This window comes from Mustelus asterias, chromosome 8 (genome assembly GCF_964213995.1).
Source record: "Mustelus asterias chromosome 8, sMusAst1.hap1.1, whole genome shotgun sequence".
NCBI lineage: Eukaryota > Metazoa > Chordata > Chondrichthyes > Carcharhiniformes > Triakidae > Mustelus > Mustelus asterias.
In genome coordinates this window covers 118,941,595-119,063,490 of record NC_135808.1, presented here as the reverse complement: position 1 = coordinate 119,063,490, position 121,896 = coordinate 118,941,595, and the positions used below count along the sequence as shown (strand labels likewise).

The 121,896-nt window shown below is 46.1% G+C and overlaps 1 protein-coding gene across 1 annotated transcript; it reads right to left on the bottom strand.

The window, feature by feature from the left end:
• Nucleotides 1–14,753: 14,753 nt before the first annotated feature.
• On the bottom strand, nt 14,754–112,189 carry alg14 (ALG14 UDP-N-acetylglucosaminyltransferase subunit). Its single transcript, XM_078218822.1, has 4 exons — nt 112,021–112,189; nt 105,171–105,322; nt 81,564–81,686; nt 14,754–16,818 (listed from the first exon to the last, which is right to left on the bottom strand). The coding sequence occupies exons 1-4, from the start codon at nt 112,163–112,165 to the stop codon at nt 16,588–16,590; spliced, it is 651 nt and encodes a 216-aa protein (XP_078074948.1). The 5' UTR covers nt 112,166–112,189; the 3' UTR covers nt 14,754–16,587.
• Nucleotides 112,190–121,896: the final 9,707 nt, after the last annotated feature.

Below are 121,896 nucleotides of genomic sequence, written 5' to 3'. Positions count from 1 at the left end.
ATCCTTCCTATAGTGAGGTGACCAGAACTGCACACAATATTCCAAATGTGGTCTCACCAAGGTCCTGTACAGTTGCAGCATAACCCCACGGCTCTTAAACTCCAACCCCCTGTTAATAAAAGCTAACACACTATAGGCCTTCTTCACAGCTCTATCCACTTGACTGGCAACCTTTAGAGATCTGTGGATATGGACCCCAAGATCTCTCTGTTCCTCCACAGTCTTCAGAACCCTACCTTTGACCCTGTAATCCACATTTAAATTAGTCCTACCAAAATGAATCACCTCACATTTATCAGGGTTAAACTCCATTTGCCATTTTTCAGCCCAGCTTTGCATCCTATCTATGTCTCTTTGCAGCCTACAACAGCCCTCCACCTCATCCACTACTCCACCAATCTTGGTGTCATCAGCAAATTTACTGATCCACCCTTCAGCCCCCTCCTCTAAGTCATTAATAAAAATCACAAAGAGCAGAGGACCAAGCACCGATCCCTGCGGCACACCGCTAGCAACCTGCCTCCAATCCGAAAATTTTCCATCGACCACCACCCTCTGTCTTCGGTCAGACAGCCAGTTACCTATCCAATCGGCCAACTTTCCCTCTATTCCACACCTCCTCACTTTCATCATAAGCCGACCATGGGGGACCTTATCAAACGCCTTACTAAAATCCATGTATATGACATCAACTGCCCTACCTTCATCAACACACTTAGTTACCTCCTCAAAAAAATCTTGTGCTTTGCAGGTGGCGAGTTTGGAGGTGATAAGGGCACGTACTTAGGTGGGATGTGCTGTGCCAGAAACCCAACATTAGTCTTCCCACCTCCACCCCAATTAAGTTCTGGGCCAGAGGCCAGTGGTCAACCTTCCAGCTATGCTGTCAATTGAGGCCCTTAAGTGGCCAATTAGAGACCACTTAAGGGCCTCATCCTGCCACTGGTATTAACCCTGTTGCATTCAGGTCTGTCGCTATTCAGGGTGCTGCTGCCCAGTGATGATGCTGAGTATGGTAGGCGAGACTCCTGCCCCCAAGGTCTTGATTCCAGGGAAAGGTCCACCATTGGCCCTGCTACTGCCCATGGCTTGCGGTTCAGCAGGCCTTCCCGAAAAGAGGCAGTGCGGATTTCTCATCGACTTTCCGGAAAGCAGACAAGACCCCGGACATCTTAACAAGATTGCACCTGATATATTTAAATTTGAAATGTAGGGCTGGAAGTCTCTGACTTTGCTTGTAGTTGGGGTTATCCGCTGCAGTGAATGGAGATTTGGCTGAGCATCAAATTCTCCATTCTTGTTGGCAGCAGTGGCGGGGCATGGCCGGAGAATTCTGGCCGTAATTTTATCAGAACATTTGCGGAATCTGAAGAAAATGTGAAGGAAATAAAACATAATATTGCAAAAGGATTCTAAACTTGGGTTTCATCTTTATTGTAAATCATTACAGATGAAAAATTAGATTCTAATTGTTGGTTATGTGTCGGTCTTCACGGTGGAAGACACAAATAGTTTGCCGAATATTAGAGATCGAGAGTTGGTGCGAGGGGAGGTCCTTAATACAATTACTGTTACTAAGGAGGTGGTGCTTGGTAGACTAATAGGACTGAAGGTAGACAAGTCCCCGGGCCCGGATGGAATGCATCCCAGGGTACTGAAAGAAATGGCTGAGGTAATAGCAGATGCGTTAGTAGTAATTTATCAAAATTTGCTGGACTCTGGGGTAGTGCCGGCTGACTGGAAAACAGCTACTGTTACGCCGCTGTTTAAAAAAGGAAGTAGACAAAAGGCGGGTAACTACAGGCCGGTTAGCTTAACGTCCGTAGTTGGGAAGATGCTAGAGTCCATTATTAAAGAGGAAATAACAGAGCACCTGAATAAGAATGGTTCGATCAAGCAGACGCAGCATGGATTCATGAAGGGAAAGTCGTGTTTGACGAATCTACTGGACTTTTATGAAGATGTCACTAGTGCGGTTGACAGAGGGGAACCGGTGGATGTGGTGTTTTTAGATTTCCAGAAGGCGTTCGATAAGGTGCCTCACAAAAGGTTGCTGCAGAAGATTGGGGTACATGGAGTTAGGGGTAAGGTGTTGGCGTGGATTGGGGATTGGCTATCTAACAGGAAGCAGAGAGTTGGGATAAATGGGTGCTTTTCTGGTTGGCAGTTGGTGACCAGTGGCGTGCCGCAGGGATCGGTGCTGGGGCCTCAATTGTTTACCATTTACATAGATGATCTGGAGGAGGGGACTGAATCTAGGGTATTCAAGTTTGCTGATGACATGAAGGTGAGTGGGAAAGCGAATTGCGTGGAGGACGCGGAAAGTCTGCAGAGAGATTTGGATAGGCTGAGCGAGTGGGCGAGGATCTGGCAGATGGAATATAACGTTAGCAAATGTGAGGTTATCCACTTTGGAAGAAATAATAGTAAATTGGAATATTATTTAAATGGAGAAAAATTACATCGTGCGACTGTGCAGAGGGACCTGGGGGTCCTTGTGCACGAATTGCAAAAACTCAGTCTGCAGGTGCAGCAGGTGATCAAGAAGGCGAATGGAATGTTGGCCTTTATCGCGAGGGGGATAGAATATAAAAGCAGGGAGGTCTTGCTGCAACTGTACAAGGCACTGGTGAGGCCGCAACTGGAGTACTGTGTGCAGTTTTGGTGCCCTTATTTGCGAAAGGATATGTTGGCCTTGGAGGGAGTGCAGAGAAGGTTCACCAGGTTGATACCGGAGATGAGGGGTGTAGCTTATGAGGAGAGATTAAACAGATTGGGTCTGTACTCGTTGGAGTTTAGAAGGATGAGGGGTGATCTTATAGAGACATATAAGATAATGAAGGGGCTGGATAGGGTAGAGGTGGAGAGATTCTTTCCACTTAGAAGGGAAACCAGAACTAGAGGGCACAGCCTCAAAATAAGGGGGGACCGGTTCAGAACAGAGTTGAGGGGGAACTTCTTCTCTCAGAGGGTAGTGAATCTCTGGAATTCTCTGCCCATTGAAGTGGTGGAGGCTTCCTCGTTGAATATGTTTAAATCACGGGTAGATAGTTTTCTGATCGATAAGGGAATTAGGGGATATGGGGAGCAGGCGGGTAAGTGGAACTGATTCGCTTCAGATCAGCCATGATCTTGTTGAATGGCGGGGCAGGCTCGAAGGGCCAGATGGCCTACTCCTGCTCCTATTTCTTATGTTCTTATGTTCTTATCATATTCAAATGAAGGAGGAAGCCAAATTTGTATACATACATTGCACACCTAATTGTGACTGAGAAGAAAATGATACAGGCAAAATATCCTCTTAGAATAGTTGATTGGACACAAAATAAAATGCACAAAATATTTAGCTTCAATGCAATCTGTGCGTAAAAAATTTGGTGAAAACAATTAAATGTGAACGTTATTTATAAAACTTTACATCAGGCGTATTCTTGCGGATGTTTCCAAGAGCTCAGTAAATATCATGAGGATGTTTTGTCTCTCTGACTTAACTGCAGCAGTCATTAAACTAATTTGTCATCAGTTCTTTCTCTGGAGTATTTCAAACCCATGTCAGTGTCTCTCATAATCTGTGTGGTATTAGTGTCTTACCTCAGTTTGGAATTTGGCCAGATCAAAGTAAATAATTCTCCTACTAACCCAGCTGTATTTAATCACTGTGAAAATGCATGGCTTCAGTAACTTTGGAGTTTATGTAGGTATTTTGCAGAGTGGCCAACATTAACACACTGTGTTTCAGCAGCTGGCAAGCCTCAGGAATACTGTTTGTGGCTATTTCATTATCAGGCAGTGAGACACTGCGTACAGTAGCCTTTTGAGCACGAGCATCTAATTGCATAGAGAAATAAAACATTAGAGCTGAAGCGTGGTCATAAAGGAAACGGAGTAGCCCAGTTACAAGCCTTTAGTAATGAAAATTAAATACAATTACTGAGCCAGGAGTGTGCTATAGCACTATGTTACTGGCCTAACATAATGAAAGCTATGTAATTAATCTTATTTGCATGGTATAAAAATGTTGGAGTATACTTGAACCAACTTGTACTTCCAGTGGTGCTTGACTGTAATAAAGAATAGTTCACATATATGCTACAACTGCTTCATTCAGATGAATGGAATCTGGCACTTTGGGCCAGCCCCGAAGCCTTTGCAGAAATGCCCGACATCCTGAAGCTCTTGTGTTATTTGCAACAGTATAAATTTATTTTATTACTGTCTAGCGTTGCACAGCTTTGGATTGATTCCCAGCCAGCCCCAAGTATAATGCCATTAAAACAGAGCCCGAGACTGTCCAAACACTTTCATTTCAGAACTTTGGTCTGAAGAGACCACATTGAATTTGAAGCCAAGGGACCTCATCTTACACACTGCACCACCAAGTTTATAAATCAAGATTTATATTTTAAAATATAAATAGTGTTTGACATCAAAATGCTAACACTAATATTGGGATTATCTGGTACATAATGCTATATGGTCTAACAAATCGATATTTTAGTGATTTAACAAAGGTGCTCTTAAAATATTTTATTTGCATTTGCAAAACAAAACATTGATGTAGAGCTGAGCAGTAAATCTGACGACGCCCAACATAAATTCTCTGCAGCAAAAAATTGATTTACTATCCAGCACATACCATTGTTGCTGATGGAAATGAGAGAGAATATGGAGTAGGTGCAGTTTTAAACACAGGAGCAGCAACTTTCCAGCACAGGTCAAGAATGCATGGAGTGCTGGGTATTTAATGGGGAAATCATTCTTCAAGAAGGTATTGTACTAGGGGCGGCACGGTGGCTAACACTGCTGCCTCACAATGCCAGGGACCTGGGTTTGATTCCCAGCTTGGGTCACTGTCTGCATGGAGTCTGCACGTTCTCCCTCTGTCTGTGTGGGCTTCCTCTGGGTGCTCCGGTTTCTTCCCACAGTCTGAAAGACGTGCTGGTTAGGTGCATTGGCCAAGCTAAATTCTCCCTCAGTGTATTCAAACAGGCGCCATAGTGTGGCGACTCGGAGATTTTCACAGTAACTTCATTGCAGTGTTAATGTAAGCTACTGGTGACACTAATAAACAAACTTTCAAAAACTTTTTACTACTTTTAAAAAGTGCACGTAAGTTCTGATATCCTGACCAATACTTATCCCTCAACCGACACCATAAAAACAGATTGTGATCATTGCTGTTTTTTAAAAATTGATTCTCTCATCGGATGTGGTACGTGTTGCCCATCCATAAAACTTGGCGTCATTGTGTAAAAATAAGAAGTCACTCATTTAAAACTGAGATGAGGAGAATTTTTTTCTCTCAGAGGGTTGAGAGTCTCTGGAACTCTGTTCTTTAAAAGACAGTGGGAACAGAATCTTTGAATATTTTTAAGGCAGCGCTAGATAGATTCTGATTAACAAGGGGTTGAAAGGTTATCGGGGCAGGAAGGAATGTGGGGTTGAGATTACAATAAGATCAGCCATGATCTTATTAAATAGTGGAGCAGGCTTGAGGGGCTGAGTGGCCAGCACCTGCTCCTAATTCGAATCCCTAATTGTCCTTGAGTCACCATTTCATGGCTAATCCCCCTAACCTACACATCCCTGGACACTAAGGGGCAATTTAGCATGGCCAATCCACCTAACCTACACATCTTTGGACTGTGGGAGAAAACCGGAGCGCCCGGAGGAAACCCACACGGAGAAAATGCACAAACAAAGGCTAGAATCGAACCCAGGTCCCTGGCGCTGTGAGGAAGCAGTGCTAACCATTGTGCTGCCCCGAGTTTGCTCACATAACAACAGTGACTATTCTTTAAAATACTTCAATGTCTGTGAAGCGTGTTACTAACTCAGAATAAAATACTGCAGGAATGGTTTAACTACAGCAGATAAAGTCTGGAATGCTTTGCTGCACTCATTTGAAGCAGAGGAAGATAACATGATTAATTCTGAATTGCTGTAGCAAGCTCAGTAGATGTTAGGCCAAATGGCTTCTCTAGGTAAATACAAATTTTACAAAAGTCTGTGAAAGGGGAATATTGTTTGTTAATGCAGTTTTCGTTTCTCTGAAGTATTTTGTTCGCAGAGCTACATCAGTGTAGCTAAGGGAAGAATTGGAACTCATATTACTCGTGATATGTCGAACAGCAAATACTTTTCCTCATATAAATCATGACCATCGGAATATATTACATTCCAAGAGCAAGCTACTTCAAAAGGTATTCAGAGGAAGGGAAGAAGGCCAACGGATTCTTGTGTGAAGGTCCTCCTTCAGAGAAATAGGAATGACCATAATGAGTAGCAGTTGCTTGTCCTTCAGATTTCACCATTCCCACAAAGATACTTAAATGCAGCTCCAAAGCAATTTTACTCAGGAGAAAGGCTGTAGCAAATGAATGCTGGCAACGGGAATGTAGGAATGTACAGGGCCGGAAGAACATTACAGCGAATCAAATTCAAACAATAAATTCAAACCGGACACATGATTCACTCACTATATCCCTCAGTTGGTTTTCTCTTCAACTGCCTGTCCTATTCCATCTCAGAATTACTGCAGTGCTAATCCTCGATTTCCTCGCTGGGCAGTTCAGTCCAAACATTCTCGACTCACTGAATTAAAATTTGGCACAAAGTAACCATTCATAAGCAGTTTAAACACAAGATTGTAGTCCTGGGAATGTCCTGAAAAGCAAGATTAGGATATGTTGAGAGAAAGTATTTGAGGAAGACTCTGTTTCTTCCAGTGGAGCTTCAGTCATTGCTACATTCTTCTACCAGGATAAATTTGGACACCAGATGAGTAACATCTGTCACCAACCATAGATGCTGCAGGGCTACAGTCCAAATCCCGTTTGAAATTATCTGTTCAGTGCTTATTTAAATGTTCTTGTGGACATCAAAGTGCATGACTTGTATGTTTAATCTATACCTGGTTCAATACTGTCCCACATGACAAATCTTAGATATAGATTGTTGCCCATTCAATTTGATGTTAGATACCAAGTTTCAAGTCCAGATTGTTAAGATTGGCTAGTGATTTGTACAAAAATGCACCTTTTAAGACATTTTCTTTTTTAAACATTACATAAAAACGAAGAATGTCAACTGTTAATAAGATCCAAGCCAGTTGGTGAAGCAGAAACCACAACACAGAGCTTTTCTTTATTGAGAGTTTATTCACTTGTTCAATCTTACAGCTCTCTTCCCACACAAGCCAATGTCCCAGCAATCCTCTATTTATACCACTTGATGAAACAAAAATCAATAAATGAAACAAAAGATCAAAAATGAGAGGGGGTGACAGCCCCTGGTGGGGCATTCCTGCTATTCATGTTTCCAATTTTTTTACTGCATCTAGTGATGCACTAAGGTAGACATTTTGTCTGTTTCCACAGCTAATTACCTGGAACAGGTTGCTAATCTGTCACCAGAGGCTTAAAGATAAAGATTAACTCCACATCAAACGTGGCTGACCAGAAATCTCTCCTGCTTTTACTGCCAGCCATTGGCCTGTTTGGAAGGATTATCTTAATGTAATTGGCAAGACATTATCAGCCAGCCATTGATAATGATATAACAAACAGAAATTCTTACACTGTATGGAAAGTGTATGGAAACATTATACAATCTATAAGATTCTGGCATCACAGTCAATCATTCAGCACTGTTGTGTCTCTATAGACCTGGGATCCAATTAATCCAACCATACAATTTGGGAATGGCATTCATGCATGTCTAAATTGGTGGATGGAAGTTCCTTCTCTGACACAATCGTATCTCCATAAATGGATCTGCTGATAATACAGGGCATGGTGTTTTAAATTCAGTGAAGGTGATCTAGAAGTTGAGTGAGATGTCCATGAATTGTGTAAACCTGGAGAAGCTGCTGGGAAGGATAAGGGAAGATTTAATAGAGATGGTCTAAATTACAAGGTATAGAGTAAATAGGAAGAAACTGTTTCCACTGGCAGGAGGGTTGGTAACAAGAGAGCACAGAATAATAATTGGCAAAAGAACCAGCAGGGAGATAGGAGAACATTTTTCACACAGTGATTCACGATCTGGAATGCACTACCTGGAAGAGTGGTGGACACAAATTCAATAGAAACTTTCAAAAGGGAATGGAAATAGACTTGAAAAGGGAAATGTGCAAGGTTACAGGAAAGTGGGGTTAATGGGATCACTATATCAAAGAGCCAGTGTGGGTACAATGGGCTGAATGGCCTCCCTCTGTGCTCTATCATTCGATGTTAAATAATTGTGTATCGTCACTTACATTGACTTTTCTTCTCATTTTCATTAGATTAAACAACATTCAAAACATTTTTTATTACTGATTTCTTTGAACTTACCTGGGTGCTTTGGAGTTCAATTTTGCCCCCCAACAATTTTCTTCCATTTTTTAAATCGAAAGTAAATTCTGAAAATAAAAACCCTGGCATAAATATTAAGCTTAATGACCTGTACAGTGAGGTACATTACGGTCATTATAAGTGCCATATCATTTAATTTTAAAAAGGCCAAAAACCCAGAATTAAGCTCAATGATATGCGACTATGTTTTGGCAACTCTGAGCGACTTTCACCCTAAACTGCCAACCCAGCGATGGCAGTGCAAAGTGCACAAGTATGTATATTGACTTGGGTACGCAAACAGATGCTACTTCACAGATCACTGCTTTGTAGGCATGAGAAGGTACAAGATGGCACATTTTCCGATCAGCCAAGTTCTCATGATTACTTAATGTGCTTCATCCTTCACTGCTATTTTTAAACCGGCACTGAGGCACTCAGGAGAATCTCACACCCCATGCGTTGCGTTTTTACAGAAGCTTTACTGAACAGAGAATGTGTCCTTATATGTCAACAATAATGTCATAATTCTTTCCAACACCACAATAGTTGCTGACTTGTGGGGAAACTATATCCTGATTTTGCTGCTTTTCCCTTCTTCAAGCTTGTCAGTCATGAGAACATGAAAGAGTTCTTAAAAACTATTAAATGCTAATAATATAATCATAGAATAACAAGCAGTAAAGGAGACCACTTATCCTGTCATGGCTGTCACAGCTTCACAATGGAGCTTTGGATTCCAACATCAGTCACCTGCTCTTTTGCCATTCCCTTTAGTATCTGTTCTCCACGTTTTCTAGCCATTCCTAAAATGCTGCAATTAACACAAACAACGCACAAACTTTCATTAATATCGTGCCTTTCACAACCACAAGACACACCCAAAGCATTTACAGCCAATGAAATGCTTTTCAAATGCAGTCACTTGGTACAAAACATGGGGTTTTGTATTGGGTGGCACAGTGGTTAGCACTGCTGTCTCACAGCTCCAGGGACCTGGGTTCGATTCCCAGCTTGGGTCACTGTCAGTGAGGAGTTTGCACGTTCTCCCTATGTCTGCGTGGCTTTCCTCCGGGTGCTCCGGGTTTCCTCCCATGGTCCAAAGATGCGCGGATTAGGTTGACTGGCTGTGCAAAATTGACCCTAGTGTCAGGGGGATTAGCAGGGTAAATATGTGGGGTTAGCGATTCACAAGTGGTTAGCATGGCTGCCTCTCAGCACCGGGGACGCGGGTTCCATTCCGGCCTCGGGTGACTGTGCGGAGTCTGCATGTTCTCCCCGTTTCTGCGTGGGTTTCCTCCAGTTTCTTCCCACAGTCCAAAGATGTATGGGTTAGGTTGATTGGCGATGCTAAATTGCCCCTTAGTGTCAGGGGGTATTAGCAGGGTAAATACATGGGGTTACAGAAATAGGGCCTGGGTGGGATTGTGGTCAGTGCAGACTCGATGAGCTGAATGGCTTCCTTCTGCACTGTAGGGATTCTATGGCAGCCAACTCACATACAACTAAACTTCCACAAACAGCAATGAGGTAATGGCCAGATAACCTGTGATGTTGTTTGAAGGATACACATTGACTCGGATACCAGAAAGAACGAGAACGCTCCTGCTTTTCTTTAAAATAGTTTCACGAGATCTTTTGCTTTCGCCTGAGGGGGCAGTTGGTTTAATATCTCACCCAAAGGACAACAACGCAGCAGCACTCCCTCAGTACGTCGTTGAGTGATAAACAAGATAACTTACTCAAGTCTCTGGAATAGTCTTTGATCTGACAACCTTCTGACCCAGCAAACAAGGCTATTACTCACTGATCCATGGTTGAGATTCAACTTCAACAGAAACTGGTGGTAATGTATTCAATAATTACTGAGAGAAAAATTTCCTCTTACCTCCCATTTATATTTTCAAAAGTCACTGATTTACCAACCCATGGAAATAACCTTTTACTATTTTATTATTTGTCCTCTAAAACACTTAAGAGTTCACTCTTTGCCGAATATCGATCCAGCTTATCAAGTTTCAGTTCATAACTTGCTGGTATTTTCCTAGTAAATCTATGTTGATTATCTGTTTTTGTACTCAAATATCTACGTCAACTTTGGAATCCCATTTGCCTTTTATAGATTTGTAAAAATCCATAACTGCTTCCTGCCTTAAATCACATCTTCCACTTGACTGAGTAGTTCTTTTTATACATTGATTCTGTCATTGGTTGGATTACCACATCCCTCTGCACTTCCCTCACCCAAGCCCTTCTATAGTTGCTTGAAATTTTGATTGGTCATGTGTGACTTGCACTTTGCAAGTTCATATTGGCTTTCCTTGATGAGCTCAAATCTTTCTTTATGCTCTCTTATTATCCTTATTAAAACTACCAACATAAGGCCATTTTGTCTAGTTATCTGACTATTATGTTTTCCTTGATTTATAAAACATCTTTAACAAGGTGAAACATCCCAAGGCTTCATGGGAGTTTGATCAATTGCAATTTGACACCCAGTCACATAAAGGAAATATTACACCAGGTGACTAGAAGGTTGCTTGAGCAGTAGGTTTTAAGCAGTGCCTTAAAGGAGGAAAGATAGAGAGAGGTTTTGGTGGGGAGATACCAGAGCTTAGGACTGAGGAATTCTGAAGGCATGACAACCAAAGGTGTAACAGTTAGAATTAGGGATTGAAAAAGGGACCAGAATTGGAGTACAGAGACCTCATAGGGTTTCAATTCTCCAGCCCTTTGGGACAATCCCATTTCTTCAATATCCTAAGGAGTGGTCCGACCCAGCTTGCTGTGCTGTCCATTAGCGATTCACAAATGGTTAGCATGGCTGCCTCACAGCGCCAGGGACGCGGGTTCCATTCCAGCCTCGGGTGACTGTGCGGAGTCCGCACGTTCTCCCTGTATCTGCGTGGGTTTCCTCCCAGAGTCCAAAGATGTATGGGTTAGGTTGATTGGCCATGCTAAATTGTCCCTTAGTGTCAGGGGGTATTAGCAGGGTAAATACATGGGGTTACAGGAATAGGGCCTGGGTGGCATTGTTGTCGGTACAGGCTCGTTGGGCCGAATGGCCTCTTTCTGCATTGTAGGGACATTCTATGTTCTATGATCACAACTCCTTCTCTTCTGATAATTCTATGTTCTTTTCCTATGCAGAAGCACAATATTAGTTAAGTATCTGCACTATTTTTTTTATTCACTGTAAAATTTCACTTTTAAGCCTCTGTGACCTAGCCCATATTTAACATTTTTGATATATGTCGAAAAGCATTCACCGTTCTCATTTACATCAACCACTAGTTGTTTTCGCACTTGCTTTGAACTTTTCTAATCTATTTCTTGCATTTCTATAGTCTTGCTTTTTAGCAGCCTTACTTTTATTATAAACTTTATACTTGCCTTAATCTCATTATTTACTTCTGGAACTCTGGGCTTTGTCAAACATCTCCAGTCCTGGTTAGAATATTTTTCATCAGACCCCTATCCTGTTGGCTAAGTGCTGCAAAGGGTCTGCATTTCACTCCTACTCTTGGATAAAACTTTTGAGTACTGCTGCATTGTCTCTTGGATGAGATGCTAATGAACAAGACTTGAAGCGCTGAATGATCTACTCCTGCTCCTTAATGATCCACTGATCTATCTGTTCAGGTGGATGTAGATGATCTCATGGATCTTTTTCTCCAAGTAAGAGTTTTAACAACACCAGGTTAAAGTCCAACAGGTTTATTTGGTAGCAAATACCATTAGCTTTCGGAGCGCTGCTCCTTCGTCAGATGGAGTGGAAATGTGCTCTCAAACAGGGCACAGAGACACAAAAATCAACTTACAAAATACTGATTAGAATGCGAATCCCTACAACCAGCCAGATCTTAAAGATACAGACAATGTGGGTGGAGGGAGCATTAAGCACAGGCTAAAGAGATGTGTATTGTCTCCAGACAGGACAGGCTGGAGACAATACACATTGTGGTTTCCTCCCACAATCTGGAAGACGTGCTGCTTAGGTGCATTGACCCGAACAACCGTCGGAGTGTGGCGACTAGAGGAATTTCACAGTAATTTCATTGCAGTGTTAACGTAAGCCTTACTTGTGACTAATAAATAAACAAACTTTTAAAATAAACTGTGTAGCAGTTAACAACGCATGCTCAATATTGTTGCAGAGACTGGTATTTTTCAATTCAATTCAATCTAACACCCAAGATAACGACCATTCCCCCCCCCCCCCCACACCCAATTTTGTCATTGGTAAATTTCCAAATGATTCGCTTACTAATGAAATTTACCAAGTCCATTAGTAAGAACTACAGTAGCATCAGTGCAAATACATTGCCATTTAAATTCCAACAAAGTGATTTGTAGGTTTCAGCCACAGCAGGCATAAATCAAGGTCCGTGAGACAAACCTGCCTTTGTGAAGTTCCAGGAGAATGGGCCCACCCTTCAAATTCTAATCTGTGACAGTGTCGGTTCAGAATGCAGATAAATGGAATGTACCATTTGACAAAAAGTAAACATGACACATTGAGGTCAGGCTAAGAATTTGCACACCAATTCATTTTAAGATACCATTGCAATAACTGGGCAACAGTACGAAGGAAAGGAAACTGGCAGCTGCATATGAATTATTGTTGCATTGGTACACATTGATTTTGTGGTATTTGACTTGTTGACAATTCCTAGACAGATCTCTAAACCAGCTGAGGTACAGAATCTAAAATAGCCTTAATACTACGCTTGCTTTCTTTTTGTTTCTTTCTGTTGGAAGGGAAAGTTCCTTTCCTTGCTGTTGCTCCCCATTATGATGCTTTCTCCACGGGATGGGCTAAGGAGGTGCAGTCCGAGTCGCAGAAAGATAAAAGTTCCATCACCGCCACCTTCTCAAGGGCAATTAAGTTCATAGAGCCCCTACAGTGCAGAAAAAGGTTATTCGGCCCATCGAGTCATTAGGGCGGCACGGTAGCACAGTGGTTAGCACTGCTGCTTCACAGCTCCAGGGTCCCGGGTTCGATTCCCGGCTCGGGTCACTGTCTGTGTGGAGTTTGCACATTCTCCTCGTGTCTGCGTGGGTTTCCTCCGGGTGCTCCGGTTTCCTCCCACAGTCCAAAGATGTGCGGGTTAGGTTGATTGGCCAGGTTAAAAAAAAAAATTGCCCCTTAGAGTCCTGGGATGCGTAGGTCAGAGGGATTAGCGGGTAAAATATGTGGGGGTAGGGCCTGGGTGGGATTGTAGTCGGTGCAGACTCGATGGGCCGAATGGCCTCCTTCTGCACTGTAGGGTTTCTATGATTTTCTATGATTTCTATGAGTCTGCACCAACTCTCCAACAGAGCATCCCACCCAGGCCCTATCCCCATAACCCCACACATTTACCCCCCAAGCTACAAGTCTTGGCCACTAAAGGGCAATTTAGCATGGCCAATCCACTTAACCTGCACATCTTTGGACAGTGGGAGGAAACCAGAGCACCCGGAGGAAACCCACGCAGACACAGGATGAGCAATAAATGCTGGCCTAGTCAGCAAGACCCACAAATGAATCATAGAAGCCCTACAGTACAGAGGGAGGACATTCAGCCCATCGAGTCAATATCGAACCCAATCCCATCCAGGCCTTATCCCCGTAACCCCACACATTTACCCTGCTAATCCCCTGACACTAGGGTCAATTTAGCATGGCCAATCAACCTGACCCGCACATCTTTGGACTGTGGAAGGAAACCGGAGCACCCGGAGGAAACCCATGCAGATATAGGGAGAAAGTGCAAATTCCACACAGACACTGACACGAGGCCTTGCCTCACAGAGATGTCTTGCTGCATCTGTACAGGGCATTGGTGAGGCCGCAGCTGGAATACTGTGTGCAGTATTAATCCCCTTATTTGCGGAAGGATATATTGACCTTGGAGGGAGTGCAGAGAAGGTTCACCAGGTTGATACCAGAGACGAGGGGTATTGATTATGAGGAGAGACTGAGCAGATTGGGTTTGTATTCGTTGGAATTTAGAAGGCTGAGGGGGGATCTTATAGAGACCTATAAGATAATGAAGGGGCTGGATAGGGTAGAGATGGAGAGATTCTTTCCACTTAGAAAGGAAACTAGAACTAGAGGGCACAGCCTCAAAATAAAGGGGGGTCAGTTTAGGACAGAGTTGAGGAGGAACTTCTTCTCTCAGAGGGTGGTGAATCTCTGAAATTCTGTGCCCACTGAAGTGGTGGAGGCTACCTCATTGAATATGTTTAAATCACGGATAGATGGATTCCTGATCGGTAAGGGAATTAGGGGTTATAGGGATCAGGCGGGTAAGTGGAACTGATCCACTTCAGCCATGATCTTATTGAATGGCGGGGCAGGCTCGAGGGGCTAGATGGCCTACTCCTGCTCCTATTTCTTATGTTCTTAGGCCTTAGATGTTCAGGTGGAAAATCTTTTAAATAACAGGACTTTATGCTGATGCTGCCCTGAGCCGCTATCTCGCGGGGCTTTTTGCCAGAACATCCACAGCTGATTACTCTCTCTTATTGTTGGCGCAGTTGGTTTGGGTTGTAATCAATGTACCCAAAAAAAACCATATGTATTCAACTTCATTGTTGAACTTGATTCAAGTCTCTTCTCTTGATCGTTCTGACTGTTCGCTAAACCAATCTCAATGCAAGTAGACCAGTTGCATGAGGAGGGGTCAGTACCTTGAATGGTGAGTCCTATTCCCTGCTCCAACATCTATATCATAGAATAGAATAGAATCCCTGTAGCGCAGGAGGCCATTCAGCCCATCTAGCCTGCACCAACAACAATCCCATCCAGGCCTTATCCCTTTAACCCCACATATTACTCTGCTAATCCCTGACACGAAGGGACAATTTAGCATGGCCAATCAACCTGACCCACACATCTTTGGACTGTGGGAGGAAACCCATGTAGACACGGGGAAAATTAGCAAACTCCACACAAACAGTGACCCGCGGCTGGAATTGAACCCGGGTCCCTGGTGCTGTGAGGCAGCAGTGCTAACCACTGTGCCACCGTGCCGCCCCTTATGAATTAACAAAAAAAACCAAGAGTATTTACTTTCTGCATGATAATCCTGACATCTACAACAACTACATTTCAAAAAGTACTTCACTGGCTACGAAGCAATGAGATGAGGTTGTGAAAGGCACAATATAAACGGAAGCCTTCTCTTCTTTCTTTAACATTGGGGTCTCAATCAGCTACCATAACGGAGGGGATCAGTCCTTCCCTTTCCATCCAAGTGATCGACAATTGGGAATTCCCCAAACTTTTTTTTCAACGGTTGCAGTGAGAGGAGTGGGAAGGAAAAGCAATGGCAGGCGACAAAACAAACCTCAGGAGGGAACAAAGGGTTAGCAGGGAGAGAAGTAAATTACAAAGACAAACAGAAGCTAAAAGGGGAAATCTACAGTGATGAGCATTGGAGATTAGGGTAAGTGATGCCGAGAGTAAATCATTCTAAATGTCAGAGAAAGACTTCAGATCAAATAGATGTACGGCTGCACATAAAGTGCACCAACAATTTTATTGCTTCTGTAGCTGGCTTTGGTGTTTGGAAAAACATAGGCAGGAAGAAAGCATACCGTAGTGTGAGAGTCTGCTCATAACATTAGCACCTGAGAGCTCAAAAGAGAAAAACACGCTCTTCAAAACAAGGAGAGTTCAAATGACTTCTGGCTGGGAAGTTAACTGCAATGTCCCACTACCCTTTGATGTGCAAAAATATTTGTAGCAGTTTAGCATTCATGATAGATAGAAAGTCAATGCATTTAGTCGATAATGAAACTCCAGAATGGAGGTGTACAGCGAGTAGATAATGGCACGGATCCAGTAAAATGGGTGGGTGTGTTGGGTGGAATGGCCTTCTTCTATTGTTAAAACAAGGTTTGCTGACAAGGAAACGGAGAGCCGAGGAGTCGAAGTACTTGAGGCAGCCAGCGTTTCTAAGAACCATATAAGGTCGTTTATGCAGGAATTGGCTCCCTCATACTGGATATGTTAATACTTTATCCCTGACCCAGTAGCAATCCCAAGAGCACTAATTTATATCTAGATCTTCCCCCAAAACCATAAATTTAGACAGAATTTGTTTCTTTCGGAATGTGTCCCCCCGCCCTCCCCCTTACAGACATGAGGCTCAATATACAATGTCTGGAATGTATATTTATTCTGCATAGCTGCTGCTTCCTGACATCTGGGCACAGATATGCTATCTCGGCAATCACTGCCCCAGCCTCAGCGGGTAGCTCAGACTAGCCGGCCGAGGTAGATTGCTTTGGGATATTTCCTCTGCAGTGTTGACCACTGAACAAAAAAGTAATCTGACAAATTGTACAGTATTTTCCCAGAAAGAGACAAGGTTTCAACTCGGCAGATGCTCTCTATGTAGATAATCAGCACTTTCTTCATTCCGAGTATTCGGAGCATCAGAGCAGATATGCAGAGGGGCACACATGTTCCCGGTCCGTTACACAGCACCTGCACAGAAACACAGAAAGGTTATTTTTGCATGATTTACAGGTTTTTCGGAGTTTAGTGCAGCCAATATGCATCATTAGCTCCCTATCCTTCCAGTGCTGTGCGTAGCGTCTTCACTCTGATAGCCCAGATATGGAACATAATTTCAGAAATACCAGAGGGGAGGGGGCAAGAGAGGGGGAGCGGGGCGAGAGAGGGGGAGGGGGACGGGCGAGAGAGAGGGAGGGGGACGGGCGAGCGAGAGGGAGGGGGACGGGCGAGAGAGAGGGAGGGGACGGGCGAGAGAGAGGGAGGGGGACGGGCGAGAGAGAGGGAGGGGGACGGGCGAGAGAGAGGGAGGGGACGGGCGAGCGAGAGGGAGGGGGACGGGCGAGAGAGAGGGAGGGGGACGGGCGAGAGAGAGGGAGGGGGACGGGCGAGAGAGAGGGAGGGGGACGGGCGAGAGAGAGGGAGGGGGACGGGCGAGAGAGAGGGAGGGGGACGGGCGAGAGAGAGGGAGGGGGACGGGCGAGAGAGAGGGAGGGGGACGGGCGAGCGAGAGGGAGGGGGACGGGCGAGCGAGAGGGAGGGGGACGGGCGAGCGAGAGGGAGGGGGACGGGCGAGCGAGAGGGAGGGGGACGGGCGAGAGAGAGGGAGGGGGACGGGCGAGAGAGAGGGAGGGGGACGGGCGAGAGAGAGGGAGGGGGACGGGCGAGAGAGAGGGAGGGGGACGGGCGAGAGAGAGGGAGGGGGACGGGCGAGAGAGAGGGAGGGGGACGGGCGAGAGAGAGGGAGGGGGACGGGCGAGAGAGAGGGAGGGGGACGGGCGAGAGAGAGGGAGGGGGACGGGCGAGAGAGAGGGAGGGGGACGGGCGAGAGAGAGGGAGGGGGACGGGCGAGAGAGAGGGAGGGGGACGGGCGAGAGAGAGGGAGGGGGACGGGCGAGAGAGAGGGAGGGGGACGGGCGAGAGAGAGGGAGGGGGACGGGCGAGAGAGAGGGAGGGGGACGGGCGAGAGAGAGGGAGGGGGACGGGCGAGAGAGAGGGAGGGGGACGGGCGAGAGAGAGGGAGGGGGACGGGCGAGAGAGAGGGAGGGGGACGGGCGAGAGAGAGGGAGGGGGACGGGCGAGAGAGAGGGAGGGGGACGGGCGAGAGAGAGGGAGGGGGACGGGCGAGAGAGAGGGAGGGGGACGGGCGAGAGAGAGGGAGGGGGACGGGCGAGAGAGAGGGAGGGGGACGGGCGAGAGAGAGGGAGGGGGACGGGCGAGAGAGAGGGAGGGGGACGGGCGAGAGAGAGGGAGGGGGACGGGCGAGAGAGAGGGAGGGGGACGGGCGAGAGAGAGGGAGGGGGACGGGCGAGAGAGAGGGAGGGGGACGGGCGAGAGAGAGGGAGGGGGACGGGCGAGAGAGAGGGAGGGGGACGGGCGAGAGAGAGGGAGGGGGACGGGCGAGAGAGAGGGAGGGGGACGGGCGAGAGAGAGGGAGGGGGACGGGCGAGAGAGAGGGAGGGGGACGGGCGAGAGAGAGGGAGGGGGACGGGCGAGAGAGAGGGAGGGGGACGGGCGAGAGAGAGGGAGGGGGACGGGCGAGAGAGAGGGAGGGGGACGGACGAGAGAGAGGGAGGGGGACGGGCGAGAGAGAGGGAGGGGGACGGGCGAGAGAGAGGGAGGGGGACGGGCGAGAGAGAGGGAGGGGGACGGACGAGAGAGAGGGAGGGGGACGGGCGAGAGAGAGGGAGGGGGACGGGCGAGAGAGAGGGAGGGGGACGGGCCAGAGAGAGAGGGAGGGGGACGGGCGAGAGAGAGGGAGGGGGACGGGCCAGAGAGAGAGGGAGGGGGACGGGCGAGAGAGAGGGAGGGGAACGGGCGAGAGAGAGGGAGGGGGACCGCCGAGAGAGAGGGAGGGGGACAGGCCAGAGAGAGGGAGGGGGACGGGCCAGAGAGAGGGAGGGGGACGGGCCAGAGAGAGGGAGGGGGACGGGCCAGAGAGAGGGAGGGGGACAGGCGAGAGAGAGGGAGGGGGACGGGCGAGAGAGAGGGAGGGGGACGGGCGAGAGAGAGGGAGGGGGACGGGCGAGAGAGAGGGAGGGGGACGGGCGAGAGAGAGGGAGGGGGACGGGCGAGAGAGAGGGAGGGGGACGGGCGAGAGAGAGGGAGGGGGACGGGCGAGAGAGAGGGAGGGGGACGGACCAGAGAGAGGGAGGGGGACGGGCGAGAGAGAGGGAGGGGGACGGGCGAGAGAGAGGGCAGTTGAGAGAGAGAAAATAAAGCAAGAGACAGAGAAAAAGGAGAAAAACTTTGAATTTCACTTTTTAAAAAATAGCCATACAAATTTCGGTTCAAGATTTTTGTCTAATAACCTGAATTAAGCAAGTTCATTATGATCGAGAAGATTAGATTCACGATGAGAATGAGTGACCCTGGGTACTTGGTGTAACTCCAGGTCTGAGCCACAACAATGAAGTGGCTTTATGATGGGGAATAAATTTTGCCAGGATTCCCACTCCAATGATCTTTGTTCACACAAATACAGGGCTAGAGTTTGGATGGTGGGCATAGGGGAGGAGGTGGCAAGGTACAGCAGGGTTTGAGACTTCTTGTAGGAGAGGAGAAAGATTGAGTGTGAGATTAGAGGTGGGAGGTCACAGAGAGAGCCAATTGGAGGAGCATGGAAAGGGCACAAATAGTTCTGCTGTGATTCCGGCTCCAACCCACTTGGCCTAACATGCTGCTGCTTCAGCTCACATGTGAAGACTGACACTTGGAGGCTGCCCACACTTGTCAAACTGCAAAACGGGAGTTAACGACTTTAGGAAGCAAAGAATTAGAGAAAGAAGATTTAAAAAAATTATTTGCAACAACAGAATTTTACGAAAGCTAATAACAGTGCTGTACGTCGCAGCCAATGATCTCATTCTATACTGCCAGCCAAGAATAAAGCACTAACCAAGGAAATATTTTGTTACATTCTGCATGCACCCAGTGCAAGTCTTTCACATTAGATTGTAAAGTGATGATCTGGTTTCATTGATGTGAGAGTTGAAGTAATGGCGTGAAATTAGATCTCCACCATTAATGGCTGTCACTTGACATCATCCTCGCACCATCAAGATAAAAAACAGCAACAACAGTCCTCAAAGGCAAAAGATGCTTTTTTTAAAAATTAAAAAATATGGCAGTAAAATTATCTACCCATTGCTTTCCAGGCTGGTACACCACCCACACCAGCTGTTCACTCTTTTGCTCTGCATTCCCATAACTCATGCTCTCAATTTAGGAAATTTAAAATAACACTGCAACTATTTCCCCCCCTCCCCCCTTTAGTTAGCAGTGGTTAGCACTGCTGCCTCACAGCGCCAGGGTCCCAGGTTCGATTCCCGGCTTGGGCCACTGTCCGTGTGGAGTTTGCACATTCTCCCTGTATCTGTGTGGGTTTCCTCCGGGTGCTCCGGTTTTCTCCCACAGTCTGAAAGACGTGCTGGTTAGGTGCATTGACCCGAACAGGCGCCAGAGTGTGGCGACTGGGGGGATTTTACAGTAACTTCATTGCAGTGTTAATGTAAGCCTTACTTGTGACTAGTAAATAAACTTTAACTCTCTTCCCTCCAAGCACCAGTAGTCTGTGTTCACCATACTGACCATGCTGGTTACAATATACTCCCTTCTTCTGGGCTCTAGCACAGCTCCTTCCTCCTCCAATTGGCTCTTTATGACCTCCCACCTCTAATCTCACGCTCCATCTTTCTCCTCTATTACAAAAAGTCTCAAACCCTACTCTACCTTGCCTCCTCCTCCTCCACAACCACCATCGAATCTCTAGCCCCGTTCAACCCCTCATCCTGCTGATAACCTCTAACCAACCTGCACCTTTTATCCAACCTTGACCTCCTTTACTTTTCTCCTGCCCTGTCTTAACCCTCCAGCCTCAAAACATAACAATCCTCCCTCAGATTCTCCCTCCCTTATTTCCCCAACTATGTTTGACCGAAAGAGCACACATTGTCCCCACTCCCCTCATGAAAAATAAAATGGCTTAAATCTATACTATTCCCGATCCCTGGACATCTCATGATGCTTTCAAGTCAATGAAGAATCTTTTGAAGTGTTCAAATGTACAAAACACAGCAACCCCCCATTTGCACACAACAAAGTCCCACAAGCACCAATGATATAATGACCAGATAATCTGCATTAGTGATACAGGGTTGAGGGATAAATACTCAACAGTCCCCCAGGAGAAAATGCAAGTAAGCTCTGCGCGTGATATATCCTCGGTACAGTGCTCACAAGGTCAAGTTGCAGTTGGCAGGAAACATGTGCCTGCCCAGGGAAACCAAGCTATTGTGTGGAGCACCGGTGAGAAATGTCTGGAGAGGGTTCAGAAAGAGCCTGACAGCAACGTACACATATCCCGTCTCAGTCATTTTCACCAACAAACCTGATCCAAACGGACTATTGTTAAATGCAAGGTTACATGGGAATTAACACTACATTGAAATGGATGCTCATCCAAACACACCACATGAACAAGGATGCTATCTTCAGAAGATCGGTCGACATAAGGTGGACCTTGGCTTACTTGATTAAATTCTTCCAAAATATGGCCATTCCATACAACACATTCCAGCTGCTGATCCCACTCCGCATAAAGAAGTGTTTCATGCCAGTATCCTAAGTTCACCTTTCATAACCCTGATTATTTTGCTGTGCTCCTGTGACATGTATCAAAAGACTGTCCTGGGTGCACTTTCTCTCTGCCTCTGATTATCCTGCATCCTTCTTCAAACATAAGTCTCTTTTTAGACCGAAGACCTGTGGGTTCATCTTGTTCTTCTTTGCATGTCTCTGGTGCCTTGCCCAAGGTGCATTCTTCACACTTGAGCTCAGCGAAAGTGGTTTGTGTTCAGCGCGAGCCTGAAATATTCAGAGAGATCATTTCCAACCAGTAAAATCAAATTCCTGAATAAAGGGCGGCACGGTGGCACAGTGGTTAGCACTGCTGCCTCACAGCACTAGGGACCCGGGTTCGATTCCCGGCGTGGGTGACTGTTTGTGCGGAGCCTGCACGTTCTCCCTGTGTCTGCGTGGGTTTCCTTTGGTTGCTCTGGTTTCTCCCACAGTCCGAAAAATGGGATGGTTAGGTGCATTGGCCATGCTAAACTCCCCCTCAGTGTACCCGAACAGGTGACGGAGTGTGGCGACTAGGGGGATTTTCACAGCAACTTCATTACAGTGTTAATGTAGGCCTACTTGTGACACGAATAAAATAAACTTGCACTTAAAAAATTAAAAAGATTAGAATCAGGATCATTAAAATTAAGAAACGGACTTCGATTCCCGGCTTGGGTCACTGTCTGTGCGGAGTTTGCACGTTCTCCCCGTGTCTGTGTGGGTTTTTTCCGGGTGCTCCGGTTTCCTCCCAGAGTCCAAAGAAGTGCAGGTTAGGTGCATTGGCCAAGCTAAATTCTCCCTCAGTGTACCTGAACAGGCACTGGAGTGTGGTGACAAGGGGATTTTCACAGTAACTTCATTGCAGTGTTAATGTAAGCCTACTTGTAACTAATAAATAAAATAATAACAAAAAGAAAATTATGACTTGCATGAAACAACTATGGAAGTCAAACACTGCTGTATGTGTAGACTTTAGATTTGATACATATAATCATACATTTACATGGTTAAATGTATCAAATCTGAAGTTCACACTTGAGAGTCATGGCGACGTGTTGAAAAATGTCTCTTTCTTCTGATCTCTTGGAAGCTACCTATCCTAACAGGCTGATGGTACCCTAAATCCAATGTGCTACCTCAGCCTGAGAACACAGCAATGTAGGGCACCAGTGTTGAGGATGATCATGGAGGAGGTATTGTTGCCTATCCTTACTGATTGTGATCTGTGGCTTAGGAAGTTCAGGATCCAGTAACAGAGGGATGAGCCGAGGCCCAGGCCACAGAGTTTGGAGATGAGTTTCGTAGGAATAATGATATTGAAGGCTGAGCTGTAGTCAATAAATAGGAGTCTGACATAGGAAAAGGTCAGTTATTGGCAGGAGCTAGAACAGATTGCAACAAAGATGTGTAGGTCGCTAGGCAGAGGAAATGGCTGGAGAAGGTACAGGTAGCTGCATAAAGGTAAGATATCAGAATGTATTAATGGGAGAATAAAGGTCAGTGCTCAGTGAAAGCAAAACTAAAAAACAAGTGACAGATGGCCCAGTGGGGGAGGTGGGTGGGGTGCGGGGAGGGGGAGTTGCATTGAGACTAAAAGTGTTTGAGATATATAAAAAAAGATGAAGGAGGAAGAGAAAGGTCACAGTCAAGCTCAAACTCAGTGTTGAGTCCTGAGGGCTGTAATGTACCTGGCCGGAAGATGAGATGCTGCCCCTCCAGTATGCGTTGGACTTCACTTCAACATTGCAGCAGGCCAAGGACAGACATATGGGTATGAGGGCAAGGTGCTGAATTGAAAAGGCAAGCCACAGGAAGGTTAGGGTCATGCTTACGTGCTGAATGAAGAACGCAATCATAATGTCTGACTTAAGACCATACAAACCGATGCTCTAATGCCGAGCTACCCCAGGGAGCTGGTTCACACCAGGGCTCAAGGATATGTCTTAAAGATAAAGAGTGCCTTTGGTACATTGACCTTTATAAATCGGAGTATCGAGTATAAAAGTTGGAGTGTTATGGTAAGGTTATATAAGGCATTGGTGAGGCCGAATTTGGAGTATTGTGTACAGTTTTGGTCACCTAGTTACAGGAAGGATGTAAATAAGATTGAAAGAGTGCAGAGAAGGTTCACAAGGATGTTGCCGGGACTTGAGAAGCTGAGTTACAGAGAGAGATTGAATAGGTTGGGACTTTATTCCCTGGAGCGTAGAAGATTGAGGGGAGATTTGATAGAGGTGTATAAGATTTTGATGGGTATAGATAGAGTGAATGCAAGCAGGCTTTTTCCGCTGAGGCTAGGGGAGAAAAAAACCAGAGGGCATGGGTTAAGGGTGAAAGGAGAAAAGTTTAAAGGGAATATTAGGGGGGGGGTTCTTCACGCAGAAAGTGGTGGGAGTGTGGAATGAGCTGCCGGACAAAGTGGTCAATGCGGGGTCACTTTTAACATTTAAGAAAAACTTGGACGGGTTCATGGATGAGAGGGGTGTGGAGGGATATGGTCCAAGTGCAGGTCAGTGGGACTAGGCATAAAATGGTTCGGCACAGACAAGAAGGGCCAAAAGGCCTGTTTCTGAGCTGTAATTTTCTATGGTTCTATGGTTCTATAATCCCAAAACCTCCATGAAGACCTGCTCTGTTAGCAACACGTGGGAAACAGATGCCCAATCATGACTAAAATGGCAATTCATCATCAAAAATGGTGGCAAGAGTTTCCAAACAAGAGCAGCCAGAGAGAGAGATCAGTGGGAGAGATAGAAAGAGAGGACAGCTGCTCAAGCCAATAATCCACCACCACCTCAACCAACAACTGCCGTCCTCAATGTGGGAAAGACTTCCCAGCTAAGATAGGGACCAGATGCCAGCTGCAAATGCACAGCCCAACCTCCACCCAGCCATCCACAGGGAAGAAATGACCTCGACATTGTGGATCACAAATAAAATCTGACAAAAATCAAAAAGGTTAAAAAAAACTCACCAGCACTTTCGTTTTAAATCACTTCCCCCTCAACAATGAGAAGGAAAAATATACGGCCAGCAAATATATTTCCAAGCAAAACATCAAATCGATTGTCTGATGGAGGCCCGCCCTCCCTGTTTCTAGGTTTGCTCTGTGACTTCAGGAGCAACTTGTTTGACTCAAATGGGGACAGCAATTTCAGATTGGCCTCACAGCCACTTCAGTGTCTTTCTCAGGAGTGAGTAGGGTGTACTGCATACTTTCAGGCAGCTATGGGCCATCTTCCAAGCCAATCCAATCCAGACAGGCATTGGAGGCAAGGAAATCCAGTACATCAGTGCATTTTGACCATTGTTCTTTTTGGCAATGCTTTTCCTATCAGGATTTGGGAGGATAACTCTAATCAGAAAGTATTTGACTGAATTTTCTTTCTTCAAATTCAGTGCCACAGGACTTTGGAAGAGGAAGAACATCACATTTATGCAAAGTTGCATAATGTGCATCTACACATTCACAATAAACCTGATCTCATTAATATAGCGGTTATTACCTTCATTCACATCTATGTATTACTTCCAAATGGAAATATATAACCTTGTTTTCTTACCTTCAACATACCAACTTCGGTACAAAACTTCAGCAAGTTTGAGTGTAGGACCAACCATCAAAAAGACCTCATCTGACATTTCTATGAGAACCTGTTAAAACTCAGCTCTGAAATTTAACTGGAGCATTCTTGAAAGACCTGGTTCTTTATTATAAATAAGTCATATATTAAAATTTCCATGCAATCATTCAGCCACATTTTTTGCAAATCTGACTGCTTAACCTCCACGCTCACTGCAATTAAAGGAAATTGCAGAAAGCACAAACCACCCCTCCCTAACATCCTTGCTCGACTTTCTGCTTAATTAACGTTAGACTGTGTAGATTCTCAGCAGAATATTTTCATTCTTCAAGAATTTAGTTTTCGCAAGATAGGCGATTCTTTGAAATTCATTCAACCTATCCCTAACCCCCGCAAATATTTCCTTTGCAAATTTATTCACTTCTCTCTTAAATTCTGCCACCATCATTGTTCCTGATAGGGCATTCCATGTACAATGGCCAAACGGTCTACTGTGCCATGTCCGAACAACATTCTGCCGAAAAAACATTCCGAATCTCTCTTTGGCTGGAATTTTGCCGCCTCGCCTGCTCCGGAATCAGAGCGAGTGAGGCTCGCAGAACGGAAATGTCCGTTGGCCTCAGGTGGGATTTTATGATCTCGTCCAAGCGAGATCGTAAAACCCCGCCCTTTGTTCTTTTGGCAATAATCTTAACTATCATCACAAAACACAAAGATCTTCCATCTCCATAACCTTTGCCCCTGCCTCAGCTTCTCTGCTGGTGGGACAGTCACTGATGCTTTTGCCATCTACAAACCTACTAAAGTTTTTTTAAAGTTTATTTATTAGTGTCACAAGTAGACTTACATTAACACTGCTAGTAAATATTCCAATGTTTTCCTGGGGTAAGATCCAACTTGTAGCCTCCATAAACTGGAGCCAGCTATATACGGGGCGGCACGGTAGCACAGTGGTTAGCACTGCTGCTTCACAGCTCCAGGGTCCCGGGTTCGATTCCTGGCTCGGGTCACTGTCTGTGTGGAGTTTGCACATTCTCCTCGTGTCTGCGTGGGTTTCCTCCGGGTGCTCTGGTTTCCTCCCACAGTCCAAAGATGTGCGGGTTAGGTTGATTGGCCAGGTTAAAAATTGCTCCTTAGAGTCCTGAGATGCGTAGGTTAGAGGGATTAGCGGGTAAATATGTAGGGGTAGGGCCTGGGTGGGATTGTGGTCGGTGCAGACTCGATGGGCCGAATGGCCTCCTTCTGCACTGTAGGGATTCTATACTAACCTACACATTCCAGCTTATCCATTACCTCTGGGCACACTAGCTTCCGGACCATCAAATCTCAATTTTAAAATTCTCATCCGTGTATTCATGGCCTCACCTTCTCTATTTCTGTAACCTGGCATCGCCTCGCAATCCTCCAAGAACTTTAATTTTGGCCTCTGTGGAACACCAATTTTCTTCATCCTAGCATTTGTGGCCATGCCTGCAGCTATCACGGCATTTTTTTCCAAGTCTTACAAGCAAGCAGAACTGTCCTTTCTAACGCAATGGTGTGTATTAGTGGGTCATTCGACAACACACCACTGATTAAGATAGGACTGCCTGACAACATTTAGTTCAGAATTATGGGTGATCACATTTAGAACATAGAACAGTACAGCACAGAACAGGCCCTTCGGCCCACGATGTTGTGCCGAGCTTTATCTGAAACCAAGATCAAGCTATCCCACTCCCTATCATCCTGGTGTGCTCCATGTGCCTATCCAATAACCGCTTAAATGTTCCTAAAGTGTCTGACTCCACTATCACTGCAGGCAGTCCATTCCACACCCCAACCACTCTCTGCGTAAAGAACCTACCTCTGATATCCTTCCTATATCTCCCACCACGAACCCTATAGTTATGCCCCCTTGTCATAGCTCCATCCACCCGAGGAAATAGTCTTTGAACGATCACTCTATCTACCCCTTCATCATTTTATAAACCTCTATTAAGTCTCCCCTCAGCCTCCTCCGTTCCAGAGAGAACAGCCCTAGCTCCCTCAACCTTTCCTCATAAGACCTACCCTCCAAACCAGGCAGCATCCTGGTAAATCTCCTCTGCACTCTTTCCAGCGCTTCCACATCCTTCTTGTAGTGAGGTGACCAGAACTGCACACAATATTCCAAATGTGGTCTCACCAAGGTCCTGTACAGTTGCAGCATAACCCCATGGCTCTTAAACTCCAACCCCCTGTTAGTAAAAGCTAACACACTAAAGGCCTTCTTCACAGCTCTATCCACTTGAGTGGCAACCTTTAGCGACCTGTGGATATGGACCCCAAGATCTCTCTGTTCCTCCACAGTCTTCAGAACCCTACCTTTGACCCTGTAATCCACATTTAAATTAGTCCTACCAAAATGAATCACCTCACATTTATCAGGGTTAAACTCCATTTGCCATTTTTCAGCCCAGCTTTGCATCCTATCTATGTCTCTTTGCAGCCTACAACAGCCCTCCACCTCATCCACTACTCCACCAATCTTGGTGTCATCAACAAATTTACTGATCCACCCTTCAGCCCCCTCCTCTAAGTCATTAATAAAAATCACAAAGAGCAGAGGACCAAGCACTGATCCCTGTGGCACTCCGCTAGCAACCTGCCTCCAATCCGAAAATTTTCCATCCACCACCACCCTCTGTCTTCGATCAGACAGCCGGGTTAAAGAGATGATCTCTTTAACCTGTGCTTAATGCTCCCTCCACTCACATTGTCTGTATCTTTAAGACCTGGTTGGCTGTAGAGATTCGCATTCTAATCAGTATTCTGTAACTTGATTTTGTGTCTCTGTGCCCTGTTTGAGAGCAGATTTCCACTCCATCTCCCGAAGGAGCAGCGCTCCGAAAGCGAATGGCATTTGCTACCAAATAAACCTGTTGGACTTTAACCTGGTGTTGTTAAAACTCCCACAGATGCTGCCAGAACAGAGTTTTTGAAGCACTTTCTGTTTGTATTTCAGATCTCCAGGATCCTCGGTGCTGTGCTTTCATTTTGGTTTTTATAAGCGGTTTTAAAAGTTTGTATTTATTTGTGTCACAAGTAGGCTCGCATTAACACTGCAATGGAGTTACTGTGAAATTCCCCTAGTCGCCACACTCTGGTGCCTGTCTGGGTACACTGATGGAGAATTTAGCATTGCACCTAACCAGTACGTCTTTCGAACTATATGAGAGGTGGTTGCATTTCTTTGCGTTGGGAGTTGTTAGGAATCCATATGGTTCACACTTACCAAGTTTTGATGCAACGCACAGTGAAAGGCAACATTCATTTCTCCAAAGCCGAATCCACATACAGCAGCAGATCCTGCCAGTTAGCACCATTAAATGTCTTAAGTGGCTTGTTTTATTTAGTTGGTGCGGTTAGTAGCTAACAATTCCCAAACACACACAATTAAATGCTACTTCAATTGATGCAATTCAGTTTGGGTGGACGAGTTGAAGAAACAGATCTTCAAGGGTCAACGTTTGAGTGAAGGAAGCAGGGTCACGGGAGACAGGGGTGGGGTCAGGGGGATGTATCCTGACCTTTTATCTTATTGAATAAGAGAAACTAGCAGGTCCTTGGGGACAAAGCATGCTCTGCCAATTACTGCATAACAAACACAGCAACATTGCTGCACTGTACTACACAATGTTCTTATAAAACTTTACGGGGGACCTGCCTGCCACTGGCTCCAATACATCTCCAGAAGTGGCAGTGCCAAATTCCTGAAGGATAGATGGAGAATGGAACTGAATTTGCCCTTTCAATTTACAAGGCAGAACTATAGTCCTGGGCAAAATAAGCAAAGGTTTGGCTGAACTATCACTGCACTTAAGGTAGTGTCCTTGGTGTCTAAACAACTTAGACAAAGCATTCATTTTGCCATTTCCATGAAGGATATCCCGTCTTATTTTTGTGTTAATTATAAACTGGGGTTGAAAACTGCTTGTTTAACCAATCTGCCAGTCTTTTAAATCTCAGCCCATTCAGCAAGGAAGTTTGCAGAATTCTATTGCAGAGAAAGGCATCAACATGAGCTCTCCCAAAGCATGACCACCTGTTTGGTTTGGCCCTAGTTAAATTTAAATTAAATAATTGGAGGGGATTCACTAGGTGGGAGATTTGAAAAGTTAAAGAGAAAGGACAGGGTAGCTATATGGGCAATGGTAACCAGAATTAATGACAGGGAGGGACAGAGCACACAAACATAAGAGTGCACCAGTAAATATGGGGTCAGAGTAGGGAGAATTGGCTTCAAATGAACAGAGAAAGGAACAGGCGAAAGGAAATTTAGAAATCCAAAGATAAAAGTTGAGACAAAACAAAAGTATACTGGTGTGGGTAAAGACAAGCTGAGTGGGACAAGAAGGGACATAGGGTTTAATGGTAATAGTGTGGAGGAAGGTCCATCCAGGGAAATGTAGTTAAAAAATAAAATTGAAGTCACTTTATTTGAATGTATAAAGCATCTGCAATAAGTCAAATGAGCTAGTGGTACAAAGAGAGATAAATGGATTAGATCAAGTCACCATTACGAGACATGGTTACAAGGTGACAAAGTAAACATTCTGGGGCACAGACATGCAGAACAGAAAAGGAGGACAATAAAGGGTGGCACAAAAATGAGTGAGAAAGGATCTTGGCTCAGGAAATCGGGAAGCAGAATCAGTATGGGTGTAAATTAGGAATAGCAACGGTCAGTAAGAGTTGTGGGAGTCTTTAACTTTCATATAGTCTGGACCTATTGGCTAAGGTGGTCTGAAAGGTGAGTTTGAAGAATGCTTATGTGACAGTTTCACAGAATCCCTGCTGTGCAGAAGGAGGCCATTCGAGTCTGTACTGGCCACAATCCCACTCAGGCCCTATTCCATAACCCCACGTATTTATCCTGCTGATCCCCCTGAAACCAGGGTCAATTTAGCTTGGCCAATCAACCTAACCCACACGTCTTTGGACTGTGGAAGGAAATCAGAGCACCCGGAGGAAACCCACACAAACTGAGAAGATTGAGTAAATTGCAATGTCATGGAACCAACTAGGGGCAAAACTATTTTAGATCCAGTGTGGTATAGTGAGGCATGGTTAATTAGTAACATCACATTTATCGAGTTAAAACCCAAGATTAGCCATGATTGTAGCGGAAGGGGGAGCAGGCTCGACAGGCCCCATGGTTTTCCCCTGATCCTATCTCTTATATTCTTAAATTTTCTGAGTGGTTGCCCAGTAAACTTGATCACTGTAAACCAGACAATAAAACGTTTGTTTTGATTGGTGCCTTTTAAAAATGCTATGAGTACAATCATGTTTTCCCAGAGAATTATGGAAATTACAGGTCAGAAGGAGATCACTTGGCTCTGTCACCTTAGTGGTAATACATCTCCAGCTGCAGCTATTTACTTTAATCTCATTTGCCTGTACTTTTCTACATTTGTTCTTTGCAAATTCTCATGCACTTCCTTTTAATGTTATAGTTTCTGCCTTAATAACCACTTGTAAAGCACGAATAACTCATTAGATGAAAATAAATTACAACTTCTCCCTTCAATTTTTCTACTGTGAACCTTCAGACTATTCCCCTTTGTTACTGATTAATTAACCAGCAGAAGCAATCTATTATTTAACATTTAAAAGCATTAATTAATTTAAAACTTCCCTTGGATTTCCCTGGCTAAAGGTCTTTGTTCCTCTGGGGAAGCAAGAACATTTTTTCAACCCTTTCTTCAAGTAAATAACAGCTCATTTTTGGTGTCATCTTACTCCCCACCTCTGCAATCTCCCCCAGTCCCACAACCCTCAGGGAAATCTGCGGTGTTTCCCTTGCACTTCCTGCAATTTGATCTGCTATATTCGCTGCTCCCAATGCGGTCTCCTCCACACTGGGGAGACTAAATGCAGACTGGGTGGCCACTTTGCGGAACACCTTCACTCAGTCCGCAAGCATGACCCCTGACCTTCCTGTTGCTTGCTATTTTAACTCAGCACCTTGCTCGCATGCCCACATGGTCTGTCTTTGGCCTGCTCCAATGCTCCAATGAAGCCCAACACAAGCTGAAGGAGCACGTCTCATCTTCTGGTTGATTACATTCCAGCCCTCAGGACTTAACATTGAGGTTGGCAGCTTCAGACTGTGACCTTTCTCCTCCAACTTAAACCCTTCTTAAAAATATCTCATCCATATGTTGCCTCAATGCCAACATCCCTCCCCATCCCACACCAGGCCATCTGCCTTTTGTTCTTAAAGTTGCTCCCTCTCACAGCTACAGTTTAATATTCAACACATTTTCTCTCTTCAGTTCTGACAGAGCCAAAAGGACTCAAAACTCTGCTTTTTCTCCTTACTGATGCTGCCAGACCTGCTGAGTTTTTTCAGCAACCTCTGCTCCTTAGAAACGACTGCCTGGTCATTAACAATAGAGTTTAAAGTTATTTTGTTAGTGTCACAAGTTGGCTTACATTAACGCTGCAATGAAGTTACTGTGAAAATCCCCGAGTCGCCACACTCCGGCGCCTGTTTGAGTACACTGAAGGGGAATTTAGCATGGCCAATGCACCCAACCAGCACGTCTTTCGTACAGTGGGAGGAAACCGGAGCACCCGGAGGAAACCCACGCAGACACGGGGAGAATGTGCAGACTTCGCACAGTGACCCAAGGCCGGGAACCGAACCCGGGTCCCTGGCACTGTGAGGCAGCAGTATTGACCACTGTGCCATCGTGCCGTCCAGTTATGGGAGCTTGCTATGCATAAGTTGGCATTTGTGTTTCCTTCACAACAGCAGTGACTACCTTCAGCTATATTTAACTGGCTGTAAAGAGTTTCAGGTCATCCAGAAGTTGTAAAAGGTGCAAAATAAATAAAAGCAGTATTTTTTCCATAATATAAATACCAACCATTGTATCTGGAAACAATCATTCCTTCAATACATCAACAAGTGTAAATCATAGCACAAAGCCTTCAACAAATAGCTTTTAATTAGAAATAGCCCGCTCAATACCTTATACTGTGCGATAAATATTAATGGGTCCAAACAGTTTAATTTGGACTTTCTCCGACTGCTGCAGCTGTTGCAGGCAGTAAGACAGTACCTTGTAGTTTAGAACACATCAGCATTTTATGACCTTCTACATGTGCCATTCATTTCTTGGTCATTTCTTTTAAATGTTTTACATTGATGAAAAAAGTGATGAGATCAGATTTTCACAGTAATTCATAATTTTTCTACCTCGAAAATAAACAGGAGGTTTGAAACCAAAACTGTGGCTACGGCCCAGATTTTGCAATGGAATGACTGTCGCTGTTCACCTCAATGACAGCGGCTCACAGATTTTTGCAGTCTTGATAAAAATGCAAACGTGCTCTATTACTCTGGCACAATGCCCTTTCCAGGGGTTCAGTGGCGTCCGTGAGCAGGGCAAGAAACATGTGGCTCTTCAACCAAACTGAAGAATCCTGAGGCACACAGAGTCTAAACCAGGAGGCTTAAAGCAGGAAATACAATTTCAGATTTAAGTGATGTACAGGAAACAAAATAAAGGCTGGGAAATACAGATGAGATTAATAGCAAGAGACAAAAGAGACAGACAAAAGACAAAGGAAAATGAAAGCCTTATTAACTTCGGAAGGAATGAGGCTCCACACTTGGAAAAGATACGTTTACCAGATCAGAGAGATTGTTTGGCAGCAATGATCACTTATTTCTCCATTAAAAGCTGACTCAATCATGAATGCATGAGCCTTACCTTGTCTGCCATCTTTGGTGGGGAACTAATGAGCCAGTATCCCAGGTTCACACTATCACAGTCATTTCAGTGCTGACTATCAACGAGGACTGCACCAGCACATCCTGGGGAGGAGTAGGATATCTGCAACAGCAACATCTGGATTTCTGTGTTACACTGCCGAGACTGCTATCTGACTTCCCCCATTATAATGGTGAACTCTGTTAGTCTCACATTCATTGGTATTGCAAAACCTAGCCCTGTTTTGTATATTGCATTTGCAGTTTACAATTAGATCTGCCTGAGCTACATCAGGGATACTAAATGCAGTTTGGGAGATGTTTCGTGGAACAACTTTGCTCAGACTGCATTGGATTTCGGTGCTCCATACTCACTCTGATCTTCCCGTCTCCAGCCTCCTGCAGCTCAGTGTAAACTGAAAAAACAGCACCTCATCTTTCAGCGAAACACTTTACAATCCTCCCCTTTCAAAAATTACAGATTATAACCTTCTCACTTTTGTTTTGCGCAGACAGGCCAGAAGTTAACAGGCTAAACAGCACACCTCAGCTGTATAGGACAGTGGTTTTAGCAAGCGCATGACCAGTGACCTTCGGTGTACACTAGTGGGAGAGGGACTGCAGCCAGAGTGAGATTCAGCCAGAGTGAGGGTATCGGAAATTTGGAGCCGAGTGGGAAAGAGGTGCTCATTTTTGGGAGGAGTGGAGAGGTGGACCTGGAAGGGAGGCTCGAGGGCAAGTGAGAGGTAGAAAGAAATTCAACCATGGCGTCATAGCCAGCAGAGAGTGATTGGCTGGTGACTGGGAAGTAGTAGTTGTTGTTGCAAGAGTTAAATCATGGCAGGAGATCTCAGACCCGTGTCATGTTCTTCTTGTGCGATGTGGGAATTCAGGGATCCTTCCGGTGTCCCTGGCTCGTTCACGTGCAAGAAGTGTGTCCAACTGCAGCTCCTGTTAGACTGCTTGACGGCTCTGGAGCTGCGGATGGATTCACTTTGGAGCATCCATGATGCTGAGGAAGTTGTAGATAGCACGTTCAGTGAGTTGGACATACCACAGATAAAGATTACTGAGGGAGATAAGGAATGGGTGACCACCAGACAGAGGAAGAGTAGGAAGGCAGTGCAGGGGTCCCCTGCGGTCATCTCCCTCCAAAACAGATACATCATTTTGGATACTGTTGGGGGAGATGGCTCACCAGGGAAAGGTGGCAGCAGCCAGGGTCATGGCACTGTGGCTGGCTCTGCTGCACAGAGGGCAGGAAAAAGAGTGGCAGAGCTATAGTGATAGGGGATTCAATTGTAACGGGAATAGACAGGCGAACATAAACGAGACTCCTGGACGTTATGTTGCCTCCCTGGTGCAAGGGTCAAGGATGTCTCGGAGCGGCTGCAGGGCATTCTGGAGGGGGAAGGTGAACAACCAGCTGTCATGGTGCATATGAACACCAACGATATGGTTAAAAAATGGGATGAGGTCCTACAAGCTGAATTTAGGGTGTTAGGAGTTAAACTAAAAAGTAGGACCTCAAAGGTAGTAATCTCAGAATTGCTACCAGTGCCACGTGCTAGTCAGAGTAGGAACATCAGGATAGCAAAGATGAATGCGTGGCTGGAGGGATGGTGCAAGAGGGAGGGATTCAAATTCCTGGGACATTGGAACCGGTTCTGGGAGAGGTACCAATCGGATGGTTTGCACCTGGGCAGGACTGGAATCAAGGTCCTAGGGGGAGTGTTTGCTAGTGCTGTTGGGGAGGGTTTAAACTAATGTGGCAGGGGGATGGGAACCGATGCAGGAAGCCAGAGGGAAGAAAAGTGGGACAGAAACCAAAGGCAGTAAGGGGAAAAGTAGAAGGCAGAGAACCCAAAGACAAAAATCAAAAAGGGCCACAGTACAGAGTACAGAGACTGTGGAGAACTCAGTGAATGGGTCCAGTAAGGCTAAGAAAAATAAAACACAGGGAGAGTGTACAAAACATGACAGGACAGATGATCTGTAGTGTGATTGCTTAAATGCAAGGAGCATGACAGGTAAAGTGAATGAACTTAAAGCTTAGATTACTACATGGAATTATGATGTTGTGGCAATTACGGAGACTTGGATGAAAGCTTAGCATTCCAGGATTTAGATTCTTTAGGCGAGATAGAGAGGGTGACAGAAGAGGTGGGGGTGTTGCTTTACTGATTAAGGAGAATGTCACAGCTATACAGAGGGAGGACACCTTGGTGGGATCATGCAGTGAGGTCATATGGATAGAACTCAGGAACATGAGCAGTGCAATCACACTGTTGGTGTTGTACTACAAGCCTCCCAACAGCCAGTGTGAAATGGAGGAACTGAGATGTCAGCAGATTATGGGAAAATGTAAAAACAACAAGGTTGCTGTGATGGATGATTTTAATTCCCCAACATAGGCTGGGATTCCTTTAGTGCCAGGGGCTTGGATGAGGCAGAGCTTGATCAGTATGTCCAAGAGTGCTTCTTGAGGCAATATGTAGATAGTCCAACTCGGGAAGGGGTTATCTTAGACCTGGTTCTGGGAAACAAGCCCGGACAGGTGATTGATGTCTCAGTAGGGGGCCATTTTATGAACAATGATCACAATTATATAAGTTTCAAGATATTTGTAGAAAAGGATAGTAGTAGTCCCAGAGTGAAAGTACTGAACTGGGGGACGGCTAACTACGACAGTATTAGGCAGGAGCGAGGCAATGTAGACCGGGGGCGGCTGTTTGACGGTAAATAAACATCCGATATGTGGGAGTCTTTTAAAAGTCAGTTGTTAACAATTCAGGACAATATGTCCTTGTAAAAATGAAGGATAAAGATGGCAAGATTCGGCAACCCTGGATGACAAGAGAGATTGCGAGCTTAGTGAAAAAGAAGCAGGAGGCATACATAAATTTCAGGAAATTGAAAACGGATAAAGCTCTTGAAGAATACAAAGAGAGCAGGAAAGAGCTTAAACAGGGACTTAGGAGGGCAAAAAGGGGCCATGAAATGTCCTTGGCAGGCAGGATTAAGGAGAATCCCAAGGCTTTTTATGCGTATATAAGGAAGAAGAGGGTAGCTAAGGAAAGGGTAGGTCCACTCAAGGACAGTGGAGGGGATTTGTGTGTGGAGCCAGGTGAGGTGGGTGAGGTCCTTAACGAGTACTTTGCATCAGTATTCACAAAGGAAAAGGATGTGATGGATGGTGAGTGTAGAAAGGAGAATGTTAACATTCTAGGACATGTTGAGATAAAAAGGGAGGAAGTATTGGAGGTTTTGAAAAACATGAAGGTGGACACGTCCCCAGGGCCAGATAGGGTCTCTCCCAGAATACTGAGAGAGGCGAGGGAAGAAATTGCTGAGGCTTTGGCCAAAATCTTTGTATCCTCTTTAGTCACGGGCGAGGTACCAGAGGATTGGAGAGTAGTTAACATTGTTCCTGTTTAAGAAGGGCAGAAGAGACAATCTGGGAAATTACAGGTCTGTGAGCCTTACATCAGTGGTGGGGAAATTATTGGAGAAAATTCTTAGGGACAGGATGTCCTCACAGCTGGAACAGAATAGGCTTATTAGCGATAGGGAGCATGGTTTTGTGAAGGGGAGGTCGTGTCTCACAAACTTGATTGAATTCTTTGAGGAAGTGACAAGAAAAATTGACCAGGGCAGGGCAGTAGATGTTGTATTCATGGGCTTTAGTAAAGCCTTCGATAAGATTCCTCATGGCAGGCTGATACAGAAGGTGAAGTCAATGGGATCTGAGGTGAGCTGGTAGAAACATAGAAAAACTACAGCACAAACAGGCCCTTCGGCCCACAAGTTGTGCCGAACACATCCCTACCTTCTAGACCTACCTATAACCCTCCATCCTATTACGCCCCATGTACTCATCCAGGAGTCTCTTAAAAGACCCGATTGAGTTCGCCTCCACCACCACTGACGGCAGCCGATTCCACTCGCCCACCACCCTCTGTGTGAAAAACTTACCCCTAACGTCTCCCCTGTACCTACCCCCCAGCACCCTAAACCCGTGTGCTCTCGTAGCAGACATTTCCACCCTGGGAAAAAGCCTCTGAGAGTCCACCCGATCTATGCCTCTCAACATCTTATACACCTCTATTAGGTCCCCTCTCATCCTTCGTCTCTCCAAGGAGAAAAGACCGAGCTCCCTCAGCCTATCCTCATAAGGCATGCCACTCAATCCAGGCAACATCCTTGTAAATCTCCTCTGCACCCTTTCAATCTTTTCCACATCCTTCCTATAGTGAGGCGACCAGAACTGAGCACAGTACTCCAAGTGGGGTCTGACGAGGGTCTTATATAGCTGCATCATTATCCCCGGACTCCTAAACTCAATCCCTCGATTGATAAAGGCCAGCACACCATACGCCTTCTTAACCACCTCCTCCACCTGCGGGGCCGATTTCAGAGTCCTATGGACCTGGACCCCAAGGTCCTTCTGATCCTCTACTGTACTAAGAGTCTTTCCCTTTATATTGTACTCCTTCATCCCATTTGACCTACCAAAATGGACCACGACGCATATATCTGCGTTGAAGTCCATCTGCCACTTGTCCGCCCAGTCTTGCATCCTATCTATGTCCCTCTGTAACTTCTGACATCCCTCCACACTATCCACAACCCCACCAACCTTCGTGTTGTCGGCAAACTTACCAACCCATCCCTCCGCTTCCTCATCCAGGTCATTTATGAAAATGACAAACAGCAAGGGTCCCAGAACAGATCCCTGGGGCACACCACTGGTGACCGACCTCCATTTAGAAAAAGACCCATCCAGACCCACTCTCTGCCTCCTTTGGGCAAACACAGTAAGAAGTTTAACAACACCAGGTTAAAGTCCAACAGGTTTATTTGGTAGCAAAAGCCACACAAGCTTTCGAGGCTCTGAGCCCCTTCTTCAGGTGAGTGGGAATTCTGTTCACAAACAGAACTTATAAGACACAGACTCAATTTACATGAATAATGGTTGGAATGCGAATACTTACAACTAATCCAGTCTTTAATCTTTTTTCTAAATGGTGGCAATCCTTTGGGCAAGCCAGTTCTGGATCCACCGGGCAGCAGCCCCTTGGATCCAGAACTGGATCCAAAACTGGCTTGGGCATAAAAATGGATACAAAACTGGCTTGGGCATAAAAAGCAGAGAGTAGCAGTGGAAGGGTACTTTTCTAGCTGGGGGTCTATTACAAGCAGTATTCCACAAGGATCAGTGCTGAGGCCTCTGTTGTTTGTAATATATACGTAAATAAATGCTTTGGAGGAAAATTAGTAAATTTACAGATAATACAGAACTTGGGAGAGTAGCGGAGGATACGGACTATGAAGAAAGGTTGAACAAACTTGGATTGTTTTCATTCGAGCGTCGGAGGATGAGGGGGGATTTGAAAGAGGTTTATAAGATTATGACAGGCTTGGATAGAGTGGATAGTCAGAGTCTTTTTCCCGGGTCGGGGGGACAATTACTCGGGGGCATAGGTTGAGAGTGAGAGGGGGAAAGTTTAAAAGAGATGCAAGGGGCAAGTTTTTCACACAGAGGGTGGTGAATGCCTAGAACGCGCTGCCAGAGGAGGTGGTGGAAGCAGATTCTGTAACAATGTTCAAGAGGCATCTGGATAAATACATGAATAGGCAGGGAACAGAGGGATATGAACCATGTAAAGGCAAGAAAATATTAGAATAGAAAAGCATCTGTGTTGGCACAGACTTGGTGGGCCGAAGGGCCTGTTCCTGTGCTGTACTGTTCTTTTTTCTAAATGGTGGCAAAGAGACAGGAAAGCGGATTTCATAATCTGCACTATGCTTTAACACAGTGGTTCCCAAAGGGTGCGGCGCACCACACTGGTGCGGTGAGGGAGGATGGCAAGTGTGGCGGGAAGATTCAAGGACAATCAAAGAAACATTTAAACATGGATTAGATATTTTTCCAAAGTGAGAGCAAGAGCATCAAGTGATGCTGAGGACGGTGTCCCATGATCATATTATAAAGTAGTTGTGTTCTATGTTATGAATTAAGCACTGCCAGGAGTTGTTTTTTTAAAAATGTATTTCTTATCAATAAAAAATTTGGTGTGGCGCGAGCAAATTTTTATTCCAAAAGTGCAGCCCAGTGAAAAAAGTTTGGGAACCACTCCTTTAACAGAAGAGTGCTGGAAAGAGGTGAAAAGTACTCAATAATAGACGAAAGTCACCCAAAAAGTCAAGAGAAAGAAGAAAAGTGAGGTAAACAACTCCAAGAGAAGAGGCACGCAAAATGAGGAATGTGAGAAGAAGAAATAGCCAGAAAGTAGGAGAGACGGATAGGATCTGAATCGGCTGAAGTTTTTTAACTTACAGATGACTAAACCCTCAAACTGCTTTTTTTATTCTTAAGAGTTTGTATATTGTGACCATCACCGGCCCTTGCACCTTTCTCGGTCAGTTTAACGATGGATGTTGCTTTCCATCAACGGGTCTGCCAAAAGAGTCTCTATCCAAAATATTTTTTTCTCTCTTTTCAGAAGCTTCCAGGCCTGTGTGCCTAGTATTTTGCTGCGTTCACTTCATATTTCTAACATCCAGAATTTTTTTTGGAGAGTCTCTTTTTCCAAGAGAAACACACTATTGTTTCAGATACGATAGCCATTCAAAAAGAGGATGGTCTCATTTCCAAAGTAGTCTTAATTGATATAGAGCAACCTTAGAAGCAGACTCTGTCTATAGCACATTGACATCTAACAATCTTCATCGACCAACATTGGAAAGATCCAGCAAACCGAGGTGGGGAAAACACTGATGTGAATATAGAGAACTAGAAACATTAAGATCGCCATAAAGACACACAGAGACAACAAAACAATTCCGCTAAAGCAGAAACGGGAGAAATGGTTCATTTTACTACTGTGCTTTAGAGTCAATTCCATTGAAAGCTCCCAGGCCTAAAACCTCCAAAGTGACCTTCCTAAGGATGTTTATGTTGCAGTCCTGTGAACTCAGCACATTGAAATGTTATACACTGTCGCTACCCCAAAGACAAATAAACTCCAAGCAGGAAAACGCACAACTTTAGAAATGTCCTGGGGTCACTCTGAAGGCAAAAAATATTCAGACCTTTAAAAACTGGCACATGGAATTACAGTAACATGGAACTAATAGAAAGCAATTGAGATATTCAGATAACACAGTGAGCTGCGGTAAACTTAGAACAATTCATTCCTGGCATCTCGCCTCCAACATTGTGCAGCTGTTGTTTAAAGAGCAGAATTCATTTATAATTCATCATTTTAAACTTCCAGAACTCCATGTGCCTCAGTAGAAGTTTAAAAACACCCATGTATTATCAGTGACAAGTCCTAATGCAGGATATTACATCCACTGAGGATTGAAATATACTATCTATGACTTTCTTTCCTATCTTATTTGGTTGTACGTGATGTGGGCTCTCTCTTCCACCTATTTGTCTATTAACAATACATACTTACTATCACTCTAATTCACCACTAGTGGGGTTTATTTTCTCTTTTCAAATAGAATACACAAAAATAGTCATTTCTCTATCCATATTCAAAGGTTGTGCACATAGCAAGCACTTCCTGTTTCACACCCTTCCTGCTATCACATTGTGTGAGACAATCTGGGCTGGACTTTCCTGTTCCAATGAGGACAGATACACATGGGACGGGCTCTAAAAATGGCGAGTGGGACCTCATTCCAGGATTCCCAACCTCATTCAGGGGGAGATGGTGGCTTAGTAGTATTGTTAGCGGACTGGTGACCCAGAAACCCAGGGTACTGCTTTGGGGATTCAAATTCAAATCCCGCCACAACAGATGGTGAAATTTGAATTCAATAAAAATCTGGAATTAAGAATCTACCGATTACCACAAAACCATTGTCAATTGTCGTAAAAATCATCTGGTTCACCAATGTCCTTTAGGGAAGAAAATCTACCGTCCTTACCTGGTCTGGCCTACAGTGAGGTTAACTTTTAACTGCCCTCTGAAATGGCCCAGCAAGCCACTCAGTTCAAGGGCAATTAGGGATGGAAAATAAATACTGATCCTGCCAGCAACGCCCACATCCCACGAATAAATTAAAATAAAAACAGACTTTGTGCTTTTTCTACGGCTTGGTGTCATACATTGTTATACACCTACGGAAGTCAAATTAAAGGTGATAAATAAATATAAGTTGCTGTTGCTGAAGAGTGCACCAAATACTGTCACAAATCAATATTTTCTGAGAGTGTTCTCTTTCAGGATTGTTCTTGAGAATTAACTTTCACAAATGATGCACAGTCTGGTGCCACTCCACAACTGCCTTCTGCTATCCACCATCTAAACTCACAAATAATGATTTTTTACATTGGCAAAGATACTAAAGAACCATATCCCAATGAGTCAACACCTTTAGGAGGTGACGGGATAAGAATGGACAGGGATATAATGATGGTCTTTGTCCCAGTTCGAGGTGTCATTGCTTGTCCAAATCTTCAACAACCAATGCAAACCACTTTCCTCAACACCATTCACTGGGACAGCTACCGTTCAATCGATAATGTCTCAGCCTGGTGGAACCTCATCTGTGAACTTGAACAGGCTTATTGCCATGGGCAAGACTGTCTTCTTACACGACTAATTCTGTGATTTGTCAAGCTGTAACTTGTCCGTGTCCTGCTCTAGAGAAAAGTAAGGTCTTCCCCAGGGGCCCACCCAATTTAGATGTGGCACGTGCAGGCAGCAGTGAGGATGGGGCTGAGATGTACGTCACCAGATCCCAACCCATTTTAGTGCCCAATTCATATTCTGGTAGCCAAGAGTGGCACCCGTGTCAAACAAGCAGGAACTTCATTTAAGTACTAATTTGGGGTGGGCAAGGTTATTAGCACTGCTGCCTCACAGCGCCAGGGACTCGGGTTCAATTCCGGCCTCGGGTCACTGTCTCTGTGGAGTTTGCACGTTCTCCCCGTGTCTGCGTGGGTTTCCTCCAGGTGCTCCGGTTTCCTCCCACAGTCAAAAGTTAGGTTGATTGGCCACGATAAATTGACCCTAATGTCAGGGGAATAGCAGGATAAATATGTGGAGTTATGTGAATGGGGCCTGGGTGGGATTGTAGTCGGTGCAGACTCGATGGGCCGAATGGCCTCCTTCTGCACTGTATGGATTCTATGATGTCATGCATGTCACTGCCCACCTTCCTGATATGCAGTAGGTTCGATGTGAAGTGAATGCCCAGTGTTGTAGGGCAGCTGTAATGATGTGGCAGGTCGTCAAAGTCAACACATTCCATCCATCAACTTTCACCGTGTATTTTTTCCCCCTCTGATGGCGGTTTCATTTTGATCCTTTGTGCCAATGGTTATAATTGTTCTGCTTGCATCCAGCACAATTACCTGCACCAATGGGTTTCCCGATGACAATTCCCCAATCTGAGCTGGAGGGCCAACAAAAAGGATGCCAAACAAGTCAGACTGAAAATAGGTGCTCTGTATCCATGCACCAATACCCAAACAAGCGCACCTGCAGACAGAGGTAAATGTACAACCTTCTAACAGCACAGTCAACATGCCACTGATCCATGTAGGTTTTATACCCCACACAAGCCTCCTTCCCCCTTCCCCCCCACCCCCCCCCCCAACTTTTCATCTTGGAGGTTTTGGAGGAGGGGGCGGCTGGTGGCACTGCTGTTACTCCAATACTTTACTTTAACCTGGTGTTGTTAAACTTCTTACTGTGGTTACTCCAATAGGCAGCAGATACAATAAAAACCCACTTACTTTCATAGAATCCTGCAGTGCAGAAGGTGGCCATTCGGCCCATCGAACCTGCACCGACCACAATCCCAACCAAGCCCTATCCTCGTAATCCCATGCATTTACCCTAGCTAGCCCCCTGACACTAAGGGGCAATTTATCAAGGACAATCCACCGAACCCGCACATCTTCAGACTGTGGGGGGAAACCGGAGCACCCAGAGAAAAACCCACGCAGACACGAGGAGAACGTGCAAGCTCCACACAGACAGTGATCCAAGCCGGGAATCAAACCCGGGTCCCTGGCGCTGTGAGGCAGCAGTGTGGGCAACACAGAGACGTTCCAATACCTTTCACTCAGGCACAAGAAAAAGCTGCATGTTGAGAAGATACTAGGAGGATCGCCATTCGCGAGATCACGGATGGGTTTTAAAGAGAGTCTTGAGAATGTGAAAAGGGAAGTGGAGATGCAGAGAGATTTCGGGTAGCGGGTCCCAAAGCATGGGGCCAATATAGTTGCAGTCACAATGAGGGAGATCATGGAGGGAGATGGACAAGGACTGAGTCAGAAGAAAACAGAGTTGGCAGGTAAGGGAAGTTATGTTAGTGAAGGTTATAGAGATCTAGAGGAAGAAATACAAGGATGACCATATTAAATTGTAGGCATTGGAGCATGAGTAAGCACGGGGGCTGATGGACAGGCAGGGTGTGGTGTCAACACCCCCCTACAGGCAGCTGAATTGTTAGATTAGGTGTACTTCAAGGAAAGTGGAAGGTGGGAGAGCAGTCATAGAATCATAGAAACCCTACAGTACAGAAAGAGGCCATTCGGCCCATCGAGTCTGCACCGACCACAATCCCACCCAGGCCCTACCCCCATATCCCTACTGATTTACCCACTAATCCCTCTAACCTACACATCTCAGGACACTAAGGGCAATTTTTAGCATGGCCAATCAACCTAACCCACACATCTTTGGACTGTGGGAGGAAACCGGAGCACCCGGAGAAAACCCACGCAGACACGGGGAGAATGTGCAAACTCCACACAGACAGTGACCCAAGCCGGGAATCGAACCCAGGTCCCTGGAGCTGTGAAGCAGCAGTGCTAACCACTGTGTTACCCTGCATCAGAACAGTTGGATGCTTCTAAAACATTGATGAGAATATTAACAGCCCGACTGTTGAGGTACAGAAGAGTTGGGTGACATTAGTGTGGTATTGATCTTTGTAATTGGAAACTCAGATCAGAGTAAAGTAATACAGAGGGTGAGGACAAATTGATTCGGTCACGAAGCTGTGGCCAGAAGGGTTGCTGAATGGAATCCTTGGCAAGATACAGGGCTTCCGCTGTGAAACAAACATAATGGCTTCAATAAGTGTCTGCCTTGGCTCAGCTGGCATCACTCTTGCCTCCAAGTCAGAAGGTAATGGGTTCAAAACAAGAACAAAATATGTAAACAAAAATCAAGGCCAACCGCCCAGCGAGGGAAGTGCAGCACTGTTGGAGGTGCCACCATTTTGGATGAGACGTGAAACCCAGGGCCCTGCCTGGCCTCTCAGGTTAAGAGAAAGATCCCATGGCACTATTTCTCAGAGAGCAGGGAAATTTTTCCCAGCGTCTTGGACAATATTCATCCCTCAACTAACATTATTAAAACTAAATCTGAGCTGCGCTTCTATTGGATGCTTAGACTATGCTTCCAATGTAGTTCATTGGCTGAAAAGCCCTTTGGAATATTGCGTGGTTGTGAAATTCTTTTTAATAAATGCATTCTCTGGACAGTCTGGAATGCGCTGCCTGACAGGGTGGTGGAGGCGGGATGCCTCACACCCTTTAAAAAGTACCTGGATGAGTACTTGGCACGCCATAACATTCAAGGCTATGGGTCAAGTGCTGGCAAGTGGGATTAGGTGGACAGGTCAGGGCCTTCATGGGGTCAGTGCAGACTCGATGGGCCGAAGGGCCTCTTCTGCACTGTAATATTCTGTGATTCTTGCTTTTTTCCCTGGATTTGGCACTAAACCAAAACCCCTTTCGCCCTCTAAGATAGACATAAAGATGTATTTACAGTGCAAGATCTGCCTCCAGAAATGTTTGACGTTCTACAACCATACTTCTTTTAAAAGCAGGACTCACATGGACCAGATTTCCACTTTCTTTGGCTAAAAAAACAATAGGTCATGACTGTCCTGATAGTGTGTCAGGAGTTGACCTTTCACCCTTATCTGCAAGTTCCAGGAGACAAAATTGACCACGAGGTGCATCTCTGAAAATCCCACCTGCCTTTCACTCACAGTGATATCAGCCTAATCCAGGCAGTGGACACACTGCCCAACAATTTTTAACCTGCACCGGAAGATTCATTAAATTTCTGAAGCAAAGGGGTTGCACAGTGGCAGTGGTTAGCACTGCTGCCTCACAGCGCCAGGGACCCGGGTCCGATTCCCGGCTTGGGTCACTGTCTGTGCGGAGTCTGCACGTTCTCCCCGTGTCTGCATGGGTTTTCTCCGAGTGCTCTGGTTTCTTCCCACAGCCCGGAAGATGTGCTGGTTAGGTGGAATTGCCATGCTAAATTCTCTCTCAGTACAGCAGAACAGGCGCCGGAGTGTGGCGACTTGGGGGATTTTCACAGTAACTTCATTGCAGTGTTAATGTAAGCCTACTTGTGACACTAAGAAATAAACTTTTAAAACTTATCAATTTAAATCTTCCGTGGGATCACTGGAAAGGGTTGAGTTGGATTTGGAAACACCCGATTTCAGTTCTTAACCGTATACTTAATGAACAAGGGTGTGAAGCAGATCACTTTTCAATTTTGTACCGTTCCAAACACATGAGCATTGTCATAATATCTCAGCTTGGAATGTTCGAATATTGTGGGCTGCCAGTGGCGAACCTGAGGTGGTGAGCAGTACTTTTGTTTGGCCAAGTGGTTGCTGGATAAACGTGTCATTAGAGTAACATGCAAGTCCTGAAGGTAAAGTTCGCGATTCTTTCTTGCATCACCTCTCTCACCTGCTGCGCTGATGCCCGCATGGGAAAAAGATAGACATACTTACGGACCTCCGGGAACCACAAAGGATATAAAGCCAATTAAGCTATTTCTAAAGCAGTCACTGTCATAGGAAACAACAAGGCATCCAATTTATACGCAGCATGCTCTTGCAAACAGCAATGGAAACATGACCAGTTCATTTTGGGCAACACGGTGGCACAGTGGTTAGTGCTGCTGCCTCACAGCACCAGGTACTTGGGTTCAATTCCAGTCTTGGGTGACTGTGCAGAGTTTGCACATTCGCCCCATGTTTGTGAGAGTTTCCTCCGGGTGCTCCGGTTTCCTCCCATAGTCCAAAGATGTGCAGGTTAGGTGGATTGGCCATGCTAAATTCTCCCTCTGTGTCCCCAGATGCTTAGGCTAGGGGATTAGTGAGGTAAATGTATGGGGTTATGGTGATAGGCCAGGCCTGGATAAGATGCTCTTTCGTAGATTCAGTGCAGACTCGATGGCCTAATGGCCGCCTCCTGCACTGTAGGAATTCTAGGGGCCATGTTTTTGGCCATGTTTTTGAGGAAGAGAAGGTGTTACAGGCTAATAGGCTGGAGGAAATAGATGTTCGGAGGGAGGATGTCTTGGCAGTTTTCAATAAACTGAAGGTCGATAAGTCCCCTGGGCCTGATGAAATGTATCCTAGGATTCTGTGGGAGGCAAGGGATGAGATTGCAGAGCCTTTGGCGTTGATCTTTGGGTCCTCGCTGTCCACGGGGATGGTGCCAGAGGACTGGAGAATGGCGAATGTTGTTCCTCTGTTTAAGAAAGGGAATAGAAATGACCCTGGTAATTATAGACCGGTTAGTCTTACTTCGGTGGTTGGTAAATTGATGGAAAGGGTCCTTAGGGATGGGATTTACGACCATTTAGAAAGATGCGGATTAATCCGAGATAGTCAGCACGGATTCGTGAAGGGCAAGTCGTGCCTCACAAATTTGATAGAATTTTTTGAGGAGGTAACTAAGTGTGTTGATGAAGGTAGGGCAGTTGATGTCATATACATGGATTTTAGTAAGGCGTTTGATAAGGTCCCCCATGGTCGGCTTATGATGAAAGTGAGGAGGTGTGGGATAGAGGGAAAGTTGGCCGATTGGATAGGTAACTGGCTGTCTGACCGAAGACAGAGGGTGGTGGTGGATGGAAAATTTTCGGATTGGAGGCAGGTTGCTAGCGGTGTGCCGCAGGGATCAGTGCTTGGTCCTCTGCTCTTTGTGATTTTTATTAATGACTTAGAGGAGGGGGCTGAAGGGTGGATCAGTAAATTTGCTGATGACACCAAGATTGGTGGAGTAGTGGATGAGGTGGAGGGCTGTTGTAGGCTGCAAAGAGACATAGATAGGATGCAAAGCTGGGCTGAAAAATGGCAAATGGAGTTTAACCCTGATAAATGTGAGGTGATTCATTTTGGTAGGACTAATTTAAATGTGGATTACAGGGTCAAAGGTAGGGTTCTGAAGACTGTGGAGGAACAGAGAGATCTTGGGGTCCATATCCACAGATCTCTAAAGGTTGCCAGTCAAGTGGATAGAGCTGTGAAGAAGGCCTATAGTGTGTTAGCTTTTATTAACAGGGGGTTGGAGTTTAAGAGCCGTGGGGTTATGCTGCAACTGTACAGGACCTTGGTGAGACCACATTTGGAATATTGTGTGCAGTTCTGGTCACCTCACTATAAGAAGTATGTGGAAGCGCTGGAAAGAGTGCAGAGGAGATTTACCAGGATGCTGCCTGGTTTGGAGGGTAGGTCATATGAGGAAAGGTTGAGGGAGCTAGGGCTGTTCTCTCTGGAGCGGAGGAGGCTGAGGGGAGACTTAATAGAGGTGTATAAAATGATGAAGGGGATAGATAGAGTGAACGTTCAAAGACTATTTCCTCGGGTGGATGGAGCTATTACAAGGGGGCATAACTATAGGGTTCGTGGTGGGAGATACAGGACGGATATCAGAGGTAGGTTCTTTACGCAGAGAGTGGTTGGGGTGTGGAATGGACTGCCTGCAGTGATAGTGGAGTCAGACACTTTAGAAACATTTAAGCGGTTATTGGATAGGCACATGGAGCACACCAGGATGATAGGGAGTGGGATAGCTTGATCTTGGTTTCAGATAAAGCTCGGCACAACATCGTGGGCCGAAGGGCCTGTTCTGTGCTGTACTGTTCTAATTCTATGATCTGTTTTTTGTGGTGTGGATTGAGGGATAAATGACAAGGACACGAGACAGAACTCTCCTGTTCTTCTCTGAACTATGGTGGCACAGTGGTTAGCTCTGCTGCCTCACAGCGCCAGGGACCCGGGTTCAATTCCCGGCTTGGGTCATTGTCTGTGCGGAGTCTGCACGTTCTCCCCCGTATCTGCATGGGTTTTCTCCGGGTGCTCCAGTTTCCTCCCACAGTCCAGAAGACATGCTGGTTAGGTGCATTGCTAAATTCTCCCTCAGTGTACCCCAACAGGCGCCGGAGTGTGGCGACTGGGGGATTTTCACAGTAACTTCATTGCAATGTTAATGTAAGCCTACTTGTGACACTAATAAATACTGCCATGTGATCCACTTGAGGCAGACAATTCAACATCTCATCCCCAAAGTGTAGCAATCCCTGGGTTTTAACATGAGAATCAACCCCCTCCCCCCTGATTTTCCTCCGTGCTCTCTATCAATCCCCCCTCCCACTCCCCAACACCAGCAGGGTGGAATAGTTGAAGGAGTAAGAGGAAATATGCCATTGGTAATTCTATAATGACAAGAAAGAACTGCGAAAAGGAAAAAAATTAATTTTTGCCGACATGTGTACGTTTTGTGCTGTCAATGTTCTCAGACGCTGACAAAAAACAAAACTGGTTAAGGACAAGAGTAAGGTGAAAAAACACTTCAATACAGAGACATATAAGAGGGATTAGCAGAGAAAAAATAAACAGGTATAATCTCAAACCCGTAAAGGAAGAAAAAGTAAAACTGAGCCATAAAGGTCAGGAGCTAAGACAATAAACATGGAAACAAACACAAAGACCGGGGCAATTTGGAAAAACAAAGATAAAGAAATTTGGAAGGAAAAGAGAAAAACTAAAAGTCAACAGCGAGAGAAGCGAGAAATCACCTGTAACAAAATGTTTTAGGCTCAGACGAAGAGGGAGCGAGAGGAGGAGAAAGGGGGAGCGAGAGGAGGAGAGAGGGGGAGCGAGAGGAGGAGAGAGGGGGAGCGAGAGGAGGAGAGAGGGGGAGCGAGAGGAGGAGAGAGGGGGAGCGAGAGGAGGAGAGAGGGGGAGCGAGAGGAGGAGAGAGGGGGAGCGAGGAGGAGGAGAGAGGGGGAGCGAGGAGGAGGAGAGAGGGGGAGCGAGAGGAGGAGAGAGGGGGAGCGAGAGGAGGAGAGAGGGGGAGCGAGAGGAGGAGAGAGGGGGAGCGAGAGGAGGAGAGAGGGGGAGCGAGAGGAGGAGAGAGGGGGAGCGAGAGGAGGAGAGAAGGGGAGCGAGAGGAGGAGAGAGGGGGAGCGAGAGGAGGAGAGAGGGGGAGCGAGAGGAGGAGAGAGGGGGAGCGAGAGGAGGAGAGAGGGGGAGCGAGAGGAGGAGAGAGGGGGAGCGAGAGGAGGAGAGAGGGGGAGCGAGAGGAGGAGAGAGGGGGAGCGAGAGGAGGAGAGAGGGGGAGCGAGAGGAGGAGAGAGGGGGAGCGAGAGGAGGAGAGAGGGGGAGCGAGAGGAGGAGAGAGGGGGAGCGAGAGGAGGAGAGAGGGGGAGCGAGAGGAGGAGAGAGGGGGAGCGAGAGGAGGAGAGAGGGGGAGCGAGAGGAGGAGAGAGGGGGAGCGAGAGGAGGAGAGAGGGGGAGCGAGAGGAGGAGAGAGGGGGAGCGAGAGGAGGAGAGAGGGGGAGCGAGAGGAGGAGAGAGGGGGAGCGAGAGGAGGAGAGAGGGGGAGCGAGAGGAGGAGAGAGGGGGAGCGAGAGGAGGAGAGAGGGGGAGCGAGAGGAGGAGAGGGGGGGAGCGAGAGGAGGAGAGGGGGGAGCGAGAGGAGGAGAGAAAGAGAGGGGGAGAGAGAGGAGGAGAGAAAGAGAGGGGGAGAGAGAGGAGGAGAGAAAGAGAGGGGGAGAGGAGGAGAGAAAGAGAGGGGGAGAGAGAGGAGGAGAGAAAGAGAGGGGGAGAGAGAGGAGAGAAAGAGAGGGGGAGCGAGAGGAGGAGAGAGGGGGTGCGAGGGGAGGAGAGAGGGGGAGCGAGAGGAGGAGAGAGGGGGAGCGAGAGGAGGAGAGAGGGGAGCGAGAGGAGGAGAGAGGGGGAGCGAGAGGAGAGAGGGGGAGCGAGAGGAGGAGAAAGGGGGAGCGAGAGGAGGAGAGAGGGGGAGCGAGAGGAGGAGAGAGGGGGAGCGAGAGGAGGAGAGAGGGGGAGCGAGAGGAGGAGAGAGGGGGAGCGCGAGGAGGAGAGAGAAGGGGAACGAGAGGAGGAGAGAGAGGGAGCGAGAGGAGGAGAGAGAAGGGGAACGAGAGGAGGAGAGAGGGGGAGCAAGAGGAGGAGAGAGGGGGAATGAGAAGGGGAGCGAGAGAAGAGAGAGAGGAGGGGGGGGAAGAGGAGGAGAGAGGGAGAGTGCGGAGGAGAAAGGGAGAGAGAGAAGAGAGAAGGAGAAGGAAAGGAGAGAGGGAGAAAGAGAGGAGGGGGAGTGAGAGAGAAACAGTGCAAGAAAGAAAGAGAAGAAAAGCAAACAGAAAAAGAAACCTGAAACAGAAGCTTCCCAGTCCAATAAATCTTCATTTCGAGACTCCAACTAGCTTATCAGTAAAGGCAGTGGTGTCCTCTTACACTGTAACAACACTGCAGATTCTTTGGTCTGTTGTGTTATAAATGCATTGTCTGTATCCCCAGTTAGTTAGAACACTCTTAAGGTGCTTCTACTCCACAGGAATGCGGTCGACTGCAGACATGTAGTCCTCCTGGCACTGGCTCCGTGAATTAACTATAAACAATTTCACCCACAGGAAACCAGTGGATTGCAGACCCCAAAAAAAATCTCAAACCTGCCATTGAGCTCAGGCTTCTGTTGGAGAATGCTAATCACTCAAAAGCAGTCCCTCAGGCCTTAGATCAGACAATCAGGCCTCTGGAAAGCTGCAGTCAAAGTGGAGGGGGGCGGGGTGGAGGGGGGCGGGGGGGGGAGGCAGGAGCGGGTGTGTGGGGGGGGGCGCAGGAGCTAGCAGGAGTGTGTAGAAGAACATGGACAAAGAATGTACAGTATCAATGGGTTAATTACAGAACTGAAGTTCACAGCTAATGGTGAACGCACTTAAGCTGCAGTCAGTGATCTCACTCAACTGAACCGGGTGCCCCTCACGCCCTCCTACAAGTTATTCACAAAGGAATTCTGTCATGGTGGAACAATAGCAAATCAGGATGCCGGTGAAATTTGGCAATAAGTGCCCATTAACCTGATCTCAAATGCAGAATTTAACCACAACTCTCAATAAACATAATCACCGCCCTTGAGTTGCACAAAAGATGCTTTGCCCTTGCCCCCCTCCCAAAGCAGATGAAGATCTTCTTTGCTCGCGTTTGCTGGGGAACTAACATTCTGCTCCTCGGATTATGCCTCAGCAAAATTTAAACGGTTTCAGAGTGGAAAAATAAAATTCCGAGCTCAAGTCTCTTGACTCAGCCCGTCATCCTCCCACAGAGAGGAGAAAACCTGATCCCACTTCTCTAAAGCTTTCAGATTTGACACTGGCAGCTGGCCAAGAGGTCTGTGAATGCAGCCTGTGAACACAGCACTTCTGTTCTGGTAACGCAGTACGAATCACCGGGGACCAGTCACAAGCCCTGCTTGCAGCTCTAATGCGTTGTCAAGGCCACAGAAGGTATCCTTCTAAAAGGCCGTGGACAGCTTTAGCCACTGTCACATTGCAGCCAAAGCTTTTCTATAGATTCCAAATATCTGCAGACAGCACTTACTCAGTGGCCTAATCCGTGGGCAAATGAACAATTTTATTCGCACACAATTCCAAATCCGATTAGTGTGTCGGAGGTGCCATCTTTCGGAGCAGACATTAAACTAAAGGCCCAAAGGTAAAAACAAACTACTGCGGATGCTGGAATCCAAAACAAAAACAGAAAATGCTGGAAAATCTCAGCAGGTCTGACAGCATCAGCGGGGATGTGGAGATGCCGGCGTTGGACTGGGGTAAGCACAGTAAGAAGTCTCACAACACCAGGTTAAAGTCCAACAGGTTTATTTGGTAGCAAATACCATAAGCTTTCGGAGCACAGCTCCTTTGTCAGATGGAGTGGATATCTGTTCTCAAACAGTGCAAACAGACACAGAAATCAAGTTACACAATACTGATTAGAATGCAAATCTCTTCAGCCAGCCAGGTCTTAAATGTACAGACAATGTGGGTGGAGGGAGCATTCAACACAGGTTAAAGAGATGTGTATTGTCTCCAGACAGAACAGCTAGTGAAATTCTGCAAGTCCAGGAGGCAAGCTGTGGGGGTTACTGATAATGTGACATAAATCCAACATCCCGGTTTAGGCCGTCCTCATGTGTGCGGAACTTGGCTATCAGCATCAGCGGGTGGCAGTCATGATGTGGAGTTGCCGGCATTGGACTGGGGTAAGCACAGTGAGTAGTCTCACAACACCAGGTTAAAGTCCAGCAGATTTATTTGGTAGCACGAGCTTTCGGAGCGCTGCCCTTTCATCAGGTGAGTGAAGAGTACTCACCTGACGAAGGAGCAGCACTCCAAAAACTCGTTCTACCAAATAAACCTGTTGGACTTTAACCTGGTGTTGCGAGACTACTTACTGTGCTTACCCCAGCATCAGTGGGGAGAGAGTGGAGCCAATGTTTCGAGTCGAGATGGCCCTTTGTCAGCTGCCGAAGGATCATCTAGACTCGAAATGTTGGCTCTATTCTCTCTCCCCACTGATGCTGTCAGATCAGCTGAGATTTTCCAGCATTTTCTGTTTTTGTTAAACTAAGGTCTTATCTGCTCTTTCAGGTAGAATCAAAAGATTTGAAGGCGTTATTTTGAACAAGAGCAGGGGTGCCTTCACAGTGTACAGGCCAATATTTATCCCTCAAGCAACATCACTGAAAGTAAAAGACCATAGAATCCATGCAGTGCAGGAGATGGCCATTCGGCCCATTGAGTCTGCACCGACTCTCCGACAGAGCATCTTTTACTCAGGCTCACCACCACCCCCCCTTCCCCTATCCCCGTAACCCCATGTATTTACCCCACTAATCCACCTAACCTACATATCTTTGGAGCGTGGGAGGAAACCAGAGCACCTGAAGGAAACCCACGCAGGCACGAGGAGAACGTGCAAACTCCACACAGTCAATGACCCAAGACTGGAATCGAACCTGGGTCCCTGGCGCTGTGAGGCAGCAGTGCCAACCACTGTGTCACCCAACTGGTCATTTATTTCACTGCTGCCCTTGGGAGCTTAAGCAGCAAGTAACGCTGTACAGTACTTGGGATGTCCTGAGGTTTTGATAGACGCTGCAAATTCAAGTCTTTCTTTCTCTGTTATAATAATAAATGTGGCACAGCAAACCCCAACTAGGTACATAGTGTTATAGTGTAACATTATAATTATTATTCAAAACACAGCAATCGTGAAGTATATCAAGCTGGATGAAGCTCCTTGCATGGAGATTAATTAATAGTTAATTCTATTCTGTATGAATCACTACCAAATTTGAAAAGTAGGAAACATTGAATGTGTTTCTCCTCCCCCAAAGATTTGTACATCGTGTTCCCGTGACTCGGGTGACCGCCAAGGTGCCGGAGCGTGGGACGGACCAGACCTACACCACGTACAGCAATACAGAGAGCACCTCACACCCGGTGACCTGGTTCTTACCCACAAGGCTGAGGGAACTTCACTCCTCCAAGGCCAGTTTCTGCCTCCCCTTGGCTATATACTCTACCCAGCTTTGGGCACACATTCCAGCCTTTTTAAACTGTGTCCCTGGCACCTTCAGGTAGTCTGACCTGAAGGTGAAGAGGATAAAGGATCCGTCAGTCCAGTTCCCAAAGAACATGGCCCCACCGTTGCTATAACTTATCTTAGCTCTTGAGGTTAGTTTGAACTGGTCGCAAATACTCTTCAGTCTGTGATCTGACAGCAGATCCAAGCAGAAAGCAGCAACATCATTCATTTACAGGGAGACTTGGATTTCTGTGCCTCTGTTGCCTGGGATTGCCACCCCTCTTATGCTCACAACAGGTTCGATACATCATGATGATGTGATATGTGCATGTGATATTAATCTTGAATTTCATTGGCTGGCCAAATATATATTGAACAACTTTAAAAAAGGACTTTTAAGCAAGCACAGACACTGACTTAAGATGGCTGCCACAGGTCACTTGATGCCTGGTATTACAATTACAGTTTCTGGAAGTCTCCAATGTGAATTACAAGATGATGTGCCAAGGCAGCTTCTGATTGAATTTCACACCTGCTGATGTCAAGGACTGTTCGAAAAGAGAAATTGAAACTATACTGGATTTACCATTTGCATTGCTAATACAGCTACCCTTCCAGACAGAGACAGAACAATGGCTAGGTAGAAGGTGTTCTTCCTAGCTCATCAGAAAGAAGAATAGTCCATTCAAAAGTGATCAAAAAACTTGGCCACAAAATAGCCACGTTTGTCCAAGCATGAGCTAATCAAGTACCCTCCTGAAATCAATATGAGGCGAGAGGTCATGTGTTCAGAAAAAAACATTTTAAAATGTCTTTTATTATAATACCCAAGCTGCTAAACACAGTCTGGAAGAAATTCGACAATGGAGCAGTAACATCATCTCTCTCTCTCTCTCACACACCAGTTCAAGGCCCTATCTCAGTTACATTTTGGAAAGCACCAGAGATAGGAGAATTTCCATTCAAAGGAACCTCAGACACAATCGCATCGGCATTTGAAAAACATGGATTATGGTTTAAAAGAGACTGTCTCCAGTTTGCATTAGCCTCAACTCCACTGGAATTTGTAACCGCACCATGGAAAAAAAATTGCCTCATCCTCAAACACCAACAGCAGACTCAAACAGTGAACTCTCTATTTTTTAAAAACCCGTTAGCAGAGAGTTTTAATTTGGTCAAAAGGTAAGCTCCTACTGTATGAATTGTAATGTTGCCTGCGTGTGTGTGCGTGTGCGCGTGTGTGTGCGTGTGTGTTGCAAAGATCGGGGCATGGGTTTAGAATCATAGAGTCCCTACAGTACAGGAGGCGGCCATTCGGCCCTTCAAGTCTGCACCGACAACAATCCCACCCCAGGCCCTATCCCCATAACCCCATGTATTTAACCTAATCCCCCTGACACTAAGGGGCAATTAAGCATGGCCAATCCACTTAACCCGCACATCTCTGGACTGTGGGAGGAAACTGGAGCACCTGGAGGCAAGCCATGCAGACAGTGAACCAAGCCGTGAATCGAACCTGGGTCCCTGGTGCTGAGAGGCAACAGTGCTAACCACTGTGCCGCCCACCTTTATAAATTTCTTTACATCTTCACGTGGGTGGGATTGTAACTCAACCAAAACTAACCCCATTTTTCTGTTTAAATTCATGGAAGTTTGTCAGACTGAGTTCTTTACAATCAGATGGAAATGGTTAAGCGCAGACACCAAATTCATCTCTTCATCCTTAGAAAGGACAAAAAAATCCTGTCATTACCAATCAAGGAGTGAGAAAGAAAGACTGAGTCCCAACATGAGTCCTCCCTGGTCGTAACAATATGAATAAAACACAGAGGGAGCAAACTTGTACAACTCCTGATTTGACCGGAAAGCTTTCCGATTCCCACCCATTGATTGAAACTGAGGTCTGTATGTTCGGTTGGATCCAATTGCGGATCCCCTTCCCAAACCCCATCCTGGAGGGCACATCCATCATGTAGGTGTGCCACATTCCAACAAAGACCTTCTCCTTGTCCAGGCTGATGAGGCTTGTGTCCATCCCCTGTCGTGCACATAGATGAGTGTATCACTGAGTAGACCTTCCTGCCATGTGTGGGGTAGGCATGATCAGAGTGAATCACCAACTCCAGAGTAGGGTTGACCAGATTGGTCATGACCTCCTTGGATAGAATTCTGCAGTCCACATTCAGCAGTGAAATGGACCCTCAATTTCTAATTTCTGCCATTTTACCAGCCTCCATCACGCAAACCAGCCTCCAGCATGCAAACCAGCCTCTCATATACTTTCAGCAGGCATGGCCAATCCAGTCCTGCAGAGCAGAATACAACTTGGCTGGTAAAGCATCCCTTCCGGGAGTTTTACATATCTCAGACAACAGCCTTGTCAGCTTGTTCAGAGACAGAGGTTTGCTCAGACTCTCCCCCTTGCTGTAATCCAAGACCGCAGTGACAGAGGACAGGAAGGACTTGGAGGCCATACTGTCAGTTTCAAGTTTTTAGGTGTCCAGATCACCAACAACCTGTCCTGGTCCCCCCCATGCCGACACTATAGTTAAGAAAGCCCACCAATGCCTCTACGTTCTCAGGAGACTAAGGAAATTTGGCATGTCCACTACGACTCTCACCAACTTTTATAGATGCACCATAGAAAGCATTCTTTCTGGTTGTATCACAGCTTGGTATGGCTCCTGCTCTGCCCAAGAGCTCAAGAAACTACAAAGGGTGGTGAACAAAGCCCAGTCCAACACACAAACCAGCCTCCCATCCATTGACTCTGTCTACACTTCCCGCTGCCTCGGCAAAGCAGCCAGCATAATTAAGTACCCCATGCACCCCGGACATTCTCTCTTCCACCTTCTTTCATCGGGAAAAAGTTACAAAAGTCTGAGATCACATACCAACCGACTCAAGACCAGCTTCTCCCCTGCTGCCATCAGACTTTTGAATGGATCTACCTTGCATTAAGTTGATCTTTCTCTACACTCTAGCTATAACTGTAACACTACATTCTGCACTCTCTCCTTTCCTTCTCTATGAACAGTATGCTTTGTCTGTATAGCGCACAAGAAACAATACTTTTCACTGTATCCCAATACATGTGACAATAAAAAATCAAATCAAGTTAGTGGGTTCCATGAAGCATGATCCAGCTTAAGAGGATTTCTTGCTCCTCAATACATCAGACTATGGTGATGTTTCCAAGCTGTTCTCTTCCTTCAGGACTGCTAATCACAAGGTTTCTCTGTGTACCTTTTGGAAGATGAAATGCAAGTATAGCTCATCCAGCACCACCAAACAGAATCTGGACTAGAAGATGACCTGGGAGGCCTCCGAGGCAAAGAGCAAAGTCTGTTGGTTCCATACTTCTTGGCATCAAGTCCCATCGGCTGCAGCAGAAGCAGATTCTGTTTGCTTTTCTGGAGTTGGGACAATTCCCGTCTTTCTCCCTCTCTTCTGAACTCCTCTGGGGATGAAGAATTTTTTTTTGCCTTGATCGCTTCCCACCAGTGTGTGATGGATCCAGCGAGGTTTCACTGTTCTCCAAACTTTCTTCAACTCTTTGTGCAGCCCTTTGCATCCCACAATGTATTGTGGGGTCAAAAGTTTCACGTTCAGTTTCCATGTCCCCCTGCCACTCCTCTGGTCTTCCTGCAAGTGAGGGCCAGCAGGAGGCAGCGGTGAGAAAAGAACATCGCTTTGACATTTGTGGATTTGACGATGAATGCTGGGGACACAAACAGTAAATAAACGCCGGAACAGATGGACGCGTCTGACCTGACCATGTGTATCTATTCAGTGCTCAGTCTGCAGGGTTGCTAAAAACGTATCACAGCTTGGCGACCCAGGATATGGTCCCTGCTGGATCGTCCAGACATATCAATGATGCAGTTGAAGTCACAACCTGGAACAGCCAGCCTGAACTTCGCTGGCAGTCAGGGGAGCTGCTGGAAGATGGCCAATTGCTCACTCTCCAGCCCTGTTGCGGGGGTCCATATCATTCATTACTGAAATGCAGGAGTATGTTTTTGTACGTTGCATCAGCAAGGAGGCGAATGGCCACCTCCTCCTCAACTTCACTGACGGTGAAGTTGTCTTTCTGCAGGGTTAATCAAAGGAGAGATTGGAGTCAGGTGTCTGTGGAATCTAAAGGATGAAAGATTAACGGTATTTTCTTGCTGCAATTTGTAATGGAGCCTTAATGTGGGTGGCTGACCACCTTCTTCTTCCTAATAGAAATGTAAAAAATTATGCTGATTTTGATATCTGTTGCTAGTCCCTTTTTGTACCTCTTACTATTTTATCACATATTACTATTCTTTGTATCTCTCCTATTCTTCAGGACCTATGTTATTCTTGCACATTAATATGCATTTTATTTTAGTTTTATGTTGCCCCTTATCTGTATATTTTGGCAAGTGGTGCTCGTGGTATAAAATGTTTCAGTTTCATATTAAATTCATTTTTGAATAGCTACCATTGGTCTTCTGTCACTTTGCCAATGGCCAGGCAAGCGACTCAATTCAAGGGCAATTATGTGCGGGCAGCAAATACTGACTTTGCCAGCAACACCCATGCCTCATGAAAGAATAAATACCCAGTAACAGATTTCCCCAGTTTACGGTGAACAGTTTCTGTCTCATCACATTGACATCAGCCTTACCTAACTCACTTAGGCTCCTTAGGCAGCACCTTCCAAACACACAAACACTTCCATCTAGAAGGACAAGGGCAGCAGATACATGGGAACACCACCATCTGCAAGTTCCCTTCCAAGCCACTCACCATCCTGACTTGGAAATATATCACCGTTCCTTCGCAGTCGCTGGGTCAAAATCCCGGAATTCCCTCCCTACCAGGATTGTGGGTCAACCTACAGCATGTGGACTGCAGTGGTTCAAGAAGGCAGCTCACCACCATCTTCTCAAGGGCAACTAGGGATGGGCAATAAATGCTGGCCAGCCAGCGACACCCATGTCCCACAAATGAATAATAAATTAGAACCTGAATAGCTACTTTGTGTTTTTCCCTTGCCAATGCTAGGCATGATCATATTATGAGGGCTATTGTACAGATATTCACGCATTTTTAAGCTGTTAACTTAATCTGGCTCATCGCTACATCAAAAACAGTACACCCGTTTGTTGGCTCTACGGCCTATTACTGCAAAAACTTACCCTGGGCACAACTCAAGAAATTCACGGCCGCCTAATATTCTGTTGAACATGATGCACTCGTGTAAGATTTTACTCTTCAACAAAATGGCAGAATGCTTCCCCTCAACATTCACATCTACACTTTGACTAAGGTTTTGTTATTGCACTGTGAAACATTGAGAGTTAACTGAACACAGGCATTATTGAAAAGTTCCCTGGGTTCTTGTGTTGAGAAAGCTGTTTTGCGCAATGCACGGATACGCAGAAGTCTTCAACGCGAGTGACTGAATCAAACGGGGCTTTGAACTCACAAAATATCAAGAGGTCATAAGCTGCCTTCCTCAAGAGGAAAATAAAAATCATGACAACATCAGCCTTTCAAAAACTACTTCAATCTGTGTGTGGATGTTATGTTGAGTGAGAATAGGGCTGGGCTTGGCTGCGTTGGAAACCTGCCAACACTCAAATGTCATAGCTCACATATAAATAACAGTCACTGGGTAAAGTCTAAGGAACCAATCTTCAGTAAAAAGCAAAAGACCTTCAGGGAGTGCATGAAAATTGGCAAAGGAGAATCTCAACTGACCATAGTTACATGGGTGGTCCTTGTTTTTGTTAGTACTCGTGAGAAAGCAATGACTAACTGGATAACCATGGGACTTTATCAGTCCAATAATATTTTACAATTAATATTAATAGTTCAGCATGTCATTAGAGATGGCAAGATTCTCAAGCGTATATATACTTAAAAGGCTGCAAGCACCAGGATGACATTATTATGATAACAAAGAACAAAGAACAGTACAGCACAGGAAACAGGCCCTTCGGCCCTCCAAGCCTGTGCCGCTCCTTGGTCCAACTAGACCAATCGTTTGTATCCCTCCATTCCCAGGCTGCTCATGTGACTATCCAGGTAAGTCTTAAACGATGTCAGCGTGCCTGCCTCCACCACCCTACTTGGCAGTGCATTCCAGGCCCCCACCACCCTCTGTGTAAAAAACGTCCCTCTGATATCTGACTTATACTTCGCCCCTCTCAGCTTGAGCCCGTGACCCCTCGTGATCGTCACCTCCGACCTGGGAAAAAGCTTCCCACTGTTCACCCTATCTATACCCTTCATAATCTTGTACACCTCTATTAGATCTCCCCTCATTCTCCATCTTTCCAGGGAGAACAACCCCAGTTTACCCAATCTCTCCTTATAGCTAAGACCCTCCATACCAGGCAACATCCTGGTAAACCTTCTCTGCACTCTCTGTAACGCCTCCACGTTCTTCTGGTCGTGCGGCGACCAGAACTGGACGCAGTACTCCAAATGTGGCCTAACCAGTGTTCTATACAGCTGCATCATCAGACTCCAGCTTTTATACTCTATACCCCGTCCTATAAAGGCAAGCATACCATATGCCTTCTTCACCACCTTCTCCACCTGTGTTGCCACCTTCAAGGATTTGTGGACTTGCACACCTAGGTCCCTCTGTGTTTCTATACTCCTGATGACTCTGCCATTTATTGTATAACTCCTCCCTACATTATTTCTTCCAAAATGCATCACTTCGCATTTATCCGGATTAAACTCCATCTGCCACCTCTCCGCCCAATTTTCCAGCCTATCTATATCCTGCTGTATTGCCCGACAATGCTCTTCGCTATCCGCATCATTAACAACTTGCATTTAAGTAACACCTCGAACAGATTAAATATTCCAACACCCTCCTGAATCCTGCATCAACTAAATTAGGTAAGGGTTCTTCGGGCTGCAATTTGTGACAGGACTGTAACAGTTTAAGTTTATTTACTTATTGTCACAAGTAGGCTTACATTAACACCGCAATGAAGTTACTGTGAAAATCCCCTAGTCGCCACACTCCGGCACCTGTTCGGGTACACTGAGGGAGAATTTTAGCATGGCCAATGCAGCTAACCAGCACATCTTTCGGACTGTGGGAGGAAACCGGAGCACCCGGAGGAAACCCACACAGACACAGGGAGAAGGTGCAGACTCCGCACAGACAGTGACCCAAGGCGGGATTCGAACCCGGGTCCCTGGCGTTGTGAGGCAGCAGTGCTAACCACTGTGCCACCTGGGTGGAGAAATTGTACTACATATTTACACTGCAACGTGTTTATTTCTGTACCCTTCAGCATGTGTTTCACATGAAGCATTCTGTTGGAAGACCGCAAAGTCAAATGGCCTGGATATTTGGTCACTCAGGTCTAGTTTCTCAGGTGCAAAAAGAGCCAAACGTCCAATAAGGCGGCAGGAAGCACATCCTATTACAAGCTAGAAGTAGCAGTAAAATGATCATCAAGAGGAGAAATGGGGACAATTCAGGAGCAAACGAGTGATTGTTCGGTCGTACTGAAGACATAGCTGAGGCACTCAATGAGTTCTTTGCATCAACGTTTACCAAAGGAGAGGAATTTGCCTAAACTACTGTGAATGAATAGATTGCTGGAATACTGGATGAGGTAACAAGAGATAAAGAGGGGGTACTAGAAAGGCTGGCAATACTTAAACGTAGATAAGTCACCAATTTCAGACTGGAAGCATCAGAGGTTGTGGTGGGAAGTTTGGATAGAAATTGCAGAAATATTGGCCACAATTTGGGGGAGGCGATGGCCTAATGGTATTATTGCTAGATTATTAATGCAGAAACTCAGCTAATGTTCTGGGGACTCGGGTTTGAATCCCGCCACAGCAGATGGTGGAATGCGAGTTCCATAAAAAAAGAAATATCTGGAATTAAGAATCCACTGATGCCCATAAAATTATTGTCGGTTATTGGAAAAACCCACGTGGTTCACTGAAGTCCTTTAGGGAAGGTAATCCGCCGTCCTTACCTGATCTGGCCAACATGTGACTCCAGAGCCACAGCAATGTGGTTGACTCTCAACTGTCCTCGGGCAACTAGGGATGGGCAATAAATGTTGGCCAGTCAGCAACGTCCATGTCCCACAAGTCTCAAGATACAGAGGTGGCGTTAAAGGGTTAGAGGACTGCAAGGATAAAACTAGTGATTAAAGGGCAGTGGTGAGGGAGCCTTTAGAAATAATAATCGAGGAGAAAATTAACAGCTATTTGGACAAGAATGGACTAATAAAGGAGAACCAACTTAATTTATTAAAGGCAAATCATGGTCCATTAACTTGAGTCTTTTTTGATGAGGCAACAGAGATAGTGGATGAGGGCGATTGATGACGTGTATATGGCTTTGAAAAAGGTGTTTGATAAAATACCACATCATAGGCGTGTTAGCAAAATTGAAGCTTGTGTGATTAAAAGGGGGCAGGAGCAGCATGGATACAAAATTGGTAATGATCTGTGGTGATTGGCTGTCTCGGGTTATGCAGTGGAGTTCCCCTAGGTTCAGCACAAGGACCACTGCTTTGATATATTTTAATGACTTGGGTGCATAGAAATTTGCAGCTGACGTAAAACTTGCAAGCGTAGCAAATGCTGAGAAAGTTAGCAACAGCATTCAAAAGGACAAACAGACTGGTAGAATAAACAGAGGGCTGATGAAATTCAATGCAAGAAAGTCACCTGACAAATTTTGTGGGAGAGATTGAGTTGAGACAATACATGCTAAATGACACAATTTTAAAGTTTAAAGTTATTAAAGTTATTCATTTGTGTCACAAGTAAGCTTACATTAACATTGCAATGAAGTTACTGTGAAAATCCCCTCATTGCCACACTCCGACGCCTGTTCAGGCGAATTGGGGGGAGAATTTAGCATGGCCAATGCATCAAATCAACACATCTTTAGACTGTAGGAGGAAATTGGAGCACCTGGAGGAAACCCACGCAGACACGGAGAGAACGTGCAGACTCCGCACAGACAGTGATCAAGCCATGAATCGAGCTTGCCACCTTGGCGCTGTGAGGCAGCAGTGCTAACCACTGTGTCATCGTGTACAATACAAAAGGTGCTCGTATACACATTATCGAAAGGGCAGGACAGGTTAAAAGAGCAGCTAATAAAGCAAATATAAGGCAAAGGGATCCGGGTTCAATTCCCAGCTTGGGTCACTGTCTGTGCGGAGTCTGCATGTTCTCCCTGCGCCTGCGTGGGTTTCCTCCGGGTTCCTCCCACAGTCCGAAAGATATGCCGGTTAGGTGCACTGGCCATGCTAAATTCTCCCTCAGGTGTCAGAGTGTGGCGACGAGGGGATTTTCACAATAACTTCATTGCAGTGTTAATGTAACATTATTTATGACACCAATAAATAAAAAATAAAATAAAAAATAGGATCTTGGTTTTATAAAGCCGTATATAATTAAAAAAACCTAAAAATCATGCTAAACCTACAGGAAGACTTGTTTGGCCCCAGTCACAGGATTGAATGCATTCCAGGATGCCACACTTTTGGGAGAGCACAAAAGGGATATATGAGTGCAGGGTTAAGGGATTAAGGTTACGTGAATAGACTGGAGGAGTTGAGGCTGTTTTTCCGAGAGCAGAGAAGGCTAAGAGGAGATTTAATAGGAGTGTTTAAACATACGAAGAGGTCAAAAAGAACAAATAAAGAACTGTTTCCACTGGTTGGACCTTCAATAACCGATGGACACAGACTTAAGCTCACTGGCAAAAAAAAAGCAGATGACATAAGGATAAATAGTTTTTGTATAGTATATGGTTAGGATTTGGAATACACTGCCTGATACAGTGGTGGATACAGATTCAATGGCAACTTGCAACGAGAATCGGATAGATATTTGAAGGGGAAAAGAATGCAAAGATATGGGGAAAGAATTAAATGGGTTGCTCTTCCACTCTTCACTGTCTCTTCACCACTTACCTAAGGACCGCAGCAACCCAATGGTTATAGTCTACAGCTTACTTACCTGATGAGGCTCAGTATTTGGCACATCTTGGACCTTCCTTGCTATTCAGCTGCAGGGATTGGTTCCTAAACCCATAGGGGTGCCCAAAAAGATGGGTCCGTGCAAATTTCTAGGCCAATGTGTTTTTTAAAAAATTCATTCCTGGGACATGGGTATCGCTGGCAGGTCAGCAATTATTGCCCATTCCTAGTTGCCCTTGAGAAGATGGTGGTGAGCTGCCTTCTTGAAATGCTGATGCAACTGAGTGGCTTGCTCAGCCATTTCAGAGGGCAGTTGAGAGTCAACCACATTACTGCATGTCTGGAGTCACATGTAGGCCAGATCAGGTAAGGATGGCAGATTTCCTTCTCTGAAGGGCATTAGTGAATCAGATGGGTTTTTCTGACAATCGACAATGGTTTCATGGTCATCAGCAGATTCCTAATTCCAGATGTTTTTTGTTGAATTCAAATTCCACCATTAGCTGTGACGGGATTCGAAGCTGGGTCCCCGGAACATTAGCTGAGCTTCTGGATTAATAGTCTGGTAATAATGCCACTAAGCTATTGCCTCCTCTCATTAACATGCAGACTGTGTGAAAAGGATCAATGTGGGGCTGATTCAATGGTCAAAATATGATAGTCTGAAATGAGGGTCACAGTTATCCAGCATTTTGTTTTGTTTATATCCAATTCAATCCAATCCAATCAAAGTCCAATTCAAAGTCTCAACAAGTGAGACATTCCAGATCCAAGCTGACAAGACGGGCAAGCCTCTTCCTGTCTTGGGCTTGATCTATATGACCCAAGCTGATTGGAGCAGGCATTGCACTTTTTAAAAAATTCATTCCTGGGACATGGGCATCGCTGGCTAGGCCAACATTTATTGCCCATCCCTAGTGCCCTCGAGAAGGTGGTGGTGAGCTGCCTTCTTGAATCGCTGCAGTCCATGTTCTGTGGGTTGACCCACAATGCTGTTGGGGAGGGAATTCCAGGATTTTGACCCAGTGACTGCAAAGGAACGGTGATATATTTCCACGTCAGGATGGTGAGTGGTTTGGAGGGGAACTTGCAGGTGGTGGTGTTCCCATGTATCTGCTGCCCTTGTCCTTCTAGATGGAAGTGGTCGTGGGTTTGGAAAGTGCTGTCTGAGGATCTTTGGTGAATTGCTCCTCCAAGGCTTGATCTCATTTGCATCTTAGCCAAAAGGCCTAGATGCCGCTTTAAAAAAATTGCTTCAAATAAAGCCTCAATGTAACGTCATGACTTCAACCAAGTGCAGGATGCCAATACTACACTTGATCTATCCAGCAGATTACCGAACTTCAGGACTTAGTGTGCCCCGAGAGCTAATGGCAGCGAAGAAAGCTGTCCTTTTATATGGAGTTTTTTTCCTTCCCTTAGAAAGATCTGAGTGCATCGCATACAATGAATCACTTTGAAGTGTAGCCAGTATTATGAAGGCATACAAGGCATCCAGTTGGCAGATAGCAAAACTTCACAAACATCAGTGAATTAATTAAGTCCTCATTTAACCATTTGGAGGGGGTGGGGGCTTGAATAGTCACTTGCTAAATCCCTGCCCTTTATCAAATAGTGCCATGGCATCCTGAACCACCAAAATAAAATCACCATTTATCAGCCCGTTTGAGGGAAAGTAAACCAAGGGAAGCCAATAAAAAAGGAAATGTGCAAAACAAAATTAAATTCAATAATAATTTAGAATACAGGTGGCTAGCCTGCAGCCTCACAGCACCAGGAAGCCAGGTGATTCCTGGCTTGGGTCACTGTTTGCATGTTCTCCCCATGTCTGCGTGGGTTTCCTCTGGGTGCTCTGGTTTCCTCCGACAATCCGGAAGTCATGCTGGTTAGGTGCATTGGCCATGCTAAATTCTCCCTCAGTGTACCCGAACAGGCGCCGGACTGTGGCGACTAGGGGATTTTCACAGTAACTTCATTGCAGTGTCAATGTAACCCTACTCGTGACAATAAAGAAAGAAACTTAAAATTTGTCAGGTTCTTTATTTTGTTCCCTTCAGGTACCTCCGCGACTCCATATTCCATTGACTTGAAGCAACTTTTAAAGAGATACAGGGAACAACTTCTTGGTTCAAAGAGAATTGTACAGTGGGGACAATCTGTTAGCTGGGGCAGAAGAGATAAAAATATTCGGGGAATTCAAAACATTGCAGGATGCTACAATGGATAATTTGGATTGGATGAGCTTTCATTGGAACAAATAGCTTTTTTGCTCTCTTTTCTTCTCTCATGTTTTTGTCTACTTTCAGAGCTTTTCTTGCTGGTAACCCCCAGCCTTGATTATTTCCCTTCCAGTTTTTAAACAAGTTATTTTACTTTCTCTGAGCAGCAACTCAGCGCCAGGACAATCGACTCATCAAAACCAACACTTCATCATCGCGGGCTGACCTTTGCTCACAAGTCATTGAGTTGCAGCGCTTTCGTTTTTCACATAGATAGTTGTGTTTTCTGCCTGATGAGCCGACACTGCCCTTCGCATAATTACTATTTTCTCGCCCATTCACGTAGACCGCATCCACCTGCAAGAACTTCTCTGCTTTTGTTGAGTCAGCCGCCAGAATATTTAGTGACGATTTGTAGGGTCACCTGGAGGGTGCTTTTTCCTTTGTGGTGGACCCCAGATTTTCCCATAAAACTTTAAATACACTTTTTAAAAAAAAATCCTGATTGGCATAGAACATAGAACAGTACAGCACAGAACAGGCCCTTCAGCCCACGATGTTGTGCCGAGCTTTATCTGAAACCAAGATCAAACTATCCCACTCCCTATCATCCTGGTGTGCTTCATGTGCCTATCCAATAACCGCTTAAATGTTCCTAAAGTGTCTGACTCCACTATCACTGCAGGCAGTCCATTCCACACCCCAACCACTCTCTGCGTAAAGAACCTACCTCTGATATCCTTCTTATATCTCCCACCATGAACCCTATAGTTATGCCCCCTTGTCATAGCTCCATCCACCCGAGGAAATAGTCTTTGAACGTTCACTCTATCATAAGAACATAAGAAATAGGAGCAGGAGTAGGCCATCTGGCCCTTCGAGCCTGCCCCGCCATTCAACAAGATCATGGCTGATCTGAAGCGAATCAGTTCCACTTACCCGCCTGCTCCCCATAACCCCTAATTCCCTTATCGATCAGAAAACTATCTACCCGTGATTTAAACATATTCAACGAGGAAGCCTCCACCACTTCAATGGGCAGAGATTCACTATCCTCTGAGAGAAGAAGTTCCCCCTCAACTCTGTTCTGAACCGCCCCCCCCTTATTTTGAGGCTGTGCCCTCTAGTTCTGGTTTCCCTTCTAAGTGGAAAGAATCTCTCCACCTCTACCCTATCCAGCCCCTTCATTATCTTATAGGTCTCTATAAGATCACCCCTCATCCTTCTAGACTCCAACGAGTACAGACCCAATCTGTTTAATCTCTCCTCATAAGCTACACCCCTCATCTCCGGTATCAACCTGGTGAACCTTCTCTGCACTCCCTCCAAGGCCAATATATCCTTTCGCAAATAAGGGGACCAAAACTGCACACAGTACTCCAGTTGCGGCCTCACCAGTGCCTTGTACAGTTGCAGCAAGACCTCCCTGCTTTTATATTCTATCCCCCTCGCGATAAAGGCCAACATTCCATTCGCCTTCTTGATCACCTGCTGCACCTGCAGACTGAGTTTTTGCGATTCGTGCACAAGGACCCCCAGGTCCCTCTGCACAGTCGCACGATGTAATTTTTCTCCATTTAAATAATATTCCAATTTACTATTATTTCTTCCAAAGTGGATAACCTCACATTTGCTAACGTTATATTCCATCTGCCAGATCCTCGCCCACTCGCTCAGCCTATCCAAATCTCTCTGCAGACTTTCCGCGTCCTCCACGCAATTCGCTTTCCCACTCACCTTCATGTCATCAGCAAACTTGAATACCCTAGATTCAGTCCCCTCCTCCAGATCATCTATGTAAATGGTAAACAATTGAGGCCCCAGCACCGATCCCTGCGGCACGCCACTGGTCACCAACTGCCAACCAGAAAAGCACCCATTTATCCCAACTCTCTGCTTCCTGTTAGATAGCCAATCCCCAATCCACGCCAACACCTTACCCCTAACTCCGTGTACCCCAATCTTCTGCAGCAACCTTTTGTGAGGCACCTTATCGAACGCCTTCTGGAAATCTAAAAACACCACATCCACCGGTTCCCCTCTGTCAACCGCACTAGTGACATCTTCATAAAAGTCCAGTAGATTCGTCAAACACGACTTTCCCTTCATGAATCCATGCTGCGTCTGCTTGATCGAACCATTCTTATTCAGGTGCTCTGTTATTTCCTCTTTAATAATGGACTCTAGCATCTTCCCAACTATGGACGTTAAGCTAACCGGCCTGTAGTTACCCGCCTTTTGTCTACTTCCTTTTTTAAACAGCGGCGTAACAGTAGCTGTTTTCCAGTCAGCCGGCACTACCCCAGAGTCCAGCAAATTTTGATAAATTACTACTAACGCATCTGCTATTACCTCAGCCATTTCTTTCAGTACCCTGGGATGCATTCCATCCGGGTCTGGGGACTTGTCTACCTTCAGTCCTATTCGTCTACCAAGCACCACCTCCTTAGTAACAGTAATTGTATTAAGGACCTCCCCTCCCACCAACTCTCGATCTCTAATATTCGGCAAACTATTTGTGTCTTCCACCGTGAAGACCGACACAAAGAACTTATTTAAAGTCTCAGCCATTTCCTCGTTTTCCACTATTAAATCCCCCCTCTCATCTTCCAAGGGTCCAACTTTCACTCTAGCCACTCTATTCCTTTTTATATACTTGTAAAAACTTTTACTATCATTTTTTATATTTTGAGCTAGTTTAGTTTCATAATCTATCTTTCCTTTCTTAATCGCTTTCTTAGTCGTTCTTTGTTTTTCTTTAAAGCTTTCCCAATCTACGAATTCTCCACTATTTTTGGCCACTCTGTACGCATCTGATTTTATTTTAATACTCTCCTTTATTTCCTTCGTTATCCACGTCCAGTTATCCTTTTTCTTACAGTACTTCTTTATCACCGGAATATATTTTTGCTGAGTACTTTAAAAAATCTCCTTAAAAATCGTCCACTGTTCCTCAGCTGTCCTACCTACCAGTCTGCTCGCCCAGTCTACATTAGCCAATTCCACCCTCATCCTATCGTACTCCCCTCTGTTCAAGCAGAGGACACTGGTTTGGGACCCTACTTTCTCATCCTCCATCTGTATCAGAAATTCCACCATATTATGATCACTCATCCCAAGAGGATCCTTCACAAGAAGATCCTTAATCCTACCTGTCACATTGCACAGAACCAGATCCAAGATAGCTCGCTCTCTCGTAGGTTCTGTAACATACTGTTCAATGAAACAATCCCGACAGCATTCCAAGAACTCTTCCTCAAGCCCTCCACGTCCAATTTGAGTCGACCAATCAATATGTAGGTTAAAATCCCCCATGATAATTGCCGTTCCACTTTTGCACGCATCCATTATTTGCTTGTTTATAGCCCTCCCCACTTCTAAGTTATTATTTGGGGGTCTATAGACCACGCCTACCAGTGTCTTTCTCCCCCTACTATTCCTTATCTCCACCCACAACGATTCCACGTTTTGCTCCTTAGAGCCTATGTCGTCTCTCACTACCGTCCTGATATTATCCTTTATTAACAAAGCTACCCCACCTCCTTTTTCTACCTGTCTATCCTTCCTAAATGCCTGATAACCCTGTATATTCAGTTCCCAGTCCCGGTCACCCTGCAACCACCCTATCTATCCCCTTCATCATTTTATAAACCTCTATTAAGTCTCCCCTCAGCCTCCTCCGCTCCAGAGAGAACAGCCCTAGCTCCCTCAACCTTTCCTCATAAGACCTACAGCATCACACCAAGCACTCATTGCAAAACTATAAAGATTAATTTCTCAGGGTTCAACACACCATCCTTACTCATGCACAGAAATCAGAAATGTACAGTTTATTTTTTTATATTCATTCATGGGACATGGGTGTTGCTGGCTGGCCAGCATTTATTGCCCATCCCCAGTTGCCCTTGGAGGGCAGTTCAGAGTCAACCACATTGCTGTGGCTCTGGAGTCACCGGGTAAGGATGGCAGATTTCCTTCCCTAAAGGACATTAGTGAATCAGATGGGTTTTTCCGACAATCGGCAATGGTTTCATGGTCATCAGTAGATACTTAATTCCAGATGTTTTATTGAATTCAAATTCCAACATCTGCCATGGCGGGATTCGAACCTGGGTCCCCAGAGCATTAGCTGAGTTTCTGGATTAATGGCCATCGCTTATCTGATCATTATAACATTACTATTTGTGGGAGCTTGCTGTGCAAATGTTGTCCAACAGATATCTAATCGAGCACCCATTACCTCGTCCAAAAGCGCCCACAAAAACTGGATTGTGCCCACTCAAAACGAATATTTGTGAAATTCCTACTTAACTGGATTGGTCAGAGACCTGCCTTATGAACAGATGTCATTGCTGAGCAAACAAGACCCCAGAGTGAGGTCTGTCTCACTGAGCACAAACCCTTTTCATATCGTGATGAGGAGGAGGAAGGGCTACTGGCCCCAAAAGCATAAGAACACCTTTCGAGTAGCAAAAAGTAAAAAAATCTGTTAAGAAGAAAATAAAACCTAGGCACACAAAATTAAAGTCTCACAGTTAAATCAGCCTTCCAGAACAGCCCCCAAAGAAACCTGCTAGGTCAAAAGTACACAAGTAAACTACTTCCTTGGCAAAAACCCCCTCAACGGATCTTAACCATAAAAATTATCTACGAAGCACGAGTCATGAGTGTGATGGAATACTCCCCACTTGCCTGGATGGGTGGAGCTCCAACAACACTCAAGAAGCTTGACACCATCCAGGACAAAGCAGCCCACTTGATTGGTACCACATCTACAAAAAAATCCACTTTCTCCACCGGCGATGCTCAGTAGCAGCAGTGTGTACTATTTTCAAGATGCACAAACAAATCCACAAACACTTCCATTTAGAAGGACAAGGGCAACAGATAAATGGGAGCACCACCACCTGCAAGTTCCCCTCCAAGCCACTCACCATCCTGATTTGGAAATATATCGCCGTTCCTTCGCAGTCGCTGGGTCAAAATCCTGTAATTCCCTCCCTAACGGCATTGTGGGTCAACCCACAGCAATTCAAGAAGGCAGCTCACCACCACCTTCTCAAGGGCAACTAAGGAAGGGCAATAAATGCTGACCAGCCAGCGACACCCATGTCCCACAAATGAATAAAAGAAAATCCAGTAGTATGCCCCAAGTCAAGGAATTGCTGTCAATTTAATAAAGGTACAACTCATGAATTCTCAAACACAGAGTGGAATTCCAAAATAAGGTTCAGAAAAAAATATGTTTCCTAAACAAAATCTCTTCTTGCTCAACACTGGGTGGTTGTCTCCAATTCAAAACTTTCACAGCAACTCACACACAAAGGATCTGGTCTCAGTTTCCCACAACAGTCTCAACTCAGTTCAATATTCCTCCTCAAATATCCTCTTCCATCTCAGGATCTATTGTCCTCAAACACCTCTTTGAATTTAACATCTCCAAATATAAACATTTACGTTTTCTATTCTGCTTCGAATTTCGGGTCAATAAAATTTTATACCTATTCTCCGGTTTACGCACGGAACCTTTGTAAGTTGCACATATTTCTCGTTACCTCTGGACTTCCTTTTGAAATTCAACAGCTGAAAAACAAGTTTCCCATTTATCTATCAATGCAAATTTTAGATGCACTCAAACCCACCATCACCTCTCATCGCAAACTTAATACCTTTTAGCGCTTACAGACAATCTGTCTCTTGTATCCTTCCCCCTGTTTCATTAACCCTGGGACATACACACAGCTTCCTTTACCTACCGAATACCAACATAATTCCAAAAATATGTTAAAAATACATTGCTCATCAGACCAGATTACGAAACAATTTCAGCTGACTCATTAGCCTTTGTTCCAGGTTCACACTGCTGTCATGCAGTGGGGAAAATTGGCATCGTAATTTTAGCAGTCATTTGGCAAAGTGAATAGCTTGCCTTTCGTAGAAATCTGTCCAAGTTTCATCCCAATGAAATCAAATCAGGCACAGGGACAGCAGAAGGCCATTCAGCCCGTCCAGCTTGTTCTGCCACTCAATCATTCACCCGTAAAATGCATAATTCCTTGACTTTCTCTGACTGAAATCCATGAATCTCAGTGTTGAGAAAATTTCAAGTGTCCTAGCACCCACAACTTTCTTCTTGGAGAATGTTTTTAACTACCCCTGATTTCACTGCCGAATGGTAAAAAAATATACCTACTTCATAGAATCTATAATGCAGAAGGTGGCCATTTGGTCCATCGAGCCTGCACCGACAACAATCCCACCCAGGTGCCATCCCCGTAACCCCATATATTTACCCTTCTCGTCCCCCTGACATTAAGGGGCAATTTATCATGGTTAATCAACCTAACCCGCACATCTTTGGACTGTGGGAGGAAACCAGAACACCCGGAGGAAACCCAGGAGGACACAAGGAGAATGTGCAAACTGCACCCAGACAGTGACCCAAGGCTGGAATCAAACCTGGGTCCCTGGCGCTGTGAGGCAGCAATGTTAACCACTGTGCCACTGTCTTGGATTCATCATCACTCTGCGACTGTCTTGGATTCATCACCAGCGGAAACTGTATCTTTCTAACCATTGATCACTTTCTTTCATTTTATGCACTTCAATTAGCTCGTCCCTCAGCCTTTGAAACTCAAGCAAATATAAGCAAAGATTAAGTAACCTGTCCCCATAATTTAACCCTTTAAGCCCTGGTATCGTGCTGGTTAATCAGTGCTGTACTCCTTCCAAGGTTAATACCTCTTTTCTGAGGTGTGGTGTCTAAAGTTCAATAGAGTACTATGGATGGGGTGTGACCAGAATTTTGTACAATGGAATCATAAAATGTTCCCCTTAGTATTCCAACCACTGGAGATTAAAGAATGTCAAGATTTCATGAGATTTTGATTATTTTTTGCAGTTCTGTGCTTATGTTTTAGCAATTTGTGTACACGGCCACCCAAATCCCTCTACTCCTCCAGAGTTCCAGGCCTATCATTAAGACAATATTCAGATTTCTCTGCCTCAGATTCAAAGTGGATGACCCCTCACTTCCCCACATTAAAGTCCATATGCCACTGTTTTTGCCCACGTCACCTAATCTGTCCATATCCAATTGTAACTTCCCTCTCTCATCTGCACATAATACCTTGCCTCCTAGTTTAAATGTCATCTACAAACTCAATATATTAAAATTTAAAGCTCCAGTACACATCCCATCAATCAGGAAATGTTCTCTTCATCTCCACTCTCTATCATCCACCTCCATTTGCATTTGATAATCCAGTTTGCCAGCAGGAGATACAGGTAACACAAAAGGCCAGTCGAACATTCTTTTCAACTCTTAATGGCTGGGACGTTTGGCAGTCTTTGAGACCTAACCAAATTCCAGACACTAGACATACATCAGTTGTTGAAGACCAGTGAAGAGGTGGGGGGGGGGGGTCACGTGACAGAGGCCTTTGGCTGGTTAAGCCATTAATAGTGCCTTGCTGGGCTGAATAGCTCAGTGTGCTCTTTAACAGCTAACTAGAAGCTACACAAAGAAGCTCTGCCCAAGTTGAACACATGGCCCATCTACGCTGCTTCTGTTGGAGGTTCTGTGCCATCATCTACAAGACTGATGCATCTTTGCATGCCTAGCTCATCTTGTGATGTTAAAGCCACCAGAAAGGTGAATTATCCAGCATCGGTTTTCAGCGTGACGATCTCTGTGGAGAAATACCTCAATTGGACTTTGGTTCTGGAACGTGAACCAATATTTATTTTATCTATGGTCTCGGTACAGTAAGATTTGCCTTTTCTCTATCCTTCTCTCGTCATTATCCGAGTTTGGAAGTGACATAGCGAACCCTCCTACCCATGTTCTGAGTGTGTGCAAATAAACTAACCCTTTGAGTTCATCCTATCTCAAGTTTGCTACGTGGGTAGGAATAGAAACTTGGATTGCTCGCCTAAAAACTGAGGGGTTGAGGAAATACAGCAACACTTATAAAGAGGGAACAAATGAGAATACCTTTCTGTTTATGGACAGGTGATAAGGGCAGAAATTAGTGCTGTTCAAATTAACTTGATGGGCCGAATGGCCTCCTTCTGCACTGTAGGGATTCTATGAACTCCCCTCCTTTCCATAACTCCACGTCACAAGGTTAATTCCCATTGTATGCATTTTTACTTTCTTGTTAGTAATCTCTTAACTTTGTAATCTCTTAACTATCAATTGCGTGGGTTAGGTGGACTGGCCATGCTAAATTGCCCTTAGTGTCGGGGGGGACCAGCTAGGGTAAATGCTTGGGGTCATAGGGATAGGGCCTGGGTGGGATTGTGGTCGGTGCAGACTCGATGGGCCGAATGGCCGCCTTCTGCACTGTAGGATTCTATGACTCTGGACGTCCATACACTCAACATCAACTGACACTCCTCCGTATTAGTGACCGACTCAAAAGGGTTGCAGACCTGGCTTATCTTTCGCCAACCTATGTGCATCCTACAATATGCTCACCACACAGAAAGCAAAGGTGAAAATTGCCCCCAACATTTGCGGGGCAAACTGCACAAGTTAAAATTCATGTCCCTACATGACATTCAGCTAGCAGCTCGTTCACAGGATAAGCTCCAACATCCAGTAAACAAGAGTGGAGTTATCGTGCAATCACTAGGCTGAGTAATAACACATTTTCCTTTGCAGATTTAAAACCGTGCGGAGAAGCAGCGAGAGGTCTGCATGAGGTTCCAACACTCGCAGCAGCAAGTTTGTTTCTCAAGTGGTAATCCGGCACAGATGCATCACTTAATATCAAGGAAAACAAATAGCATATATCTGACAGCAAGGGGTAATGGTAGAAGCCCCAACATCACCAAATGAAGTTATCACAATGTGTTTTTTTAAAAGAGGGGGCAGATCAGGAGAGGGTAAGAACTCAAAATCAGAACCATATTTGAGGAAGTTGATCTTTCTCCAGACCCTAGCTGTGACTGTAACATTACATGCTTGCCTTCATCGGTCGGGGCATTGAGTATAAAAATTGGCAGGTCATGCTGCAGCTGTACAGAACCTTAGTTAGGCCTCATTTAGAATATTGTCTACAATTCTGGTCGCCACACTACCAGAAAGATGTGGATGCTTTGGAGAGGGTACAGAAGAAGTTTACCCAGGATATTGCATGGTCTGGAGGATATTAGCTATCAGGAGAGACTGGATAGAGAACATAGAACAGTACAGCACAGAACAGGCCCTTCGGCCCACGATGTTGTGCCGAGCTTTATCTGAAACCAAGATCAAGCTATCCCACTCCCTCGGTTTGGTTCTCACCGATAACCGATAAACTCGGTTTGGTTCTCACTGGAACAACGGAGGTTGAGGGGTGACCTGATAGAGGTTTACAAGATTACGAGTGGCATGGACAGAGTGGATAGTCAGATGCTTTTTCCTAGGGTAGAAAAGTCAAGTACGAGGGGACATAGGTTTAAGGTGCGTGGGGAAAAGTTTAGAGGAGATGTGCGAGGCAAGTTTTTTTTAAGATGTGGAGATGCCGGCGTTGGACTGGGGTAAACACAGTAAGAAGTTTAACAACACCAGGTTAAAGTCCAACAGGTTTATTTGTCCAAATTAAACAGGTCCAAATAAACCTGTTGGACTTTAACCTGAAGTTTTTTATACACAGAGGGTGGTAAATGTCTGGAACACGCTGCCCAGGGAGGTGGTGGGAGCAGATACGATAGCAGCATTTAAGGGGCAACTAGATGAATACATGAGTAGAATGGGAATGGAAGGACATGGACACCGTAAGTGCATACGGTATTAGTTTAGGCAGACATCATGATTAGCACAGGCTTGGAGGGCCGAAGGGCCTGTTCCTGTGCTGTACTTTTCTTTGTTCTTTGCACATTCTGCACCCTCTCCTTTCCTTCTCTATGTACGGTATGCTTTATCTGCAGAGCGCGTGCAAGAAACAATACTTTTCACTGTATGCTAATACATGTGACAATAATAAGTCAAATACTTCCATTATGCTGCAGGGACACAATTTCCAGCATGGGTGGGTGAGGGGAATTAGTTATGTGTTCCTGCTGCAGACTTAACCCCAGTGAATACGACAAAGCCAAACACAGGTAGACCCTGTCACTGAGCATGATATGATGGAACAGCATGCAGCAGGCTAGTCTAGGCTAAGGCTATTTTAAATGGAAGTTATTGAATTTCTTTTTTTTAAATCTCCGCGGAAGAAATGGGCACAGATTAAATGCAGAACAATGGTTAACTTAGGAATGATTCCAAAGCCGTCATCCCATCAAATGGCTCAGACAGTATAAACCACAACAGAGCATATCAGCATCATTTAAACCAGGAGACCAGACAAAATGACTCCCGAGACTTTACTTTTAATCATTTATGTCGTGGAGTTCACAGAGGCTTTATTTGGGTCTTCTTTCACCAGCAGCACATGCCCTGGGTGAAAATCCACGTGGAGGAGACAATATCAGTATATTGTAATTCACAATTTGACTAAATGCTGCTGCAGTCATCGTTAATATGGTTTGGTTAATGAACTGAATTGAGGTGCAAGCAAATAGAAATACAGGGTGGTCACATTCTCATTGGGTGATGCTGGCCTGAGCTGCGAGTGAAGGTAGCACATTGTGCTGGTGTAAAACTCTCACCCAAACATATGGATAACATTTTACCCAAACATACTGATGGGTGACAGGGTGGCACAGTGGTTAGCACTACCGCCTCACAGCGCCAGAGACCCGGGTTCAATTCTGGCCTCCGCTGACTGTCTGTGTGGAGTTTGCACGTTCTCCCCATGCCCGGGTGCTCCGGTTTCCGCCTACAGTCAAGATGTGTGGGTTAGGTGGATCGGCCATGCTAAATTGTCCGTTAGTGTCAGGGGGATTAGCAGGTAAATATGCGAGGTTACAGGGATAGGGCCTGGTTGGGATTGTCGGCGGCGCAGGCTCGATGGGCCGAATGGCCTCCTTCTGCACCGTAGAGATTCTATGGTCTCTATGAACATTCTTTCCTTTTTTGGAAGCCAACTGCAGCATTTTAATGTGAGCACAAAGGCTTCATCTGTTTGAATAAAAGATGATTGGAATATGGAATGCATTAGGACATTCGAGGCATTCAAGAGGGCATTAGATGATTACTTGAATAGAAACAATGTGCAGGGGGTACGGGGAAGAGACAGGGCAATGGCACTAAGCCACGACGCTCGTTTGGAGAGCTGGTGCAGACACGATGGGCCAAATGGCCTCCTTCTGCACCGTAACAATTCTGTGATTCTGCATTTGCTGCATAGGAAGAGAGTGGGCTAAGGTGGTGCACAATTCTTGTTCACTGGACCCCTCGGTCAGCCCCCAGAGGTCGCAGCTCTTAGCCACTGTTTTCCAGGTGTTAGTGTCCACCATCTTTGTAACTTGGTTGACGTGGAGGCACAGACATCCACAAGGTTGCGACCCAGCAGCCATTTCATCACACAGAACACCCCATGAACATTGTCAAGCCAGCTCAGGCACCATTATCTTAGTGAACTCATGCATGCTGATGGAATTAGCTTGCTCTGTGGAGAGATGCTTCAGCCGAGAGATACATCTGAGGCAGCAAAGGTGGAAACTGTTCAGCCTTTTCTCCTGCCTTGCATATGTTGCCCAGGTCTTAGCACCATAAAGGGGTATCCTGAGGATGCAGGCTTGGTACACTCAGTTTGGTGTTCTCAGTCAGGGTGCTGATGCTCCACATTTTCTTGTTCAGCTTTAAGTTTATTTATTAGTGTCACAAGTAGGCTTACATTAACACTGCAGTGAAGTTAGTGTGAAAATCCCCTAGTCGCCACACTCCGGCGCCTGTTTGGGTACACTGAGGGAGAATTTAGCATGGCCAATGCGTCTAACCAGCACGTCTTTCCGACTGTGGGAGGAAACCGGAGCACCCGGAGGAAATCCACACAGACACGGGGAGAATGTGCGCACTTCACACAGACAGTGACCCAAGCTGGGAATCGAGCCCGGGTCCCTGGCATTGTGAGGCAGCAGTGCTAACCACTGTGCCACCGTACTGCCCAGCTGGGACGTCACAGCTTGCAGTGTTTGCGATGTAAGTGTTGATTTCAGCATGAAGTGACATATTGCTGGTGTTCGTGGAGCCTGGATATATGAAGATATTGGAAACCTCCAGCGTCACATTGATAGATGACAGTACGGCAACAGCCAGGACCATGACATTTGCATTCCTGATGCTCAAACCAATCTCTTTATCGTTGAGAGAGTCTGTGCATTTGTTGCTGAAGGCATTCCTCGGTATGGAACGCGAGCGTAGTCAGCTTAGGGCAACTCTGATGAGAACTTGGTACAGCTTTGTCTTGGATCTCAGACGAGCAAGGTTGGAACAGCTTTTCATCAGTTCTGGCTACATAAGTAGACACACTATGAAGGCATATGCCTTCAGCAAAGAGCGACAGTGCCTGAACACAACCATCCAACCCCCCTCCCCCCTGCAGATCTCAATGCGGTTTGACGTTGCCCTGTCATAGCTGACTGTGCCCATCATTATGTCATGGAAAGAGGAGATCACGTTGAGCAGTTTCGGAAGGCAACCAATTTTTTCCAACAGCTTAGACTGCCTCTGCTCACATGGCTGAATGGTATGACCGATAAAGGCAACATATTGTGGTCCCCTTTGTTCACATTTCTCTTGCCACTGCCAGACTGAGAAGATCATATCACTGTAGATATTCCTGTTCTGAACCAACACTGGGACTCAGGGAATGTGTGTTCAATCAGGATATGCATCCTGACAAGGGCAACATGGGAAGATACTTTTCCCATGATGCTCAGCAGGGCGATGCCTCGCTGGTTGTTGCAATCGCTTCAGTCTACCCTCGGTCACCAGAATCTGGAGTTGGCACCGTTGGACTAGGGTGGGCATAGTAACTAGTCTCACAACACCAGGTTAAAGTCCAACAGGTTTATTTGGTAGCACGAGCTTTCGAAGCGCTGCTCCTTCATCAGGTGAGTGAAGAGTTCGGTTCACAAACAGGGCATATATGGACACAAACTCAGTTACAAGATAATGGTTGGAATGTGAGTCTTAACAGGTAATCAAGTCTTTACAAATGCAGACAACGAGTGTGGAGAGAGGGTTAAGCACAGGTTAAAGAGGTGTGAATTCTCACAAGCCAGGACAGTTAGTGAGATTTTGCAAACCCAGGCAAGTTGTGGGAGTTACAGATAGTGTGACATGAACCCAAGATCCCGGCTGAGGCCGTCCTCATGTGTGCGGAACTTGGCTATCAGTCTCTGCTCAGCGATTCTGCGTTGTCGTGTGTCATGAAGGCTGCCTTTGGAGAACGCTTATCCGAAGATCAGAGGCTGAATGCCCGTGACTGCTGAAGTGTTCCCCAACAGGAAGGGAACACTTCTGCCTGGTGATTGTCGAGCGGTGTCCATTCATCCATTTCGTAGCGTCTGCATGGTCTCGCCAATGTACCATGCCTCGGGACATCCTTTCCTGCAGCGTATCAGGTAGACAACGTTCGCCGAGTCACAAGAGTACGTACCGTGTACCTGGTGGATGGTGTTCTCACATGAGAGGATGGCATCCGTGTCGATGATCCGGCACGTCTTGCAGAGGTTGCTGCGGCAGAGTTGTGTGGTGTCGTGGTCACTGTTCTCCTGAAGGCTGGGTAGTTTGCAACCGGTGCTTGGTGAGTTCAGGCAGTAAAGCGTTAGCACCTGGAGCTTTCCTCATGGCCAGTAAGTCAATAACTTTGCTAAGGTCCTGCGGCGTGGATTCAATATCAAGCTCTGTCATATCAGGCAGGCTTTCTATGGTGCTTAGAGCTTCCTCAGTGACAGTGTTCTCCCCAAGTACAACAAGGGTGTGTTCCACCCATCGCTCCAACTATTCATTGCAGTCAGGATTGGCCTCCCCTGCCTTTGTTTCCAATGGGATCCTTTTCTTTGGTGATGGATACGTTGCCCTTTTGATCCTTTTATACAACTCCCTATGTTGAAGAACATCTGGATATCCGAGCAAAGTTGTAACCAATAGCCATTGGCGCACTGCCTAACAGTTGGTGGGCTTTATTTTGAATACTTCTTGGTGCATTCAGTGTTCTTGCTCAGATCTCTCATGATTAATGACAGCAGACTACTTGGCTTCAATGACAGGTCCCACCACTGTGATGTCAGCCTCAAACAGTCAGCATTTTTCCATCCTTGCTTCCTGTATTGGGAGAGTACTGCATTGTAGATGGTACCATTTCGCTCCTGCACTCCATGCCCAGCAGTTGATGTGATGCGTTGAGTGTGTTGGTGACGAGAGTTAGCATGCTTCCTGCTTTTGCAATTTACCTTGCTTCTCATTTTTGGCCTCCACCACCGGCTAGCTAGCAGCAGAATTCTGAGAGTTTCACCCACGCAGCCTCTCCCTAAACAGGTCCTCAGCTATGCCTCCTTGTAACTATACACAAACTGGGTACCTCGCAACCCCAGGCCAAAAATTCAGAGAAACTCGGAAGGAGTGTGGCCACAAGGTATCCATGCCACATGGGTGTCCTGGAGACACCCAAGATCAGGCCACTGGCTCCAGCTGGATCGGATCACCAGCAGACGTCATCTGGACAGCATTCTTAATACACACAGGTCCACCATAGCACTGACTGCGATACAGATCTGGTTATTGGAGCAGAGTCAATCACAACATTTCAGAGCACATAAACATTCAAAGGAAAAGTATATTAAAAGGGAATGAGCAGGAATATTGGATTCCAATGGAAATCCCCAATAAGGAGAGCAGGCAAAAACGGCAACAGGCATGATTCCGGTCAAGACCTCTTTCCATGACAACATTTCTGTGAAACCACCTAAATTCAGCATCAAAGATCACAAACTCTCTGCTGTTCTTGTGAGGAGAGTGGCCACAGACAAAAATGACTGAAAATGTTTTGTGACAAAAAAAAATCATAGAATCCCTACAGAGGCAGGCCATTTGGCCCATCTGCACCGACTCGCTCCGATACGGCATCTTACCCAGATCCTATTCTCATATCCCCAAGTATCTATGCCACTAATCCCCCTAAACCTACACATCTAGGGAAACTAAGGGGCAACTTAACATGACCAATCCACCTAACCCGCACATCTTTGGACTGTGGGAGGGAACTCCCGGAGCACCCGGAGGAAACCCACGCAGACACGGGGAGAACGGATCTTCCCTACCCCTCGTCGGTGACATCATAAGGTTCATGCTAAAACGTCCCTCACCAGCTCTGACTGAGGGGGGAGAAGGGGCCCATGATTGCGGGCTGGGGGGAGGGGGAGTAGTCGCAACGATCCTGATTAAGGCGACCTTTAAAGATGGTGCTCTGATCTCTGAGCAACGGGTTTCTGGTCAATGTGTTGAGGCCCCCCCCTGGTTTGATGGCTGAAAGGAAACTCGCTGGTTTTCTTGCCAGAAACAACACTCTGCCATTTTTTGGTAAGATTTTGCCCATTGTCTTATTGGTGTCCTAAGGATCAAGTGGGAAGTCAGGTATTTTTCGCGTGTCGGTGCAGACTCGATGGGCTGAAGGGCCTCTTCTGCACTCTATGATTTTCTGATTCTAACGTGCAAACTCCACACAGTCACCCAAGGCCAGAATCAAACCCAGGTCCCTGGAGTTGTGAGGCGCCTTTCGTGATCTGCAGAGATTGCAAATGCTTCTCGGCCAATTCAAGTAGGTGGAATCATTTGTCTTCAAGTGGGTGGAAATATTAGTGTTCCTTTTGCTTACCTCTTATTATCAAGACTGTAGAGCAAAGCATTGGTTAGAATATCTCATGAACCGAGGGAAATGAAAAGTGAAAACAGAAACAAAAATAAATGTTTGTAAATCAATCATGTGTAGGATTAAATTGGTTTGATTATACGTACCACACCGGGTTTTAGCTGAAATACTAGTGGGACGGAATAGAGCAGCGAATATATTGTTGATACAACTGAAGTCATCCAGGACTGACGAACCTCACGACTACGAGGAATCCAGTGAACTGTGTACTGTAAAATAAATGGGAGACGGAAGTCATGCTGAGGAAGATTTTTAGCGTTGGAAGTAGAAAGGAGCGTTAAACAACAACACTCACTCTACCAAGGTTAGATATATTTACATTCGGTTACTGGCTATGTGGCAAGTTCCACAGTGAATCCGAATTGGACCAGAACGTAGCATCATCTGGCACATTTGAACCTAAAGCTGAGCAGAAACTGATAGCCAAGTTCCGCACACATGAGGACAACCTCAACCGGGATCCTGGGTTCATGTCACACTCTTTGTAACCCCCACGACTTGCCTGGGCTTGCAAAATCTCACTAACTGTCCTGTCTGGAGACAATACACATCTCTTTAACCTGTGCTTAACACTCTCTCCACTCACATTGTCTGTACCTTTAAGACTTGATTACCTGTAAAGACTCACATTCCAATCATTATTTTGTAAATTGAGTTTGTGTCTTTATATGCCCTGTTTGTGAACAGAACTCCCACTCACCTGACGAAGGGGCAGCGCTCCGAAAGCTAGTGGCTTTTGCTACCAAATAAACCTGTTGGACTTTAACCTGGTGTTGTGAGACTTCTTACCACATTTTAACCTAAACAGTCCTAAACAGCTCTTCGTCAATATCTGATCAAGAACACTGTCCCCTTCTCTCATCAAGGCGGCGCAGTGGTTAGCACTGCTGCCTCACAGCGCCAGGGACCCAGGTTCGATGGTTGGATCACTGTCTGTGTGGAGTTTGCACGTTCTCCCAATGTCTGCGTGGGTTTCCTCCGGGTGCTCCAGTTTCCTCCCACATTCAGAAAGACATGCTGGTTAGGTGCATTGACCCGAACAGGCGCCGGACTGTGGCAACTAGGGGAATTTCACAGTAACTTAATTGTAGTGTTAATGTAAGCCTTACTTGTGACTAATAAATTAACTTTACTCTTACTTTTCTCAAAGCCATCAGCAATTCCTTTCCTGGAGTCTCTCCAACTTTCCCAGAATCTTTAACTCCAGCTTTCTACACGGAAAAATCTTAAATGTTCATTTAATACTTTTCACAACCTCGGAATACCCCAAAGCACCTGACAGCCAATGAAACACTTTAGAAGTGTAGTCATTGTTTTAAGGTAAGAAACACAGCAAACAATTTGTGAACAGCAAGTTTCCACAAAGGCAACAGGCATTAGTATTACTGAGGGATAAATATTGGCCAGAACATTCGTGAGAATGCTTCTTCAAAATAGTGTCTTGGGATCTTCCATGCCTATCTAATGGCACCTCTGACAGTGCAGCTGTCAGCCGAGGTTTTATACTCAGGTCTTGAACCCACAATCTTATGACTCTGGCATGAGAGCCATGGCTGGCTCTACTCAGCATCCTATACAAAGAATGAGAAGTTATTTACTGCAATTTAATAATTTAATTCTCATTGTTAAACAGAATATTATTAAAACAAAAACAATTCCCCCAACTCGGGCAGAGTGTTTCTTCATTTGACAGGGTTGATGGTTCTTCCATCATTCAGTGGGTGGGTTTCCCAAACCGAGCCAGAGAGATTGGCAACATTCCAGATGCAAGCCTTGGTTTCATAACTCTCCAGCCCTATACCCATCCATCTAAATTACTCTAGTGTCCAAATATCTCAATTCTGAACACCTCAAGAATAGAACATCCACGACCCTCCTCAGTAGACAACTCCAAGGATTCACAATCCTCCGAGTGAAGCAATTTCTCCTCATCCCAGTAAAGTTTATTTATTAGTCACAAGTAGTCTTACATTAACACTGCAATGAAGTTACTGTGAAAATCCTCTAGTCGTCATACTCCAGCGCCTGTTTGGGTACATGGAGGGAGAATTTGGCATGGCCAATTCACCTAACCTGCACATCTTTCGGAGTGTGAGAGGAAACCGGAGACCCGGAGGAAACCCACACAGACACAGGGAGAATGTGCAAACTTCACACAGACAGTGACCCAAGCTGGGAATCGAACCCGGGTCCCTGGCGCTGTGAGGCAACAGTGCTAACCACTGTTCCACCCTAAATGACTAAAGTACTAAATTACCAATTCCTTATCCTAAGATTATGACCCCCCTCCCCTCACTCAACACAACCCTCCCACTGCTCCCATCCCCTCCTAGTTCCACCACCACTAACCCCGTCCCCCCGCCCTTCTCCCTGTTCCAGACCTTTAAGTCAGGAGAAACTACCTCTAGCCCGTCAAGCCTACTAAGCATTTTATACAAGAATGAGTTTATTTAATTACAAACCCATTTCTAGCAAGATGAGAATTATAGTAATGGAAACACTATTTCAGTGGAATTATGATTTCATAGCTGGTTTACAACAGAAAGCTAAGCACATACCAAAAAATCAGAATCCTTACAGTGCAGGAGGTGGCCATTTGGCCCATCGAGTCAGCACCGACTCTCCAAAAGAGCATTTGCACAGCTTCCCCCCCCGCCGCAGTGAGTGGAGAATATAATTCATGAAAAGAAATTGAGGAACACATCCATCTTACCTTTGCAGCCTGCTTACCCACATCTTTAATCTCCGGTCCACAGATAGTATCTACATAAGTATTGCAATGCTTAATCTCCATTTTTAAAATGTGGAAAACGTTAACCATGTTAAGGTTTTAATTTTATCCCAGGCCCCTCATTTAACTAAAAGCTCGTGAGCTGATCGCTTGTGACAGGACAATACAGAGCTTTTTATTAAAATAATTTTTATTTCTTTCTTTAAAGTTACTAGGCCAATGCTCAGTGTGGAAGGGGCCAAACCCTTAATCCATCTCCTTGCTTGCTCCAAAAAACAATTCAACTTCAGATTGAATCTAATTCATAGTCCCCACAAGTGAGACAAACAAGATCCAAGCTGACAAGAGGAGGCATTACACCCCGATCTTAGGCTTGATCTTAGCCAAAAGGCCCAGAAAATACATAACTGAGGGTCAAAAGAAGAGTTGGCCAAATGCCTGCTCCTAACTCATTAACTTATTCATAACCCATCATATTTTATAGTGCATGCGACTTCCACAGTACATTAATTAAATTACGCAGCAAGACTTTTTTTTAGGGCATGCAACTTTCACATTACATTAATTAAATTATGCAACACAGATGACTCTCTGGCACATGTATTAGAATTTAATTCTGTTTACTACAGCCCTTTAATAGCTCTGCCCATTTTTTTTTGCTTTTCTGTGAATTTAAATGTTTTTGCAATGTGGGCTCTCCCAAAGCAAAAGGCAGCCTCTGTTGGTAAGGACACATTTCCTACGAACATCAGCCTTAGGCACACTGCACCCAGGATGTAGAAACATCAGAGGCACGGACACCGGAAGACGGTATATAATTTCTCTCTGTAATTCTCTGGAACCAGCTGAAAATAACAAGCGAAACAGGCCGCCTAATTCAAGGCTGAAAAATCACTAATTTACATTGATTAAGAGACACCCAAGTACAGAGGAGCAAAATGGATCAATCAGCTGTGTGGGTTCAGTGGTAAAGACTACATTCACCGCCACTGCTTTAAAAACCGTTTTAAAAACAGGCATTAGTCCCATAACACAAGCTGCTCGTCAAGTAACTTCTGTAATTTGGATTACACATTCCCGATCAAAGCTTCGACACGAGCCAGAGACTTCATGGGATCTCTGCAGCCAATATAGTGTAACAGCAAAATTAAGAACATGTGCTGATAGTCAGTTATAGATCCCTTTTTCCCCTTTAATCTTGGAAGGAAGACAGCTAAATATCAGGCACAATTCACAGCCAACCAAAATGATTTTACGTCACCAGGGATAAACTGAAGTCTTGTGTTTCCAAAACTTATTCTTACTGTGACCCCGTTTTATAAGTGCCTCATACTCTGTGGAATTTTTCCGCCTCTCCCGCCCCGATTCCAGGGCGGGCGAGGCTCACAGAATGGAATTCTCCATTGGCCTCAGGCGGGATTTTACGAGGCTCTCCCAAGCGAGGTCGCAAGATCCCGCCCTGTATGACCCCAGGGTGAAAGTTTGGGTGGGGGGTGGGGTGGCTGGGTGAGGAAGACCTCAGTTGTTGAGCATGGTGTGACACATCTCCCCCGAGGGAGAGGTGATGAGCAAAGTTTCCCCGAAATGAAATGAACGCCTAGCCATTCACAGGCTTTGCTTAGTCTGCGGCAACCATCAGGCCTCGGGGAGCACTCCATTAAGTCATGCTCACCGATGGATTTATAATACCATAAGATATAGCAGCAGAACTAGGCCATTCAGCCCATCGAGTCTGCTCTGCCTCACAGCTGTCAGCATTCAGTCCCACCTCTACAACAGCCATTGTGCCCTTGGAGCTTGCGACCCCAGAATCTCATCTCATGGCAGAATCTCATCTCGTGGCAGAATCTCATCCACTGGCAGGGGTGGGGTGGGGGTGGGGGAACCACGCGCAGCTCAGGAAGCCTTGAAATAGACAACCTGGTGATCAATGTTGAATAGCTCTGTCACCTGGATGTACTTTATATTTTTTAACACATGCTGCAAAATTCAAGGCTGTGACCAGAATAGAGACAATTCCTCTGCAATCACACTGTGAATGGCTGGGATTGATCTCCTGCACACAGTTTGTATTGTGGAACTGTCCCCCACTCACTGCATGTTGCTGGAGAAACCACCCTGCTTTTATCAGGAGTTGCTGCAGTTTGCGGGGCAGGCGATGGCCTAGTGGTATTATCACTAGACTATTAATCCAGAAACTCAGCTAATGTTCTGGGGAACCGGGTTCAAATCCCGCCACGGCAGCTGGTGAAATTTGAATTCAATAAAAAAAATTTGGAATTAAGAATCTCCTGATCTACAGATCTTCAAAGTTTCGGTAGGGGAACATGTGGCAAATAGTGACCACAATTCTGTTAGCTTTAGGATAGTGATGGAAAAGGACGAGTGGTGTCCCAAGGGTAAGGTGTTGGATTGGGGGAAGGCTAACTTTAGTGGGATTAGGCAGAAATTGGCAGCTGTTGATTGGGAGAGGCTGTTTGAGGGTAAATCCACATCTGGCATGTGGGAGTCTTTTAAGGAACAGTTGTTAGGGCTGCAGGATAGGCATGTGCCTGTAAAAAAGAAGGATAGTAAGGGTAGGATTCGAGAACCGTGGATAACCAGGGAAATTGAGGGATTGGTCAAAAAGAAAAGAGAGGCGTACGTTAGGTCCAGGCAGCTAAAAACGGAGGGAGCTCTGGAGGAATACAAAGAAAGTAGGAAAGAACTCAAACGAGGAATTAGAAGGGCAAAAAGGAGTCACGAAATGTCCTTGGCAGACAGAATTAAGGAGAATCCCAAGGCATTTTAATCATATGTTAGGAACAAAAGGGTTGTCAGGGAAATAATCGGACCTCTCAGGGACAAAAGTGGGGAATTATGCTGAGAGCCCAAAGAAGTAGGGGAGATCCTAAATGAATACTTTGCGCCTGTATTCACAAAGGAGAGGGATGTGTTGACTGGGAGTGTCTCGGAGGGGAGTGTTGAACCGTTAGAGAAAATCTCCATTACAAGGGAGGAAGTGTTAGGTTTTTTAGGGAATATAAAGACTGACAAATCCCCAGGGCCTGATGGAATCTATCCAAGGCTGCTCAGGGAGACGAGAGATGAAATCGCTGGGCCTCTGACGCAAATCTTTGTCTCGTCACTGGACACAGATGAGGTCCCAGAGGATTGGAAGATAGCTAATGTGGTCCCGTTATTTAAGAAGGGTAGGAAGGATAACCCGGGAAATTATAGGCCGGTGAGCTTGATGTCCGTGGTAGGGAAGTTGTTGGAGAGGATTCTTAGAGATAGGATGTATGCGCATTTAGAAAGGAATAAACTCATTAACGATAGTCAGTGTGGTTTTGTGAGAGGGAGGTCATGCCTCACTAACCTGGTGGAGTTTTTTGAAGAAGTGACTAGAACGGTTGACGAGGGAAGGGCCATGGATGTCGTCTATATGGACTTTAGTAAAGCGTTTGACAAAGTCCCTCATGGTAGGTTGGTGCAAAAGATTGGATCTCATGGGATAAAGGGGGAGGTGGCTAGATGGGTGGAGAACTGGCTTGGCCACAGAAGACAGAGGGTGGTAGTGGAAGGGTCTTTTTCCGGCTGGAGGCCTGTGACTAGTGGTGTTCCGCAGGGCTCTGAATTGGGACCTCTGCTGTTTGTGATTTATATAAACGATCTGGAAGAAGGTGTAACTGGGGTGATCAGTAAGTTTGCGGACGACACGAAAATGGCTGGACTTGCAGATAGTGAGGAACATTGTCAGAGGCTACAGAAGGATATAGATAGGCTGGAAATTTGGGCAAAGAAATGGCAGATGGAGTTCAATCCAGATAAATGCGAAGTGATGCATTTTGGTAGAACTAACGTAGGAGGGAGCTATACGATAAATGGCAGAACCATAAAGGGTGTAGATACGCAGAGGGACCTGGGTGTGCAAGTCCACAGATCCTTGAAGGTGACGTCACAGGTGGAGAAGGTGGTGAATAAGGCATATGGCATGCTTGCCTTTATAGGACGGGGCATAGAGTATAAAAGTTGGGGACTGATGTTGCAGTTGTATAGAACGTTGGTTCGGCCGCATTTGGAATACTGCATCCAGTTCTGGTCGCCACACTACCAGGAGGACGTGGAGGCTTTAGAGAGAGTGCAGAGGAGGTTTACCAGGATGTTGCCTGGTATGGAAGGGCTTAGTTATGAGGAGAGATTGGGTAAACTGGGGTTATTCTCACTGGAAAGATGGAGAATAATAGAGCTGTATAAAATTATGAAAGGCATAGACAGGGTGAACGGTGGGAAGCTTTTTCCCAGGTCGGTGGTGACGTCCACGAAGGGTCATAGGTTCAAGGTGAGGGGGGGGAGGTTTAACACGGATATCAGAAGGACGTATTTTACACAGAGGGTGATGGGGGCCTGGAATGCGCTGCCGGGCAAGGTGGTGGAGGCGGACACACTGGGAACGTTTAAGACTTATCTAGATAGCCACATGAACGGAGTGGGAATGGAGGGATACAAAAGAATGGTCTAGTTTGGACCAGGGAGTGGCGCGGGCTTGGAGGGCTGACGGGCCTGTTCCTGTGCTGTATTGTTCTTTGATGACCATGAAACCATTGTCGATTGTCAGAAAAACCATCTGGTTCACCAATGTCCTTTAGGGAAGGAAATCTGCCGTCCTTATCTGGTCTGGCCTACATGTGATTCCAGAGCCACAGCAATGTGGTTGATTCTCAACTATCCTCGGGCAACAGGGATGGGGAATAAATCCTGGTCAGCCAGCGACGCCTATGTCCCACGAATGAATAATAGAAAAAAAGTTTCAATGATGAGGAGGCCTGTCTGCTGGGGCTCCTCGAGACTCTTTTAACTTGGACCTCATCAACAGAAAAGCAAAATACCGCAGATGACAGAAATCTGAAATAAAGAGAGAGAATGCTGGAAATACTCAGGAGGTCTGGTCAGTTTTGGGTCTATCACCAGAACTGGGAGAGTTAGCAACGCAATACGCCACTCCCTGGTCCAAACTAGACCATTCTTTTGTATCCCTCCATTCCCACTCCGTTCATGTGGCTATCTAGATAAGTCTTAAACGTTCCCAGTGTGTCCGCCTCCACCACCTTGCCCGGCAGCGCATTCCAGGCCCCCATCACCCTCTGTGTAAAATACGTCCTTCTGATATCCGTGTTAAACCTCCCCCCCCTCACCTTGAACCTATGACCCTTCGTGGACGTCACCACCGACCTGGGAAAAAGCTTCCCACCGTTCACCCTGTCTATGCCTTTCATAATTTTATACAGCTCTATTATTCTCCATCTTTCCAGTGAGAATAACCCCAGGTGAAAGGGATGAAGGTGGGAACAACAACAAGATGCTTTTACCCAGAGCTGAAATGGTTGTCACGAGAGGCCACAGGTTTAGGGTGCTGGGGAGTAGGTATAGAAGAGACGTTAGGGGTAAGTTTTTCACTCAGAGGGTGGTGGGTGCGTGGAATCGGCTGCCGGTAGTGGTGGTGGAAGCGGATTCGATTGAGTCTTTTAAGAGCCTTTTGGATAAGTTCATGGAGGTTAGTAAAATAGAGGGTTATAGATGAGCCTAGAAGGTAAGGAAATTGTTCGGCGCAACTTTTGGGCCGAAGGGCCTGTTTGTGCTGTAGCTTTTCTATGTTCTATGTTCTAAGACGCAAGGTCTGTGATAGAATCATCGAATCCTACAGTGCAGAAAAAGGCCATTCCGCCCATCTGGACTGCCGCAACTCTGGCAAAGGATATCACCCAGGCCCTTTCCCATAACCCCATGTATTTACCCCGCTAATCCACATAACTAGCACATCTTTGGGGTGGGGGGGGCAGGCAGGAGAGATTAAATGGTGAAAGGTTTCAGGGTGCAACATCAAAGGGACAAGTAAAGAAGTGAAAGATGTGCCGAAAGGAGATGATGGCCTAGTGGTATTATCGCTATACTATTAATCCAGAAACTCAGCTAATGCTCTGGGGACCCAGGCTCGAATCTCACTACAGCAGATGGTGGAATTTGAATTTAATAAAAAATATCTGGAATTAAGAATCTACTGATGACCATGAAACCATTGTCGATTGTAGGAAAAACCCATCTGGCTCACTAATGTCCTTTAGGGAAGGAAATCTGTCATCCTTACCCGGAATAGCCTACATGTGACTTCAGACCCACAGCAATGTGGTTGACTCTCAAACACCCTCCAAGGTCAACCAGGAATGGGCAATAAATGCTGGCCAGCCAGCGATACCGTTGTCCCATGAACAAATAAAAGACATGAATGGCAGGATAACTGCCATCCAAACCCAAAATAAAGGAGATTAGAGAAGCAGGAAAGGCCTAACCAGCAAATAAACGCTAAACAAAATGGGGACTGAGGGAGGTGATGAGTCTGGAACAAGCTACCAGAGGTAATAGTCGAGGCGGGTACAATTTTGTCTTTTAAAAAGTGTTTAGCCAGTTACATGGGTAAGATGGGTAGAGAGGGATAAGGGCCAAATGCGGGCAATTGGGACTAGCTTCGGGGTTTAAAAAAAATGGTGGCATGGACAAGTTGGGCCGAAGGGCCTGTTTCCATGCTGTAAACCTCTGTGACTCTATGATTTTTATCTAAAACTGTGGAACACAAAAGTGAAGTCCAGGGGGTTCACTGGAAGACTGCAGCAGGCCAGAGACAAGGTGCAGAATGAAAATGCTCAGCCTTTAGTTTGCTGGGAACCCAGCCCACCTTCAATTTACTGGTTGATGCAGTGCAGCAAATAAACACCCTGCTGTTCAAACAGCTAGTGATGATACGCTGCTATCACGATCGAGAGAATTCCAGATACAATGCCACTGGCTTTTGTTTAAAAAAGACAAAGCTCAGATTGATCCATCCATCCAGAGAGATAATGATAACTGCTGCTTCTGCCACAATGGTGATTTTACACACGTGAAGAGATCACAAGCCTGGGCTGTTTGGTCAAACAATCTGGATCTGATGAAGGATTAGGATGTGAACAAAGTGCAGACTGACCCTGCCCGCTTGCCCTTCCCACTCTCATTCAATGTCACCCATGCAGATTAGAGTCTGTCCCACAAAGCCGTCCCCACTTTTCCAGCTGCACACTCCCATACATAGAATAGAATAGAATAGAATAGGAGAATCATAGAATACCTACAGGGTAGAAGGAGGGCATCCGACCCATCGAGCCTGCACTGACAACAATCCCACCCAGGCCCTATCCCCGTAACCCCATATATTTACCCTACTAATCCCCCTGACACCAAGGAGTAATTTAGACGGCCAATCTACCTAACCCGCACTGTGGGAGGAAACCGGAGCACCCAGAGGAAACCAACGCAGACACGGGGAGAATGTGTAAACTCCGCACAGTCACCTAAGCTGGGAATCGAACCAGAATCCCTGGTGCTGTGAGGCAGCAATGCTAACCACATGTTTTGCATGATATTAAAATAAATAAAGGTTTGTATGACCTGACACCGGCCAGATCACCGATCGGTTGGATGCACAGACATGAATGTCTCAGGCTAGAATTTCCTTCCATGCGTCAATTTAAAGACACTCTCCCCTTTGTTTCATTTTCCAGGGGTGTTATTATCTCTGTACTTTGGGGTAGCCAGGCAAACATGATCAAAGTTCCATTTGAAGAAGAACAGTGACTGTTCGTAAAGGCAAAAATTGGGAGTTACTAACCCGGCAACATGGCAGTTAGTTCAACTCGTACATCATTTCTTTTTTAAAACAGTAAAGAGCTGCCCTTCTTCAGCTCAAACCTCCACTGAATGTACCAGAAAACAATGGGCCCTTCTAAAGAAAGGCGTGCTGTTTTTGGGTGGGGAGCAGTTGTATATCACGCAACTATCTGCAAACAATTTGATCACGGAATTTAATCCGAGGATGACTATGGCAGTGGGGGCGTTGGGGGGATTAGTTTGTCACAGGGACCCTTGCCCCCTCGAGTGAAGCAAGCGGGTTACACATCATCATGGGAAAGAAGCTCAATCATTCACCACCAGGGACTTTTTACTGAACTAGGAGCTGACTAAGTTGTAATAGAATAAATAATAAGTAACCCTTCCGTACTGTTCTATGTTCTATTAACCCCAGCAAAGGGAAAGTAATTTATGCATTGTTTGCATTAAAAAAATTAGAATCTTCACACACGCGTATGAATCCCAATATGACCTCAACAGACCATCTCTGCTGCCTTCTCTAGCCCCGATTCCCTTTCCATTTCTTGGATTTCAGCCAACTTTCTCCCCTGTGAAAGTTGGGTGAACAAAAGGGGAGTGGCACGGTGACACAGTGGCTAGCACTGCTGCCTCACAGCGCCAGAGACCCAAGTTCAATTCCCAGCTTGAGTCACTGTCTGTGTGGAGTTCGCACGTTCTCCCCGTGTTTGTGTGGGGGGTTTCCTCCGAGTGCTCCGGTTTCCTCCCACAATCCAAAGGTGTGCGGGTTAGGTTGATTGGCCAGGTTAAAAATTGCCCCTTAGAATCCTAAAATGCGTAGGTTAGAGGGATTAGTGGGTAAATATGTGGGGGTAGGGCCTGGGTGGGATTGTGGTCGGTACAGACTCGATGGGCCGAATGGCCTCCTTCTGCACTGTAGGGTTTCTATGATTTCTATGATCTATGAACAGAGCATTTTACCCAGGCCCTATCCCCGTAACCCCACATAGTTACCCGGCTAATCCCCCTAACCTACACATCTTGGGACGCTAAGGGGCAATTTACCATGGTCAGTCCACCTAACCTGCACATCTTTGGAGACTGCGGGAGGAAACCGGCGCACCCGGAGGAAATCCACGCAGACATGGAGAGAGAATGTGCAAACACCACGCAGATGGTGACCCGAGGCTGGAATTGAACCTGGGTCCCCTGGCACTGTGAGGGAGCAGTGCTCACCTCGAGATTTACGGGTAGCATAGGCATGCAAACGTACTTTGAGAATCCATTTCTATATTTAAAAGAAAAATCAAAAAAGAATATAAAAGCACCAATGGAAGACAGAACAGCATACACACTTCAAACCCTTGACACACAGCCGCAGCTTAATTCATTTTGTCAGGTAGGTCTGGCACAGTTGGAGGAAAAATGTTTGACCTCATAATTTTCCCGGAATAATATTGTGAACTTCTGACCCCTCCTACATTACCCCTGCCAAAACAAATGTAGGAACAGTCTGATTCCATTCGCAAAGTATGACTTCAGGATGAGAAAAATGCCGTGCCATTTTTGCTTACGACTGAATTAACTACAACTATCAAGTAGCTTAAAACAAGAAGATAAACTTACTCGTGTTCCAGCCCAAGAAGATACATTCACATACATAAATCAATAGTGCATGAAACAGAGAATGTCGAGGCCATGTATAGTTGTCAGGTGAAGCAAGGTTAAAAGGTGAGGACAATTGGATTTGAGAACACAGGTGTAAGTATTTTAATGTTGGACATTCTGTCCTCTTCCAATAAACACTTGGGGGAGGATAGAATTGGAGCCAATTTATTTATTTTTTTAAAAAAAGCACACTTTAGGATTTATTTAAAGTTACACATTAAAAACACTGGGCGGAATTCTCCCCCCAAAATTCTAAGTGTCGAATTCGCGTGAAAGCTGGAGTATTTCACGCTGGTTTTTTCAGTGGGAGTTCAGAGAAGAATCGCCCCCATCAGGCTCTGCGCCCCTAGCCTCCCCCACACACCCTGCCCCCTTGGCACTACCCCATGCCCGATGGGCAGTGCCAAGGTGTCCCCTGGGCATTGGCACTTTGTCCCTTGGGCAGTGCCAGGGGACACAGGCTGGCACTGCTAGGGTGCCAATGCCCAGGGGGCATCCCCAGTACCCAACCCTCTGGGGGGGGGGGGGGGGGTCCTGATTGCCCCCCTTTATTCCAGCGGGGTTGGGCCACTAGCTCCCCGAAAGTGGGGAACTACTGTAGACCCCGCTACAGTGAAAGACTCTGGCGCAGTGGGAGATGCTAGCGAGCACAGAGACTTCAGTCCAGGGCCCACTCATCGTGTTTAAATTATATTACAATGGCCATGTAAGTAGTCTTTGGGAGACACAAGCAGAGCGCGTACGCTCGTACGAACCCAGCGAATCGGCCAACGCGTGAATCTCCCGGCCCTCTGCGCTAACCTTTTAGCGCAACAGGATGGGAGAATCGCGGCCACTGTTCTTAACTGAAGAGCACTTCCATAGGGACTCTACCTACCTACCTACCTGCCCGCCTCGCCCACACCCCCCCCCCCCCCCCCCAACGTTAGTGACCACCACGTGCAAACAGTTAATATACAATTAACACTCATTGCCCAACCTATAGCTGATACGCAAAAGGATTTGTGATGGTTTTAGGCCAGGTTGTTGCTGGGCACTGCATGAAGCAATTCATGGCTGAAGTTCATAGAATTCATAGAAACCCTACAGTACAGAAAGAGGCCATTCGGCCCATCGAGTCTGCACCGACCACAATCCCACCCAGGCCCTACCCCCATATCCCTACATATTTTACCCACTAATCCCTCTAATCTACGCATCCCAGGACACTAAGGGGCAATTTTTAGCATGTCCAATCAACCTAACCCGCACATCTTTGGACTGTGGGAGGAAACCGGAGCACCCGGAGGAAACCCACGCAGACACGAGGAGAATGTGCAAACTCCACACAGACAGTGACCCAAGCCGGGAATCGAACCCAGGCTCCTGGAGCTGTGAAGCAGCAGTGCTAACCACTGTGCTACCGTGGCCGTGCCGTGTGGCCAACGGACACATACTGACATATCGTTGATTCCACTTTCCCCAACCACACGCTTCACCTTAGCTGATTTGGCACGAGAGTGATCACACCGCCTTCACCTCACAGATATTTCTCCTATTGCTGCCCAAGGTTGTAGAAACATTTAAGAGCCAAAATGAAAACTAAGCTGATGTCCTTACGTGAGTGTGGCTCCTTTTTTCCCCCCGGATGGAGTAAAGATTTTGATTATGATATGCATATTGATTAGACTGATGTTAAGCAATGTGCCTCGATTCAGTTCAGGCTCTTTCTTGTGTACACAGAACGAAGACGGCTTCCACAAACTGCCCCTCAACCCCTACGAACAAAGATTTTCTCCTTTTTGCAATGGAATGAATGAGATTTAATATTAACCCTTTCCCAAAGTTTCTTGCAACGGACAATGTGGTTTATCTCACTTTATTCGCATGACCACAGTATTCTGGCAGGCCACCATTTACAGGTTAAATTGAGTAAGTCAGATTTATTTGCAAGAAAATGAATTATAGAGACAAGCGAATAAAACAATCAACCTTCAGTGTGATATTTGACTCATGCAATGCTGAAACAAGTTCTCGATTACGAAAAGTTAAATGTTTTAGTTTTGCCTATGTGGTTTCAATTTCATCTCTGGTATATCACGTGGCAAAGACTTTCCACAGAGCCTCTTCCTTACAAAACTTGGCTGGTAAGTTGGCATTCAAACAAGAAACTTGAGATGCAGGAAAAATTCCAGACCTATTATGCAGGTTTTCTGGGGACTCTGAGGCAATTTATAATACACAGGATCAAAGAAACTCACTTAAATCACCAGGCAATTAATCTTATCAATCAAGCTGATCATTCAAACAGGGTGAGAAAAGCATACATTTATGGTGCTTTTGTTTGCTTTTGCAACCTGGTTTTTGGCATCAAACAACTAATTTGCTGTAATTGCCAGTTTGGATCAAAGAGAACTTGATAGCCTCCCCCCTCAGAAAGATATGATGTAATTTTCCTGTGAATAAAAGGAACTTCCAGTAGGACACTGATTGCCCAAGCTAGTCCCCATTTAAAAAGGTATATAATCGCTGGGAACTGCTTCGACACTCGCTTTTTGTTTTAGCTTTTATGAGAAACTTACTGAAATGCAGGAAACATATAACTGAACGAAATTGATTATCCAAAAAGAGACTTATTACACCTCCCCCATCCGCCGAACAGTAAGTCATCCCTCAACAATACTGATAGCTGAAGCCCATTTTAAATTCACAATAATCAAACAAAATAACACTTTTGGTGGCACAGTGGTTAGCACTGCTGCCTCACAGCACCAGGGATCTGGGTTCGATTCCTGGCTTGGGTCTCTGTCTGTGTGGAGTTTGCACATTCTCCTCGTGTCTGTGTGGCTTTCCTCCGGGTGCTCTGGTTTCCTCCCAGTCCAATGATGTGTGGGTTAGGTTGATTGGCCATGATAAATTGCCCCTTAACATCAGAGGGACTAGCAGGGTAAATATGTGGGGTCATGGGGAAAGGGGCTGGGTGGGATTGTGATTGGTACAGACTGGATGGGCCGAATGGCCTCTTTCTGCACTGTAGGGATTCTCTGATTTTAGCCACTGTCTGTGTGGAGTCTACACGTTCTCCCCATGTCTGCGTGGACTTCCTCCAGGTGCTCCGGTTTCCTCTCAAAGTCTCAAAGGTGTGCTGGTTCGGTGCATCGACCATGCTAAATTCTCCCTCAGTGTACCCGAACAGGTGCCTGAGTGTGGCGACTAGGAGATTTTCACGGTAACTTCATTGCAGTGTTAATGTAAGCCTACTTGTGACACTAATAAATAAATAAACTTTAACTTAGTCTGGCTGAGTTCATCTGGAAAAATCAAAGACCAATAAACATAAGGATAGGTAAGCATGACTCCTGGTGCATTGAAATATTATTTCCTCCGCTAAGCTCCAGCACTTGTTAAGGACATAAACACAAATAAACACTTCGAAGGTTTACCAGGCTGATTCCTGGGATGGCAGGTCTGTCGTATGAGGAGAGACTAAGTCGGTTAGGATTACATTCACTAGAGTTTAGAAGAGTGAGAGGGGATCTCATAGAAACGTATAAAATTCTAACAGGGTTAGACAGGGTAGATTCAGAATGAATGTTCCCGATGGTGTGGGAGCCCAGAACTAGAGGTCGTAGTTTGAGGATAAGGGGTAAACCTTTTAGAACTGAAGTGAGGAGCGATTTCTTCACCCAGAGGGTGGAGAATGTGTGGAATTCACCACCACAGAATGTAGTTGAGGCCAAAATGCTGTCTGATTTCAAGAAGAAGTTAAATATAGCTCTTGGGGTTAAAGGGCTCAGGGGTTATTGGGTGGGGGGGGCAAAATCAGGATATTGAATTTGTTGACCAGCCATGATCATAATGAATGGCGGAGCAGGCTCAAAGGGTCAAACGGCCTACTCCTGCTTCTAGTTTCTATGTTTCTAAATACATTGAACACTTCAGCCAGCTGCATTGCAGGTTTTATGCTTCTTCCGGTTGCAAATACTTTGACCACGAACACACAGATTTTCTGCTACTGTAACCTGTTTGCATCAGATTTCGGTATTTGATGATTTACCGGACAAGAGGAGAAAATGTGCATTGTACGCAGCCTTCCATGACCACGGGATGCCCCAAAGCACTTTACAGCTAGTTAATCACACTGGAAACGCACTCATTGTTTGAAGGTAGAGAATGAGGCAGTTAATTAGTGCAGTGAAGCCCAAAGGAGCAATGAGGCAAATAACCAGATAATCCATCACAGTTGTCATTGATTAGTGGTGACTTTGAAAGTCAACAGCACCAACTTATCCTATTTTCCTTTGGGTGGAAAACATTGCTTTCCTGCGAAGGCGCTCTCTCAAATCATGCCAATGTTTGCCAGGTTTTCCCACTTGGAAAGGTCCAAAAACTATTGCCGTGTGGCTCTTCTTGAAGACAGTACTTTTGGACCCATTTTGTAACATTGGTATAGAACAATCTTGTGTGTCCACTCCCGACGGACAAATTTTCACTGCACCACTCCAGACTGGCTTGGGCTAGTCCTGAAGGACGTTGTCTGCAACACTGGGCCTGCAGCTCGTGGTGAAGGAACCAAGAGGAAAAACAACTTACTGGACCTCGTCCTCAGCAACCTGACTGTCACTGATGCATCTGACCACGACATTCTTGGGAGGAATAACCACCCATAACCCTTGTGGAGATGAAGTCCCATCTTCAGATTGAGCATATCCTCCACCACATTGTGTGGCACTAACAAGGTCCAAAACTTATCTTTATCCCTGAGGCACGGTGGCACAGTGGTTAGCACTGCTGCCTCACAGCATCAGGGATCCGGGTTCAATTCTGGCCTTGGGTCACTGTGTGTGGAGTTCGCATGTTCCCCCCATGTCTGCATGGGTTTCTTCCGGGTGCTCCGGTTTCCTCCCACAGTCCAAAGATGTGCAGGTTAGATTGATTGACCATGCTAAATTGACCCTTGTTGTAAGGGAACTAGTAGGGGAGATATACGGAGTTAAGGGGATAGGGCCTGGGTGGGATTGTTGTCGGTGCAGATTCAATCGGCCGAATGGCTTCCTTCTGCACTGTAGGGATTTTATGATTCGATTCTTCTATGATTGGAGTCATAGCAGTATAACAATGACACTTGTGGTCGTTGAAAGCCAAACATCTCAGTCCCAGAACATTACTGGAGTTCCTCAGGGTAGTGTCCTAGACCCAATCATCTTCAGTTGCTTCATCAATGATGTTCCCTGCAACTTGAGATCAAAAGCAGGGATGTTGGCTGATGATTGCACAGAGTTCAATACCATCTGAAACTGCTCAGATACTGAAGTATTCCGTGCTAATACGCAGCAAGACCTGGACAACATTCAGGCTTGGGCTGACAAGTGGTAAGTAACATTCTCACCACACAAATGCCAGACAATGACCATCTCCAACAAGGGAGAATCTAACCATTGCCCCTTGACATTCAATAGCATTACCATCGCTGAATCCCCCACTATCAACATCTTTGGGGTTACCATTGACCAGCAACTGAACTGGACTAGCTATATAAATGCTGTGGCACCAAAGGGCGGTACGGTGGCACAGTGGGTTAGCACTGCTGCCTCACAGTGCCTGAAACCCAGGTTCGATTCCCAGCTTGGGTCACTGTCTCCGCAGAGTCTGCATGTTCTCCCCGTGTCAGCGTGGGTTTCCTTCAGGTGCTCTGGTTTCATCTCACAGTCCGAAAGACGTGCTGTTAGGTGCATTGGCCATGCTAAATTCTCCCTCAGTGTATCCGAAAAGGCGCCGGAGTGTGGCGACTAGGGGATTTTCACAGTAACTTCAATGTAAGCCTACTTGTGACACTAATAAATAAGCAGGTCAGAGGCTGAGGGTTTTGCAGCGAGTAACCCACCTCCTGATTCCCCAAAGCCTGTCCACCATCTACAAGGCACAAGTCAGTAATGCGATGGAATGCTCTCCACTTGCCTGGATGGATGCAGCTCCAACAACACTCATGAAGCTCGGCACCATCCAGGATAAAGTAGTCCGTTTGATTGGCACCACGGCACCATCTTAAACATTCATTCCCTCCACCACAGTGGCAGCCGTCTGCAGCATCTCCTGGATGCATTGCAACAGCTCACCAAGCCTTCAACATGGCCCCTTCCAAATCCCTGACCTCAACCAACAAGAAGGACATGGGCAGAAGATACTTGGGAACACCGCCACCTGGAGGTTCTCCGCCAAAGTCACTCACCATCCTGACTTGGAAATATATCTTGGAAATATATACTTTTTGTTGGCAAAGCTTGCTAGGTTACGGACAGGCCCCATGCGTCTCTTATCTTGTGAACCAGAGGCTGACTGCACTCAAAGAAAATCAATGAGGCGAGTCACAGGCAGAATGTAATAGGTTAAAAACATTGACAGTCCCACCTGCCTTAAACATTACACAGTAAGAAGTTTAACAACACCAGGTTAAAGTCCAACAGGTTTATTTGGTAGCAAAAGCCACACAAACTTTCGGAGCTCCAAGCCCCTTCTTCAGGTGAATGGGCTCACCTCACTCACCTGAAGAAGGGGCTTGGAGCTCCGAAAGTTTGTGTGGCTTTTGCTACCAAATAAACCTGTTGGACTTTAACCTGGTGTTGTTAAACTTCTTACTGTGTTTACCCCAGTCCAACGCCGGCATCTCCACATCATTAAACATTACAATGACACCACTGTCAACTCTGCTGACATCTAGTGGTAGAAACTCAAACTTTTCCCCCTCTTTTCACTCAGCTGTCCTGGAGGAGTTCAATCAGAAATGCATAGCAACCTGAGACTGGAAAATTGCAACGTTTAACCGTGGTCCACAAGTTCTTCGTACTAGAAAAGCAACAGCATATTATACAAAATATTAAGTAAATTTATTTATTAGTGTCACAAGTAGGCTTACATTAACACTGCAATGAAGTTATTATGAAAATCCCCTAGTTGCCCACACTCCGGCACCTGAGGGAGAATTTAGCGTAGCCAATGCACCTAACCAGCACGTCTTTCGGACTGCGGGAGGAAACCGGAGCACCCGAAGGAAACCCATGCAGACACGGGGAGAACGTGCAGACTCCGCACAGACAGAGACCCAAGCCGGGAATCGAACCCCTGGGTCCCTGGCGCTGTGAGGCAGCAGTGAACAAAGAACAAAGGAAATTACAGCTCAGGAACTTGGCTCTTCGGCCGTCCAAGCTGGCAACAACCATGCTGGGGACCATATCCCTGTATTCTTACTCTAATCGTGTCATTGTCAAGACACCCCTTAAAAGTGCTAACCATTGTGCCACAGTGTCGCCCAGGCAACACACAGCAAACCAGTCAGCACCTGCAGAAAAATAAACAGGTCAAATCTATGCTTTGGCTACAGGCTCCGAAATCCCAATTCAGTAACTTTAAACTTCAACTATATCCTCGTTTCCAAATTGGAGGGGAATGTCCAAGTGATGGTGTTTCCGGACATCTGCTGCCCATGTCCTTCTAGATGGTAGTGGTCGTGGGTTTGGAAGGTGCTGTTGAAGGAGTCTTGGTGAATTCCAGCAGTGCTTCTTGTAGATAGTAAACATGGCTACCACTGTTCATCACGGGGCTGGAGGGAGTGAATGGAGTGCCAATCAAGCGGGGCTGCTTTGTCTTGGATGGTGTCAAGCTTTTCGAATGTTGTTGGAGCTGCACTCATCCAGACAAGTGGCGATTTTTGCATTACACTCCTGACTTGTGCCTTGTAAATGGTGAACAGGCTTTGGGGAGACAGGAGGTCAGTTACTTGCTGCAGAATTCCCAGCCTTTGACCTGCTCTGGTAGCCACAGTATTCACATGGTTAATCCAATTCCGTTTCTGATCAATTGTAATCCCCAAGACGTGGATAATGGGGAATTCAGTGATGGTAATGTCACTGAATGTCAAGGGGCAATGGTTAGATTCTCTCTTGTTGAAGATGGTCATTGCCTGGCACTTGTGTGGCACAAATGTTACTTGCCACTTGTCAACCCAAACCCAGATATTGTCTTGCTGCATTTGGGTCTGAGTCGTCGCGAATGGTGCTGAACATTGTGCAATCATCAGTAAACATCCCCACTTCTGACCTTATGGTGGAGGGAAGGTCATTGATGAAGCAACAGAAGATGGTTGGGCCTAAGATACTACCCTGAGGAACTCCTGCAGTGATGCCCTGGAGCTGAGATGATTGACCTCCAACCACCATAACCATCTTCCTTTGTTCCAGGTATGAGTCCAACCAGTAAAGAGCTCCCCCTGTCCCCCTATTTCCATTGTTTCCAGTGTTGCTAGGGCTCCTTGATTCCAGACTCGGTCAAATGCTGCCTTGTTGTCAAGGGCTGTCACTCCCACCTCAATCTGGCATTCAGCTCTTTTGTTCATGTTTGAACCAAGTCTGTAAAGAGGTGAGGAGCTGAGTGACCCCGGCAGAAACCCAACTGAGCGTCAGTGAGCAGGTCATTGCTGACTAAGTGCCACGTGACAGCACTGTTGATGACCCCTTCCATCACTTTGCTAATGATCGAGAGTAGACCGATGGGGCGGTAATTGGACAGGTTGGATTTGTCCTGTTTCTTGTGTGTACAGGACATACCTGGGCAATTTTCCACATTGCTCGGTAGATGTCAGTGCTGTAGCTGTACTGGAATAGCTTGTCTAAACACGTGGCAGGTTCTGGGACACAAGTCTTCAGTACTATTGTTAGAATATTGCCAGCGGGGTATCATAGAGTGAATGGAATTGGCTGATCTGTGATGTTGGGGATCTGCGGAGGAGGCCGAGATGGATGACCCACTCGGCATTTCTGGCTGAAGATTGCAGCAAATCTTTTGCACTGATGTGCTGGGCTCCTCCATCATTGAGGATGGGGACGTTTGTTGAGCCTCCTCCTTCGGCGAGTTTAAATATCCACTACCATTCACGACTGGATGTGGCAGGACTGTAGAGCTTAGATCTGATCCATTTGTTGTGGTATGGCTTCGCTTTGTCTATCACTTGCTGTTTGGCATGCAAGTAATCCTGTGTTGTAGCTTCATCAGGTTGACACCTCCTTTTTAGGTATGCATGGTGCTGCTCCTGGCATGCCCTGGTTCACTGAACCAGGCTTGATCCCCTGGCTTGATGGTAATGGTACAGTGGGGATTATGCTGGGTCATGAGGTTATAGTTGAGTACAGTCCTGCTGCTGCTGATGGCCCTCAGTGCCTCGTGGATGCCCAATCTTAAGTTGCTAGACTTGTTCAAAATCTATCCCATTAGCACGGTGGTAGTGGCAGTACATGGTAATCAATAAGCTTCCTTGCCTACGATGGGTAAATACATGGGGTTATGGGGATAGGGCCTGGGTGGGATTGTTGTCGGTGCAGATTTGATGGGCCAAATGGCCTCCTTCTGCACTGTAGGGATTCTATGATTGACTTGAAGCCATGAGACTTCATGGGGTCCAGAGTCCATGTTCAGGACTCCCAAGGCAACTCCCTCCCAACTGTATACCACTGTGCTGCCACCTCTGCTGGGTCTATCCTGCTTGTTAGACAGGACGCACCCTGAAATAGTGATGGTGGTGTCTGGGACATTATCTGTAAGGTATGATCCTGTGAGTATGACTGTGTCAGGCTGATGATACAAAGATTGGAGGTGTAGTGGACAGTGAGGAAGGTTTTCAAAGCTTGCAGAGGGATTTGGACCAACTAGAAAAATGGGCTGAAAAATGGCAAATGGAATTGAACGCAGACAAGTGTGAGATATTGCACTTTGGAAGGACAAACCAAAGTAGAACGTACAGGGTAAATGGTAGGACTCTGAAGAGTGCAGTTGAACAGAGGGATCTGGGAATACAGGTACAGAATTCCCTAAAAGTGACGTCACAGGTGGATAGGGTCGTAAAGAGTGCCTTTGGTACATTGGCCTTTATAAATCGGAGTATCAAGTATAAAGGTTGGAGTGTTATGGTAAGGTTATATAAGGCATTGGTGAGGCCGAATTTAGAGTATTGTGTACAGTTTTGGTCACCTAGTTACAGGAAGGATATAAATAAGGTTGAAAGAGTGCAGAGAAGGTTCACAAGGATGTTGCCGGGACTTGAGAAGCTGAGTTACAGAGAGAGATTGAATAGGTTGGGACTTTATTCCCTGGAGCGTAGAAGATTGAGGGGAGATTTGATAGAGGTGTATAAGATTTTGATGGGTATAGATAGAGTGAATGCAAGCAGGCTTTTTCCGCTGAGGCTAGGGGAGAAAAAAACCAGAGGGCATGGGTTAAGGGTGAAAGGAGAAAAGTTTAAAGGGAATATTAGGGGGGGCTTCTTCACGCAGAGAGTGGTGGGAGTGTGGAATGAGCTGCCGGATAAAGTGGTAAATGCGGGGTCACTTTTAACATTTAAGAAAAACTTGGACGGGTTCATGGATGAGAGGGGTGTGGAGGGATATGGTCCAAGTGCAGGTCAGTGGGACTGGGCAAAAAATGGTTCGGCACAGAATAGAAGGGCCAAAAGGCCTGTTTCTGAGCTGTAATTTTCTATGGTTCTATGGCTGTTGCTTGACTAGCTCTCCCAAATTTGGCACTAGCCCTGAGGTGTTAGTAAGGTGGACTGTGCAGGGTCAGCAGGGCTGGGTTTGCCATTGTCGTTTCCGGTGACTAGATCTATGCCGGGTGGTCCATCCGGTCTCATTATTTGTGCTGTCCTTTATAGTGGTTGGATACAACCGAGTGGCTTTCTAGGCCATTCCAGAGGACATTTAAGTGTCAGCCACATTGCTGTGGGTCTAGAGTCAAAGGTAAGGCAGATCAGGTAAGGATGATCTGATTTTGTTCTTTGGGTAGGGGTTTTAGTTCAGTCGGGCAGCATGGTCGGTGCAGGCTGAGGGTGGAAGGGCCTGTTCCTGTGCTGTAATTTTCTTTGTTGTTCTTTGATGTTAGATCTCCTTCCCTAAAAAGGACATTTGTGAATCAGCTGGGGTTTTTTTTTAAAAAACGACAATGATTTCATGGCCATCGTTTCAAATTCCACCACCTGCTGCGGTGGGGTTTGAACCCTGGCTCCCAGAGCATTAGTCTGGATCTCTCGAATACTATTCCAGCTCACAATACCACCACCTCCCCGACTGGGCATTGGTATCCCTATCAATTAACATTAAGAGATCTACCATTATATGGGACAAGTGCTGGAAAATGGAATTCGTGCGACTTTAGTGGTAGTTATTGTCGTTGCAGACTCGATGGGCCGTGTTGTATGACTCTATGACTTTCCTGCCTGGGATCAACCTGGCTGATGAATCTCTGCAAGCTCTGTGACCATGGAGTCCCTCATGGTCAGGCCTACTTGCCTCCGATGTCCACACGTCGTCATATATCCAGCAAAGCTTGCTGCGCATCCTAAGTAGGAGTAAGAATCTAGTATTGTTTTGCCGTCTTTGCTAATTTACTGGTAGGGTTAAAGATAAAACTTTCCAATTCCTGCTCCTGATGCCAACTAGGGACCTCTGCTGGACAAGTTCATATTTACACCCCTACAAAATATAGACATTTTATACTGGCGCATCTGGCTCAGGCATCATTGGGACTAAGTGGTGATTGTCCTGTCAGCCGACAATACCACAAAAGAATGTGAATTAAGACACAGCATCTGTAGTGCCCAGCCCACGTTAACACTTACCTGAGGTTCAGTATTCCCTTTGGTCCTCGCAGTCTCCAGGATGCGGACTCTCTCTGCGCTCATCTTGTCCGTGTTAGCAATGACATAATGCCTGGGAGCATATGAAGCAGAGAGGCTGCCCACTAGCCTCAGAATTTCTGTTGTGTGCCCCCCTGAGAGAGAGAGAGAGAGAGACAGAGATTCAGGCATGAAACACTATACCAGGCCAAACACGTCATAATCGATTAGTTTTGCCACAAGAACTTACACTACAAAAACTTACATTTATACAGCATCTTTGTCATGAAAACACCCAAAAACAATTCACAAGCAGTCCAATCATCCAAAATCTGACCCAAGGTGATCCAGAGATGTGTTTTAGGGTCACCTTAAAGGAGGAGGGAGAACATCAGGAGCTTGTGGCTCAGTTGGTAGCAGTCTTGCCTTTGGGTCAGGCGGTAGTGGGTTCGATTCCTAATCCAGGCATGGCCTTTTGGCCAAGATCAAGCGTCAGATCAAGCCCAAGATGGGGTGCAATGCCTTGTCTTGTCAGCTTGGATCTTGTTTGTCTCTCTTGTGGGGACCAAGAGATGGATTCAATTTGAATTGGTTTTCAGAGCAAACAAGGGTTTTGGGCTTACTCAGTCCACTCTGCATATTGGTTTGTCACTCTAGTGCAGTACTGAGGGCATGCTCCACTGTCAGAGGTGCCGTCTTGCAGATGAGACACTAAAACAAGGCCTTTTCGGCCCTGTCGGGGGACACAAAAGATCCTATGGCACGATTTCAAAGTGCAGGGGAGTTATTCCCCATATCGTAGCAAAGATTTATCCCTCAATCAGCATCACAAGAAAGGAGCTACAAATAAGTGGAGGGATGGTCCTGTTATCATTAAGTACACTCAAGGCTGAGATTTTTAATCAGTAAGGGAAACATGGACAACCCAAGGGTACCGTCTGGGTGTTCTCCTGCGTGTTGGCATGCAGGTACAGCAAATACTCAGGAAAGGCTAATATTATTGTTTATTGTGAGGAGAATTAAATACAGAAGTATGGAGGTTATACTTCAGTTATACAAGGCATTGACAAGATCTTGTGGACAGTAATTTTTTTTAGTTTATTTATTATTGTCACAAGTAGGCTTACATTAACATTGCAATGAAGTTACAATGAAAATCCCCTAGTCGCCACACTCTGGCGCCTGTTTGGGTACACCGAGGGAGAATTTAGCATGGCCAATACACCTAACCAGCACGTCTTTCGGACTGTGGGAGGAAACCAGAGCACCTGGAGGAAACCCACGCAGACACGGGGAGAACGTGCAGACTCTGCACAGACAGTGACCCAAGCCAGGAATTGAACCCGGGCCCCTGGTGCTGTGAGGCAGCAGTGCTAACCACTGTGCCACCCCCTATGTGGTCACCTTATGTAAGGATGTAAATGCATTGGAAGCAGTTCAAAGAAGGTTTACTGGACTAATACCTGGATAGGGCAGGTTGTCTTATGAGGAAAGGTTAGGCTCATGTCCCCGGAGTTCAGATGAGTAAGAAGCGACTTGATTGAAACATAGAAGGTCCTGACAAGATGGATGTGGAAAGGATGTTTCCCCTTGTGGGAGAATCTAGAACTCGGGGAGTCACTGTTTAAAAATTAGTCACTCATTTAAGACAGAGATGAGGCATTGTTTCTCTCAGGGGGTGGTGAGTCTCTGGAGCGCTCTTTCTCAAACGGCAGTGGAAGCAGGGTCTTTGAATATTTTCAAGGCAGAGGGTGGATAGATTCTTCATTAACAAGGGGGGGGGGGGGGGGGAGAAGGTTATTGGGGGTCGGCAGGAATGTGGAGTTGAGGTCACAGGTCAGCTGGGATCTTGTTGAATGGTGGAGCAGGCTCGAGGGGCCGAATGGCCTACTCCTGCTCTTAGTTTGTAAATCTGTTCACATGTCATTTCTTTCATGAACACATTGTTGTTGTGGAGGCTTGCTCTGTGCAAGCTGGCTGCAGTATATTTGGACACTAACTGTATTTCATTGGCTACCGATGGGCTTGGGGACATCCTGCGCTCATGAAAGGTCCTAAATAAACGTAAGTATTTATTTACATTCTGAGGTAGTGAGGCTTAGGGAGAAAGTTTTAAAGTTAAAGGTCCAGACAGCGAATGGTATGGCTGAAACTGGTAGTGATTCAAATGGGGGAATGTGCACAAGGCCAGAATCAGACAAGTACAGAGATCACAGAGGAATGTTGGGGTGAGGAGGTTGCAGAGATTGATTAGAGTGAAGCCATGGAGGAGATGGACTGGTGTGAGGTGGAAGCTTAGCTCAAGATCAGACAGGAAGTAGAGCTCGCTAACCGTGTAGTTTAGGTACAGAGGGTTCTCAGGGAGGAGTATGGAGTTGATAGCTAGGGAACTATTTGTATTGGGGGACCAAAGACAACGGCTTTGAACTTCCCAATGTTTAACTGGAGAGAATTCCCGCTCAGTGCCGGTTGTCAAACAGGCAGCACGAGAGACCAGAGACAGTGGAGGGGTCCAGAGGGGTGGGGAGATAGAGCTGGGTTTTGTCAGCATACATTTCAAAGATGACGCCTTAAGTGGGATTTTACAACCTCGCTCGGGCGAGACCGGAAATTCCCGCCCGAGGTCAACGGAGATTTCTGTTGTCGGACCCTCGCCCGTGCCGGGTGAGGTGGTAGAGGTCCGGCCTATGTCTCAAATGATGTCAAGGGGCAGAACCTAGATTAGAAACTAGACAAAACATCTTAAGAGGGGATTTTCACAGTAACTTCATTGCAGTGTTAATGTAAGCCTACTTGTGACACTAATAAACTTTAAAAAACCTTAAAATCTGGGAATAGGGTCAATGAGAATGACAGATGTCGTTTACATTTGAAGACATACACAGAATAGATGATTAATATGACCATGTGACAATGAAGAAATAGGCCATTCGGCCCATTGAGTCTACTCCATCATTCAATGAGATCATGGTGAATATGATCATCCTTAACTCCACTTTATCCCCATAACCCTTGATTCCCATCCTGGCTATGAGAAAGGTGTGCTTTCCACAATATTTATTTCGTGGAAAGCCACAATAAGTCCCAGCATCCTTCAATTATCTAATCTCGGCAGCAAACATCTCACACGAGGTTCGCAGCAGTAAAAAGCTCATTCCTTTTCATTTAAAATTGAGCCACTGAGGTTGTGCGATAGCTCAGCAACTGAACCGAGTCTGGTCAGCTGCTCCGAATGGATGACCCTAATTGATAGAACCTCATCTCCAAATAGCAGTTTTCCAACCCGTTCAGGAAGATGCTAGTGGACTGTGTGGGGCCCCTGCCAAAAGAGGTCTACCAGTATACCCTTATCATCATGGATATTGCTACCTGCTTCTCAAAGGCCATTTCCCCAAGAACCATATCTGCCAAATAGTGAGAAGATTACCAGGGGAGGCGATGGCCTAGTGGTATTATCGCTAAATTATTAATCCAGAAAGTCAGTTAATGTTCTGGGGATGCAGGTCTGAATCCTACCACGGCAGATGGCAGCACAGTGGTTAGCATTGCTGCCTCACAGCACCAGGGACCTGGGTTCAATTTCGCCCTCAAGCGACTGTCTGTGTGGAGTTTGCATGTTCTCCCTGTGTCTGCGTGGGTTTCCTCCGGGTACTCTGGTTTCTTCCCATAGTCCAAAGATGTGCGGGTTAGGTTGATTGGCTCTGCTAAATTGCCCCTTAGTGTCGGGGGGTTAGCAGGGTAAATACGTGAGGTCACGGGGATAGGGTCTGGGTGGGATTGTTGTCGGTGCAGGCTCGATGGACCAAATGGCCTCCTTCTGCACTGTAGAAATTCTACTTTTTTTTGAATTTGCATTTAAAAATAATGAAAAATTAAGAATCTACTAATGACCATGAAACCATTGTCGATTGTCAGAAAAACCCATTTAGGGAAGGAAATCTGCCGCCTTTAGCTGGTCTGGTGACTGAAGTGCCACAGTAATGTGGTTGGCCCTCAACTGCCCTCTGAAATGGCCTAGCAAGCCACTCAGTTCAAGGGCAACTAGAGGTGGGCAATAAATGCTGGCCCAGACAGCGATGCCCATGTCCCACGAATGAATTCAAAAGAGAAAATTTAAAAACCCCACAATTCTTTCCTGGTATAGAATGGCCACTGAGATCCAGTCCAATTAGGGCTCTAATTTCATGTCTCAAGTGTTTTGGAAGTCATTTGTGACCTGGGCGTGACCCAGCTGAAGTCTTCAGTGTAATCCCCACCGTGGCAAAGGGGCCCTAGAATGGTATCCTTAGACCCTAAAACCAACAATCAGAGTATATTACCATTAGTACCCCAGGACTGGGATAAAGGACTAGGTTTCCTCCTGTTGCCTATCAGAGACTCAGCCAATGAGTCCACCAGTTTTACTCGGTTTTACAGACACCAAGGGAAAGCTCCTCTGAAAGTTGTCAAGGAGAGACTTTTAGAACAGCAGGAGGAAGTCTCCACCTTAAACTACACAGCCGTTTTCCGTGGGCAACTCACCAGCCTGTGACAGGGCTAAAAAAAAATCCCCCAAACAGCAATGAAAAATCAGACAGACAAGCACACCGGGGCCCGAACCTTTCAGCTCGGAGACTAGGTGTTGGTGCTCTTAACGATCTGGGGCCAACCGCTACAAGCCCAGTTAGTAGCCCATACAGAGTAGCAAAGAAGCTTGGGGGGGTGAACAAGCAGGGCACGGTCTGTCCAAGAACAACAGATGTGGAGATGCCGGCGTTGGACTGGGGTGAACAGTGTCTTTGTGCACTGTTTGAGAGCACATTTCCACTCCATCTGACGAAGGAACAGCGCTCCGAAAGCTTATGGTATTTGCTACCAAATAAACCTGTTGGACTTTAACCTGGTGTTGTTAAAACTCTTACCAAGAACAACAGATCCAGAGAATTCACCGCTTCCCTGGTGATTGCAATTTTCCTGAGTTCCCCCCCCGGTTTACTTCTCGCAGAGGCTGGTGAATTTGTGGAACTCGCTGCCCCAGAGCGCGGTGGAATCTGAATCATTAAATGGTTTCAAGAAGGAGATAGATATATTTCTGATTAAAACAAACGAGTTAAAGGGATATGGGGAACAGGTGGGGAGGTGGATTTGAGACCAGGAAGGGAGGTGGATTTGAGACCAGGAAGAGACCAGCCATGATCTGATTGAAGGTGGAGCAGGCTCAAAGGGCTGAATTGCCTACTTCTGCTCCTCATTCCTACGTATGAGTTTAAGTTTATTTATTGATGTCATAAGTAGGCTTACACGAACACTGCAATGAAGTTACTGTGAAAATCCCCTAGTTAACACACTCCAGCGCCTGTTCGGGTACACCGAGGGAGAATTTAGCATGGCCAATGCACCTAACCAACACATCTTTCGGACTATTGGAGGAAACTGGAGCAACCAGAGGAATCCCACGCAGACACGACAGACTCTGCACAGACATTGACTCAAGCCGGGAATCGAACCCGGGTCAGTTCACTCCACCTCACCTCAGTGAACTGGCTCCCTCAATTCAACCTCCTGAGCTGGTCAGAAACAAGTTTTGATAACACTGGTGCACTCAAGTGAGAGAGCTTCCAAAACACCATTTCAGAATAGGAGCACGCACTGAACGACAACATTTATTTATCACCCCTAGATGTCTCTTAAGAGAAACAGGAGTGCGGAGGGGATGAGAGTTAATCATTTCCTTGCAATTAAGCATAGCTATAGATATCACAACTTATGTTAGAAATGAAATGTGCTTTCTACACGCTGTTAATGTTTAAAAATGAAAGACTGCTGTATCGCTTTCTGAATGGCACGCAGAAACTGATAGCCAAGTTCCGCACACACGAGGATGGCCTCAACCGGGATCTTGGGTTCATGTCACACTATCTGTAACCCCCACGACTTGCCTGGGCTTGCAAAATCTCACTAACTGTCCTGGCTGGAGACAATACACATCTCTTTAACCTGTGCTTAACCCTCTCTCCATTCACATTGTCTGTACCTTTAAGACTCGCATTCCAACCATTATCTTGTAAATTGAGTCTGTGTCTATTCATGCCCTGTTTGTGAACACAACTCTTTCACTCGCCTGAAGAAGGATCAAAACTCCGAAAGCTTGTGCTACCAAATAAACCTGTTGGACTTTAACCTGGTGTTGCAGGACTTCTTACTGTGCTTACCCCAGTCAAACGGCGGCATCTCCACATCACTGCTTTCTGATTGTCAGCTCCCAATATCTGTGTGCAGAAATGTCATCATCCCTCATTGCCCCCAGTGACGAGGGGTGGCACAGTGGTTAGCACTGCTGTCTCACAGCACCAGAGACCTGGGTTCAATTCCCACTTGGGTCACTGTCTGTGCGGAGTCTGCACGTTCTCCCCGGTCTGCTTGGGTTTCCTCTGGGTGCTCTGGTTTCCTTCCACAGTCCAGAAGACGTGTTGGTTAGGTGCATTGGCCATGCTAAATTCTCCCTCAGTGTACCCGAATAGGCGCCAGAATGTGGTGACTGGGGGATTTTCACAGTAACTTCATTCCATTGTTAATGTTAGCTTACTTGTGACACGAATAAATAAACTTTAAATTGATGTTTATACAATGTTATTCTGCAAACAGTTCAGACATTCATTGCAAGCATTATATTTGGTCAGGAACATGCAAGTCTAATTGTTTTATTTTGCAGCATGGATCAGTGTGCAATTGCCTTTTTCTGTGTTCCCAAACACTGACTTCAATGCTTATATTTGCAGAAACTGCAATCACTTCCGGGTTCCCTTTCCTTTACAAAGATGGGGAGACAGCAGCAGCTCTCATCCTGGCTGCCTTCTCGCTCACATCAACTTACCAGAACCCAGCACCACCAGGACGCTGACCGTGTCCTGCCCACCCGCTTGGCCAGCTTCATTTCTCCTGCAAACCAGCAAAATTGTCGCGATGAAAATGCAGCCGAAAGCGAAGAGCACAGCTCCAGCTCCGCAGCACCAATCCATTCAGCCTGGAAGCAGCTGTCAATCAAACCCCGCGCAGCCGCACTCCGCAGCAGAGGCCCGGATCAGCTGTCAATCAAACCCCGCGCAGCCGCACTCCGCAGCAGAGGCCCGGATCCGCTGTCAATCAAACCCCGCGCAGCCGCACTCGGCAGCACCAACTCTGAGACCGGGAGCAGCTGTCAATCAAACCCCGCGCAGCCGCACTTCACACTACGGGGTATCGGCGGGGCTCTCTGTGATGGTCTGACACAATTCGAAATCGCGTTAGGCAGAGAGCAGCTGATGATCTCAGTCAGGGGGAGAAATCGTTTTCTTAATCCAGTGAAGAGTATACCTTGCATAAGAAGATTATTTAGCAAAGGCTGCCAATTTAATAATGTAAGAAGTCTAACAACACCAGGTTAAAGTCCAACAGGTTTATTTGGTAGCAAAAGCCACTAGCTTTTGGAAGGAACAGCCTGTTCCAAAAGCTAGTGGCTTTTGCTACCAGTCCAACGCCGGCATCTCCACATCATACCAGGCGGCACGGTAGCACAGTGGTTAGCACTGCTGCTTCACAGCTCCAGGGTCCTGAGTTCGATTCCCGGCTTGGGTCACTGTCTGTGTGGAGTTTGCACATTCTCCTCGTGTCTGCGTGGGTTTCCTCCGGGTGCTCCGGTTTCCTCCCACAGTCCAAAGATGTGCGGGATAGGTTGATTGGCCAGGTTAAAAATTGCCCCTTAGAGTCCTGGGATGTGTAGGTTAGAGGGATTAGCGGGTAAAATATGTGGGGGTAGGGCCTGGGTGGGATTGTGGTCGGTGCAGACTCGATGGGCCGAATGGCCTCCTTCTGCACTGTAGGGTTTCTATGTTTCTATAACTTAATAATGAACATGGGTTGGCACTGTTGTCCTTGGAGATAAGGTTTAGAGGAAATTAGATAAAGATGTTCAAAATAATGAAGGGGCTGGACAGAGTAGATCGGGAGAACCTGTTCCTCATCGTAAATGGATTGCAAATGAGAGGACACACATTTAAAATGATTGGCATAAGAAGGAAAAGTGATATGATAAAGAAAATCACACAGCAAGTAGTTTGGGTCTGGAATGCATTCCCTGAGAATGTGGTGGAGTCAGATTCAATTGAGGCACTCAAGAGGGCATTCGCTGTATATCTGAAATGTAATAGTCTGCAGGAGAATGGCACCAGTAAAGTTAAAGTTTATTTATTAGTGTTACAAGTAGGCTAACATTAACACTGCAATGAAGTTACTGTAAAATTCCCCTAGTCGCCACACTCAGCGCCTGTTTGGATCAAACCAGCACGTCTTTCAGACTGTGGGAGGAAACCCACGCTGACACGGGGAGAACGTGCATACTGCACACAGACAGTGACCCAAACCGGGAATCGAACCTGGGTCCCTGGTGCTGTGAGGCAACAGTGCTAACCACTGTGCCACCGTGCCGCCAACGAAAGGCTCATCTGGACAGTTGGTGCAGATAAGATGGGCTGAATGGCCTCTTCCACACTATAATACAACAGTACCCCTTCTTACAGCCTCTGTGCATCATTATGAGTACACATTGTTAACCTATAAAACTCAGTAAAGCTGGCAACTCAAGAATTCATCTACAACTGCAAAGCAACCCAGAGTAAAAGCTGGTGGGCAAGGTTGCTGTTTCTCAGGTGGTCACAAACACAATCTTTTTGTATTCTTTCACAAGATGTGGGTGTCACTGCCTAGGCCAGCATTCATTGCCCATCTCCATTTGCCCTTGAGAAGGTGGTGGTGAGCTGTCTTCTTCACCCGCTACAGTCCATGTGGTGTAGGTACACCCATTGTGCTGTTAGGGAGGGATTTCCAGGATTTTGACTCAGTGACACTGAAGGAACAGTGATATAGTTTCAAGTCAGGATGGTGAGTGACTTAGTATTTATATGGCTGGTGTTCCTCGGCCTCTGTGTTTCCATTTCCGGTGATAGCCTGACGATCAATATTCATTACAAACCCCCCCAACTCCCACGGCTACCCTGACTACAGCTCTTCACCATGTCTGCTTTTTTTTCTTAATTGAGGTTCCCCCGCCCAACTGTGGTTGTCAACTGGGCTCAACCCATTTCCCACACCTCGGCCCTCACTCCTTCTCCTCCTTCCCAGAACCATGATAGTGTTGACCAAGACCCTGCTCGATCGGCTTAGGCAGACAAAATAAAGACACTGAAATTTAGTGGAACTCTACTTTTTTCAGAAGAGCTAGCTTAATCGTGATTTCTGGGAATATAGTATAGAGGCGACTCAGATTCACTACTGAGATCTAGGCTATTACCTGCACAGGTGAGGGAGCTGGCCAGGCTTCAGTCACTCGATACGGATATGTTCTTCTTCTTTGAGCTCAGAGTCCAAAGGTTTTCTTTCTGCAATAGTTGTTCCCGGGTTGGAGCATTTATTGTGTATTCCAAGAACTCTTCTTTTATATAGAATCAGTAAAGTGATCAATCACCACATGCCCTGACTTGTCTCTGTTAGCTTTCTGCTTTGAGCTCACATAATGTCCTTAGTTGACACTTTCCTGCTCTATTCACCTGTTATAATAGGGGGTGGAATTCTCCCAAAAAAATTCTAAGTATCAAATTTGAGTGAAAACTGGAGTAATGAACGCTGTTTTCTTTTCAATGAGAGTTCAGACAAGAATCTCCCACACTCTGTGCGCTGCAGAGGCCATGATGTGGAGATGCAGGCGTTGGATTGGGGTGTGCACAGTAAGAAGTCTCACAACACCAAGTGAAAGTCCAACAGATTTATTTGGTAGCACAAGCTTTCAAAGTCTCACTCCTCCTTCAGGTGAGTGAGGAGTTGTGTTCACAAACAGGACAATACACACCTCTTTAACCTGTGCGTGGCTCTCTCTCCACTCACATTATCTGTACCTTTAAAGGACAAAGAACAAAGAAAATTACAGCATACGAACAGGCCCCTCGGCCCTCCAAGTCTGCGCCGACCATGCTGCCCGACTTAACTAAAACGCCCTATCCTTCCGGAAAGAACAAAGAAATAAATAATAAATGTTTAAATATAAATATTTAAGACTTCATTACATAGAACATAAAACAGTACAGCACAGTGCAGGCCCTTCGGCCCTCGATGTTGTGCCGAGCTTTGTCCGAAACCAAGATCAAGCTATCCCACTCCCTATCATTCTGGTGTGCTCCATGTGCCTATCCAATAACCGCTTGAAAGTTCCTAAAGTGTCTGACTCCACTACCACAGCAGGCAGTCCATTCCACACCCCAACCACTCTCTGAGTAAAGAACCTACCTCAGACATCCCTCCTATATCTCCCACCATGGACCTTATAGTTATGCCCCCTAGTAACAGCTACATTCACCCGAGGAAATAGTCTCTGAACGTCCACTCTATCTATCCCCCTCATCATCTTATAAACCTCTATTAAGTCGCCTCTCAACCTCCTCCGCTCTAAACAGAAAAGCTCTAGCTCCCTCAACCTTTCCTTATTAGACCTACCCTCCAAACCAGGCAGCATCCTGGTAAATCTCCTTTGCACTCTTTCCAATGCTTTCACATCCTTCTAATAGTGAGGTGATCAGAACTGCATACAATATTCCAAATGTGGTCTCACCAAGGTCCCGTAAAGACCAATTACCTGTAAAGACTCGCATTCCAACCATTATCTTGTAAATTGAGTTGTGTCTGTATATAGACTGTCTGTGAACACAGCTCCTCACTCACCTGCAGAGGTCACCAGCGCGAATATCATTACATTTCAGGGGGCGGGGCCTACCCCTGCTGGAGAGGCCGAAACCAGTGCTCTGTGCATGTGCTGATCTGTCAGTAGCCCTGCACTGACAGCCTCACCGATTGTTGGCTAGCACGATCGCTCCCGCGACCCCTGCATCGCCAGCCCTCTGCCCCCCCCCCCCCAGCCTGATCGCTGGCCCCTGACCATTCCCGGGACCAGCCCCAACCGCCACCCCTCTCCCCCGGCCCGCCGCAATCTCCAGAACTACCCCCCACACAGTCCTGATCCCCCCCACCCCTGGCAGCGCCGACCCATCCCAGCAAGCTGGCCCCTCCCCCCCCCCCCCCCCGCAATCATTGGCCTCCCTCCTTCTCCCACCGATCGCAACTGCAGAGTGGCAGTGAGACACCCCCACCCCACCCAATGGGCAAAGTACCCCCTGGGCATTGGCACTTTGCTCCTTCGGCAGTACCGGGGTCCCAGGCTGGTACTGTGGGTGCCTATGCTGGTACTGTGGGTGCCCATGCCCAGGGGGCACCACCCCCTGCCACCCGACCCCAGGGGGAGCCCCGATTACCCACCCCTCACTCCAGGAGGGGTCGGGCCGCTAGTTCCCCGAAAGTGGGGAGTTACTGTAATCCCTGGAGTGTATCGCTCTGGCAGGGTGGGAGAGGCTCGCGGGCCCAGAGACTCCAGTCCCAGGCCTGCGAATCTCATTTAAATGACATGGAACTGAATATTTAAATTATTTCCGGATCTCCCCGCTGATTTCCAGCACGGAGCAGATGCAGCTGGAAATCCAACGATGGGAGACACAGGTGGGGCGTGAACGCACGCGCAAACCCTGCGAATTAACCAACGCGGGATTCGTCCGGCCCGCAGCGCTAAAAAATTACTGCAGTGGGATGGTAGAATCACAGCTCGGATTCTTCTTGCCTTCCGTCCTCCTCCATTTCCACCAGCCCCAGCACAATGCCACCACGAAACGCATCTTCCCCTCACCCCCTCTATCAGCATTCCACAGGGAGCGCTCTCTCCAAGACACCCTGGTCCATCCCTCCAAACTTCTCATCCCCTTCCCACAGCACTTTCCCTTACAATCGCAGAAGGTCCAACATCTGCCTCTTTACCTCCTCCCTCCCTCATTGTGCAAGGCTTCAAATATTCCTTTCAGGATAAGCAGCGTTTCACTTGCACCTCCTTCAATTTGGTTTATTGTATTTGCTGCTCCCTATGCAGTCTCCTCTATACTGGGGAGAATAAATGCAGACTGGGTGACTGCTTTGCAGAACACCTTTGCTCAGTCCACCTTTACTCAGTCCATAGGCATGACCCTGACCTTCCTGTTGCTTGCCATTTTAACTCAGCGCCTTGCTCTCATGCCCATCCTTGGCCTGCTGCAATGCTCCAGTGAAACCCAACACTAGCTGAAGGAGCAGCATCTCATCTTCTGGTTGGGCACGTTGCAACATCAAGTTTGGATTGTGATCTTTCTCCTCCAACTTAAACCCCTTTTTAAAATATCTCAATCATGCATTGCCTCAGTGCAAACCACATATCTGTCAAGAACTTTCAAACAAGCACCAAGACCTAGCTTGGCTGGTGGTGGGAAATGCCCTCCCCATCAGATCCTTCCAACACGCCTGTAGTCTCACCCCCATCTGCACATTGCCCTCAAGGTGACTGTGGTGGGGAAGAGTCTGTTGTCCACCTCCTTGTGGAATGTGCCTTTGCAAAGAAGGTCTGGAGGGAGATGAGGTGGTCCCTGATGAGGTTCATCCCAAGCAGCTCCGTGACGCAGGACTCTGTGCTCTACAGGCTGCTCCCAGGGACGCACACCGAGACAAACATCAGCTGCTGCTGGAGGATCATCAACTCAGTGAAAAATGCTCTTTGGTCCGCCCAAAACTTGTTTGTCTTCCAGTGCAAAGGGCTGTCCCTGACCGAATGTTGCAGACTGACACATTCCAAAGCTCAGGACTATGTGCTGAGGGACACACTATAGTTTGGGGCAGCTGTTGCAGAGGCGTAATGGGGAAGGTCACTGTCTAAGACAGAGTTGCACTCTGAAGTGGTTCCATACAATTGTGATACATGTAATATTCACCATATACATTTAATGTGAGTCATCTGGTTCGAGGGGGTTCTATATAATCCACTTCCCCTCAGTTCACTGTGGCCGATACGTCTTAGACAGCGACCTTCCCCATTGCGTCTCTGCTACAGCTGCCCCAAGCTATAGCGTGTCCCTCATTTTTAGACTCATGTGGGATGTATGCTGCTGCAAAATGTTAGTATGTGAAAGTATCAATGAAACTCCTTCGTGACTTGAAACGTTGGCTCTATTCTCTCGTCACAGATTTAGCATTGGCCATGCTAAATTCTCCCTCAGTGTACCCGAACAGCCGCCGGAGTGTGGTGACTAGGGGATTTTCACAGTAACTTCATTGCAGTGTTAATGTAAGCCTACTTGTGACACTAATAAATAAACCTTAAAACTTAAACAGTTAACCTGTGTTTGATGGTTAGTTGAAGGAGCAATGTCGGCCTTTATACTGAATGAACATTAAGATGCCAGCAGCTCATTAAAATAAGCAGTCCCTCAGGTATGTAGCCAACTCCCAAACAACGGAAAATTGTGGAATGGGAGCTGAGGTGGAAATATTAGATGAGGAGCGAGCAGCAATAACATATAAAGCCAATGAATTTAATACCTGCTGAACAGGCAAAAAGGAACAAACACACACATATATATATGCGAAAACAAAGCAGAGAAAGTATTCGCGAATCTACCACTAAAATTAAGTGGTTGAAAAGAAAAACTAAAGAAGTGCAAGAAGTGGAAAGTCAATCAGCCTTCACATAATTTCAACTATTATCATAGTCTAAAAATCACATGACTTTATATCATTAAAGGGAATCATTTTTAGACTCATATGGGATGTATGGTGCTGCAAAATGTTAGTATGTGAAAGTATCAATGGAACTCCTTTGTGATGAAGGATTATCCAGACTCAAAACGTTGGCTCTGTTCTCTCGTCACAGATGCTGTCAAACCTGCTGAGATTTTCTGCTTTTGTTTCAAATTCCTTCGTGTTATTTGAACAAAGGTGAAAAATGGATGTTGAAATAATGGCAACAGCAATGTCTTACAAATTGTTTAATCCACAGCACGGCTTCATCTGGCAAATGTACTGAGTGACAAACGCAATCTGCGTACCCCCACAAGTGAGCCTCAGGAATCTGATTTCAGATCCAACAGCGAATGTCAGTTTGTTTCTGAGAGATATGAAATGCTGCAGCATCAATGCGAGTCTTTCATCTTTATAGCAATCTGCAAGTATTGACAAATTCATTTTTTAATTTCGTAAGACAGTTTCAACTGTTCGAAGGAAAGCAGTGTTATTATTGCAGAATGCAATAACCAAACTCAATTATGGAATAAATCAGTAAATACAGAAATCAGATGACAGACATAAAAAGAAAACTGAATATGTTTTAGACTTAGAGGCCCTGATTTTACCAGCACGCCCGCCCTGAAATCGGGGTACCTGAGATTCGCAGAACAGCATTCTCCCTTGGCCTCGGGCGTGATCTTACGGGCCTCGGGAGGATGGACGTGCCGGTAAAATTCCAGCCACAATCTCCATGTAGGATTTCAGGATTCTGGGAAATCTGTGCTTTTCCCACTTACATTCAGGCACTTTAGTTCAATGTGTGGTACAGTTTCTGATATCTGCTTGGTCTCAACATTTCTTCCAAGTTATTTCAGAACTGCAGTAAGTATTTTTCCTTCATTATGGCAATACTATTTTGACACACTGGAGACAGAGGAACTATTTAGTCCATAGAAAGTTTAGTTTAGTTTAAGTTTATTTATTAGTGTCACAAGTAGGCTTACATTAACACTGCAATGAAGTTAGTGAAAATTCCCTCGTTGCCACACTCCGGCGCCCGTTCAGGTACACCGAGGGAGAATTTAGCATGGCCAATGCACCTAACCAGCATGTCTTTTGGACTGTGGGAGGAAACTGTAGCACCCGGAGGAAACCCACGCAGACATGGGGAGAACGTGCAGACTGTGCACAGACAGTGACCCAAGCTGGTTATCGAACCCGGATCCCTGGCGCTGTGAAGCTTTCAAAACCATTGGTAACCAACTAACATAATTTAGTTCAAAGTCAAGAACCTTCATACCAATGTCACAGATATGAATAACCTGTGTATTGATCTGCCTGCCTAATGGGCTTAGGCAGAGCACATCTGTAAGGGTGCTGCTGACAGTACATTAATAATTGATTTGCACTTAGTCTATTATTGAATTACCTGGTTTTGAAATTCATAGTGTTGCTGAATTGACATTTAGTACAGCATGGATTCGCAACAACTGGAATCATGATGCTTGCAAACAATCTATGATGTCTGAGTATTTGCAATATGCTCAGCCAAGCATTATTACATGATCCCTTCTTTTCACTTCAAAAAGTCTCAATACTGTAAACATCCTCAATCAGGCCAAGACTGGAACACTGTTTAATCTGTGGGAAGCTCTTGTGGTATCAAATACACAGTGCTCATCCAGGCGTGAGAAAAAGGCTTGGTATTTAACAGGGCAGGGATACTCATTTAGTTTAACCTCCAGTTAAGCTAAAGGAGTATCCCTGTCTTGTTAAATAAGCCAAAGGTTCTTGGCTTTGAACTAAACTACGTTGGTTGGTTACCAATGGTTTCGAAAGCCTTACAGCGCCAGGGACCCGGGTTCGATAACCAGCTTGGGTTACTGCCTGTGCGGAATCTGCACGTTCTCCCCGTGTCTGCGTGGGTTTCCTCCGGGTGCTGCTGTTTTCTACTTATCAGAAAGGTTGAGAGTCTGGGCTCTGCAGCCTGAATTAATGTCCAGCAATTATGCTAACATTGACCTACAATTTGCAAAGCATTTAACAATACCGTATTAATTTAGCACTGCCTTAATAGTGGTTAATATATTAACATATTTAAACCGAGATGCACTGTTCATATTTGGAAACCAATCATGAAGCTTTAGTCATGCACGAGGAGATACCACTGTCCATCATTTCCCCTAAAATGATGGAATTTACAGGACAGCCCACTTACAAGAATAGAGATAATGGGCAATATTTTCCCAAAAAGCGGCGGGAAAACCAGAGCGATCCGTGCCAGTCTGACCGGCATGGTCTGGACCGCAATCGTCCCACACTTAGTCATTTTTTGGGAGTGTGTGAGTTGAGTGTTCTGGGAGGGGCAGGACTGGAGGAAACCCACGCAAACACAGAGAGAATGTCCAAACGCCACATGCACGCACACACATGCACGCACGCGCACACACACAGTCATCCAAGGCCGGAATCGAAGGGCATTTAAGAGTTAACCACCTTGCTGTGGATCTGGAGTCAGATGTAGGCCAGACCAGGTAAGGACAGCAGATTTCCTTCCCTAAAGGACACCAGTGAGCCAGATGGGTTCTTACAAAAATTGACAATGGTTTCATTCAGCAGACGTTGGCCCGTAACTTCCCCGGATTGGCAATCAGTGATTTACCTGCACTTGAGATGGAAAGCGCCTGTCTCGCCTGACCTTTCTGACTCAGGCTGGGTGAAACTGAAGTTGCGAGTGTATTCCCAGCTCCAGCAGTGTCCGGGCACCCCACCCCTCTTTCAATGTCCAGGCCCCTCGCCCCTCCAATTTCTGGACCCCTCATGTCTAAATCCGCAGCCCTTCCCTCCCCCCACCACCTCCCCACAACCAATGTCTGAATTCCCACCCCATAATCCCATTCACTTACCTTCTCCCTTTCAATGGGACCTATAAGCTCACCTGGCTTTAGTGATGTAAAAAGAGGGCGTCTTAATGATGTAAAAAAGGGTGGCACGGTGGCACAGCGGTTAGCACTGCTGCCTCACAGCGCCAGGGACCCAGGTTCGATTCCCGACTTGGGTCACAGTCTGTGTCGAGTTTGCACCTTCACCCCTTGTC

Bases quoted from the DNA above. Each gene is read 5' to 3' on its own strand.
- alg14 (XM_078218822.1), bottom strand. From the start codon at position 112,165: ATGGATTGGTGCTGCGGAGCTGGAGCTGTGCTCTTCGCTTTCGGCTGC. The intron at 81,687-105,170 runs GTAAGTGTTAAC...TTTATTTTACAG, and splicing joins AAGGGAATACTGAACCTCAG to TACACAGTTCACTGGATTCC. The intron at 16,819-81,563 runs GTACGTATAATC...GTTTCTGTGCAG, and splicing joins TTCAGCTAAAACCCGGTGTG to GTGCTGTGTAACGGACCGGG.